At 36.4% G+C, this 136,270-nt stretch overlaps 12 protein-coding genes across 14 annotated transcripts; 6 read left to right on the forward strand and 6 right to left on the reverse strand.

Moving 5' to 3' along the window:
• The first annotated feature begins 3,707 nt into the window (after positions 1-3,707).
• Positions 3,708-5,511, forward strand: LOC149391622 (small ribosomal subunit protein uS17). The gene is made up of 6 exons (XM_089620619.1): positions 3,708-3,845; positions 3,967-4,007; positions 4,159-4,259; positions 4,785-4,929; positions 5,025-5,114; positions 5,231-5,511. The coding sequence occupies exons 1-6, from the start codon at positions 3,834-3,836 to the stop codon at positions 5,319-5,321; spliced, it is 480 nt and encodes a 159-aa protein (XP_089476745.1). The 5' UTR covers positions 3,708-3,833; the 3' UTR covers positions 5,322-5,511.
• An 8,551-nt stretch (positions 5,512-14,062) lies between these two features.
• On the reverse strand, positions 14,063-17,108 carry LOC149391623 (Hyp O-arabinosyltransferase-like protein). The gene is made up of 8 exons (XM_089620574.1): positions 16,502-17,108; positions 16,156-16,223; positions 15,873-16,074; positions 15,680-15,777; positions 15,519-15,588; positions 15,338-15,409; positions 15,111-15,224; positions 14,063-14,437 (listed from the first exon to the last, which is right to left on the reverse strand). The coding sequence occupies exons 1-8, from the start codon at positions 16,895-16,897 to the stop codon at positions 14,378-14,380; spliced, it is 1,080 nt and encodes a 359-aa protein (XP_089476700.1). The 5' UTR covers positions 16,898-17,108; the 3' UTR covers positions 14,063-14,377.
• Positions 17,109-21,644: 4,536 nt separating this feature from the next.
• Positions 21,645-26,856, reverse strand: LOC149391624 (neurochondrin family protein). Its single transcript, XM_089621118.1, has 19 exons — positions 26,755-26,856; positions 26,483-26,675; positions 25,851-26,013; positions 25,317-25,459; positions 24,950-25,053; positions 24,739-24,834; positions 24,549-24,642; positions 24,304-24,424; positions 23,907-24,100; positions 23,723-23,814; positions 23,598-23,653; positions 23,397-23,486; positions 23,138-23,237; positions 22,879-22,983; positions 22,726-22,798; positions 22,470-22,633; positions 22,303-22,357; positions 22,116-22,211; positions 21,645-22,012 (listed from the first exon to the last, which is right to left on the reverse strand). The coding sequence occupies exons 1-18, from the start codon at positions 26,842-26,844 to the stop codon at positions 22,156-22,158; spliced, it is 1,989 nt and encodes a 662-aa protein (XP_089477244.1). The 5' UTR covers positions 26,845-26,856; the 3' UTR covers positions 21,645-22,012; positions 22,116-22,155.
• An 8,279-nt stretch (positions 26,857-35,135) lies between these two features.
• Positions 35,136-35,955, forward strand: LOC149391625 (uncharacterized). The gene has a single exon (XM_089618521.1). The coding sequence runs from the start codon at positions 35,330-35,332 to the stop codon at positions 35,768-35,770; it is 441 nt and encodes a 146-aa protein (XP_089474647.1). The 5' UTR covers positions 35,136-35,329; the 3' UTR covers positions 35,771-35,955.
• Positions 35,956-45,396: 9,441 nt separating this feature from the next.
• LOC149391626 (uncharacterized) lies at positions 45,397-45,765 on the forward strand. The gene has a single exon (XM_089620026.1). It carries the CDS (start codon positions 45,397-45,399, stop codon positions 45,763-45,765), a length of 369 nt encoding a protein of 122 aa, XP_089476152.1.
• Positions 45,766-47,096: 1,331 nt separating this feature from the next.
• On the reverse strand, positions 47,097-50,524 carry LOC149391627 (homeobox protein knotted-1-like 3). 3 transcript variants are annotated; one of them, XM_089619008.1, is made up of 6 exons: positions 49,548-50,524; positions 48,730-48,850; positions 48,243-48,436; positions 48,014-48,145; positions 47,789-47,925; positions 47,097-47,560 (listed from the first exon to the last, which is right to left on the reverse strand). In XM_089619008.1, the coding sequence occupies exons 1-6, from the start codon at positions 50,166-50,168 to the stop codon at positions 47,527-47,529; spliced, it is 1,239 nt and encodes a 412-aa protein (XP_089475134.1). In that variant the 5' UTR covers positions 50,169-50,524; the 3' UTR covers positions 47,097-47,526. The 3 variants fall into 3 exon arrangements, with proteins under 3 accessions (XP_089475134.1, XP_089475133.1, XP_089475135.1); XM_089619007.1 differs by having other exon boundaries at positions 47,097-47,563; XM_089619009.1 differs by having other exon boundaries at positions 47,097-47,555; positions 49,548-50,522.
• Positions 50,525-58,256: 7,732 nt separating this feature from the next.
• Positions 58,257-59,135, forward strand: LOC149391628 (uncharacterized). Its single transcript, XM_089620027.1, has one exon. The coding sequence runs from the start codon at positions 58,257-58,259 to the stop codon at positions 59,133-59,135; it is 879 nt and encodes a 292-aa protein (XP_089476153.1).
• Positions 59,136-60,775: 1,640 nt separating this feature from the next.
• On the forward strand, positions 60,776-61,522 carry LOC149391629 (uncharacterized). The gene has a single exon (XM_089620028.1). The coding sequence runs from the start codon at positions 60,776-60,778 to the stop codon at positions 61,520-61,522; it is 747 nt and encodes a 248-aa protein (XP_089476154.1).
• A 22,127-nt stretch (positions 61,523-83,649) lies between these two features.
• On the reverse strand, positions 83,650-90,345 carry TRS120 (transport protein TRS120). Its single transcript, XM_089619355.1, has 10 exons — positions 89,767-90,345; positions 88,826-89,032; positions 88,503-88,685; positions 88,231-88,340; positions 88,053-88,112; positions 87,422-87,710; positions 86,525-86,820; positions 85,423-86,303; positions 84,430-85,329; positions 83,650-84,165 (listed from the first exon to the last, which is right to left on the reverse strand). Exons 1-10 carry the CDS (start codon positions 90,175-90,177, stop codon positions 83,945-83,947), a joined length of 3,558 nt encoding a protein of 1,185 aa, XP_089475481.1. The 5' UTR covers positions 90,178-90,345; the 3' UTR covers positions 83,650-83,944.
• An 8,389-nt stretch (positions 90,346-98,734) lies between these two features.
• On the forward strand, positions 98,735-102,070 carry ALF4 (aberrant root formation protein). Its single transcript, XM_089618550.1, has 14 exons — positions 98,735-98,859; positions 98,957-99,115; positions 99,196-99,345; positions 99,416-99,491; positions 99,595-99,776; positions 99,891-99,956; positions 100,052-100,202; positions 100,273-100,332; positions 100,420-100,700; positions 100,797-100,868; positions 100,952-101,029; positions 101,123-101,314; positions 101,403-101,454; positions 101,535-102,070. The coding sequence occupies exons 1-14, from the start codon at positions 98,803-98,805 to the stop codon at positions 101,753-101,755; spliced, it is 1,797 nt and encodes a 598-aa protein (XP_089474676.1). The 5' UTR covers positions 98,735-98,802; the 3' UTR covers positions 101,756-102,070.
• A 275-nt stretch (positions 102,071-102,345) lies between these two features.
• On the reverse strand, positions 102,346-106,051 carry LOC149391632 (uncharacterized). Its single transcript, XM_089620746.1, has 5 exons — positions 105,479-106,051; positions 103,281-103,349; positions 103,140-103,202; positions 102,989-103,057; positions 102,346-102,903 (listed from the first exon to the last, which is right to left on the reverse strand). Exons 1-5 carry the CDS (start codon positions 105,824-105,826, stop codon positions 102,730-102,732), a joined length of 723 nt encoding a protein of 240 aa, XP_089476872.1. The 5' UTR covers positions 105,827-106,051; the 3' UTR covers positions 102,346-102,729.
• Positions 106,052-118,110: 12,059 nt separating this feature from the next.
• LOC149391633 (uncharacterized) lies at positions 118,111-119,114 on the reverse strand. The gene has a single exon (XM_089620700.1). The coding sequence runs from the start codon at positions 118,996-118,998 to the stop codon at positions 118,510-118,512; it is 489 nt and encodes a 162-aa protein (XP_089476826.1). The 5' UTR covers positions 118,999-119,114; the 3' UTR covers positions 118,111-118,509.
• Positions 119,115-136,270: the final 17,156 nt, after the last annotated feature.

Below are 136,270 nucleotides of genomic sequence, written 5' to 3' on the forward strand. Positions count from 1 at the left end.
TTGTCAATGGTGATTAAAAATATATGCATTTTGTTGACGTGAGAATTCACCTCAAGCAGTCTTCATTTTTTAAAGGAATAATGACAACAATAATACCAGTTGCTTGTCAATTACCGAAAATAAACTAAAACCCAAAATATTGACACATCTAGTACCGAATCGGTCACGAACTGAGTTGATTTCATGATACATTGGTCACGAACAAGTTGCAGTTCGTGATCGATTTAGTACTAAATGTGTCGAAATTTGAGGTTTTGTTGATTTTTAGTAAGTGACAAGCAAATGGTATTATTGTTGTCAATTTTCCTTTTCCAAAAGAGGAAGTCATATTTAAATTTTTACTAATGGCCCTCAAACTTTCGTCTCAAGATCAGCAAAGCTTCGATTTATTAAGAATAATTGACTGCATGATTATAGAATGATAAATAATGGCGTTGTGCCTTTTTATTCAACGTAGTTGAATGGATAAAATAACAAGAATAAATGAAATCACAAGCACAATAAAATGAGAGAACAAAGATGGGCAACTCATAAATCTAAGGAAGCATATACCCGCAAGAAAAAAAAATCATTATTTTTAATATTTTGCTTCTATTTATAGATCAAGTTGCAATTTGAATGTGGACAAATCATTCGGTGAATTAGTCTCCTCATTACAGCTCATGGCATGTACATTCAGTGTTGGAAGAACGGTTGAAAATAAGGTGGAGAATAGTTTTAGAGATTCACATTTCAAGGATGTCGTTGACTAAGTATCCGTTTGGTAGACGGAGCGAGCTAAGCCAAAAAGGGCTTAGCTCGTAGTGTTCATCGTGATAGTCTAAGTAAAAAATAACTTAGCTCCTTGTGTCTCATGTGGCCCAATAAATGACTTAGCTTGTCGCTTTACTCAAGATGAGCTAAGACAAAAATGACTTATGTTGTTGCAAGATATCCTGGGCTATATGGGTCAAACCTCGAGGTTGTCCTATGGGCTTGATACTCTTCATCAGGGACGGAGTTATAGTAGACTTGAGCCCCCCTAAAAAAAATTATTGCACTTTGACCCAATTTTTAAAAGTTTTACATTTTTAAATTTGAAAATTTACAAATTACCCATTTCTGAAACTTTTTTTTCTTCTTCTTCAAATTAGCCTATTTAGAGCATCTTTAATGGTGTTTAGCTTAACAACTTTAAGGACTTGCTTGCAATTAAGAGAAGTATTAAGCTATTTGTTTAACCATTATTTGACAATTTGGCTATGTGATTGACTAAAGAAATTAGCTCTATAGAGCTACTTGCTTAAGCAAAATACATGGGACCCACTTAATATAAAATTATAGTTTTAACATGTGAAAATTGAATAAAAAATAAACAAAAATAGAAATTGATAAGTGGGATAAACTTAAGCAAGATGAGAAATTAGCTTACCATTGTGGATGATTTAGCTTAAATTAGTTATATTTTTGTATGACTTATGTGGCATGATAAGCTAATTTGACATTAGCTAATCATTGAAGATGCGCAGTGAGCTTTTTTTTTGCTATGTGTCCCTGCTCTTCATGAACCTTATATATTTTCATGATAAAGGACAGAGTCCAACTCAAACACACATACCCATTGTGCACATGTGACTCACACGTGCACAATGGGTAATTTTGTTTAATGTAAAAAATTAAATGAAATGTATAAATTAGATATGGAGTTCTTTGTTTCATTTTTCTTTTTTGGCTAGAAAATATAGATTTCCAGTTTGTTAGGACTAATAGAAATATAGAATAGAGTGTTCTTTTTTCAGGTATAGTATGACATTAGTCAAATCAGAATGGAACGACACTACGTTTTCAGTATGTTCATAAATAAAAGAAGAGTTAATGACCACGAAAATACTTAAAATTTTATATCGAGGACACAACTATTTTTTATGTTAGTTTTTAGTTTCATTGTTACTATCTAACGGTCAAACTAGAAACTAACATTAAATATTTTACTTGTAAAAAAAAACAAGTAATTAGTATCCAACTTAAAACTTTGAGTATTTTTGTCACCATTAACTCATAAACAAAATTTAAATTAAAACTAAAACATAATCAAATATCGAAGAAGAATCTCTCAAATAGTTTCCAAATATAATCGAAATTCTGGAGGTTGGGTTAAGTGTTAACGTTAATTTTGGAATTGGATAAGTGGACCAATCTCTCTTAGTTACTCTAATTAATTGATCAATTTAAGCTTAAACCCCTAGCGGCGACCTCCTACATTTTCCACTGTAATGTTTTTTGGACTGTTGGCTCATGATAGTTCGGACGAGGGAATGTGATTGAGAGGTTATCTTTATCGAGAAAGAGTGATGAGGTTTAGAGGTTGGGTTCGGGAACGGCGACGAGAATTGAGCTAACAACATCGAGCGGGTTTCAGTGAGGCCGCGGTGGCATGCAAGATGGATTGAGATTTTCTAAAGGCCCACATCTTTAACCCATCCGGTTCTCACTCAACATTGGCATGGCAACTCTGATCCAACGCGGTCTTCTCTCTAGATTTTTTCGGCCTCATCATCACTTGTCCTTAGATGAAATCCTTTTTTTTCTTTTTCTTTTCCGCATGTGTTTATATTGTTGGTTTATATAACTAGATACCAAATTTTGATTTTGAACAAAAACGGTCCGGTTATTAGTCCAAGAATTAAAAACCGATAAATTGAGAATTGACTATTTTTTCTTGATAATAATTTTGCTATTATAAAGGATCAAAACGAAACCTAGCTAATATAGTTTCATCCCTACTTTTATTTTTCCGGTTTGCATTTGTGTTTATAGTTTATAACTTTATATTGCTGGTTTTATATAATTCGATAACCAAATTTTGATTCTGAACAGAGTGGTCCTATTCTAAGTCCAAGAGATTAAAACAGATTTAGAATCATGTTTTTGTTTTCTTTGAAATTTGTTTAGAAAACAGAAAACAATGAAAAGTTGTTTTCTATTTTATCTCTATACAATTGAATGGAAAACATAACCAAACAACATTTAAAATATTCTGAAACGTAATTCTAAATCTGTTTTTTAAATTTAAAAATTAGAATAAAAAAACAGAATTTAAAAACAGAAAACGAGTTTATAAAACTAAACCAAACGGCCCCTAAAATTCGGATAATTTGGCTATTTAGTGAGCTTTTTTTTGGCTCTGTGTCCCTACTCTTCATGAACCCTATATATTTTCATGATAAAGGACAGAGAGTCCATCTCAAACACACATACTCATTATATATATACATATAATTTTTTTTAGAAGATATATATGTGTTAAAACCTTGGTCGTGAGTCTCGTGACTTGCGAGGGCATAAGGGTATTGGACACATACTAAATCAATCAAAATTGTTTTTTCTTTCCATATCTATTCTCAAACTTGTCATAAAAAAAATTAATTTTCGCTATTTTGCCATAAATTTTTCACAAAAAATGAGATTTTGTGAAAATTTTATGAAATTGTGTGAAAATTTAGTAATATATAGGAAAGAAAAAAAAAGTAGTCTATTTTGGAAAATATACATGTAATGAGAATTCGTAGGCATAAACTTCAGGTCAGCTTAAAATCTACATGAAAATATACGTTTTTAATTATGGGCTAGGCCGATTATCACCAACGATGAGCCCAATAACAAATTGTTTGATGGAACTAGCTAAGCCCAAGCCCACATTTTTTCTAAAAGGCCAGTATTTTGCGAAAAAGAAAAGGGCCAACTATAAAAGCTAGATTACAATCTTCTCTTTCCCTCTTGCTTGATTAGGGTTTTTGTGCTCGTTGCCTCTCTCATTCGGCTCAGAACACCACACACTGCTTCAAACTTCAGCAATGGCGGAACAGGTACGACCTACTCATCTCTCCCCTACACTTCTTGCATTGGAACTCACACTTGATCTCGGATTTAAGTTTCCGATTGACGTGGAATTTTCTAAATAATACATCGACTGTTTGTTTTCCTCAGACGGAGAAGGCTTTCTTGAAGCAGCCCAAGGTCTTCCTCTGGTAAGAATTTTCTTCCGTCTTTTTTTTTTTGTTTTCTAAATCGGATTTCGTTTCTGCTTCATGGAAGCGATGGTTGAATCTTTGGCGAATCTGTGTGAAAATAAAAGTTTTCGAGTTGAATTAGGAATTAAGCATTGTTGATATTGCGCAGCTCGAAGAAGCCTGTGAAGGGAAATAAGCCAGGGAAAGGAGGCAACAGGTTCTACAAGAGCGTCGGTTTGGGTTTCAAGACCCCAAGAGAGGCTATCGACGGTATGAACTTTTTCGATCTCTATATCGTTTGATTGTCGGTTTAGAAACCCTATTTCATTTCGTTCCCTGAGATCCTAGGTTGTGTGTTTTGGAAGATGATGGAATGTTGGATGTGGAAATTGTTCCAATTGTAATGGTACACCCACTTGGGAGATACTATAATATATATTTCATTAGTTGTGATTAATAAAGACGACAATAATGCACACACTTCTGAAAGTAAATAGTTTCTGGTTATTTGAAAGTTTCTTATATTTTGGGAGTGTTGCTCCACTTGAGAGATAGTACTATATTTTACATGCACAAGTTTTGGCTCTTTATATGGTGCATATAGTGCGAATAACATAAAATTACTGGTCTTTTTTTATATTTTGTGACTCGGGAGAGTGTTTTTGGAAGCAAATAACTACGATGGTTTCTGTGATTTGTGTTGTTTTCATTTGCGGTCTGAATTGGTTGTTGACGCTGTCCTTTTGTTCTTCTCCATGAGTAATTTCGTAACAAAACATGTGTATAATTTCGCAGGTACGTACATCGACAAGAAATGTCCCTTCACAGGTACAGTTTCCATCAGAGGCCGTATCCTCGCTGGTACTTGTCACAGTGCCAAGATGGTTAGGACCATCATTGTTCGTCGTAATTATCTGCACTTTGTCAAGAAGTACCAGAGGTTCGATTGTTAACCGTATGAATATAATATTGTTATCTTTTTGTCAATTCCCATTCAAGGTATTGAACTTTAACCGTATGTACATAATTGTTTAGATACGAGAAAAGGCACTCGAACATCCCAGCCCATGTGTCCCCATGCTTCCGTGTGAAGGAGGGAGACCATGTCATCATTGGTCAATGCAGGTTTGACTTTGATCCTTGTGGATGATGACCCATTCAATCAAGTTGATTTATAATAATATAAATCGGGATGAGCTTTTTACATGACCAATTAAATTTCCTTTGTTGTGTTTTTTTAGGCCATTGTCGAAGACAGTGAGGTTCAATGTGCTTAAAGTTATCCCGGCCGGTTCTGCTGCTGTTGGGAAGAAGGCTTTCACCGGAATGTAATTTCGTTTTCCATAGAGATTTCCATTAGCTTTATATTTGGAATGAGAATGGCTTTAGATTGGTCTACCTTTTGAAATGGGTACTTTTTTTTTTGTTTTCTCATGTGCTTAGTTTATGAATTGTACGCTGAATTTTGCCCTGATCAGAACTCGGTTTTTCAAAATTTTAATTCCTAAAGAGTATTTTTCAATTACGATTGTAGCATAGTGTTGCCCATCCGAGCTAATTTGGAATAAAGTAGAACTTAATGCAGGCTTAAAAAAAATCATGTTTTGGACTTGGTCCAGATAATGAAAGTGTGCAACAGATTAAGATCTATAGGTTACACACGGAGGAGAAGCACGTGGATTCTTTGATATACTGTCTCCATTGATTTAGTGATCTGTGCGTGCAAAAATCCCTTCGCCTTTAATAGTAATGTGTTGTGATGTACTTACAATACAAAGATGTAATAATATAAATTACAACAGTTTCATGAAATCGTTATTTTATGTTGGATGAGTGCAGCAAACTATTGCTTCATTGTGTAATACTTTAATCAGCAAAGTTCGTTCTCTTGAAAACATCATTAAAGCAAAGTAGTGCATTCTCGTTCTCTCGAGGCTTAAATACTATAAAAATGATATTTTGAACTATATAAGAATGATAAAAATTCATTCCAATTTCGTTAAAATTCGGGCAACTTTACGTTTAATGATTTTTCAGCGGAAGAAGCTTAAAACTGAGGCTTTGACATGTGTTTTATGAATAGATGAACAATTTAAAAACGTTATTTGAGGACCTCGTGTCATTGAGCCTCGCTCCTCGGCTCATTTGGACCCATAGCCTCCTTGGCTCTTTTATAAATGCCTCACTCACTCGATCCAAGGTTGAGATAAGTTACTCTGGATGCAAAACTCTGCCCAAAGTCTCTCTCTCTCTCTCATCACTTTCTAGCTCATTTCTTTGTCTTACATGGTACATGGTGGTTTCAGAAGAGATGAACTAACCTGCGCTAGAACCGAGAAACATGATTGCTTGTGCATGGTTTTAACCGAGGCTGAGAAGACCGATGTTCTGCTTCATTCATATGAACACACGTGCAGGGTTACAAGGGTTTAAAACGTGAAGGCTTTTTTTTCATAATTACTGAAGAACACGAAAACCAGAGAGAAAATATGGTGGAAAGGTCTACATTTCTTATTATTGATTCACGAATATATAGTCATAGGATCACAACAACTAGATCCTAATTACAAGGAGATAATATCGAAGATAAAGATAAATACAAAATAACTTGCATACTACGTAACAGCCTCCTAGAGACTAGCTAACTACTCAACTTATCCTGAATTATTCTACACTCCCCCTTAAGCTAAACTATACACATTGAATAAGTTTAGCTTGCAACACAAGTCACTGAACAATGGTGAAGGAAGAGCTTTAGTTAAAATGTCAGCGAGCTGCAGTCGAGAAGGAATGTGATGTAGCTTGATGTCTTCATTGTCAATCTTCTCACTGATGAAATGCTTGTCTATTTCGATGTGCTTGGTACGATCGTGATGGACTGGATTCTTCACTATGCTGATGGCAGCTTCATTATCACAGTATAGTCGGACTTGTTCTTCATACGGGACCTTCAAGCTATTGAGTAGTCTTCTGAGCCAGATTCCTTCACAAATTCCTTGAGCAAGTGACCTGTACTCTGCTTCTGCACTGCTTCGTGATACAACTGCTTGCTTTTTGCTCCTCCAAGTCACCAAGTTTCCATAGACAAATGTGCAGTACCCTGATGTGGACCGTCTATCTGTCTGAGATGCACCATAGTCTGCATCAGTGTAGACTTCAATACATTTGCTAGAGCTTTTCTTGAAGAACAACCCTTTTCCTGGAGTTCCTTTCAGATATCTGAGAATTCTGAATACAGCTTCCATGTGAGACTCCTTAGGATTGCTCATGAACCGGCTAACCAAGCTAACAGCAAATCCAATGTCTGGTCTTGTGTTTGCCAAATAGATTAGCTTCCCTACCAGTCGTTGGTATCTTCCTCTATCCACAGCTTCTTCAGACTCAGCACTGTCGAGTTTGAGCTTTGGCTCCATGGGGGTATCTGATGGTTTACAACCAACCATTCCAGTCTCCTTGAGAAGATCAAGAGTGTACTTTCTTTGAGATACACAGATGCCCTTGCTAGATCTGAGCACCTCCATTCCCAGAAAGTATTTGAGTTTACCCAAATCTTTGACCTCGAACTCAGTGGCAAGCAATTGTTTGAGGTTGACAATCTCTTCTTCATGATTACCAGTAATTACAATATCATCAACATAAACGCTTAGAATTGTAATTTTCTCACCAGCTCCATGCTTAGAAAACAATGAGTGATCAGCTTCACTTTGAGAGTAGCCAACCTTCTTCATTACTAAAGAAAATCTGCTGAACCAAGCTCAAGGGCTTTGCTTTAGTCCATATAGGCTTTTCTTCAGTCTGCATACTTTCCCTTGAGAATGCTGGTCTTCAAATCCAGGAGGGATGTCCATGTAGACTTCTTCTGTTAACTCTCCATTGAGAAAGGCATTCTTGATGTCTAATTGGTGGAGAGGCCAGTCTTGGTTAGCTGCTAGAGAGAGTAGAACTCGGATAGTGTTTTGCTTAGCCACATGAGCAAAAGTTTCTTGGTAGTCAATACCATAGGTTTGAGTAAATCCTCTTGCTACTAACCTTGCTTTTAGTCTTTCTACTGTTCCATCAGCATTATGTTTCACAGTGAACAACCACCGACACCCCACAGTCTTCTTTCCATGTGGCAAAGAGATTATTTCCCATGTGTCATTCTTCTCCAAAGCTCTGATTTCTTCATATGTGGCTTGCTTCCATTCTGGACTGGAAAGTGCTTCCTGAATTGATGAGGGAACATGCACTTGATCAATCTTTGTGACAAAGGCTTTGCTGCTAGATGATAAGTGACCATAGTAGAGAAAGTCCTCCATCTGATAAGGTGTGTGAGTTCTAGCAGTTTTCCTCAAGGCAATAGGTAGATCTTCATCAGTCATCTCATTACTATGCAAATTAGAATCTGAAGTTGAGTTACCTGGATCATGGCTGTTCAGTTGCAGGAGACTTGGATCTGATGATTGACAGTCTTGAGTTTCAGCTGTTGGGTTGGTGGTCTCTGGACTTTGTGGTGTGGGTTCTGTTTGGACAAGCTCAGGCTGGACATGAGTTGGAACATTTTGTGATTGGCTTGGATCCTGAGATTCTATAGAGTTCTCCCCCTGAATCGAAGTGTAGAAAGGACAATTTTCAAGAAAGGTTATGTCCATTGTGTGGAAGTATTTTCTGAGAGATGGTGAATAACATTTGTACCCCTTTTTTGATGATGAATAGCCTATGAAAATGACTTTTAAGGATCTAGGATCTAATTTATTTTGATCATATAGATGAGTGTAGGCTGTGCATCCAAAAAGTTTAGGGGTTATGTTTGAATGAAGTTTTGAGTGTGGATAACTTTCAAGTAGTTTCTGACATGGGGTTGAGAATTTTAGAACTCTAGATGGCATTCTATTGATGAGATAAACAGCTGTGAGCACTGCTTCTCCCCAGTATTGTTTAGGTACATTAGTAGTGAACATGAGTGATCTAACCACTTCTAAAATGTGCCTATTTTTCCTTTCTGAGATTCCATTTTGCTGTGGTGTTTTAACACATGAGCTAGTGTGTATAATGCCTTGGGAGAGAAAAAACTCATTCAGAATAGAGTTAAAAAATTCTGTGCCATTATCAGAATGGAAAATCTGGATTTGAGTGTTGAATTGTGTGAGGATCATTTGATGGAACTGTTTGATAAGACTAGGAGTTTCCGACTTATTTTTCATTAAGTAAACCCATGTAAGTCTAGTGTGGTCATCAATCAGGAGTAAAAACCATTTTGCACCAGAAATGTTGGGGTTTTTTGATGGTCCCCATATGTCACTATGGATCATGGTAAATGGCTGAGATGGCTTGTATGGACTAGGCACATATGACTTTCTAGTATGCTTAGATAGATGACAGATATCACATTGCAAATGCTTCAAATTTGAATTGATGAATAACGATGGAAAGAGTTTTGAGAGATACAAAAAATTTGGATGGCCAAGCTGATAGTGTAGCAACATGATTTTTCCTTTATTTGCATCCTTATTTGTCATCAGGCATGTACTAGAATATGGTGAAGGTTTGAGGAGGTAAAGTCCAGCTTTAACATCAGCACTGCCAATCATCTTCCCCGAGATCCTGTCCTGAAAAACACATGAATCCTCAGTGAAGTGAGTAACACATTTCAGATCCTTATTTATCTTATGCACAGATAGTAAATTGCAATTCAGTTTAGGAACATAAAAAACTGAGTCAAGTTGCAATGATGATGAGATTTTCACAGTTCCAATGCCCTTCACATAGGAGATAGATCCATCTGCTATGATTACTGTGATTGACTGATCACTTTCATGGTATGAGGTAAATAAATCACGGTTACCAGTCATATGGTCAGTGGCTCCAGAATCAACTATCCATGAGGAAGAGTTGTCGGTTTTGGAGTGGAAAACCAGTGAGATATTACCTTTCTTTACCACGAGTGCACCACCAGTGGAGACCTGTGGAGCCTGTTGTGATTGACTGATCAAGGCTTGGAGGATTTCCAGCTGGTCCTTGCTGAAAGGAGATGCTGATGCTGAGTTCCCTTTGTGATCTTGCTCTGAATTGAACCTTCGAGGCTTCCAGTCAAGCGGCTTCCCATGTATGTGCCAACATGTGTCTTTGGTGTGACCAGGCTTGTGACAATGATCGCAATAAGGCCTCTTTGTAGTCCTCCTGTCAGTGTATGCCTTGGCAGCTTGACTGTGACCCTCATTTGACACAGTGAGGGCTGAGACATCAGGGCTTGTGGATGATGTATCTCCCATCATGAGCTTTCTTCTGCTCTCCTCGTGTCTGATGGAAGAGAATGCTTCTCTCAGAGATGGCAGCGGCTTGGTGCTGATGACTCGTCCCCTGGCCTCATCAAGTTCCTTGTTGAGTCCTGACAGGAATTTGAAAACCCGTTTGGTCTCAACAATTGACTTGTAGAGCTTGGCGTCGCCTGGACAGCTCCACTGGTGTGTGTCGATGAGGTCGATTTTCTGCCAATGGCGAGTGAGAGAACTGAAGTATTGTGTAACTGAGAGTTCACCTTGTTTAATCTCATGAAGATGGCTCTCAGTTTCAAAAACTTCTGATGTGTTCTCTGAGCTGGAGAATGTGATCTTTGCTGCTTCCCATATCTCTGCAGCAGTAGAATACAGCAGAAAATTCTCACCAATTTCTGGCGTCATGGAGTTGATTAGCCACGACATGACCATATTGTTGTTGGCTTTCCATGGTCTGAATGCTGGATCTTCTTCTCCGGGAGAGGTTGATGTTCCTGTCAAGAAATCATCTTTGCTTTTCCCGCAAATAAACATCAGTACTGATTGTGACCATTGTAAATAGTTTTGGCCAGTGAGTTTGTGGTTTGTTATTTGCTGGGAGAAGTGGTCAGTGTTTGGCTGATTTTGTGAGGCTGAGAGGACAGGCGTGATAGCGGTTGAGGAGGTGAGACCATGAGTCTGATTTCCGTATTTAGGCATTTCTGCTCTGATACCATGAAGAACACGAAAACCAGAGAGAAAATATGGTGGAAAGGTCTACATTTCTTATTATTGATTCACGAATATATAGTCATAGGATCACAACAACTAGATCCTAATTACAAGGAGATAATATCGAAGATAAAGATAAATACAAAATAACTTGCATACTACGTAACAACCTCCTAGAGACTAGCTAACTACTCAACTTATCCTGAATTATTCTACAATTACTATAGTCATTCGAAAAGGAAGGTCGGTTGTTATGTTCTTCAGGAGCACTTAAATGCATGGATGTATATCAACAGCCAAAAGTTAGGCATTCAACGGCTTCCGAAAGTACCAGAATCTGATGTTGAACACGATTCTCGGGTATAATATAATACCTTATACACCTTCCTATTTTTATTCATCGACTATTTTCATCAACATGATCAGCCAAACTGCGTGGCCAAAGTGATATCTATGAGGAACGATAAGAAGGTAAATATGTTTACATTTTCCCTTATTATAAGCTGATGATCATATACACTTCTATATTGTTTTAATTTTCTTTTTTTCGAATAGAATGAATTAAAATTCGGGTTATCTATCTTTTAAAATACATTTCTTAGTAAGGCTAGTTTTCCTTTTTTTGGTAAATGGAGATTTAAGAAATTTCTTTGGGGATTTTCACGCAGGTGGTGTTTTTCGCGGAGAGAGATATATTTCTTGGAGACGAGATAACATATGACTACCATTTTAACCATGAAGATGAAGGTAAAGAAATACCATGTTTTTGCAATTAAAAAAAATGCAGGCTATCTTAATTTTATTATTATTATTATATATATATATATATATATATATTTTTTTTTTTTATGTTTTGCTCACCGAATGTCTCTAGATTTCTTATGTTATTGTGTACGATCATATGATACACAGCCATTTCTTTTCTAACTAGGTGCCATGTACATAAACCATTAGTTTAGTAGATGTTTTTGCATGAAGAGTACTGATAAGCAACAGTGTTTTTGGCCAAGGATTGAAATGCCGACGATCGATTTCGTGCCGATGACCTCAAAAAACGGAAATTGCGGTGGTCGATGGGAATTGCGACGGAAAAACTGTGGAAATTTGCTTAAAAAAATGTCGACGGAAATTGCGGTGCCGACGGAAATTTCGATTAAACACGGAAATGCCGACGGAAATAATGTTGCATAAATATTAATATAACAAATAAATTAGTTTCAAACACACACATAATAAGTTTAAACTCCAAATTCAAGTCTCCAACATACGTAATAATTTAACATATCATAAAAAAAAAACCATAAACAAAAGGTCTAAAACACTTAATATGTTAAAAAATAAAGATAAGTTCGAAACACATATTAAGTTCAACATAGATAAAAAGACACAATAGTAGGTTGACTCAATAGTAAGTTCAAAACGCATTCTAACTTTGAAATCTAAGTCTCAAATATAAAATAAATTTGGATTCTATTAGAAAATAAATTGAGAAAAATATATATGAACCACACAACATAAATACACATTTTTCATTCAACAAGCTTTTTCCAAAAAAAAAATTATAACGATTCGATTTCATCAAAAACTCAAACTGTCGGCACAAAACAGTGGGAATAATACAGGAATTTCGGCAACATTCCAAGAAATGACGGAAATATTGTTGATTTTGCACAGACAACGTGTAAATAATGTGGGCACGGTCGAAATTCCTGGGAATGCCGACGAAAAAAATACGCGAAACGACAAATGTTCATTTTTGTGCCGGAATCCAAAAAATAACGAAATTTCCACGCAATTTCCCCGAAATACCTCGAAATTTTAAACATTGGTTTTGGCACATATATTAATTTACGTAAACAAAATGATCCTTAAACTATTATTTTGTAGTATTTCAGTTCATGAAAATTTAACTACTCTTGTAAAGAAATTCAACACCTGTGACTTATAAAAAAAATCTGAATAATTTAAAAAAAGGTAATTATATTTTACACTTAAGTTATTAAATAAAATTTTAAACAATTCCAGATATGATACTTTCTAGATTATAAATACGATTTTTAATTTTGTGTATAAATATTATTAATTTTTTTTAATTCATTAAAAAATAAAAATTGGCATTTTTATGCAAATACCACAATTAATTTTTTGAGGACCATTTTAATATAATAAAATAGTTATAATTATTTGCTCAAAAGTAATTATTGTAGAGAATGTTGCATCAAAAAAGTTTCATTCCTTGATCTCCATTTTATACGTCACCTAAGATCATCTCCATTCCATCTTTATTTTCCATCTCTGTTTTACATATTTACATCAATAAATAGTATTTTTTTTATCTCAACTTCATCTCTATTTTATATCTTCTTTAAAGAATATCCTAAGTATTTCCTCTCTTACTATAATTTTTTATATTTTAGTTTTAACCTATTATTATTATTATTATTATTTATATATATTACAATTTCGGATTTTAGTTTTAACCTATTATTACTATTTATATATATTACAAATTCGCCTAACAAAATTAATTTTTTCATAATAATCCAAATACATATATATTATTAAGAGGTCTATTTGGTATATAGTCATATTTACACGCTGTATAACCAAAATGATAATATGTCCAAAAAATGCAAAAAATGATAATTTATTCCTCTATTGCACAAAATATGATATAATTTATTGATTGATAACAAAGTACATAAATTAAAGCATTACATTTCATAATAAAAATAAATAAACCATAGCATATTAATTGATTATACAAATAAATAAATTTAGACTTAAGAATTCGAATATTTCTCCAACAAATGGTCTATAAGTTGTATTTGAATTAGCATTTTTAAGAATTAACTAATTTATAAATAAATACATATAAAGTATCAAATTATAGTTATAAATTAAATTTTGGGCTAATTTTTAATTTTTAAAAACTTTTATTAAAAAAAAATTAGAGAGATTGAACGGTGGATCTTTAAATATGAAAATCTACTATTGTCATCATCTTTTTTATTTTTATTTTTTATTTTTGAGTATATCTATCTCAATCTCTAAGATAGAGATGGAGTGAAAATGCTCTATTAATATACCTTAAATGCCAACATGAGCTTTCATTCCGTAAAACTTATCCTCGTAATGTAAAATTGACTCATTTATATACAAGTAACGATGGTACTCACCACCAGCAAGCAACACAGCGATTTCAATGCTTATTCTCTACAGCCAAAAGCATACCACAGACACAAAGACTGAAGCCCCATTTCGGGTGGGATTTTAAATGTAACGCTCGATTGCCAAAATTAACGCCAATGGAACATCACCTTTGTAAATAAATCGCAAAAGACGAGGAATAACCAAAAAAAATAAAATAAAGAGGCTTTAAAAACATGGGTAGTCGTTAAGCGATACCTAACCAACTCATATTTATGATCCCCAATTCGGGATGTTTTCTGTGGCCTCATTCACCATTTTCACCAAAGTCACCTGCAATGTTTATCACATTTTGATTATATTATTTATCACACTTGACAATGCAAAATTATTCCATAGGCCAAAAAACATAAAAGACACCCACAAATTAGGCAGCGGAAGATTCCCGCAAGGGAAAAGACAAAACACTAAAAGAGAATATAATAAAAACCCAACTGGCACAATGATAATACAAAATATCTGAGTTTGAATATCTTTTTTTTTTCTCCCATTAAAATAATTGCAAGATAAAATGAAATAGAAGAAAACTTCAATCCTGACTTGTTCGTTCTTGTTTGTTTATATAAATTTAACGTACACGGAACCACATTATATAATTTTCAACTGTACAAAAATACACTCGACAGAAAACGCAATTGGCAATGAAGAAAAAGCGTATTGCCAGCTAACTCATAATTGACAATGATAATACTGACCTTCCTCAACGTGTGAAACAAAACAACAAACTAAAATATACATGAATCAAATGTTTTTCTTTTTTACTATTATTATCATCTTAATTCTATATTGTCTCTTAAATCTATTAAGAGACCCAGTCCAGTACTCCACATTATGTCACTAACTCTATAAGAAAATTTTACTTTGATGTGAACAACCAAATAAAGACCCTTGTCCCTAATTTGAAATTGAACTAAAAACAACTTTGTAAGCCATTAAAAAAACATACCACACTTTCTGGAACACCAAGTGGAGGGAGAGTGAGATTTCTAGGCGGAGGAGTCAGATCGTACGATCGTTTGTCGAACCTCCATTCTCCTATTTTACCGTATGTTAACTCGCCCTGCAAACCAATACCATATTAAAATATATATAAAAAAAAGAGAGTCGATAATAGTCGCGATTCACACTTTAATCTTTAGCCAAACTATGTGGATGTATCAAAGAACAAAATACCTTCATGTTATAATCGCAACCATACGTGTAATGGATTATGAACTTCTTGCCAATTTCTTTGTCCCACGGAGGCTGAAGCAGAAGATGAAAAGCAAAAAAAAAAAAAAAAGATGTAAAAATGTAAAATTACGAGGAAAAAAAAACATGTAAAAATGAAAAAAGGGCCGGTAATGTGTCGAACCTGAAGCATGAAATCCTTGTATAGGATGTTGCCGACGCCGTGGAGAGCAGATGAAACAGCATAAGCATACCTATTATCACGAGACCAAATTAAGTTTAAGTATAATGAACAAACTGAGAGACCACTTGATGATCAGAGTCATCAAAGGGGAGAGAGCGCACATTTCAAGAACCCAGCCGAAAGCTTTGTCTGTTTCGGGATCCTTCTTCATCGCCAGAGACACGTTCATCCACGTGGGAGCGATTTTCTTCAGAGATTCCTGTCATTAAGTAATTTGAATTAGCATATAACACCCAAAAGCAAGGCCCAATCTAAAAAAGATATATATATAAAAAAAAAAAAGAGTTTACGTACCTTCCCGACAATGACCGGAGAATTACCAATCGGGTCAATTTTAGTCACTGGTCCGTTTTCGACGGGGAAGTATTTCCTAATGACCGACTCATACTTCTTTGGTTCGATATAAAAAAAGGGAAATGCACCACCGAGACCGTCTTTAGATAAGTTGGGAATGGGCTTAACGATAACATGATCCGGCTCAGACATCAGTATGTAACTAGAGAAACACACAACACAATAAGCAATTAAAATTAGTCAAATAATCACAAATTAAAAATAAGAAGCCATTGTCACTTACTCTTCCTTTATGTCTGCTTTCTCAAGCCACTGTACAAATGCCCACGGTCTGTTGAGAACTACATACCCCTGCGATAAGAACAAAAAAAAAGTTAAGAATAACTGACTCGTATTGCTCAAAAGGTGAAAAAAAAAGAAACCCAAAAAAATGTGGCCAAAATCAAAACAAGTCATAAAAAAAAAAAAATGAACCATTCTTCCAATACCTCAACTCAATTAATACTAGCAAATACCAAATGTAGTACTCGTTCTAAATACCCAACTGAAATTAGGAAAGCCAACGTCAAAATCTCCTAAAAACTTCTGATTCGGAATTAAGATCACATGAGAGAGATGAGATCTCTGACCTGATCCATCCCAGAAGGCAGAGGCTGGGCGACAAAAGTGGGAATCTCGTCCATGAAATTGTCGGACTTGCCGGAGTGCAAGATCCTGGTGAAACCGCCCATCTCGGAGCCGGGCTGGTTCTGAAACTTCTTGAACCAGTAATACATAACCCTGCACTGCCACGTGTTGTACACCGAGTCCGACGCCGTCACCGCCGTGTGGAACAGCCGCTTCGACCCCGATCTCGCCGCCGACTTCTCCGTCGGCATCCTCACAACGGGGTCCACCGAGATCGTCCGCGACGGCCCCGGAAAGTCCTGCCTCAGAGGCGCGTTGGCTGAGATTATGATGTTGTATGTTATCAGAGCCACCGATAGTGTTACCAGCACCGTGAAGAACGTATTACCACACCCCATCTTCTCTTTTCCCTCTCTCTCTCTCTTTTTACTTTTTTCTCTTCGGTTCGGTTCTGATTTCTGATGTATGTATTTCCATACAGAGCTGTCTTCTAAAAATGTCAACTATGTGCTAATATAATAGTAGTGACAAATACAGGAAGAGGACACGAAGTGGCGGGCTTCGGTTTACTGAAAGTCTTCGAAATCTGGTTCAACGGTGGTGGTTGATTACTTTTCGATTTTATCTTTTACCTTTTTTTTTTTAATTTTAATTTTATTTTTTACTAAATTAACACAAATATCTTCAAATCTTATTTGAAGATGATAATACTAAAAATATCTCGTGTTTTCAAAATTTACATAAAAAATATCTCTTTTTTTTAAAAAAAATTCAGACAAAATTTGACTTATTATAAATGAAATTGCAAAAAAAAAAAAAAAAAAAGCTAAATAAACAGTAACAATTAGAAAAAGTCAAATGGAATTTTAAATGACAAAAAAATTCAATAAGTAGTTAAAGAAATTTGAAGAATTAAATTTGAAAAGATGGTACGAGAAGTAAACGTCTTTCATTTATTCCGAGTGACATTTTTTTCATTTATTTTTTTTTGGGTCTATCCAAAAGTTTCGTTTGCTAGGTCATCTATTCAACATATCGAGATATGTTGGTGATATATCGTCGATATATCATTTTTTGAAGAGTCTCCGTAAAATATCAGTTATAATCGTTATCGTTTTATAAATATCGATGATATATATCGACAAAATACCGATAATTTTTAGTAGTTAAAAAATTCAAAATATCGTCCAAATTTGAATTTTTTTAATAAAAAAAAAATAAACAATTTACTATTTTTTATTTTATTTTTATTTTTAAAATTTTTTATTTCTTATTATTTATATCTTTTACTTATTAATTTTACTTAGTATAATGATACTATCAATATTACCTTATTTATATTTTATAATACATATACATATATTTATATGACATATAACGTATTGTATATAAAAGATTGTAACTTATTAACCTATTCCAAATATCACGTTTTGGATATAGGCAACGTTTGAAAACTTTTAGGAAAATAGCAAAACAGATGAGGCGGCACTTGAATAAACCAACCAAATTTCCTATTTTGTCCTTCAACTTTTTTTTTTTTTTTGCTACAGTGATTCGTCACTTTCTCTCTCATACATTTTTTTTTATTCATCAAAACTTCAAAAATCCATATATTCCGCATATGAACTCGAAATTGAGTGATTCCAAACCCTACGGATTCGTAGCGATAAGAGCTTCAAAAATAGACCCATTATGTTAGATGAAAAATCATGTCTACTATTATAGAATTCCGCTGGAGTTCACCATTGGTACATTAATTATCATTAATTGTCGAATTTTTAAATTATTTACATTTTTTTTTGTTAATTATAACATGTTTAATATAAGGATGTTCAAGTCAAATATAATTGTCATTGGTTATTTCCCTAAAAGTTAGCATACGTTGGCTACATCTCAATTTTATAATTTAGTTTTGGCTATAAATCTACAATGCCCTTATATATAATATATATATACTAGACTAAATAATTAAATATATAATACTAATCCTTTTTATTATTTTAAAGAATATTTTTATGTAGTAGAAAAATATTACAATTTCTTTGAAAAAAATTATTTTATTACATTTTTTAATATTGAGAAAGTAATGTAAATATTGATAATGTATATTTATAAGAAAAAAAGTTATAGGTATATTTTAAATTTGATTTTTTTCTTAGAAATTTAAAAATATAAATAGTGGTACATATTTTATTGTAAGATTTTTGTCGATATATCCGTCGGTAATCAATACACCATTATATATCACCGATATAATCGACAGTATTAAAATTGTTATAGAATATCCGTCGATATAGTTGATGCTCGATATATCCGTAAAATCAGAATCTCGATATGAGTATCGGTATCGATATTTTAAACCTTGGACGAGAGCATATACTAGCCGTAAATGATGGATACTAGGCGCTGTGAGTATCGACCTGTGCAATGCTGTAACTTAGTATCTCGCCTGGGGAAATATCTCGTTAGAATATGATAATTCCAAAACTATCTCATATTTTTAAACCTAAATAAAACTAGCTTCAGTATAAAAGAAAAAAAAAAAAAAAGAAAGGAAAATAAAGAAAAATACTCTTATATTAAGTATCTAATAGCTTCTTCTGTTAAGCGGTTACATAACAATTTGCATGAATGCCAATTTCGTAACGTTGCATAAACAGAGAATTTTCCATATATCATATTTATTACACACATTCTAATAATACCAACAGTCCAACTACATTAAGAATCCACGTATACCAATTTTTCAAATTAAAATTGCCAACCCCTGGTCTATAAATTAAACAAAAAATTGGCCATATAAGCCTTACAAACGTTGACAATTGTATTTTAGCCAACATTTAGTTAATTATTCGTTAATAGCCAATACGCTTACGTGACATAATATTAACTGAATTTTTTTTACTCATTTGCCCTTATTAATTCGCCTTCATTATATTAGAGGCAGTTTTTTTTAAAATTTGAAATAAACCAAAAGGGTAAGTAGTTATTTGGACGTGTGTTGGCTCATTTAATATCGGTTTTTTATATTCGGAATAAACTGTTTTAGAAAACAGTTATTGCATTTCCTGATTTGTTGGACGTGTGTATTTGAAATTTAAGCGGTTGGAAATAGAAAATTTGTTTCTATTTTTGTAGCAGAATAATATATACACCATATTTCAATATAATTAGCATTTATTATCTTTGTTTTCATTCATCTGAAAAATTATTCTTCATTTTCGCTCATTGAATCTGGTAAGGATCTCTGTTCGCATAATTTTCACGTTATATGATGTTAATTGATTTGTCAGCTCATTTACAATACAAATAAACTGTAAATAAATTTTGTATTTACTGTCTATTAACAAGATTCCAGTAAATAACGTGTATTTTTCTCACAAATTTGATTGTTAGAAACAAAAACAGACTTTCTGCAGATTGTAAATGAACCAGTATATTTAACATGACATCAATTTACAATTTATAATTTACATGACTCTTATTTACAACTCAAATACGCACAAAAAAAAAAACTTTACCTTTGTTTTCTTTCTTATTGGATCTAAAAACCAGAGCGTTCATCCATTTTTTCCAATCTTTTATTTCTCCGAATCGATGGAGGAGAGGTATCGCGAGGTCATTCGGAGCGAGAACAGCGAGTACACGTTGGAGGACGAAGGGACTGGTGCTGGTGACCGCGCGCAGCAGAGAAGAAGACGGCGGCGCTCGGTTTAAGCAGGATGGCATGCGCGAGGAAGAGAAGCTTGGGCTCGGGCTGGTGCTGGTGGCCGCGCGCAGAAGAGAAGGAGATGAAGACGGCGACGCTCGGTCTCTGCGGGATGGCGCGCGCGAGGAAGAGAAGCTCGGGCTCGGGCTGGTGCTGGTGGCCGCGCGCAGAAGAGAAGAAGGAGAAGAAGACGATGGCGCTCGGTCTCAGCGGGATGGCGTGCGCGAGGAAGAGAAGCTCGGGTTGGGCTGGTGCTGGTGGCCGCGCGCAGAAGAGAAGAAGGAGAAGAAGAAGATGTTTGGTCCGAGCGCAGAAGAGAAGAAGGATAAGAAGGAGAAGAAGATTGCGTGTATCTGTGGTTTAATCACGGCAGATATTGCTTTTAATGATTTTAATTTTCGTGAGATTAATGAGCGGGAACAGTTGGGAGGCTATTTTGGTATTTTTATATATGTAAATAAATTGGGCTGGTTATTAACCCGAAATTAACAGAATGTTGGCCAAATCCAAATCTATCTAAATAAGGGAGGCTATTTAGCTATATTATTAAATTGAAACTGTATACGACCAGAAAATATATATATATATATATATATATATATATATATCTAAGTAAAAAAAAAAGTACTATTAAGTTAAAAACATCAAGAAAAAAAAAAATACAACTTTTAATCCAAGTTAAAAAATGATTACTCAAATTAAAATCTTATTTCAACTTAAGTTATGTGTTTTGTTTAGCTTTTGTAATTGTCCTTGTTCCATGAAACTCATAATGATTAAGGGGCCGTTTGGTTTAGTTTTCTAAACTCGTTTTCTGTTTTAAAATTCTGTTTTCTGATTTTTAATTTTTAAATTTAAAAAACAGATTTAGAATTACGTTTCGGAATATTTTAAATGTTGTTTGGTTATGTTTTCCATTCAATTGTATAGAGATAAAATAGAAAACAACTTTTCATTGTTTTTTGTTTTCTAAACAAATTTCAAAGAAAACAGAAACATGATTCTAAATCTGTTTTCTGAATTTATAACCAAACAGTTTTTCTAAAACTGTTTTCTAGAATTTAGAATCAGAAAACAGAAAACAGGAATGGAAAACTTAACCAAACGGGACCTAAATTTACGAAATTGATATCATCAGCGCACTGATGATTATCAGTGCTCTTAAACTTAACACCGCCTAAAGGTTCAATGTTACAAAGAACAATAAACAAAGAATATTCTACATCTAAATCAAATTGTAAGCATTTAATATTATTTTAACAGTAATTTGTATTATAAAATGCGTTTGGGCATGTGAATTATCAGATAAAATAAAAACCGAGTGTTAGCTCTGTGAAATATAAATATACTTACCTTAAAACTCAATTATTGACTTGAATCAGCCCATGCTATTATACTGACCCGCCATGCTCCAAGATCATGGCTATATATATTGACCCGCCATGCTCCAAGATCAGCTTGATTTTCCTCCGTTTTCTATCAAACTTGATTGACAACATGAACTAAGAACAAATTTACATTTTGCACGATTGTCATAATTATTTGCCACGCATACTTTCACACATAATCAAGCGTGTGACTCGAATCACTTTTTAAAAATAGCTTTTTCTTTTCTCCATATCTAATATGAATAATTATCTATGCATCATATTCTACACACCAACACACAATAAACACATAATTAAAGATGATTGCCATAACAAAGTCAAGTCTAAGCAATGATACATTCGAAATCCGATAGTCTGCTTAGCCTTAGGAGTTGCCCTCGAGCCCCTTCTTCGCTTCGCAACGTTCCAATGTCGATCTGATTAATTCACGAGTAAAATAGACAAATAGTATTTACTCTTCAGTAATTCTTTATATAGCAAAGTGAAAGAATTAACAGATAAACCACAACTAAGCGTTACCTCTAGGAAGGAAATTTGTAATTCAATTAGTGTAGTCCACTTATCTTTCAACTGCATCTCTCACATAAGGGAACCGAGCAGCCCATCGAGCATATCCTATGACATATTAAAGGTCTTTCTAAGTATCAATGTTAAAAAAAAAAAGAGGGACAGAAAAACTCGGTACTTTCACTAAAATTCGATAAACCTGCTTCAATAATCTCAAGAAGATCCAAATTTCCTTCAGGATCCGAGGACATATCCTGTAATGAAATTGGAATAAGTAGGTTGGTGTTTAGAGGAATTTAATCGCCAAAAATTTAAGCTAAATTTTGCTTTCTTTATACACAATTCAGTCACATGAATAGATAATACCAGTCTGCAAGAACCCAAACTTCTAGCAATGAGCATCGAGAGACTTTTAAGAGCTCTTTGATCAAAGTTAGGATGGCGTAGAAGCACAGCTTCAGTCGTCAAATCACATATCAGCGAGCAAATGCATGAGCCCATCATCACAACTGATGGCTCATCAACGCCCTCTGTGAAAAAAGTTCAATTTTCAATTAGGAAACATGATTTTAGCATTATGAACAAAAGATATTTGAAATTTAAAGGCAGGATCGATTGCTACCTGTCCAATGTATTAGTGCTTTCAAGAGACCCACAATGGTTGATTCATCCAAAGAAAACTCCACTTGGTCCTTCTGGTTGTGGAACAAGCAAAGTTTCCGTTAATAGAAAGAGGCCCAAAAAAAGAAAGAAAAAAGTTGGAGTATTTGGTCACCTTCAATAGAAGGTTCAGGAATGTGTCACATGCCAAGAAGACACAGCCCTTGTTGTCGATCCTACATCTGTTTGGCCCAATCAAATTTACAAGGCAGTTGATAACCTGCAAGCAGACTCAATAAGCTTGATATCTTCTGGGAAAAGGGAAAACCAAATCAATTCTACAATAACTACAAAACAGCACGCTGAAACTTGAAAAGAATTCGCATAAATGCATCACAACACCAAACGAGTTTACTGCAACTATTCAGACTTACAGATTTATGCCCTCCAGAAGAAACCACGGCTTTACATCCCTCAATGTCCATCGTCAATTGACACAGCAATGGGAGCAGAAAACAGACAGAGTAAAATGGGCTGCAAATGATAAAATAAACTTTCAACCAAAGTCCTACTTCAGTTTCGATATGTCGGCAGAATGAGAAATAGTCATCTAGTGGCATCCAAACAAAAAGTAAATATATATATATATATATATATATATATATATATATATATATATATTAGATCAAGAACCTGTCTTCCTCTTCACTTTCAATGGAGAGCATGTACCCCAACAATTCTCTGACCTTCTCCTTGCATGCAATTGGTGTTTCTGCAAGGTAGCTGAAACAAAAATCCATTGGCATTTACTTGTCCACACATATTTTCTTGGAGAATATCTATAAAGTTTGCCTGAGCATGGTCACAGTGCATGCAATAGAAAGGAAAGAATACCTTCCAACGACACGCACAGAAGCAAGGAGATCATCCCCTTTCCTCTGCCCATGCTCCTGTAGAATCGCAAGCCAACATAATTAAATAATTTATTATTACTGGTGCATACAAATCACCAGTAATACCTTTGCATCTTGCAGATATTCTAGAACTATGCCAATTGTCTCATTCAGCCCCTTGATCACCCTTATTGTGGTACTCTCATCAATTAAGTTTCCTGAGACCAGTATTAAGAAGAATACGAGAGACATGCAATCCAACTGTGAGAAAATGTGCACACTAGGATGCTATTCCAAGACATTGGCATACCTTCGTTTTCAACAGATACTAGTTTAATTATTTTTTCAATAAGAGAAAAGGGAGTTGCCAAAGTCCGTTGCTTGAGATGGACTTCATCATCTATAGATGAAGAACTCTTCGACGCTTCATATTTCAAGTACGCAAGCTCGTTCAAAAGGACAGAAACCTCAACCCGTGATTGCTCTAAAACAAGCATCAAGCACCTGAGAAAACAAAAGGAGCCAAGAGTACCGTGCAAAATAAACAAGAGAAAGCGGCACAATCATATACCTATGGCAAGCACACACAGTTACCAACATCGAAGACAGAAAACAGACAAACACCCCATTCAAACAAGAAATGATAATGCCATATAGTAAAACACAAAAAAATAAAAAATAATAAAAAAATAATAATAATTACATACCTATCGACCGGAATAGGCTCTTCCATCTTTGGCAAGGTTACCTGTCCTAACAACCACCTCTCACCTAGGATCGATATCACTGACTCGGCTAAAGTTAGTGCATGGAGCTTTTCTTCAGGAACTACCATTTAAAGATAAGATATTTAGGATTTCAGACTAAAAGCCAACATAAACAAATGGTTATATGCTAAATTATGTAGAGTCATCCAATGGAGAGAAAGCGCGAGATGGAAAGTTTGGCATACCAACACGGTTCTGTAGAATAGCCACAATACCATCACGCATATAACCTTGCCAATCGCTATCAGGTAATATACGGAGAGCCTCATGCAGTGGTGCCTGTAAATAAGAAAGCACTGTTGTAGCTTTTAAAAATATAATTCAACTACATGTAACTGAAAAATTACATGTTAGAAACATATAATAATTGAGTACCGAATGACTTGATGACAGGATGGTAGACAGTAGGTGCATTGCTTCAAACTTTACAGCATCATGTGAGACAGCAAATTGTCTAGCTACTATGACAACCTAAATTACAAGGAAAAATCCAAAGTATCATATATCAACATGAAAACAAAGCATGTATATGATTTCAATATACAATAGACAATAAAAAAATGAAACAGCATGTACAGATACTCACAGTCAATGAAAGCTCGAGTAGATAGCCATTACAAATAGCATCCAGAGACACCTTACTAAGTAACAATTGTATGAATTTCATAGCCAGCCCAATCTGATGAGAGCCTGTATAATTTGCATAATCCAATTACCAAGAAGCATCCAGTTAAATAAACAGAATGGGGAGCGGGGCAAATGAAAGAACAAATCTCAATCATTGCCCGGTCTTTATCCAACAAAGAAATCAAGGACTGCACAAAAAACAAGAAAAACAGCATAGCAAGAGGCCAACAAATAAACTAATGTAAACCCTCTTGCAATAAATAAGAAACGTGTACAAATGAAGAAAGAAGAAGACTACCAACAACAACAAAAAAGAGGAAAGTTACCATCTGGAAAGACAGGCATATGAGTAGCTAACATTTTTAGGCCCCCAGTTTCATACCATGTCACGATTCCATCCTCGGAAGCAGAGGAAACCAAATATAGAAACTCGTAGCACTCTTCAAGAACTGACGAGGAAGAACCGTCTCTATAAAAAAACAGAAATAAAAGGAACTGGTAATTTAGTGCACACGGCATAAGACAAAATAACAAAGCAACTATTGAACAACACTCTTCAACGACAACTTTCCATGAGCTTACAAAAATTTAGAAACGTTCATTCCTTACAACCAAACTATTATGTCATGATGAACTAACTCATGTCCTAACATACATTATTAGAAAGATAAGTTGATGCAGAGACATAAGACCATCTTTGGTCTTCCAAATCCAAATGCTTGAGTGAGTTTGTTTAGGAACTTGAGATTATATAGGAGGAAAACCAATACAAAATACCAAAAGATGAAACAATTATATACCTCTTTTTCGTTTTTTCTATAGTCAATCAAATTAATGAGTTTTCGCAATAAGAAGCTTACTGTTTGGATAAAATCTCCAGAACAACTGGAATCTTGGAAACCATATCTTGTGAAGCAGCAATATCAGGGACGCGACAAAATCCAGCCAGAACAGTTACCGACAACTGTAAATATGCATCACGATTATCACCATGGTTGCCAGTAACAGCTCCTTTTCCCGCTCCTGCCAAACAAGATGCGAACAAAAGAAGAAAACCAGAGTATGAGAAAAAAAATATATAAAATGGAGAGAAAACCTAAAATCTTGGATAAACAATATTCAGTCAATAACATGTTCTTCAGTCGCCTAAACCAGGTAAAATTAAGTCAATGATCACGAAACAGGAATCAGACACAAACATGTGATGTTAATTTCAGTTTTTAGTCGAAACAAAAACAAAACTAATTTGCATTTTTAGACCAATTAATTAGGAAATGCAAGAACCCTAACCACACTCATTACTCCAATTTTGTTAATCGCAAATCTATTAGACAGTACAGCAAGAAAAAGCATCCGAGAATTACTATTCAGGACTCGTAGCCAAACAGACAAATCTAGGGCAACATCAAACCGTAAATCCAAACCTGCTCGTATTGAAGGAAAAAAAAAAAAAAAAAAAAAACGAGAAAGAATACCTCAGAACTTAACTTACCAGTCCAGAGGAGGCGATCGAGAAAATGAGAGCCGACTGCGTCAAAAATCCGACGGAGAGCAACGAGATCATCGCTCCGGCAAAATTTGGTAACCAAGAGAAGACCGGCAAGGCGTTGTTCGTCTCTCTCGCCGCTCAGAAGCTTCAGGCAGTCCTCGAGCGTTGGAGATGGCCGTTCTTCTTGCTGCCGTTCCTGATTAGCAGAGACGAGTGAGAAACAGAGAGAGAAATGAGAAAAAATTAAGAGAGAGAGAGAGAGGGCTTAATCTCACCATTGAAGAGCCGGAGAAAAGTAAAGTTGAGAGTAGAGTTTCGGAAGGAAATAGAAGTTTCGGAGGGTTTTGAACGTTGGAGGGAACCATTGAATATATATAAGCGTTTCTAGAAGGCCGTACAGAGACCTAAAACCAAAGTTCATTAATCTTTTTTAGATGACCAAAATCATACACACGTAATTTTGGTACTCACGGAAGTACACGTGGAGAGTTCAGATTACATGAACAAATAATTTATGTATTTTTAATTTAATAATAAATCAATACCTTGATAAAAAAAATGAATTTAATAATAATGGCTTATCTCTTCATTTCCCTGTCACTCATTTCTTCGAGCACGTGGTGGGAAGAAATTTCTTTGATGCCTAATCGGTGCTGCACCGGAGAGAAATTTTGTTGAACGATTGATGGGAAGACCTGGACGATTATGACAAACGACGTAATATTATCTTTTATTTTACACGGTATCATAAATGATAAAACTCAATATTTACCTGAACGACAAACAAAACCATCAGTTTTTATTTATAGTGTAAAACATAGACGATATTCTGTAATTTGGCCAAGATTTGGATTTTTTGTGATATTTTCATAATTAAGGTTCTTTGTTGTGTTTGGAAGTTCAATTTCCCTCACACAAGCCGGCCACAATGATCAACCTGGCTTGTTGGAGACGGAAATGCGGCTTCCGTCCTTCCTTCCGCGCGTGGCTCGACTTAGCGGCATAGCGGTTTCCGTTTATACGGAAATTCGGCTTCCGCAGAGCCGTTTACACGGAAAGTCGGCTTCCGCGGCTTCCGTGAGAGCCGTTGGTGGTATTTGACCGTTGGTTGCGTTTTAATCTCGGCCATTGATTTTATTACCGTTTTTTCATCAATGGTCACAAAAAAATTGCCGTTATTTTACTGTTTATACACGGATTTCTTAATTTTTTTACACTTTCATCATTTTCTCTATAAATATAACTCATTTCAATCCAATTTTTCACAACATCATCCATCAAATTCTCTCTACAATTCTCTCTACAATCTCATCAAGCTCTATGTAATTTATATAATATAGTTTTTAAATTAAATTTTCTATATAGTTTAATATAATATAGTTTCTAAAATATAATTTATGTACCAAAATGTCTGGCGAGTCATCATCTCACCGAAGATCTCGTCGAGGTTCTCGTCGAAGCTCAAGTCGCACGCTCACACCATCACCATCTACACATGAAGAAGAGGCTCAAAATCAAGAAGTTGAACAACCAAACCCGCCCTCTCGAAACTTTCCGCAAAATTGGTTAGCCCTTTCTCAAATTCCAAATTTAGAAGACACCGATTTAATCCAAGCCCCCGTTCCCGATCCAAGATTTTCATATCAACCCCCGAGCTACAATTTCACTCAAGATGAGATGACCCAATTAGACCAATTTGCATCGATATTTCCTTTTGTCCCACAACAACCCCAACATTTGTCACAACAATCACCACAACAACATCCTCATATGTCACAACAACCACCACAACAACATCCTCATATGTCACAACAACCACCACAACAACCACCACAATCACCACAACAACCACCACGATCACCACAACTACCCCGATCTCCCGTTTACGAAGACGCTTACGAGGCATATCGAGAAGGAATTCGTAGATTTCAACGAGAGTCACAATCACCTCCTCAACAACAACCACAACAAAATCCCGAAGAAGATCCCGAAGGAGATCCCGAAGAAATTCCTCAACCTAGACAACAAAGGAGGATGAGAAAACCTCGTTCCGAAATGTGGAAATATTTCACCGAGATAAACGACGACGAGGGAAAGAAGGGGCGATGCAACAAATGTGGGAAGATCGTCAACGCCGACAGTAGGCACCAAGGGACGTCCGCATTGCACCACCACTACAGGATGTGCGTCCTCCCCGGATCTTCCTCGTCTCACACTCAGGTAAGTAGACACGATCCCCAAGAATATAGGAAAGAACTTGTCAAGTACATAATTTCTACCGATCAAGCATTTTCACATGTAGAAAGTAAAGGATTTGGTAGATTTGTTCATTATTTGGCGCCTGACATCATAGAGATTTCTAGAAAAGCTTTACGTAGTGATATCATGAAATTTTTTGAACAAGACAAAGAAGAACTGAAAGCCCTGTTCATGCTTAGGCGGTTTAATGTTGCCCTCACGTCCGATATTTGGACTGGTAATGCTAAGATGGACTACATGAGTGTTGTAGCCCATAACATAGATGAGGAGTGGAACCTTAATAAGCGTATCTCACTTTTTTGCAATATTTGAAACGTATGACTGGAAATGATTATGTAGAACATGATCATACTAGGGTCGTGGAAGAGTTTTACATTTTTTTCAGGTCTTATCAACGCCAAATCCCAACTGCCCCCAAGCCGAGTCCATCGAGACACGTACCATCATCGAATAGAGGAGTGTTTCGAGATCTAGCTCGCTTTGTTCGAGGAGGAAGTTCAACTCCAAGTTCGTCACCACATCCCGAACCCGCTATTGAGACGTTACAGCACGACGAGATCGTGCTATACAACACTCAACAATTTGCATCTATGGACCAAGAGGATCTGAACTTGATGACATGGTGGAGGCAACACGAAAACATGTTTCCAATATTGTCCAAGATGGCCCGAGATGTACATTCAATCTCGGTTTCAACGGTTTCGTCCGAATCGGCATTTAGTAGCTCGGGTCGCATTATTGACGATCGAAGACATAGCTTGAAACCCGAAATGGTCGAGGCGCTAACCATTTACAAAGATTGGTGTCAACGCGAACATCGTTCTCAAGAAACGTTTATTTCCGTTGATGAATTTGATAATTTTGGTGTCAACTTAGAAAACATGAGGATATAATCGTGTTTCTTGAATTTTTGTAATCCTTTCGTTTTATTTTTCTTTTTATGATATTTATTGTAACCACGGTTTTCCTCCGCCACAAGTGAGAGTTAATTAATAAAATTTTCGTGGTTCCGTCCACGTTTCTTACTTCAAACAAAAACGTCTCGAAAATATTTTCATTATATAGTTTGTATGTAAAGATAAATTTTAGTTTGCATATTAACCTTTTTGATTAAAAACGTCACATTTTAGTCCTTTTGATTTTACATTTTAATTGAAATCAAAACGGCTTATTGGCTTAACGGAATAATGACGCTTCCAATAAGAAATGAAAACGGCTTAATGACTTAACGAAAGAAAATTTCCGTTAAGCCATTAAGCCGTCCTTATTGGCTTAGGAAAAAATAAGGCTCAAATTTTTGTATTTAATAGCATAATCTAATAAGTCCCATAAAATATTCATAAGGCCCATATGATTCAAAACACTTGGGGCATAATCTGACAAGAACCTTATGGACAACTTTGTATTGGATTTTATAAGGCTCACCACGAAATTGTAATTTAAAATATAGAAAAAAAAAATCTTCAACGCTGAAGCTGTGCGTGCTTGAGCACCCACAACCCTTTGGTCTTCAGAGTCCCGTTACACATCTGTGTTGTACGTGACAATCAAATTTTATTCTCCTTTTTTTTTTCTTTTCTTGCTGACACCGTCTCATTCACATGAGTTTCGTCAAAGGCTTTCATAGAGTTTTATTTATTTATATTTTATTTCATAATCACCAAATTGTTTTTCTCTCAAAACGAGTGATCATTAGAGAAGTTTAGAGACAAACCAAGATGAGAAAAGAAAAAAAGAGAAAAAAAAATCATCCATTGACTTCAACCAAAGATTTTATCTCTCTAATTTGATTATTTTAAGTGTTGATGATTTAATTTAGTGCATTTGCGTAGTTTTTTTTTTTTTTTTTACTTGTTGGGTGATTTAGAACATAGAAAAATCATGTCTTGTCGGAAATATATTTCCGGTTTTGAAAAATTAAAAAAAAAAAAGAAGAAGAGATGAAGAATTGGTTAACTCTAAAAAAAGTGCTCTTGAAAAATTTCTAAAGAAAAAAGATCTAGTAATGAATGAAGAAGTTCATGAAAATGAAAATTGTGAAATAGTGATAGAAAAATCTAGAGACACAATGGATAATGAAAAAAACATCGGTGATTATAATGAAATTGAAATTGAAGAAGAAGTTAACAATCATACGAATGACGAGTATATAAATATTTACGTTCCGGGACGATGGAATAATTTTAGAGACATGCTTGTGGAAAAAGTTAATTGGTTTTTTTTTTTTCATTGCTTTCTCAAGAAAAATAAAATCTCATTTTAGTTTTAAAATTTCTTTCAATTTCTTCTTCCCCTATGAGAACTACACGTGTGTAATTTTTTCTCAATCCAAAAAAATGAGGCATGCTCATTTTTTTCCCTCCAAATATACCCTAATATGAATCTAATATGTTACAGCTACACACATTATCAAAAAACGATTTACAATTTTGTTTTTAAGAAATAACATGAAGCTATTTATTTAAAAAAATGGTAAAAACACGTATATAAAAAATCTTAGAACAAGGCACAACACAAATTTAAATCGGATAATCTTACTAAATACATTAATCCATGTATTTGCTTATTAAGTGCTTACTTCCGGTATATACAAATAGTAGGCACAATATTTTGAGCTTGACATTTCGAACTAAAAATGACACATAACATGTGGCACAGGCCCCGAAGCGAGGTAACAACCGACACGAGGATAAGGCAGAGATGGTTCTCTAGCCACAGCACGGGCCCACAAGGGCTTGTGACGAGCTCAAGTCCTAGGCCAAAGCTCTTGACAAGCCCAAGTCTTAGGCCGAGACTTGACAAGCTCAATCAATGCCCCAAATCGGACCGGCCGGGCCACCAATGCCCAAAACTTGACCACTGATGCCCCAAAATCGGATCGGTCGGCCCACCAATCCTTATTTCGATCCATCGGGACATCTTTTTGGGCCGGTCAATTCACTTTCAGGCTCGAAAACCTTTACTAAACTTCATTTAGAGCCTGCAAGACATTATTCAGGGCCAACCAACTCAATTCGGGCCCGAAAATCTTTATCAAACACCATTTGGAGCCTCCAATACGTCCTTTCGGGCCAGCCTACTCACTTTCGGTCCCAAAGACCCTTACAAAATCTCATTTGGAGTCTCCAAGATGTTATTCCGGACCGACCAACTCACTTCAGATCAAACATCATGTGGAGCCTCCAAGACGTTATTCCGGGCCGGACAACTCACTTTCGGGCCAAAAACATTTACCAAACCTCATTTGGAGCCTCCAAGACGTTATTTCAGGCCGGCCAACTTACTTCAGGCTCGAATCCTTTACCAAACCTCATTTAAAGCCTCCAAGACGTTATTCAGGGACGACCAACTCACTTTCGAGCCCAGATGCCTTTACCAAACCTCATTACGAGCTGGCAAGACCTCAATCTGGGCCATCCAACTCACTTTACGGCCAAAAAACCTTGACTAAACCTTATTTCGGGCATCTAAGACGTCATTTCGGGCTAGTCAACTCACTTTATGGCCTGGAATCATTTACCAAAGCTCATATCGGACTACCAATAATACAACCGGGCCACCATGCCCCGATCAAGGTCAAACCCCTTAAAAATTGCTCCAAACCATTTCCCACCAAAAATTTTCACCCAAAATAGGTCCCACAACTCATTTAAAGCATCACAAATACTTCAAAAACTGTATAAAAGCCCTTTGTTTCACCACACCAAGGGGGGGGGGAGCACGAATTTGTATACCAAAACTCTACATAAATTATCTCTCATCCATTTTTTACTCTAAAAAACACACAAAGAACCAAGAACAACATCTCTCAAAACTTGTTCTCTTCTTCCATCACATCAAGAACACAATATCCTTCTCCCATCACCATAAATCTCCATCTTTTTTCACAAATCTCCATCTCTCACATTAACAACCACAAATCTCCATATTTTTTCATAAATCTCCATCTCTCACATCCACAACCATAAATCTATATTTTTTTTCACAAATCTCCACCTCTCACATCCGCAACCACAAATTTCCATCTTTTTCCACAAATCTCCATCTTCTTCCACAAATCTCCATCTTTTACCACAAAAATAAATCTTTCGCTACATTACACTCAAGAATACCACAAGCATTACTAAAATAGTCACGTTTTCCATCTCTTATCTCTAGATTTGTAGAAAAATCACTATCTACACATTTTCCTGGCCCATATCATCTCCAATGGCATCACAAATGTCTATTTATCAACCCTCTCAAAGTGTATAGGAGCTTGTTGAAATCATATTCACAAGCTCATCACTTCACATAGAGGAATATTCCACTATTGATCCATTTTTCTCATATTTCAGTACTTTGACTTGGGAAAAGGAGCAAGGAGGAACCATGCCATCCAATCCAAAGGAAGAAGCGACTCAGACGTCCACCACCACTTAGGACCACTTTCCTAAGGACCTTGGTTATTTCGAGTTTGTCCCTATCCGCCTTGATCCATTCGTGACCAAAGGAAGTCGTCTCTAGCCTCAAGATCGCCTACCCAAAGAGCCTTGGAAATAGACGTCTTATGGTTCCTAAACTTTGACACCACTTGTTCCTCAGAGCAAGTGCCGTAGTAGAATTTAACTACGACAGTTTTATTTTTTCAGATTCTCAATTTTTTTCTTAATCAAGTTTCATGATATAAGACAATAGCTCATTTTTCTGTATATATGTATACGTTTTTAATTATAAAACGTATTCTTATATGTCTAACGACCCGTCGTTTTGGGAGAGGCATACTCTGCAAAATTTAAAAACAAAACTGCGAGCGAGTACATACGAGTATGGAGACGACGACAGTGACAGTGTATGTATTAGATTCCATCTTATTGGTATTGTAAGGATATGAGATTGTTCTTCCTAGAAACAAAACATTGCTACTTGTGCCATAGAAGATAAGAATGAGAGAGAGAGGGCTTTTTTCACAGATTGGTGAATAATAATTTATGGGCCCTTGGCAGACTATGAGACGACTCGCTGGCCCCAATTCGGTTCCCCTTTTCTCCAATTTAATCATTCCATGACGTGGCATAATCTAATTCCTCTTCTTTACCCTTTTTTTTTTAATTTTTTTTTTCCGTCTATGTGGAAACATTCAAGAAAACACTCACCTTTCTTAATCTTATCTTAGTGATAGGTGTGAAGATCACGAGGGATCAGTGATAACACACCCATATATATATAAAGATAGATATTACTCTTCGGAGTACCGAAAGAGGATCTTGAAATAAATCTTTATATTGATTTAGTACGTGTATGCAAGGGAAGAAATAATGTTCATTCATCGGATATGTTGATTGAGGATATTGATCATTATTGGGCATAACTTTTTAATTAAAATAAAGTTACATAAACACTTGCTCAACGAAATGAATTCCAATTGACAAAATCAAAATCAAATTAGCTTAACGTTTAACAATGATTATAAATATTTGTTGGTGGTGCGTATAAAGTGGTTGTTCCCATAACTTCTATTTTGCGGATTAAGATAAAATTAGGCATCAGCAAGTATTTTTAATTGATGAATTAAAAAAATTAGCTAGACATCTCAGAGGGATAGTTTAAGGAGGGAACAACACATTTGAACTGCATTGAGTGACCAATTCCGAAGCAATCTTATAAGTTACAACTTATTCCTAACGTGTTAAGAAGCTTCTATATGTAAAACAAATGAGGTGTCAAATTGATTTTAATTCCTCCGTTCAGTAACGACAGACTTTATATTAACAGAATTTATCGTAACAGAAGTGCTTACAATCTAACTATCTTTACCTATTAATTAATCTAGAGTACTATTATTATTGTTGTTAGGTTTTCGGACAAGGTGATCGCTGAATTTATCGAACAATTGCAGTTTGATTCTTAGTACTCTTTTTGTCCTCACCTCCTCACCTCTCTGAATATAATATGTTTGCATTCTTACCACAGTTAAATATTCATTTCAAGCTTATAAATATATATATTTTTTTCTTTGAAAGGCTTATAACTAATTTTGATTGCGTGTTTTAATTTAACAATATCACAGATCAATTCATAAAAGAATACACCACTAAAAAATATGCATTTTAACAGAATTTAACAGCGTCATAAATGATGAGTGATTTTGATAAATACGATCAAAATATGAAAGGATACAATTAAGGGAGCTAACAATAAATATAAAAAAAATTAGAAACTAAACTTCAACAACTACCACAAATAAAAAAATAAAAAATAACACCCCAAAAAAAGAACGTTATATTAGTAATTATTAACTGAGAAAGACAAAATGAAAAGGTTATAAATAAAGAAACGAAACAACACGGATTTAACACACCGGAAATAAAAGTAGTTTACCACGCACGTCCCACGGTTTATTATTATTATTGGTTAATATTATGGCTTCGCTCATATTCCAGCCTACGCCGCAAAACTTGCCTCCCTTATCCATATTTATCGCTTTTTCACAATAACTGTATAAATATTCTTTTTAGACACACGCGATATCAAATTCACTCTTCTCAATTCTCATTCACAGTCCTCTTCGATAGCCCCAAATCAACCAAAAACCCCAACCATTTCTCGACGATGATGGAATTTAGCGATCCTAAGTTAGCCAAGCCTAATTCACCACCGCCGTGCCTGAAAAGCTGTTTCTCGAGCAGCGTTCACCACGGCCACAGCGTCTCCGACGACGAGGACGCCGCGAGAGGCTCTCGGACGCCGAGATCGCCGTACAAGTGGCTCAAATCCACGGCGGCGCAGGAGATCCCGGACATCCGCTTCCGATGCCGGAGCCTGATGGCGAGGCTAGGCCGGAACGGCGCTCGGAGGACGTACAACTCGTCGGACTTTAGCTACGATCCGTCGAGCTACGCGCTCAATTTTGACGACGCCGCTTTCGGCCGCCGGAGCGACGGCGATGGCGACGAGTCGTTTCCGTTCCGAGACTTCTCCGCCAGACTTCCTCTCTCTCCGAAGGTCGCTTCCGGCGGCGCGGTGAGGAAGGAGATCGTCGGATTTAGCTGAGAAGACAAGAGAAAGAGAGATCGAACCTGAATCGGAAGTTTGTTAATTTCTTCTCGGTTTTTTTTATCTTCTAGTTAAATCTAAATGTACAGTATGATGAGCCTAGTTCTTTTTTTCTTTTTTTAATTTTGTTTTGCGTAAAAAAAAAAAAAGTTATTTGAATGATATGTCATTATATGTGGAAAGCGAATTCAGTGTTACGTTTGGCATAAGGGTTTTTTTTTTTATTATCAAGAACTGGTGGTGAACTGGTGGTGGTGGTGATATGTGGAATTGTTTGTTTGTGTACAGAGACATAAAGAATGAATGAACTGGAAGATTGGTGTTGGAAAATGCAGCGAGACGATGAATTAGAGGAAAATAACTTGTCAGTAAATTTTATAAAGTTAAGCAAGCAATTAGAGCATCTTTAATGGTTTCTTGCTTAACAATTGTAGGGATTTGCTTGTAAATGTAAAAAATGTTTAGTTAGTTGCTTAATCATTATTTTGCATATTGGCTATTGATTTAGCTAAGCAAATCTAAGCAAATTGGCTCTATTAAGTTAGTTGTTTAACTATTTAGTTCTAGAAAAATCTATGTGTCAAATAGAGCTAATACATTTAGCTAAATCATTAAAGATGCTCTAATTTCACCATTATTTCACTTTTTAGTTATTTGTTTTCAAAATTAAATAAGTTTTATAAAGCCAATTAGCTCTAAAAAAAAATTAGTGGGTTCACTTACTTTTCCTTAAAGAAAAATGATATGAAGTAGCCAATTCAAACTATGACTTTTGCAAAATAGGCGTAGTTTCATTAGCTATAGCAAAATAACCAATTGAGAGTACTACGACTTTTAATCATGCCTCGATTAATTTTAATCCAACTTTCATAAAGCTTACATTCTGTCTTTATAGTTCTTTGGGATTAAATTTAATCCTGTCTAGATTAATCTTACTTAGGCTAGTTTGCTTATAGTTGGCAAACTATGACTATTTTGCAAAAGCTTAAGTTCTATTTGGCTATATAGCCGCTTGACCCTTTCATTAAAGGAGATTGTTGTTTAAGTAGACGTAGCTTGAAAATTTTAGATGACAAGTGAAGACAAAGTAATATACTAGGTCTCTCTGGTTGATATTTTGAGTGGTGGTCTTTTTGATATTTTTTTTGTCTTAAAAAAAATGATTATACGCCATACACCATCATTTTTTTTGTACTAGTCGTTTTCTTTTTAGGTTTACCAAGTCGATATAAAAAAAAAGGGTGGATTAGTAACTATAGCAGCTTAAATATCGAATTTATTTCTCAAATACCGTTTTTTTTATTGAAAATGATTATAATAGAATAGCCTAAGGGCATATTTGTAATTACACTTTGATAATCAGTTGTAACTGATATATGAACTCTGTATTCGATCAGAGTTAGTAAAAATGAGAATTCTCACCTTCTCTCTAAATCTCATTCTCTTTCTCTAGTTATCATGGTATCAGAGCACGATGCGTCGGCAATGGAGAATTCCTCACCGGCGACAATCGGAGCTTCGTCTTCGTCGATTTCACGATCTGGACCAGTCGTTTTCACGCATTCTTTGTCAGTGAAGCTCACCAACGACAATTTTCTTCTATGGAGTCATCAAGTCCTCGCAGCGATCAAAGGTTACCGTCTGATGCATTTCATCAAAAACTCGACGAAACCAGTGGAATTTCTTTCAGATTCAGACAAAGCTCTTGGAAAGATCAATCCGGAGTTCGTGGATTGGGAACAACAAGATCAGCTTCTTCTCTCTTGGCTTCTTTCGTCAATGTCCGAAAATCTTCTCACGAGGATGATCGGTTGTGATAAATCAAGCAAGATCTGGTCAAAATTGGAGCAGTACTTCACCGTCACGACGAAAGCTCGAATCAAGCAACTCCGGAGTCAGCTATCTGCAACAACCAAAGCTAATTTGTCAATGAATGACTATCTACTGAAAATCAAGAACATCGTTGATCTACTTGGCTCGATTGGCGAGGAAATTTCCGCGTCTGCTCACATTGATGCGATCTTTGAAGGCCTCACTTCAGAGTATGATTCCTTCGTCACGTCCGTTGATATTCGAATGGAACCTTGCTCTGTTTCTGAGGTTGAAGCTCTCCTCCTAGCTCAAGAGCGTCGAGTCGCTAAGCACAACAACAATCTTGACTCCAACAAGCACTCAGCAAATGTAGCAACAATGCGCTCCGCTCAACACAGATCTCAGACTCAATCGACTCAGGTTCAACAGTTCCCTGGCGGCAACAACACTCGTGGTGGTTATCGAGGTGGTCGAAGTCAATCTCGTGGTCGCGGCCGTGGTTTCATCAACAGCTCAAATCGTCCACAATGTCAGCTCTGTGGTCGGCTAGGTCATCTTGCTATGCGTTGCTGGTACAGATTTGATCAGAATTTCACTGGAAATGTGCAGGACTTTTCTCAAACACTTGGTGCTGGTCGTGGTATCTCACTGCCAAGCCAATCTCAAGCACCTCAAGTGTTCTATGGTCAGTCTCAAACTCCCTCGGCGTATGCTGGTCACTCTCAACCACCTCAAACTACCTTTGGTCACTCTTCGTCTCCTCAAGCATTCTACACTGGCACTGACTCCTCCAACTCTCAGTCCACTTGGCCTCAGACCTATCTAGCCACTCCTGAGATGTGTTATGATCCGATGTGGTATCCTGATTCTAGAGCTACTGCTCATATCACGCCAACAGCTTCCAATGTTGTCACTCAGAATCAGTACACAGGCTCAGACAAGGTCTTTGTTGGTAATGGTACAGCTCTACCTATCTCTACTACTGGAAATTCAACTTTTAAGTCTTGTGGTAAAGCTAAACTGTTGAAATTGGATAATATACTACATGTGCCAGACATAACTAAGAACCTGCTTAGTGTGTCAAAATTCACTGTGGATAACCAAGTCTTTTTTGAGTTTCATCCAACTGTGTGCTTTGTCAAGGATCTAAGAACGCATGTTGTTCTTCTTGAGGGACGAGTCATCAATGGACTTTATCACTTTCCTACGGAGGCAATCAAACTACTCAGGCATCCTAGTCATGTTCCTGTTCAGCAAGTGTTTACTTCCTCAGCTCTCAACTGCCATGTCAACTCAGCAGCTCAGACTTCTTCACTGGATTCAGGTTCTCCAAGCCAAGACACTACCAGAGTTCTCTCTCTTTGGCATGATCGTCTTGGTCACCCTGCTCTTCCCATTGTAAAGTCTGTCCTTGCTAGCTGTAACAAACTGTCTCCAACTTTAAATAAAGAGAGTCTTGAGTTCTGTACATCTTGTAGCATTGGCAAAATACACAACCTACCATATCCACTTAGTACAACTCAATATAATCACCCATTGCAGTTGGTTCACACGGATCTATGGGGTCCATCTCCATCCTGTTCAGCCAGTGGATACCGATACTATATCCATTTTGTGGATCACTTCTCTAGGTTCACCTGGATCTATATGCTGCATAACAAGGGTGAAGCCTTTACTACTTTTCTGCACTTCAAAGCGCGTGTTGAACTGCAATTAGGCACTAAGATCAAAGCAATACAATCAGACTGGGGTGGTGAATTTAGAGCATTTACTGGCTATCTTACTGACCAAGGAATCGAACAAAGAGTGTCATGTCCTCACTCTCATCAGGAGAATGGCTTGGCTGAGAGGAAACATAGACATATTGTTGAGACTGGTTTGATTCTACTAGCTCGTGCACAGATGTCACTTGATTATTGGGATGAGGCTTTCAGAACTGCAGTGTTTCTGATAAACAGGTTACCAACACCTGTTCTCAAACTTAAGTCACCTTTGAAGGTCTTGTTCAAAGCCAAGCCAGATTATCATTCTCTCAGATGTTTTGGTTGTGCTTGTTTTCCAAACCTGAGACCTTTCAACACCCACAAGTTGGACTTTAGGTCAAAGATGTGTGTCTTTCTTGGCTACAGCTATAATCACAGAGGCTACAAGTGCCTTGACTCTACTGGCAAAATCTTCATTTCGAGGAATGTCTTGTTTGATGAGAGTACCTTTCCATATATTCAGCTGCTTCTCTCAACTTCTGCAGCTCAGTCTCAGGCACAAGACATGGCTTTACCTCCAGCTCTAATTCCAAGGCCTCCATTCACTACTTCTTCACCAGTTGGCTTTTCTGGTGTCAGAGTTTCTCTCCCTACTCCCAGCACATCAGCCTCAAGTCAAAGTTCAGGTCCTCTTTCTCAACCTCCAGCTGCTCCTAACTCAGAATCATCTACATCTTCACCACCTGGTATTCACCTGGAGGTTGCTCTGCGTCCTCAGCAAGTCATTGCTCCTCCTGTTAATGCTCATCCCATGTGCACCCGAGCAAAGGCAGGTATTCACAAGCACAGAGTCCTTTTGGCCACTGTTCACGAACCTGACACTGTGGTTGAAGCTCTGGCTGATCTTGGCTGGTCCACAGCCATGCATGAGGAGTACAAGGCTCTACTGCTCAACAAGACCTGGTCTCTTGTTGATATTCCCTCTGATAGAAGAGTCATTGGCTGCAAGTGGGTGTATCGTATTAAAGAGCATGCTGATGGTTCTCTAAACAAGCTTAAAGCTCGTCTTGTAGCGAAGGGGTTTAATCAAACTGCAGGTTTTGATTTCAACGAGACGTTTAGTCCAGTTATCAAGCCAGCCACCATACACATTATCCTCACTCTTGCTCTCTAAAAAGGCTGGCGTATAGCTCAGCTTGACATCAATAATGCATTTTTGAATGGCATTCTCACTGAGGAGGTGTATATGCATCAGCCTCTTGGATTTGTAGTACCTGGTTTGGAGCACAAAGTGTGTAAGCTTCACAAGGCTTTATATGGCCTCAAACAAGCCCCACGTGCTTGGTTTGAAACTCTCTATGCAGCTCTTCGCTCCCTTGGATTTGAAAGTGCCAAGTCTGACAAATCTCTGTTCATCAAACACACTAAGTCTTCGGCTCTCTATGTCTTAGTGTATGTTGATGATATTTTGATCACAGGCACAAGTGCTGAAGAGGTTCAAGCTCTCATTCAGGCTCTCCACAAGTCCTTTGCTCTCAAGGATTTAGGCGAGCTGGACTTCTTCCTTGGCATACAAGTTACTGAAACTCAAGAGGGTTTGTTGCTTACACAGTCCAAGTACATCACAGACCTACTCAAGAAAACCAACATGTTCACTGCAAAGAGCATGCACACACCAATGATCAGTAATCACAGACTTTCCAAGCATGGTGGTCGACTACTTGAAAATCCTCAGGCTAACCAGAGTACTGTGGGGGCTCTTCAGTATGTCACGATCACACGCCCTGAGCTCTCATACTCTGTCAACAAGGTGTGTCAGTTTATGCAGGCTCCTACTGAAGAGCATTGGAAGGCTGTCAAGAGGATCCTTCGGTATCTAAAAGGTACTGTCAAGAGTGGTCTTCATCTCCGTCGAAGCACTGACCTGAACTTAACAGCCTTTTGTGATGCTGATTGGGGAAATGATCCTGATGATGGACGCTCTACGTCAGGGGTTTGTATTTTTCTTGGGGACAATCTCGTCTCTTGGCACTCGAAGAAGCAACCAACTGTGTCAAGGTCAAGCACTGAAGCTGAATATCGCAGCTTGGCTGTTACCGTCGCTGAGTTGGCCTAGTTGAAGTCCCTGTTGTCTGAGATTCGTCTGCCGCCGACTCGTACCCCTGTCGTGTGGTGTGATAATCTGAGCACTGTCCTCATCTCAGCCAATCCTGTTTTGCATACTCGCACCAAGCATATTGAGCTGGACTTTTTCTTCGTCTGGGAAAAGGTGACACGCAAGGAAGTTGACGTCAGACATGTCCCTGCTCATGCTCAAGTTGATGATGTCTTGACCAAGGCTGTTCCAAGCAGTCAATTCGTTGATTGGCGATCAAGGCTCAGGGTTGAGAACTTAGAGACGCTCAAATTGAGGGGGAATAATAGAATAGCCTAAGGGCATATTTGTAATTACACTTTGATAATCAGTTGTAACTGATATATGAACTCTGTATTCGATCAGAGTTAGTAAAAATGAGAATTCTCACCTTCTCTCTAAATCTCATTCTCTCTCTCTAGTTATCAGATTATAATAGTCAAAATAACAAAATTATTTTTCAAATTCCAATTTTTATGGGCTCAAACAAGCCCAGATAACCATGATGTAACAATACAAGAGAGTTTCAGTTTAGGTAGTAACTATAATTTCAAGGGTATTTCTTTACTAAATATTTAGCTCGTAAAATATTGTAAAGATGATTTCAAAGTTCAAACGCGAGATAGTAATTAAAAAAATATATAATTAGCTAATTAGTCAACATAAACTTAGACGTTTGCTAAATAGTCAACATTTGATAAGTTTTTTGTAACTAGCCAACATTAGATGGCGTAAATAATTATCAACATGGAAGAAAAAAAACAATAACTGTAAATAGTCATTTATAATTGCTTGAATTAATAATCACTTTAATTAATAATGTATAATGACGTTGGACGGGAAGTGAGATAAGGTATTTAAGTCAATTTACGTGTGTAAATAATAAGTCATGCATATTTACATAAGATTTACTAAATGGAAAAACTTAAATGTAAATATGACTATTTATCAAATGGACCCTAAAAAATATTATGTCGATTTCGAGGCACGTAATTTTTGCTATAGATATAGGACCACGTCTAAACCCATCCATATAAAACAGTTTAGTTATATTATTATTGGGCCGAACCAGTGATAAATGTTATAACACTATCAATTCGACCTAATGTCTATTTGGTATTTGTTTCCCTTGTTTCAATGCATTCCGGAACTTTGTAATACTTTTGAGTATGTGAATTTTGTTTGGGTTGAGAGATCTTCTAACCAAGTTGTCCATAGACTTTGTCAATGAACGATTTGGTCAAGAGGATTCGGGTTTTGTTGTTAGAGGGATGCTCCGTCCATTGCGCGGAGTTCTTTTGAAGTGAATTTCACTAATATAATTGATGCAACGAATACTCTTTCTTCTACTGCTTTTTTTTTTTTTAAGAAAATGTTAGAATTTTATTAGCTCATTCAGAGCGAGATAAAAATCGGCTCTTAAAGCCTGGATGATACAATTAGGAGGGTTAATTAACCAAGTACTAGACATATGAGAGTGAAACCCCATGTTAGTTAAGGAATAAGCAACCTGGTTCCCACTTCTCTTTACACAATTTAACAAGACCAGGTCCTGATCATTTAGGAAGATAATCTCCTCAAGAAGAAAGCCTTCTTCCAAATCTCCGCCGCCTGAGTTGTTGAAAAGAGTAATCGCCATCTTGGAGTCTGATTTAATCATGCAAGGCACATGACCGTGTCTCTTAGCAAAGATAAGGCCTTCCCGAATTGCGTTCAGTTCTATGGCTAGGACTGATCTGAAACCAAGAGCTGGGCGACTAAACCCCACCAGGAAAACACCACGCTGATCTCGTATGCAGCCTCTGATACCTGTTTGGCTGCTGCCTTTGATGTGTGCCGCATCAACATTCAATTTCCGAGGGGTAGCCGTCGGGGGAAACACGTCCTCTGGTCTTCTGATTATCGTACTTGAAACACAGGCTGGTTGAACAAAGCATACAGTCTTCAACAAGTGAAACAACTCTCGAAAAAGCCATGATAAAGTTTGAGTTCCGTTTCTCAAGAATAACTCTACTTTTGCTAGACCAAATATCCCATAGGAACATCTCGAGAAGTCCTAACTCCGAAGGGGATAGACTGACCTCTTTCTCAAAGATAATATCATGAAACTCTTTGTGTTGATTTTCATCCCAAAAAATCCTCAAACAGAGACTTACACCACGCTTCTTCAACTAACGGGCAGAACAAAAGGGCATGAGATGTGATGTCCAATGTGGCGCTACAAAAAGAGCAGTGGGGAGGGGCATGGACGTGATGCTGAGATAGGTTCGATCCACTTGGAATGATGTTCGTGCAAGCCCGCCAAAGAAATATGCGTATCTTCGGTAGGACTTTGAGATTCCAGATTAAAGTCCATTTTTTGCGTGAATTTCTAGAAGAGGAATCCTACTCCTCTAAGCCATAATTCAACACAGCATAGTAGCCATTTTTTTTACCATGTAACATTTCGCGTCAAGATGCCAAACAAACTTGTTCGTTTGCTCTCAGAGAAGAAACGAGTCCTGGATCAGCCAAGGATCAGCTCCGCTTCAAAGGGAATAAACGATTCCTGGATCAGCCGAGCATCCCAATTACCAGACGCAGTAATGAGGGCATTCACCTTTATGGTCGGGGGAAGACGTTGCGGGGACTGCACCTTAAAACTCGATGGAGAAGGGATCCAACGATCTTCGTAGATGGAGATATTCTGCCCCGTCCCAACTCTCCACCTCCACCCTTTGTCTAGTAAGTCTGGCCTTCACATTATACTTGAAAATATGAGGCCCCGTGTTTAATCCGCGCACTGATAATATTGCCGCGAGGATAGTATTTCCCGTCCAACGCACGCGCCACTAGAGAAGACGGAGATGTAGCAAGCTGTTACACTTGTTTGGCAAGTAGAGCCTGATTGAAATCTTGAAGCCTACGAAACCAAGTCCCATCTCCTCTTTAGATCGGCACAATCGCTCTCACTTGGCCCAATGTAGCTTCTGCTTGCCATCACTACAGCCCCACCAGAACTTTGAGCACAACCCTTCAATGGCTTCACATACCCCTAGAGGTATTATAAAAGTTTCCATAATATAAGTGGGGATTGATCGAATAACTGATTTAATAAGTGTCTCTTTTCCTCTTTGCCACCCGTAGAGAAAAGCTTATTATACCATCTTAAAAAATGACAGATAAGTTTTAATGAGACCCGTTTAAAAAAAAATACCCAATGTTTTTATTTCTTTTTTACACTTAAATATTCATTCTTTTAAAATTTAGCAATCACGTGTCGTCTAACGAAATTGTTGTTAATGATGATCCTAAAACATAACATTCGGTATTTTTGTTGTTGAAAAAAAAATGTAATATTTAAGTGTATCAAATATAAAACATTAAAACTTTATCCCGCTATAAACCTGAATTAAAAATAACAACTAGAGGTATTTTACACATTTATCGTATGAAATGAAATGACAAACAAAATAACACCAAAATTGAATATTCTAGGTTACTAATATATATAAGGAAACCACCAAACCCATATTTTAAATAATGTGATCAATCAAAGATAATTTTAAATCATCTCTCTAACAGAAAATAATAACTGGCACCCACATCGAAATTGCATGAAATATAGCAAGAAAAGACAAAAATACATACACACACACACACACATATATATATATATATATATTTGTGAATCTTCCAACTGGCAACGACATAAATCGCTTCTTTATCTGCCGGCAAAAAGCCAATTCATATATCTCTCATTAAATTCAAAGGCGACGAGCTTACCACCACTTTTCTACCTCATGACATATATCACATTTCCCTAATGATCGCCAAGAACATTGTACTAATTAAATAGATACACAAAACTACCAACCATGCATAATGTATTCCTCATCGCCAATTCGATGATCAATGCATATATATGTACATACAAAACGACCAGCTATATATACATATATGGTTCCAATACATTCTTCTTTCTTTTCACTAAAATGTGGAACAACACTAGCGAAAACCCTTCCTCCTCCTCCGGCGAAGAGGGAGAGGAAGATCATGAGTGTGAGTGGGAAGTGGAGTCCGGGCTTTGCGGGTGTTGGGGAGAAGTGGTGTGTCACGTGAGGAGGGACGGAGAGCGTCTTTTGGGGCGAAGGGAATCGGAGGAGGGTTGGGTGGTGAGAAGCTTGAAGAAGGCCAAAGAGGTGTCCGAGCGCGTGGCGGGTCCCACGTGGAAGAACCTCCTCCGCCGTCTCGGGAGGGGATTTAGAAAGAAGACGTATCCCATGCACGAGTTTCGGTACGATCCGCAAAGCTACGCGCTCAATTTCGACGACGGGGAAGAGGCACTTCAGATCGAAACCTAAACTAATTGAAACTCAAATATATTGTACTTTTAGGTGATCACACCTCTTGTATATCACCTACGCTTAATGAAGAAATTTCGATTAACTGAGGTTAACCTATAACCGAAATATTAGGTTAACGGTTAATTGTTAACCTAAAAAAAATTCTCTCAATTAACCGAAGTTAACCAAAATAGCACTTAACTTGTATTGTAAAAGTCAACAATGACGGTTGTCTTGTAAAACACCGTATAGCTTCACAAAACTGTGTCACAAAGGCTTTATAATTATATCATATTTTTAATAAATTTATGAAAAAATTCGGTTAACCTCAATTAATTGATAATTTATTCGGTTAAAATTAACCGAACGGTTAATTTTAACCGAAAATTCGGTTATAATTAATTGCTCAATTAATTTTAACCGGTTAATTTCAATTAAAAATTAAATAAAAAAGAATTGATTAACCGAAATTTCTTCTTTACCTACGCTACACCAATTTTTTTTTTTTTTTTTTTTTTTGCTTTCAAGTATTGTATATGGTGATTAGATTGATCATTGATGGTTGTGAATATATATTATTTTTTTAAGGGATGGTTGTGAATAATTGATCCAATATGGCTTTATTTTGTGGAATTAGCGTGCGACGGTGAAAATGTCGAAGGGACTTTTAATGAAAATTTTGAAATTGAAAATTTTGTCAAGATTTCAGACAATTTTTTTTTTTTTATTAAAGTTACGATTTAGAGGATGCAATTCGGGAATTTTTTGAATTTATAAAAAAAAATTCGGAATTTCGTTAATGAGGTGATTTATTAGACATTTGGTGGTGCGGTTGTGAGACAAATTTTCGCTATGAAATTGCGATTTTGTAATCAATGTACCGGAATCACTGAAACTTGATAATGTTGCGTTCCTTCTTTGTTTTATCGTTAGATCCGCGATCTTTTAATCATGGGAAAGTGAAATTAAGCGCAAAGAATTTGATTAAAAAAAATCATTTTTTTACCATCTCTAATGATGGTTACGTTCAAATACTTGATTTGTATTTTATTCAAATTCAAATACTTGCCATAGGAAGGGCTGTTATTAAACTTAAAACTACCAACTAAAAACAGTTTAAGAAATAATGTTTAATCTAATGGTAAGGAAATTCAAGAACTAGTGACTAGAGCTAGACGGTTTTTTTTTCTTCTTCATTAATTTGTTATTATTACTTGACAAAAGTCGAAGATTAATTACATAGTCATTTGACAAAAGGGCACAACAAATAGAAAATTTCATGTATATTGTAGTAATCAATATTACGGCCAATGCGAGTGTAAGAAATCCATGCACATACAATTACACTGTACACCCCAAAAAAACCCCATTCTTATTCACAAATATAACGACTCATCGATGAGTCGTGAAAAACAAAAATGATAAAAATTGCTTAACATCCACGTGTGAACTGAAACTATGAATTAATCAAGTAGTCTCGGCAAATAATAATAAAAATAATAATATAATTCCTAAAATAGCAATAATAATCAAGATATTTCCTATATATTCTTTTGATAGCCATGCGCAGTACATTCATCACTGTCCGATCGATATTTTATATTTGCCTTTAAAGCATGTATATATAGATATATATATGCATATATACCGGCCGTGTATATATACCATCGCTTCACATCACAACTCTCCTTGATCACCATTTGTGTTAGTCACTTTGTAATGTTTGTTTTGGCCTCCAATCGCATCCAGTGTTTGAACTTGAAATATTTTTCCCTCCATTTACACGAAGCGATCCCCGTTATTTTCACCTGCACTACTACTAAACGAAGTCAGCTTGGCAATGCCAAAACACACCAACACAATATAAATTAACCTACACAGTATTTGTTTTTATTCTCTATATAAATTAAATACGACATATAAAGTTATGTTCATAGTTTTTATTATATTTTAATTTATTTTGTGATTTTACTACTTTCTAATGACTTAAAAGCTTCAGATTTTTTTTTTTTTTTGGGCAGTGAATTGATGATTTGATTACCTTTTGCGTTTGCTCTTTAAAACGGTGGAAGTGGAAGGATTGCTGTGCCAATTCCTCTTTCTTTGGTTAATGAACCAGTTATTAATCTGCTTCAACTGTAGTCCTGTCTCTTGAACCAGCCTTGCCTTATCTTCTTCCTGCAGAGAGTAAATAAATAAATAAAAACTAATATATATATGTATATATATATATGTTTCATATATATTATCATCTCAGTGGTCTCACCGTTGGATAAGGCCATTTGGAGTGAGATTGCCACCAAGCCTTGAGAACAGAAGTGGTGTCTCCCGGGAGTTTCCCAGCTCTTCTCTTCCGAAGAATCTCCTCTCTTATGTCCACAATCTTCTCCTTGTAACCCTAGATACCACAAACGGAGAAATAATTCAAGTTTTATCACCTTTTTCATGATGCATATATATAACTAACCTAGCAATGAATTGAATATTATCATTACCTGTTTGAGCTCGTGCTTGAGCTCTTGCCTGACTCGCTCCATGAGAGAGCGCTCGCTCTCGGTGGGGACGAGAGGCCCGAATCCCATGCTGTCGTGACCGTCCAAACCACCGTCGAACATGTTCGCGTCGCTGTCCACTTGCTCGTCCTCGTCGTCCGACATTGTCGCTCCCGTACCTTCTCCCGGGGACACTCCTGTAATTTCATATCACCATTCATTTTTCAATTTTTTCTTTTATTTTTTTTAAACCGAGACAGTGAGTGAAAAATATTAACCATGCAGAAATTACATTATTATTAGTATATTGGATAGAGGCTTTGTAAAATGTAAGTGACTAGAGGAGAGCATTGGGGTACAATTTATTTATTTTTGGTAATAAGGAAGTAGTTCTCTATTGATTATTATTATTATTATTATTATGAAGCCGGGTGTAAAAAAAAAAAAAAAAAAAAAATTGAAACGCAGAGAAGTAAAAAAGGAATGAAACCTGTTAAGCTTTGAAGTGACTGTTCAATCTCCCAACAAGCCATGACTGCTTCCATTGCGTGGACTCTAACGTGTTGTTGGAGTTGCTCTTTGAATGAGCATAGCAACAGAACATAATGCGTCTACAAAAATAAAATTAAAAATTATAATTAAAAGAGTACCGATAAATAAGATATAGGAAGCTTCATCCTATTATGATTTTCGTAAAATAATGGGGGAAGTAAATTAATTCTATTCCATTATCTCTTAGAGACTAGAGTGTAGCTATTGTTTTCGTCTCTTTAGATTAGACTACATTTAATTTACCAAGGTACGAGAAGGAAAATACAGGCGCTCAGAACCGGGTGAAAAATGTCTAATATTTACCGATGAAACTTGTAATCAAGAACTCGTCATTAATAATGAGTCCAAGCATTACAATAGTTTTTTTTCTTCAGAAATTCTTTTTATAAAGGAAAAAAATTCATAGAGTTGACCGTTCCATAAACCTCCCCCCAGGATAATAACGAATATTTCATAGAGAACGCGAATTTCATTTTTGAATCCGTCAAACCGATGAATTATATTTCAAAATAAATAGAATTAAAAACAATAAAACAGAAAACAAACGAAATGATCAGGACGAGCAATTAAGCTTCTGACTGTGTAAGAGTCTGTATGTACATACATACAAAAAAAAAAAAAAAAAAACGAAAGAAGAAAGACCCACAGACGCAGAGAGCAATAATAACAATAATTTCCATCTTCAGTTCCACTAAATTAATTGAATAATTAACCTAACACACTACCAAACCAAAGTCAATTTAATTAAATACATACCATGAACTGGTCGAGCTCTTTGTCGTCGGAGAGCAAGGGCTGAGCGAGAGCGGAGTATTTTCCGACGACATTCTGCGACTGAGCAAGCTGGGCGTCGATCCTCGGCAGCTGGTCCACCGGCGTGGCGATCCTCAGGCACGCCACGTGTGCCGACAAAAGCTGATCGTACAAAGGATGCGACAAAATCTCCGCCTTCCACCGCGCGCTCTGCCAGTTCATCACTCCTCCTCCGCCTCCGCCGCTCTCCTCCGCCGCCACGTCATCGCTCCCCTTCCCTCCGGAGTCGTGCGACATCGCCGCCGAGATCATCGCCGCCGCCGCGGCTCCGTCGCGCTCGGCGGCTGAGGTGTGGAGGTTCAGGAAGCTGTTTCCGGTGGTCGCAACGGCGTTTGAGTTGGTGCTGTTGTTTTCGAAGCCGGACTGGGCCGCGGCGCGGAGGAGCGCGCTGTTGAGCCAGCTCGGCGCGGCGTGGGTGTGAGCCGGCTCGGAAGCCGGCTTGTTGTTGTTGTTGGAAGAGGTGGGTGACGTCAGCATCTCAAGCTGGGATTGGCTGTGATCGGTGAAGTGGTGGAGAGGGTTTAGGTCTTGCTGCGACATGTGATGGTTGTGGTGATACGCCATCTATGTGTGTGTGTGTTTGTGTTTGTGTATCTAATGATTTGTACTACTTCACATATAGATATACGGAAAGAAGAGAGTAGAGATTCTCTCTCTCTCTCTCTAGACTATTTATATGATTCTGTTATGTGAATTGAGTTTCGAATGTTTTTCTTTTCTTCTCTTCTTCTTCTTCTTCTTCCTATAAGAAACGAAATATGATTTGAGAGAGAAATAGATGATATATTATATGATGATGATGATGATAAATGGTGTGTGTTTTTAGAGAGAGAGAGAAAGGGGGTGATACGGACTGGTATGAAGGTATATAGAAAGAGATAAAGTAGGGGCTTTTTGGGAAGAGTGTTTTTCAGGCCATGGAAATGGACGGAATACTGCTTTCTTTCTTTCTTTTTTGTACGTGAGTATATATATTAATTGTTTGAGAGGTCACTCTAGTCAAGGATTTTACTTTTATTTTTCCTTCTGAATTATTACGGCAAAATCATAGGCCACTTATTGTTTTTAAACAACATTTATAAATAAATAAATAAAAGACCAGCGCTAACCTCTAGAAGAATAAATATGTTCTTTTTTATTTCGATATATTAACTAATTAATTAATAACATAAAATTACTCAGATAATAAACCAACCCATATTCAAGGTTTAGTAAGAAATAAATAATTCTAAAAGAACTTCAATTCCTGAATTTCTTTATTATTTGTAAAAAAATAAAAGTGGGAAGGTGGGGGAGGGTGTTGAAAAGTTTTATCCATATGCGTGGAAGCGCATGGATCGTTGATATGAACCGAAAGAGCATAATCGAACGGCTGTACTATTCCCAACGTGGACTCGCAACTACCAGCTTCAGACTTTTTTTTAGCGAGCTAACGTGTGTTTTGTTGCGACGACTTAAAAGAAAAACAAATAAATAAATGTAATTATTAGCGCGCGTATTTTCCACGCGACGCTTACGTCGGTAGACCAAAAGTGTTAAAACACTGTAGATATAGGTCTAGGTTATTGTACATCACTTCAACTTAAACAGTATAAATTACATACATATATATTTTAAAAAAAAAACTTAGACACGAGCTCAAACATAGAATATTGATGTTGATCTGTAGACAAAAACAGTACAACAATACGGCAGTTATTAACTATAAAATGAAAATTTTGTTGTGGTGGTGATGTGTGAAGAAGATAATGTTTCGTTAAAAGGGTTTTACTTTTTTACTATTCTTATTGTTGGTATTATTTTAGCTACAGTACGCTATACAATAATATACAACCACGCCTTGTTGCTCATGAATAGTTAAAATTCGGCGAACAGTTTTGTTGCATTAATAGTTTAACGAATACTTTTTAACTATTAATGCCTGATTTACCAAAACTTCTTTAGCCTTCTTCTTTTAAGGAGTCCTGAAAAAGAGCTGAGTTGCCATGTACATATTAAGCAAGAAAAAAAGAGGTTATTATCCATTTGTTTATATAATCGAGTTATTATGCAATATAATAATGACCAACTAGTTTATATCTTTATTTCGAATAATGCACCATAGAACGTCACATTTGATTTTAAAGACCAATAATGAAGCATCACATTTTCACCTTAAGTTGAGAGTGTCGCATGTTCAATGTGGCTCCCATTGTAATCGAATTATAGTGACCAGATCGAACAAAACCAAAATTAGATTGTTTAAAAAAACTAGCTTTGATTATTGAAAGGACTCCACCACCATTGAAATAATTTGATAATATGTAACAATAATATCAAACGTTTCTTTCCACACGTGACAAGAAAAAAAAATCCTACTCTGACGTGAAAGTCATTTAATAATCCCTATTAAGTTATTTATAGAGGCATTGAAATTTAGATGATATATATCATTTTTTTCAAAATGCTGAAAGTATCGGAAAAATCCGTAAACGATTTAGTATAAGACGTGCATCTAAAATCTAAATTGATATATATCATTGATAATGGAAGTCGGATTAAACTTAAATTAAGAATTTAGGTTAATTATTATGATGCGCTCAATTTATAATTGAGCAATCATTACTAATTTTTGTTAGTGAGAACTTATACGATTAAAATAAAATCAAATGACTCTGCTGATTGATATGTACTTGAATCTAAAGTCTTAAATTTGAAGACTGGACAATCAGAAATAAACCAAATCTTAAGAATTATTCAATATACTAAAACGAAAAATAAAAAGAGAGAAACTTTCAGTTGTCTGTAAAGTTCGTGGAGTTTCAAATTTTTAAACCTTAGGTATCAAATTACACGTCGTAGAGTGAGGGAGCGGATTTCCTATATATATGTAATACTAAAGAAAAGCATAGCCGTAGTAATACTAAATACTAATACCAAACCAATTAATAAAATAAATACTAATTAAAATAAATACACACGCGAACGCACATCCTAATCTCTTGGAGCGTGAGTCTCACGTCAACCAAGGTAGAGTGGGTGACGGATGAGTTCAGGGCATGAATAAAAAAGCAATAAAAAATAATATCGGGACCGGGCACAGCCGGTAGCACCAACCACCAACAACCAATGAAAATATCGAAAGCAAAAAAAAATATTGTATATATATATATATATAATATGTGTATGCAAATTGCAAATGCATATAAATAATAGTAGGGGAAAAAATAAGAGGGGGGACCATGGACAAGGTCGCTGTAGGCTCCGGCGCTCGCGGGATAATGACGTGTCGACATTAGGCAGCTCCACAGGGTAGGACCACAGGAAGGGGACCACAGCGGAGCACGCGAGGAGAGGGGAGCATCGTGGCCGTACACGTGGAGGGGGACCACGCAGCCGCCAGCTCAGTGAATGTGTGGGACCCACGGTGTTTTGTCTGCTTGTATGATGATAAAAAATATAATGGCGAGCCCAGCCCCTCCGCTGGGGAGGAGGAGGAGGAGAGCCTCTGCTGTGTGAAGGCATCCCATGGCTGTGGTCCCCTCTGACCCTGCTACTCTTTGCATTTTTTAGACAATTCTTTGTTTGACTCTTGTCAGCCCAAAAAAATAATAATAATTTACGTCCTTAAAGAGTACGGTGTAAATACACTATTTTTTATGAGTAAAATATATGTTACGAGTAAAAAAATAATTTGAAATCCCCATTACTTTCTATTCTATATACAAAAAAATTAAATAAATAATTTCTTTATAAAAAGTTAAAAATTATTTTTATAAAGAGAGATTTTGATTTTTTAATAAAATAGTAAATAAATTTTATTTTATTAAGGGTATTTTGGAGAGTTCAAATTATTTTTTTTTGTAAAAAATAAACGAAAATGGTGATATTTGTAATATAAATTTTTTTAGGGGAGGTATATATTATTTATATTAAACTGAAGGGATATGTTTGGTATTTCTAAAAATCGAAAAGATAAATCTCGCATTTCGATTAAACATGAGGGATACTCTTTATATATTCCTTATATATAATTAGTGCATATAAAATATACAAGTTAATTATATAGAGACTATAGTGTAATAAATAATTTTTTAATATTTTAAATAATAGAGAAATAAAGAATATGCTTTTTTGTGTTCAAAACTGAGTATTGAGTTGGAGATTATTCATTGTTTGATATGATAAAAATTACATTTTGAAGTGCAAAAAATATATTTAAAGTTGTAAGTTGAAGATGCTCTTAAAATGCTAGTTTAAGGTCTCTTTTATAAGCTAAATTTTTTGTACGCATCACTAGTATAAAAATCGGATTCCACGATAGTTAATAAACCATCGTGGACGAAAATGAACAAATGCCAATAAAAATAAGACGATAAAGGAAAGAAGGGGATTAAACATATGGTCCATTAGGAATATAACCAACTTAAACGTTTGACATTACTAAATAGATAACGTTTGATATATCTTAGGTAAATAGTTACTTCAGACGTAAATATTAGGTGAATAGTCACTTTCATATACCAAATGTTGGTTATTTACTTAAAATTTATGCCTGAAAGTGGCTAAATACCTAAGATTTACCAAACGTTGACTATTTAGCAATGTCAAACGCTTTAGTTGACTATTTTCCTAATTTTTTTTATTAAACATACTAGATTATTAGCACCAAGTACTTTGTTGTTCACCGTCATGGACGAAAATAAGACGTTTTGTGAATGATGAAATGTAAATCTCTATGTTTTGTTATTATAAATATTTTCTCTAATATCTATTATTAGACTGCAAGAGTGTTAAATACATTGGATTTTAAGAGCATCCACAATGCATCTTCAAATTAAATATGGAGATGGAGATGGATTTGCAATACATCTTCAAACTCATCTTCATTCTTCATATTTGAAGATGAATTGTATACTGTATCTTCAAATATGAAGATGCACTATTAAATCTCTATACCTACTCAAAATTTCTAAAAATTATATTATTAGCTCAAAATTTAATTTATAACTACAATTTATTACTTTATATGTATTAAGTATTTATTTATAAATTAGTGTATTCTAAAAAAATTAATTCAAATACAACTCATACATGAAAAAAATTACTCCAATAGAAATCACAATATTTTACATAGACAAAATTAATTTATGTACTCTATTTTCAATCAATATATTATCATATTTGTTCAATTGATGAATAAATGATCATTTTTTCATTTTCAGATATATTAATAATATATATATATATATATATATATATATATATATATATATATATATATATATGAACTCATATGAACAAAATTAGATATGCTGGAAAAATTTGTAATATATAGAAATAATAATGGATTAAAACTAAATTATAAAAAATTATAGTGGAAGATGATATACTTATAATATTCTTTGAATACTACTACAAATTTGGTTTTCTGATGCGCATAACTATCAGGTGCAACTAGTCGCACCTAATTATCGCATCTAAATGACTTTCGGGTGCGACTAGTCGCACCCGATTAGCACCCAGAAGTCCAAAAAATTTCGCTGAAATTGTTTTTTTTTTAGTATTAGGTGCGACTAGTCGCACCTGATAGTTAAAGAAACTTTTAGGTGCGACAAAGTCACACTTGATTGTTTTAAATTTTAAGCGGGCCAATTCTCCCCCTTCTTTTTTCATTCAGTTATGACGTGGCTTCCGGAATTAATTTATTTTTTAATATTATCGGGTGCGACTAGTCGCACCCGATAACTTATCAAGTGCGACTAGTCGCACCTGAAAGATCCATCGGATGCGACAAAGTCGCACCTGTAATTTAGGTTTTTGTATAAACCCGAATCTTCTGCACTTCGTCTTCCTCACTTTGTAGACATTTAAAAAAAAGCTCTCTCTCTCTCTCTCTCTCTGCCTCACTGAGCCACGACCTCTGTGCGCTTCTCCGCCGGATTTTCTCCGCTGTCGGCCCTACTGCGACTGCCATCGGTATTTCTCTCTCTCTCTCTCTCTCTCACTGAAATTGAATCTCGGTTTTTAAACTCCGAATGTCTCTCTCTCTCTCTGCCTCACAGACACGTCCCGAGCCCCTCCGAACCTCGCCTGGCGCTCAGCCCCTTGGCCTCGAGCCCATCCGACCACAGCTCCGGCGCTGCCCCTCCGAACCTCTGCAGAGCCTTGTTCCCGCTCACTCTCTGGCTCACTTTCACTCTCCGGCTCTCTCTCTGCCTCACTCTCACTCTCTCCTTCAGGTCATCGTTAGCTCTTCCGGCCGAGCTTCCGACCGCCGCTCAGCCTCGACAGCCTTGGCGTCTCTGCCCCGACAGCCCTGCTGCCTCGACGCGTTCTCAGCCTCGGCGTCGCTGCAATCCCGGTAAGCTATCTCTCACCGTCTCTCTCTCTCTCTCTCTCTCTCTCTCTTATTTTCCCTTTGACTGAACCGAGATCCGAGAGCAGGGCTACTGTTTTCCCGAGCTGTCCTCGACGAGTCTGCTGTCGTCCCCCGTCCTCGACGAGTCCCTGCCTCGTCCCCTGTCCTCGATGAGTCCCTCGATCCCTCCTCCGCCGTTTCACCGAGCTGTCCCCTGTTGTCCCAAGCTGTCCAAGTAAGTCTAGCTTCTTTTTTTTTAAAAAAAATTGTTTGTTATATAAAATGTTAGTTAGTTAATTAGTATGTAAATGTTAGTTAATTAAATAGATATGTTAGTAATTAATTATTTAGAATGTTAAGTGTTAGTATGTAAATGTAAATGTTAGTTAATATAATTGTAGTTAATCATTGTAAATTTTAATTACATAGTTAGTAATATGTTTAGGTTCTTGTGGGGGTTAAAAATCTACTTTCGAAAATATTATCTCATATTGGGCTTCAATATAGACCAAGCCCATTATCATCTTTGCAGGTCAGACCGCATATCAGTCTTGGGCCCAGTTCGACTTCGACAAGTCGGCCCAAGATCAGCTATGTTCCAGATCGGCCCAGACCTAGTCACACCTTCCAGTTCGACCACGTCGTCCTGACCAGAAGAATCGGTCAGTCAAAGAGAAATCGCGCCACGAAGACCGGGTCTAGGACCAATTCAACCCCGACAGTGTGAAACGGATCAGGCAACACGTGTCTTCAACGAAGGAGTCTTGCCTCGTCTATAAATAGGGGATCAGATGTGTATTTGCGGACACAAGTTCAGAATTTATCTACCAGAATTATTATTTCAGTATTATTGTTTTCAGTGCTGAATTCGCTTACAAGACTTCGTCACTTCGCCCTATTGTAATTCATTTTCGTGATCAATAAAGCCAATTAATAATTTCCTTTTATTATTGTCTTTCATCTTTAAATAGTTTCTTATACGACGTCTTCTGAAACCCCGATAAAATATATATCATATATTGGCATTTTAATATTTGTGATTGTTGATCGATCCAAAAATCGACATCAACAGTTTGGCGCCGTCTGTGGGAAAATTCAGAAAGACCAACTTCGAAAGAAACGGTTCGTAAAAGAAAAGAAAATTTTTCGTCATGTCTTCCACTCCGACTCACTAAGAATCCGGAGAGGAGATCCCTCCGGGGATCAGGGCAATCCTGGATATGTTGACAAAAAAAATAGATGAGCAAGCAGAGACCAACCGGGCTCTTAATAACCGGTTGAATACTCTGTCTACTCATCAACACACTCCGGACCCTCAGACGGGATCCGGAGATACGACCGCCTTGGAATCTGCTCGTCAAGCGGCCTCGGCTGCTCAGGCAAGCCGGATTCTCCCTCCCGGAGTCCGTCTGGATTTCTCTGGGATCCAGGTCACCCAAAGAACAGACCAGTCTCCCGACACAAGCTTCCAACTCAGGGGGGCTGCCAGCGAAGTCGCGACAGAAGTCACGATCGACCATTTCGGTCTCCCTCCGCCTCCCATGCGGGGAGCACCATCCGGGTATTTCCCGACTAATGCGGGATCTTGCCCTTCGGCGACCTATCGAATGTTCACCCCCCAACGTTTTGGTGGGATGAATCGGACCCATCATAGCCCGGTCGAGGCCACCGCGGTCACACCTATACGTTCGGGACCTCGCCTCTTTCACGAGGGCGAACCCAACATGACCGAACTAGAACAATTTAAGGAGTCAGTAACGACCGAGCTAAGAGCTGTTCGCTCAAAATTTCATTTTGCAGCCAGCTCGGCCCCAGAAATAGATCGCCTCGTTGAAGAAACGAGGAGGACTCATTTTTCCAGAAATATTACCGAAGTGCAACTGGGGGATACCGGAAAGGTTCACCTTCCGCGGTATAGTGGCACTTCAAGTCCGAAAGTTTTTATCTTGTCCTTCAGAGTCGCAATGGGACGGGTAATGCTCACAGAGAGAGAATTGGAGGCAGGTTATTGCCAATTATTCGATGAAAGCTTGTCCGGGTCTGCTTTAGAGTGGTTCTCCAAACTCGAGCCGAACTCTATCAATAGTTTCGACAAACTATCGGCTGCATTCCTGAAACACTATTCGATGTTCATGGAGGACGATCTGACCATAGCAGATTTATGGGGAATTCAACAGAAAGAGAACGAGTCCTTGAAGGATTTCATGATCCGTTACAAGGACGTGCTCTAAAAAATCTCTAACGTATGTCACGAATCTTCCATAACCTCTCTGAAAAACGGGTTAAGGCACGACTCGAAGCTGAAACTAGAGATGATTGTTAACCGTCCCCTTACGTTGGAAGATGCGATTCACAAAGCCGCGAATTATGCGAAAGCCGAAGAGGAATTCGCTTCCTATGAGAGGCAACGCGCAGCGGAGAAGAAACCGTCCTCCAACACTTGGGTAAAACCTGCAAATGCTGGGGGCAACCCTCGCAGGGTCAACCCCCACGACGCTACACCTCATGCCAGAAAACCACATACCCCTCATAACTATGCCTTCAACGTCAATGGAGACATTAGGGAGGGAGGTCCCCCAGCAAAAAAATGGACGCGGGATCCCAATGCGTATTGCAGTTTCCATAAAGCTAACGGCCACGACACGGTTAATTGTGAGACCATGCGCAAGGCTCTAGCAAAAAAATACGCAAAAAGGGAACTGAAAGACGTTGATTTGGGACCCGCGCCTAAAAAGAAGGTCTTCAACAACAACAATAAAGGAAGGGCCAACCCCTCCCCTAAGAGATCAAGACCTGTTGAAGAAGGGGAACCAAGTTCTCCACCGACCTTCGCAAAACATATAGTTGACTTCATAATGAACGGCTCGAAGTTTTGCAACGGAACGGTCAACTCAATTAAAGCACATCAAAGACAGTTAAACAACCAGACCACCAGAATCAGACCAAAACAAGACGTTCAAATCGCGTTCTCCGAAAAAGAAGTTGTAGGGACAACCGATCCGCACGACGACGCACTCGTAATCACGATTGACGTGTCTAACTGTGAGGTCGCGAGGGTCCTAATCGATGGAGGTAGCTCCGTAGATCTCATCTTCAAAGATACCCTGGCTAGAATGGGAGTCAGCGAAGATGAGATCGAAAGAGAACAAACCCAATTGACGGGTTTCAAGGGACAACTACTCCATCTCTAGGAACGATCAGGTTGCCCGTAAAAACAAGTGGAATTAATAAAATAGTGGAATTCCAAGTTTTAGACTGTCTCTGCCCCTACAATATTATCTTGGGAAGACCATGGATACATAGGATGAGGGCTGTACCTTAAACCTTTCATCAATGTATCTGCTTCCCTATGCCTGAAGGGATAAAAGAAATCCGAGGCAATCAGGCAACCTCCCGCAGTTGTTATTTCACTAGCCACAAGCATTGTGCTAAAGCGATTAAAGAGGAGCAATAGCCATTAATACACGTGGAGTCGGCCGAGAGCGTTTCTGCACTAGAAGAACCCGACTCCCTTGATGCGCCGAGTACCGAGATAACAGTCCAAGTACAGCTCGATGGCTCCGATCCTTCCAAGTGTGTCGGAATCGGAACCAAGCTCAAAGGTACTATTAGGCGAGAATTGATCTGTTTCTTAAAACGAAACAAGTCCACCTTCGCTTGGACGACCGAAGATATGCCAGGAATTAGCATCGACGTTACGTCTCACCAGCTTAACGTCGATCCTAGTTTTAAACCTGTAAAACAAAAGAGACGAAAGCTCGGTCTCGACAGGGCACGAGTTGTCAACGACGAGGTCGAAAGACTACTCAGTGCAGATTCAATCCGCGAAGTAAAATACCCGGACTGGCTGGCAAACACTGTCGTCGTAAAGAAAAAGAATGGAAAATGGCGGATATGCGTCGATTTCACCGATCTGAATAAAGCATGCCCCAAGGACAGCTTCCCGTTACCTCATATCGACCAGCTAGTCGAAGCAACCGCGGGACATAAGGTCATGTCATTCATGGACGCATTCTCAGGATACATCCAAATCCTGATACATCCTGACGACCAAGAAAAGACAGCTTTCATCACCGACCGAGGCGCGTATTGCTACAAGGTCATGCCCTTTGGACTAAAAAACGATGGCGCCACCTACCAAAGGCTAGTCAACGAAATGTTGAAAGAGAAGATATGGAAAATGATAGAAGTATATATCGACGACATGCTCGTAAAATCCCTAAGGGAAAACAACCACATAGGACACCTAGAGGAATGTTTCGAAGTATTGAACAAATATCAAATGAAACTCAATCCCACCAAGTGTTCATTCGGAGTCTCATCCGGTAAATTCCTTGGATATTTAGTTACCCAACGAGGAATTGAGGCTAACCCGGATCAATTACACGCCTTGCGAGAAATGCCTTCACCCCGTAATAGGCGTGAAGTTCAAAGGTTGACCGGACGCATCACTGCCCTCAACCGCTTCATCTCTCGGTCTACAGATAAATGTCTCCCTTTCTACCGGCTCCTTAAAGGAAACAAGAGGCTCGAATGGGATGACAAATGCTAAGAGGCATTCAAAAAATTGAAAGAGTATCTATCGACACCCCCAATCTTGGCAAAACCCGTTGCGGGGGAGCCACTGTATCTATACGTCGCAGTGTCTCAAGCATCAGTTAGTGGAGTATTCGTCAGAGAAGAGCAAGGGGATCAACGACCAATCTTTTATACAAGCAAGTCGTTAGTCGATGCTGAAACTCAATATCCTATTATGGAGAAGCTGGCCTTGGCCGTCGTTTCCGCCGTGCGAAAACTTCGACCATACTTCCAATCTCACACCATAATAGTAATGACCTCACATCCGTTCAGAAGTTTCCTACATAGCCCTAACCAATCAGGAAGATTAACTAAGTGGGCCGTGGAACTAAGCGAATACGATATTGAGTACCTAGTGAAGACATTCGCAAAATCGCAAGTTTTAGCGGATTTCATCATCGAACTCCCGAGGGAAAGTCCCACTGTGACCGAGGTCGAAGGCACCTGGACACTTAAAGTGGACGGAGCATCATCAAAGCAAGGAACTGGAGTAGGAATACACCTGACCTCCCCCCACGGTGAGACTATAGAATATTCATTTAGGCTCGACTTCGTCGTATCAAACAACGAAGCCGAATACGAAGCACTAGTCGCCGGACTTAGGTTGGCCACTGCAGTCGGATCAAAGAAAGTGGAAGCTTTCTGCGATTCCCAACTCGTAGCAAACCAATACTCCGGGGAATACGAGACTAGGGATGAGCGAATGGAAGCTTACCTAAAAGTCGTAAAAGAACTAACGAAAAACTTCGAAGAATTCTCCCTGACAAGGATCCCTCGAGGCGAGAATACTTCGGCCGACGCATTGGCTGCCCTGGCATCTACCTCGGATCCGGGCCTCAAAAGGGTCATACCAGTCGAAACAATCAAACAACCTTCTATTGCCACGACCATCGCTGCAGTGATTATAATAGAAGGGGGGATTGGAGGGATGAAATACTACATTACATCACGACTGGTACGGTCTCATCCGATAAGATGGCAAAACGCAAGCTCGTGCTGAGATGCGCGAGATTTTGCATCATATATGGAAGCTTGTTTAAAAGAAGCTTCGCAGGACCCTACCTCAAGTGCGTCGGGATGGATGAGTCTAAACGAATCCTGGAAGACGTGCACGAAGGAGAATGCGGAAATCACGCAGGCGGACGAGCGCTCGCCATCAAAATAAAAAGGCAAGGCTACTTTTGGCCGACCATGTTGGCCGATTGCGAAGCGCACTCGCGCCACTGCAACCAATGCCAACGCCATGCCCCTAACATAAAAAGACCCGCGGAAGAGTTGTCCTCCATCTCAGCACCATACTCTTTCATGAAGTGGTCAATGGACATTGTGGGACCTATGCCGATCGCCCCTGGCGGACTAAGATTTCTATTAATCTTAACAGATTATTTTTCAAAATGGGTGGAAGCAGGCACCTTCGTCCTAATAAAAGACGTTGATGTCACAGTATTCATCTGGAAAAATATAATCTGTCGGCACGGAACTCCCCACGAAATCATAACGGACAACGGGTCACAGTTCATATCAAAAAAATTCAGAAACTTTTGCTTCCACAATAACATCGAATTGAGAATGTCAACACCACAATATCCTCAAGGGAATGGACACGCGGAAGCTACAAATAAAACCATAGTATATTCCATAAGGAAAAGGCTCGATGCGAAAAAAGGACGGTGGGCGGAAGAGCTACCAGGCGTGCTCTGGGCTTACCGAACTATTCCGCGAAGGCCGACAGGGGAAACTCCATTTTCCCTGGTCCACGGAGTCGAATCAGTTATCCCGATCGAGCACCAAGTACAGACCCTTAGGGTAGTACATGCGTTGGGGGATGAATTCAAAAATAACGAATCACTATGCGATGCTTTGGACCTCGTAGAAGAAAAGCGGGACTTAGCCTGATACGGCTATCCCACTATAGGCAATCCATCGCTAGATTCTATAATAAATGAGGTAACGAAAGAAGATTTGATGAGGGAGATTTGGTGCTCCGGAAGACCTTCCAAAACACCGCCGAGGCTAGCGCCGGGAAGTTAGGTGCTAACTGGGAGGGCCCATACAGGGTCACCGAGGTTGTGCGTCCCGGAGTCTATGAACTCGAAACTCTGGACGGCGTCCCGATTTTGAGATCATGGAACGTCTCGAACCTAAAGAAATACTATTGCTAAAAGCAATAAGAATCGAACTACGACTGACTTGATCCCTATATAAGGGTACGCAGGCAGTCCCTGAAAAGGCACAGTCTCCTTACAGCAAAAACATACACTTCGTCAAAGACCTCGGACTCCGGATCGAACTCGCAGTATATTCCATCTCGACTCTGGTAAGGTCCGAAAAATTCCCCTCAACTTACCACGTAACATCCTGACGCGAGGTCGCCCTCTTGACAAAGTCGACCTCGCCCATTTCGTCCCAAGGGAAACATCTATAGACCTCGCCCGTCTAAGAGACTTGACTACAAAAGGGTGATTACTCAAGCCTAAGTGAAACATTTTAGACGTCAATCGACCTAAAAGACTTAGCAAATATCACAACGCTCTGACTAAGGGAAACATTTTAGATTTGAACAATCTAAAAGACTTGGTGAATTATAAACGTACGACAAAATCATCGGACCTCGCCCTAGATTTGTAAAGGGAAACATTTTAGACACCGACAATCTAAAAGACTTAACCGGATTTAGGAGAATCTTAAGTCAGTTCGGACCACGATAAAACTGTCAATTCATAGTATACTGAGACACCCAGGTGGACGATCTGAATGACTTGGCAATTTTACGAACGATCAAACATGCACGAGTTTCGGACCAAATAATATAAGAATAATCAATATGAAGAAAACAAGGCGTAATAAAGATAGAGGTATCAAAGCCCTCTATAATTATTCGAAATAAATAACAGGAATAAAACACGGCGAAATGAAGATAGAGGTACCGAAGCCCTCCACAATTGTTCAAAATACTAAAAAAGTTTCGCCCAAAACAAGCGGGCCCAAATAAAAAAAACGCAACAACGAAATAAAAATAACAAAATCATAAAATTCTTGAGCTAAACGAAGGTGGGGGCGGACTCAGTAATTCCTATATAAAAAATAAAGCCTTAGATATATAAATTGGCTAATATCATTTAAACTTACAAAAATTATTTATGGCCACGTACACAAGTTACAAAGCCTATAAATTATTAAATCTAGCCAACAGTATGTCAAACGTTTACAAAAATCATTGATGTTAAAGACATTTTCATTCATTTTCATTCTCCAAAAAAAATCACCAAATCAAGAGTACCATTTTTTTTTAAAAAAAATATAGTGATACCTATTCGGCTATTCCATATATCTACATAAAAAATGACACAAAATACATCATTAATTTTATTTGTTGACAATATTTCATTCTTACAAAATATATCCTTTATCTTAATAAGACACCATGTATTTTATTTTTCCTATTAAGTAGAGTAATTACTCAATTTCTTTTCTCTATTTACTTATGAATACTTTAAAGAAATTTTTATAATTATAGAAAATTCAGAAGAAGAAATATATATGAAAAAAATGCTTTTGTAAAGATTTTGAATGGTAAGTTAGAAAATTATATTGGTTCAAATATATTATAAGGTGCGTAGTGATTTTCGTCCATTTTTGTTTTTACATGTATATTGGGCTTGATACAAAGTGTCGTTATAGCTTAAAATTTGAGCAAATAGCTCTATTAGAAAATTAAGCCGACTCATTGATGCTGTTAAAAATTGAGCCGTTTAAAGTCAATTGTACTATCACGCGAAAGTGCATGAAATCAATCACAAAGGGTTCTCATCTACAAACATGTTTTGCTTAGTTCTATAACAATATTATCTCTAATTGACAATCATATTTTGATATTATATTCTTAAAATGTCAATTTCCATCCTGAACTGACACCTCACCATTTATGCCAAGGATATGTTCGGTCAGCTATCGTCACAACACCCTCTCTCTCTAATAAAACAAAAATGAGAAAACTTACAATCATAAAGTAAAGCTTTAAAAAAATTAGGCAAAAACTTTCCCTCTGAAAACGATCATATAGGAATCTTATACTTTGTTAACTGTATCTTATATTTAAAATATAGTTTATAGTTCTCTTTTGGTACAAAGCAATATTTGAAAATTAGAAGATCACTAAAACAAAATAAAAACACTTACCATAACTTAAATTTAGTGAATAAAAAATCAGTAATTGCGTGAGATTTGACGGTCTTAGGTGGGAGAGGTAAGAGTGGTGTCAATTCCAAAAAAGGGTGAAATATAAGCAGTGTGGACTTTTGGTACCCCCAAATATATTTAAACATATTTATGTGTGCGTAGTGTATGGCTATTATTGTTTAATTATTATAAGATAATATTTTGTTGTACGTACGAAATCAATTTTAATTTTCTTTAGCACATAGTTTCTTGTCCCAACCAATATCAGGCTTTTTTTAGTTAATCAATATTATATGTTGGACACTAACAAATGAAACAATTGATTTATTATTTATAGACCGACGATATACATTTTTATGCTAGTCAATCGAGCATTTTTTTTTTCTAGATGTTATGCGATATTCTGATGAAGTTCTTCTTGAGTTGCATGCGCAGCGTAATGCTCGAGAAGAGTATTATGAGTTGTTTTCGAACTTCACGTCTTCGGGTACTCGTTGTGAATCTATGCTTAATCCGCAAGTATCGGACTTAATTTTAATTATTGTCGAAGTGTTTATTTTTATTATCACCCACGATTATCGGACTTAATTTTAATTATTTGGCCGTTCTTTAATTTTGTGGGTTCTTGTTTTTTTTATTTTATTTTGAATTAATGACATTTTTAGTCCCTGAACTATGTCGTGTGTAACAAGTTGGTCCTTCGGCGAAAACAACTGCAGGATCGATACTTGGTGAATGTGAGAAAATCACGTCTGGTCTTTCTGTCTAATTAATCGTCTATTTAGACGAAATTTGCTGACGTGGCTTGATCGATTAGAGGAGTTACGGTTTTGCCCCTGTTTTAATTGTTTCGCCCCTATATGGAAAGTCCCGCTATCTTCTCCTCTCTGTTTCTCACAGCTCGACCATGCCATCACCACCGCGCCGTCTCTCTGCTCCGACTCACCCTCTCTTCTTCTCGCCTCTCACTCTCCTTCTCTAGCTCGCTCTCTCTCTTTCCTGTGCGACTGAGATTGAGCCACCGCCTGTCTCCGTCAAACGCGAGATCGGAGAGCGCCGCCGTCGTTCTTTTCCTCGCGCGACTGTCCTCAGCCATCGAGCTCCACTGGACGTTGAGCGCACGCCTCTGACGCGGGTCTTGCGCTACCACCGAGCTCGGCCGCCGTCGTTCTTTTCCTCGCGCGACTGTCCTCAGCCATCGAGCTCCACTGGACGTTGAGCGCACGCCTCTGACGCGGGTCCTGCGCTACCACCGAGCTCGGCCGCCGTCGTTCTTTTCCTCGCGCGACTGTCCTCAGCCATCGAGCTCCACTGGACGTTGAGCGCACGCCTCTGACGCGGGTCCTGCGCTACCACCGAGCTCGGCGTGTGTACCACGGCCGAGAGAGGATAAGCGCCGCCACCGGACAGGGAGGACCGCCGGAGAAGAACCAGGACCGCTGTGGGTTTGGTGGAGGTAAGGAATTGAGTTTGATTCCTCCCATTTCCTCTGAAATCGGTTGGGTTCGTCTAAGGTTTTAATTTTTTATTGGGTTCTTCTCGGCCGTGTATTCCAGAAGCTCCGGCGAGAAATTGGCGAGGAAGATAGACGATTTCTGGCCGAAATTGTCCTAGCTTAAAAAGGTAAGGGAGTTTATGGAATTTTCAGAAAAAATCAATTATGATTTCTAGGGTTTGAGCTTGTGATTTGGGGGTTTCGGTTTCATGAGGTTCAATGATGAAGTTGATGACGTTTTGAGCTGAATTCTGTGTTTGTGATGTTGTTTATTCTGCTCGTTGACTCTGTTTGGTTGAAATATGAAATTACTTAACTATCCTAATCGATCAAGTCACGTCATCAAATTTCTGTTTAAATAGACGATTAATTAGACAGAAGGACCAGACGTGATTTTCTCACATTCACCAAGTATCGATCCTGCAGTTTTTTTCGCCGAAGGACCAACTTGTTACACACGACATAGTTCAGGGACTAAAAATGTCATTAATTCTTTTATTTTTTATGAAAATTATTGTTTTATTTATTCTTGCGTTTAGTAGCTTTTTAATTTTGATTTCTTGGCTTTTTTTTTTTATTTTATAAAAGAAGTATCATTTCTACTGCCATGGCGTGAATGCAAATCTCTAATCCCTATGTGTACTCGAGTAAAATCGAGAGTGTGTAGGGTCGTACTCGTACCAAGTACGAACCAATAATCTATCCGATCATGAATATATTATCGCCCAGAGACAGAGAGAGAGAGATTAAAGAAATAAAGTAAACCTGACCGCTGAGAGAGAAAGAGTTAAAATATGATGTATCTCAGATACATTGGGATTGGAAGTAAAACGTATCCTTGTCACTTTTATTCATATATTATCATTATCATATGATATTTTAGCAATATATAGTCTTTAGACTCTCTTTTTACGATCCTTCGTAACTCATATATTCTCTCTCTTTTTCCAAGATTATTTTAAGGTTGTGTATGGTACTGTTTGTGAAGACTTAAATAAATGAAATTAACTACAAATTTTGAATCGTTTGGCATATATATATATATATATATATATATATATATATATATATAATATTATATATATATGCCAATCGATTCAAAATTTGTCACATCATTTTTGTTTGAAATAGATGATAACTCTAATATTTTTTTATGAATACTTTATAATTAAACACTTTTTTCCCATCTGCTTCATGTTATTTTCAACATTGTTTTTATCATCGCAAGGTCCATTCGTTGGATTTGATCCCCAACGAGATAAAAAGTTTTTGATGGGATGTAGCCGACATATAACAAATGGTCTAATATTATATAATGGAAAGCAAAAAAAAAAAAAAAAAAAAAATATATATATATATATATAGGGCCCGTCCAAACTCACCGGGGCTCTAGGCATTCAATATTTTGGAACCCTATAATACTAATAAAAATTTAAATTTTCAGAGTAAAAAATGTAATTTTTTTAGAAAATTGGCCAAAAGTGTAAATTTTTAAGGTAAAAAATGTAAATTTTCTTAAAAATAAGCAAAAATTGTAAATTTTTTGGGGCACTAGGCCTGGGCCTAGCCCGCCTTAGCCCAGGACTGGCAGTGTATATATATATATAGTTCACGATGTTTTTGCAACAAAAGCAACGAGTTCATCATTCTGGTATTCTGATGATATGAAAAATAAATTATTTTAATAACCACTCATACGCGGTTATTTTAGAGAAAATATTATAAACAATTATATAAGAGGGTTTTTCCGGTATATACATATTATCATATTGATAAATTCAACATGTACATTTGGTATGCATAAATTTAACAATTTTAAATAGTCAAGATCTTAGAATTATGTGATTTTAACATATCATTAGAGATTGATAAAATCTATTTGGATTCATAACAAGATCGACCACAATAGTGTGATAGAATCATTTAAATTAGTTTATCTCTATTGGCCATTTTAGACTTGAGAGCTTTCTGTTGACGTATGAAAACTACATAATTGATTGAGAGATGACCAACCCCCTAAGACTTATCTTTATATAGACCCACCATAAAAATATATAGGAAAATTACTTTGATTTTAATTAACCAATAAGATTTTATCTGATCATATATTAGGCCGACTATTTGGTAATACACTTTGGATTTTATAATAAAGTCTAACACATTTGAGTTTTGAGCTCCACATGTGCACCTATATCTTGAATATATTGGTATCATATATTTTAGTGTACCTCTATCTCGTCTATCCTTTCAAACCAAGTCTCTGTCACTTCTTATAATATATTATTAAAATTTGTTACCCTCTCCCATAAAAAATACTACGGTTAAATTTTTTAATTATTGCGGCTTCCCTTAGGACATAAAACTTCAATGACCTTAACTATCGAAAGACTCTCATCCCGAGAAGAAGTGTTTTCATTTTTTTCTCTTTGTGTTTTCATCGGTTTTTTTGTCAAGTTTATCGTGACACGGAGCTTATTCACTCTTTGTGGTCGTTGTCCATCAGAGTCGTTGTCATCTATCCGCGTACAATCTTCAATCGAGTACCTCAAATGGGGGGATTTTGATTGTTTTTATGTTTTAATAATTCATACATGAATTTTGGTTTTTGTATCAGCATTTTTATGTTGTTTATTATTTAGTACCAAACATATACACAATAATAAACAATACAGTTCAAATTAATCTATAGTAATCTTACATCAATAATGAATACAATACAATGGATAATTAGTACTTAAATTTGAATTCAGTTTTAATTTTCAATTCAATTTTTTTAATTGAATTTCATATTTGTATCAAATTTCAATGAATAATCGCTGCAAAGGTTTATGAACTTATAATGAGCTTAGTTAGGATAAAAAAATATTCAAAATTATGGATTTAAGATAACTATGGACTTGCTGGAAAAATGGTGTTTCACCCATAAGATCTAGTGGCTGACCGAAGGTGTGCAAAAATCTATAAAATGTATGTTGTAGATCTAATGAACATAAAAAAAAAATGAAAAAAAAAATGAAGAACAAATGAAATCAAACTTTTAAGAATCTAGAAAAATTATGAGATTTTCTTTTTGAGAGATTTTCCATACTTTTCCTGATAAAAATGTTGATTTTGTACTAAATAGTGCCAAAAAAAGAGGGAAAATTGTGGAACCTACTGAAATTGTAGATAAATGAAGAAAAAAAATTGCTTTGGTTGGTCAATACTCTGTGAAAATGAGTTTTCCATGAAAAAATCACAAGTTTATGAAGTATTTAAAAACTTTGAATACAGCCAGTTTGGTTGAGGAAAATGAATTTATTTCTTTTATAAATATGATTGTAAAGACACTAACGTGAGCATTATACACATTTTTTGTTATCACTTTTGCTAACAATCATACACTGATACACATGTCTACAATGTGGTAAGAATATAATGTAAATAATTTAAAAACAGAAAATATATTATTGGTAAAATTAATAAAAGTCTGGAGTTGGTAAAATACTAATCAAAGCATTTATGAATTACTGTATATATACTTAGATATTATAAAGATATAAATTATAGACTTCAATTCGTTGGAGCATACAATAAATATAGTCAAGTAAGCAAACTTATTAGCTTTTATAAGAGAGGGTAGAGAGTTTTTGTATAATAAAAAAAGAAAAATGAAAAAAAAGAGTAGAGGGTGTGGACAAGCAGATCACGAAATCACATAGAAATTTATTTTTTGCTTTTATTTGCTTACGTTAAAATGTCCAATCAATAGACACACACACACACACACACTCTTCGTGATTATCATAATCCAATCAAACCTTTTTTTTTGTTTTTTCCACCAACTCAGAAGAAATAAACACAATGTGTCCATAATTTATTTTAGGCAGCGTGAAGAATCAGCAATTCCCAAAACGCACGCTCACAGTCGGCAAACTGATTGCCAATTTCACACGTATCATAATCAAAGCCAAAACACGGAATAATAATAAATGACAAGAAAAAAAAATAACAGTGGTATAAAATGATTAAATCCTCAAGGAAAAAATTCGATATATACATATACAATATTAAAGCACTTAATCAACGCATTATCGCTAAATTATAATTTAGAAGTGATCCACTATGCCTATAGTCTATACTTGTAAAGGAAAAAACTAGAGATATAAAGTATTTTTTTTTTATCTGCAGATATAAAGTTATTATTAAATCATTAAAGTGGGTCACTCACTCAATATTAAAGATAGCCATGCAGTGAATCCAATCCATGCTAAAGTGGGTCCCACGCGTTTTACACGAGCTAACAAGATTGAGCTCCTTATTCTGGTCCCATTCCCATATATAATCCTGAATTATTTGCGATTAAATATAAAACAATCAAAATACGTGCGATTAGTGGGACGATGATTTGCTTATTAAAATAAAATAAACAACCGCTTTGGTCTGGTGTTTTTTTTTTATGTTACATCATTTAATTTTATAGTATGTTTGTTTAGTGAAATGGGGTCCCACGTGAATAATGAAAAGGGTACGAGAGATTATGTTTTGGGGATTGGCAAAAGTCTGATGTAATTGGCTTTGTCTGTGCCTTTGTCTTTTTCTCTGTCTTTTGTTGCCAATTCCCTTAATAAACTCTCCACTTTGGGAACCGAAAGGGAATGACGTGTCACGGCCCTTAAAATATAAATCATATTATAAGAAGTTTTTGGTGTGTACATGGTATTAGTAAAAGAGATCACGAGGCATAAACGCTGGTAAAGGTTTCATGTGTACAGTGTACTGTACGTATATATATAATATATATGCGTGTGTGATTACTAAAAAAATGTACGCATGTCCACCGATACATTTTTTTTAAATGAACTCTCATTAACAAAAATGAAATGGCTAAAGTCTTGCAAAGATTTCGAACAGAGATCGATACTTCATTCAACAAGTAAACGTCCTGAAATGAAAATAAAAAACAAAAAACGGACAAATAAAAAAAAAGACAATGGAAGATTCAATCGAGTATAGACGAAATCGTCAAGAATATACTCATCAAGAATTCCATTAGGTCCCTTCAACAAAGATCTTTAACAATTCTTAAAACGAGCAAATTAGCACTGCTAAAAAGATCAAAGCTCGAATCTTACACCAATCTGACACAAAATAAGACCGATATGACTCTCTAAAACTAACACATTTTTTTTTAACCAAATAGCCGTAACAACTTTACCCAAATACGACGAGTACACTTGAAATTCCAAAACATCATCACGTTGAACTCACAGAACTAACACATAACTCACTCAGTATAACATAAACACTAATCAGTTAAGATAAACAAAACAAGAACTGTCCTCACCCTTCCACCATGACTAGGTCCCACCAACCATCATCCAAGTCCTCTCCAAAGTTGCGCTGAGAATAGCCACGACCGGAGAAAGAACAAAGATGGATTCCACATCTGCGACGTCGACGAAAAAGTCACCATCGTTAGCTACCTCGAGCACCTGAGATAAGATCCACTACCGGACCGAGCCAACTCATGAATATGAGAATTTCATATTTGAAACAGAGCTTCTCCTTTGCCGGAGCTCGAGTCATTCCAATAGCATCATTGTCTCGGAACATCCCAAGAGCAAGTCGTCTCAAATCTAAGGCACGATGAGTCCAATTGCAACGCCGATCGACGCGTTAGGTGGAGAAGTGTTAGGAATCCCACATTGAAAGTGAATGAGAACTAACAAGAGTTTATAAAGGTCATGGGTTACTCATCTCATTGCCAAATGGTTTTGAGATGGAACCACATGATACTTTCACATGGTATCAGAGCCTTGACCGTTCATACACATATTTGGCCCCACTCATGCGTGAGGGGGATTATTCTTCTGTCCTGCCCGACCACGCTACGCGTGAGGGAGGGTATTGAAGTGGGAAATGAGTCTCACATTGGTTGTGTGTGTGAATGAGCATGTGTTTATATATTAGTTGGGACCCTCCACTTAATACCAATTGGTTTTGAGATGGAACCCCATGATACTTTCACATGGTAAAGTCCGGTGAAGAGCACGCCGGAGAGAGACCAACACTCGCAAAGAACGCGACTCATGCCTTTTCCTCCCGGGTCTGATTCATGAAACCGACATCTAGATCTTGTTGGAAAAAGCTTATATTAAATAAACTGATTTAATTATTTAAATCTCTATTTTAAGTTGTTCACTAAAAGACGAAATAGTTTGTTGTTGTTGAGAGAGTGTGTTTGTGAGTGGGAAAGAGTCCCACATGGAATAAACACACATTGTATAAGTTGCATTTAATAACCATGAATAAACAAGTGGTAGAAGGGGAATATGCCATGTGGATGTTTGGTGGAGGTGAGGTGGCGTATCTATGCTACCTTTCACACTCACATCCGTCCTCGCCAGTGTCGCCACCGGAGACAGCGGCGTCCAACGTCCGGCTCGGGCGTAGAGGTGTTAGTGGCGCTTTGTAGGCGCACTTTAACGACGCGGTCAGCGGACTTCTCGCGGCGATTCTCGCCAACAGTCGCGCCTCCTCCTTCGAGGGTTATTTTTAGTTACCGTTCGAATGGACAGTCACGTCGTTTCGGAAATGAACGATCGTTTGCGAAAAAAATCGTACCTGTTCGTCGTTTGCGTCTGTTCGTCGAACTTTTTGACGAACATGTACGATTTGTTTATAAACCGAGTTCGGTTTCAGAAATCTGGAAACGTTTTCGAACCTGCTCTCTCTTCCCCGAAACACTTTTCTCAGAAAATTGTTCTTGCCTATTTTCGGATTTCACTCTGTCTTGGTGCAGTCTGGAACAAGGCTTGTCGTATCCTGCAGTATTCTTGTTCTAAGCCTTAAGACACTTTTGGGGTACAGGAAATACTATAAGGAAAACGTTTCCATGCGTGATTCAAGCCTCGACGTCTTCAACTTCGTAGAATTTTCTAACAGATCTCAGGGGAGGCGGCAGCAAAACATTGTGTAAGATTTTTTTTTTTAGAGAATTTTTTTTTAAAACGTAAATAAATCCATGTCCACCAATACATATATACATGAATTTTTATAAAGATGGTTAATATTTCTACGAGGTCCTTGTGATTTTGCGGAAACGTCTTTCAATGAACCTAAATTTTTATAATTTACGGGGGTTAAATCCTCTACCAATCTCGTTATTCATATTTACAACTAGTGCGAATCCATAAATATGATTCGTTATAAATTAGATTTCGATTTCAATTTTTTTTATTGAACATACAAAAAAAATGGCGAATTGTGATTATTTAGTTCACGTCATCAATATGCCAAGTTGATCTACATTTTGATAAGTCTTAGCACGCAGAAAGAAACGTATATCCACATGAAAAGGGAAACGTACATATTCGTGTCAAAAAATTGAAAATTATAATTACTCGGTGTACCAAAATACTCTTTGTTGACATACAAAAATGGTACAACAATTATCCTGCGAGGAGCACTAGGGTCCGAGTAGGGAGCCCCGACCACACATAGGTTCCAGGTATGATTTTCTCTATATACAGACGAATCTAGTACAAGAGAGCAGGGGTGACCGTGCTCTTGATGAGCTGCCTACGTACCCGCGTTTGCGGGATCAGGTCATGACGTAGTTCAAGAATGTGGATGAGGGTGATTTTGGATAGGTGAGATTTCCGGCGTATACTCATCCCTCCTCTTTTCTTTGTTGATTTGCTTCCCTTTTATAGAGTTGAGTTTGAAGATAATGGGGAGTTCAAACCCATGATCTAGAAGTTACTTTGTAACTTCCCCATTATCCTTGTGAGTGGGTGGTTATCATGCATAACCGCTTGGTAGTTATTTTTATTAGAGTAACCATCGAGTACGCGTTCTCAGGTGGTTTTAAATAATGATATGACCACATTTTCTTAGTCTTCCGACGAGGGTCTGACCACATGCTCGGAGGGTCCGACCACATGGGTCCGAGCACAAGGGTCCGAGTATAAGGGTCCGAGCACGTTCTTGACCTTGCTAATTTTATGTGTAACAGCAGTCTTCCAGTTTCTTATTATTTTGGTAAAAATGATAAGTAACTATATTGCACAATCCTCGATTTAATTATTCATGGAATGCTTTTCTTGGATTATTCCTCGTGATGTTCCGAAGTTGATTATTTGTCGGCTTAAAAGCCGAGATTCGACTGAGGTGTCTTCATGAATTTCTTTTATATTGTCCTCATACCTCTGACTACATCTTATGAAATTTTTTCTATATCGTTCTCATACCTCCGAGAACAAACTTGAAATTTCATTCGTGTGTGCTCATACCCTTTGAGCTAACACTTATTATTTTTATGAAATTTCATTTAAGTCTTTTTGCTCTTGACTTATGAGCAAAGACTAGATTTTATGAAATTTCTTCTATGTTGTTCTCATACCTCCGAGAACAAACTTGAAATTTCATTCGTGTGTGCTCATACCCTTTGAGCTAACACTTATTATTTTTATGAAATTTCATTTAAGTCTTTTTTCTCTTGACTTATGAGCAAAGACTACATTTTATGAAATTTCTTTTATGTTGTTCTCATACCTCCGAGAACAAACTTGAAATTTCATTCGTATGTGCTCATACCCTTTGAGCTAACACTTATTATTTTTATGAAATTTCATTTAAGTCTTTTTGCTCTTGACTTATGAGCAAAGACTACATTTTATGAAATTTCTTCTATGTTGTTCTCATACCTCCGAGAACAAACTTGAAATTTCATTCGTGTGTGCTCATACCCTTTGAGCTAACACTTATTATTTTTATGAAATTTCATTTAAATCTTTTTGCTCTTGACTTATGAGCAAAGACTACATTTTATGAAATTTCTTCTATGTTGTTCTCATACCTCCGAGAACAAACTTGAAATTTCATTCGTGTGTGCTCATACCCTTTGAGCTAACACTTATTATTTTTATGAAATTTCATTTAAGTCTTTTTGCTCTTGACTTATGAGCAAAGACTACATTTTATGAAATTTCTTCTATGTTGTTCTCATACCTCCGAGAACAAACTTGAAATTTCATTCGTGTGTGCTCATACCCTTTGAGCTAACACTTATTATTTTTATGAAATTTCATTTAAATCTTTTTGCTCTTGACTTATGAGCAAAGACTACATTTTATGAAATTTCTTCTATGTTGTTCTCATACCTCCGAGAACAAACTTGAAATTTCATTCGTGTGTGCTCATACCCTTTGAGCTAACACTTATTATTTTTATGAAATTTCATTTAAGTATTTTTGCTCTTGACTTATGAGCAAAGACTACATTTTATGAAATTTCTTCTATGTTGTTCTCATACCTCCGAGAACAAACTTGAAATTTCATTCGTGTGTGCTCATACCCTTTGAGCTAACACTTATTATTTTTATGAAATTTCATTTAAATCTTTTTGCTCTTGACTTATGAGCAAAGACTAAATTTTATGAACTTTCTTCTATGTTGTTCTCATACCTCCGAGAACAAACTTGAAATTTCATTTATGTGTGCTCATACCCTTTGAGCTAACATTTATTATTTTTATGAAATTTCATTTAAGTCTTTTTGCTCTTGACTTATGAGCAAAGACTATATTTTATGAAATTTCTTCTATGTTGTTCTCATGCCTCCGAGAACAAATTTGAAATTTCATTTACGTGTAATGGTCAGTTACGTAGGGTGATCAGTCCTACATCCTTGATAGATATTAAGTAACCGTTCCCTGAATTGTGCGTAATGGGTGGTTATTTCATCGAGTGTTTTGTTTTGGAATTTACACGTGTTTGATTTGTTTTGACTAGTCTTTGACCTATTATCTTCTCTTATCTTTGAAGTTCTGATTGATAGGGTTCGTTCTTAACTTATGAACGGGTCGTTCCTTCTCAATAGTGAGCTCTCAGGCCTATTTTACCTGAGCTCGGTGCTGGATTCCTTGCGTCTTCTCGGGATTCCGACCAGCCTACTCGGTTTAGACAAAATAATCCCGTAACAGTAGCCTTCCAGTTTCTTAGTATTTTAGTAAAAATGGTAAGGAACTATTTCAGTTTGATTTCGCTGCAACTCAACTGTGTTCATTTTTACCTTATTCATTCCTCGGATTCGGCCTGAGAAGTACTTTTGTTCATTATAGAACGTTTTATTTTCTTCCTCAACTTTAGGCCGAGAAGAGATTCACTTGAATCTTTTAAAACAAATATTTTTGTTAACGGTGTCATTTTGCTTTTATCGAGAGTGAATTGTATCGAGAGTGAATCGTTGCGGTTCTTACTCGAAATTTCATTCGTGTATGCTCATACTTTTTGAGTTAACACTTATTATTTTTATGAAATTTCATTTTGGTCCGTGCTCTTGACTTATGAGCAAAGACTAAGATTTTAGGAAATTCCTTTTATGTTGTTCTCATACCGAGCCGAGTAGAAGGTACTGAGGCCGAGTAGAAGGTACCGAGGCCGAGTGGAAGGTACCGAGGTCGAGAACAAATTTGAAATTTCATTTAGCGAGATCTATCCCGTCCATACCTACAAGTTATAGAAACATATATCTAGACTATTGTAAATTACTGAAAGTATATTTAAAATAGTACCTTTTTATGCGTTTTTCGTGGGTTAGAGCATGTGGTCGAACCCTCTTCTCAACATCCATATCCATGCTCCTTATTTTTATAAGTTGCATTTGTTTTGATGTTATAGCCATCTAGCTATTTTAATGTGCTAGATGCCCTTAAATTATGCTATATTAAAGCCTTCCAGCCTTTCGGTGCGTGTTAGGCATTTTTTGTTTTTTCTAGTCATCCAAGCATCTAGACGTGCTAGAGACCATTTTTTTGTCGTTTTCGACGGAGAGACAATGTTTAATTGTTCTAGATGATTTTTCACGGAGAGATGTTGATCTAGACACGGTCTACGATGTTCAAAAAGTACTTGCCTTTAATCTCAATGCTACCCCCTCCTTCTAGCGCCAAAATGTTGACATACAAAAATGGTACAACAATTGTCCTGCGAGGAGCACTAGGGTCCGAGTAGGGAGCCCCGACCACACATAGGTTCCAGGTAGGATTTTCTCTATATACAGACGAATCTAGTACAAGAGAGCAGGGGTGACCGTGCTCTTGATGAGCTGCCTACGCACCCGCGTTTGCGGGATCAGGTCATGACGTAGTTCAAGAATGTGGATGAGGGTGCTTTTGGATAGGTGAGATTTCCGGCGTATACTCCTCCCTCTTCTTTTCTTTGTTGATTTGCTTCCCTTTTATAGAGTTGAGTTTAGAGATAATGGAGAGTTCAAACCCATGATCTAGAAGTTATTTTGTAACTTCCCCATTATCCTTGTGAGTGGGTGGTTATCATGCATAACCGCTTGGTAGTTATTTTTATTAGAGTAACCATCGAGTACGCGTTCTCAGGTGGTTTTAAATAATGATATGACCACATTTTCTTAGTCTTCCGACGAGGGTCTGACCACATGGGTCCGAGCACAAGGGTCCGAGTATAAGGGTCCGAGCACGTTCTTGACCTTGCTAATTTTATGTGTAACACTCTTAATAACTAAAAAAATTTATTATATCCCCTGGTAGCCATATACACAAATTTTTAAGCACTCTTACCCTGTCGACGGTCCGACAAACCCTAGCATCATAGTCTTCTCAACTATAATTTTCAAATGTATTTTGGTCCAATAGTCATATTTTGTATACAAAAAAATATCAACACTTTTGGAAAAAAATTCGAATTTTGTGTGCTACTAATGATATGATATATATTAATCTTCATATTTGGCACAAATATATGAGGACAAACTTTAGTGTGGCCAATTAAGTGAACCGTACGTCATGTCTTAGCCAAAAAAGAAAAAGAAGGGATAAAAAGTTGGTCGGTTTCAGCTATATACAGATTCATAATAATTTTGTAGTTACGGGTAGATTTCTAATTAGCTTCTCTTCTTTATTCCCAAGTGAGTGAGGACAAACCCATTTTTGTAGGGCTTCTCATACACCCTAACCTCATCTAGTAGTTATCATTATCAGCACAAAAAAAAAATGAATAAAAAATAATTACGTGTGTATACTATTTTAAAAGCACACACCTGTACACATTACATATGTATGTGTATACAATTATACATTATTGATTATATATATATATATATATATATATATATATATATATACACACACACACACCCTTGGTAGTAGTTATGGGGTATGAATATGATGAAAAAGTGGGGTAGCGTTGTTTTTGGAAGAGACTTGAAAAAGGGTTTAAGGAAATAAAAAGGGACCTCCTTGATGTTGCTCAACAACACTTTCTCTTATATTTTCAAAAAAAAAAAAAAAACACTTTCTCTTCTCTTCTACATGATTCTCATCTCATCTCATCCACTCTTACATTATTTGACATATTCTTTTTTTTCTTAGTTTGACCAAATCTATGAATACGATAGATATATTATTTCTTCTTCTATTTACACTGACGAAACTATATACATACCATACATATATATATTCCTTTCCTTTCTTCAATGTTGATCATAGGGTATTCCTAATTCTTACAAGTGTTTGATTTATATTTATCCCTTTGATTCTCTCGGAACCTTTCACGTTACTTCATGTCATGGGGCCAAAATAATGGAGCCGTGAAACGCTTGGCTTTGATTTTTTTTTTAAATTTTTTATTATTATTATTTTCCCGCGCCTTTTATAGAGGAAGAGATTTAGTAGTATTATTACTTACTACGTACCAATCACAAACTTTTGACACGCCAATAGTAACGTACGGCTGAGATTGCATGGCTAGCTAGTACATGGTCAGATGTGAATGGTAGTGATGAGGAATCGCAATTGGCGTGACAATGGGCTCACTATTTTCTACACTATTATTACTACCCCACAAGCGATGGGATTGTTATCCATATCGTTAAGAGGTCTGTGTTCTTATTGACTCTCTTATTCAACACTCATATTTTGTGTGTATGCTTTTCTAGGCACTTTGTCGCTTCCATGATTGTGTTTTCTAACAGTTTGTGCTATTTAATTTTGTTAAAAAAAAAAATCCCCACTAAGCTTTCAGCGAGGTTAGCTTAAAAAATATCAATATAATATAGACTTAGCAAACCTAATTTAAATTCAAGTCGAGATTAGTTATGGAGTCTAATTTACCGTCGGCGATGAAAAAAAATTTATGTAGAGAATTCACGCTAATTGGCACAAAACTCCATATTTTGTTATAATTGAACTTTTAGCTGTAAAGTAGATGTAGATCTCGAATTGAGGGTAATGTAAATTTGTATGCGTATATTTGGTCTTCGTTTATAATTTTTTATTTTTTTGTAGGATCGGATTTAAATCTCAAATTTTAACAATGTAAAATGTAAATTAGGCTAGAACTCATGGGTTTTCTCTCCCTTTTAATGCAAGGCCAATTTTTTTTTTTTTTTTTTTTTTTTTTTTTTTTTTTTTTATGTTACTATGTTTTTCAACCTAAAGAACTTTGTATAACAAAAAAGTCGTTGGACTCCCTTACAAATAAAATAAATTTTACATTTATTTTGTCTTGCCTTTATTTTGGCGTATTGTTATGGTATAAAATTCAACCTAAATCGTGCTTAAATGTTTGGCCGACACTAATCGTACAAGGGGGAAAATATGAGAGAGAGAGAGAGAGAGAGAGAGAGAATGTAGACTTATTATTGCGAGTGTCCCATGGGTCAAGAAACCGAGCTTTAATATCATCAAAATGACAAGATGTATATCAGATAATTTCATACATATGCATGTAAATATGGTTTTTTTTTTTTTTTGTCAATTAGTGGGAGCTGTTTGCAAGGATTAGGTTGCTGTGATATTTAAAACTTGAATGACTTTATAAATTTTGTCCCCTACACAACTTTTCTAATTCATATTCCCTTGCCCTCATCTTAGCCTCATGTTTAAGCTCTCTCTTCAATTTTTGGTTGTATTGATGGACCACAAAAACACTTCCAGCAATTCAAGCAAGGACCACAATCCCACTTTTCAATTCTCCACTCTCATCCAACCCCACCACAAGAACTTGGAAGATATCAAGATAAGAAAGCCCACAAAAAAAAAAAAAAAAAAAAAAAAATCTAGTGATATTATTCACCAACTTGAATTTATCACAACAATTACATATTGTGGGAATTAATTTGGCTGGATTGGTATGGTTATAAAGACGGCATATTCTAAGGAAAGAAGTTTTAATAGTCATGGTCACTTTTGTAATTTAGTGATTGAAAGAGGAAGGGTTAAGGATTTTTTTTTTCCGTGGCTTATAAACAGTGATGAATATCCCATTAACACAAGAACTAAATAGAAACTATATATCCTCTGACAGTCTGATTTCATGAGTACAGTTTTGTATATGGCAAATTAATTAAAAACTGTAACAAACTGGCCTGAGCAGTACTAGATTTTGATGGACTATCAAATGGAAAAACGACCATAAAACTGTCCCACTGGGTAATTGTTTTATGTTATTATTATATAATTTTTTTAGGGGGTGATTTGATGGATGAAGGAAAAGGACTACCCCAAAAACGACATGTCACGGAGTGAGGCATATAATTTTGGTGATGTTGTTGTGTTTTGTATGCCCTTTCTTGTGCCATGTCACACTTACTTCGCTGACACCATTTATTTTTATTTTGTATATACATACATCTATTAGTTTCATTTCATCACCGGTCGCTAAATAATTTCGTTGTCCAAGTATGTGCTTTTTAATCCGAGAAAAGGAAATGAAAGTAACTTTTTGTGAGAAAAAATAATACAAAGCCCTAGCTTTCATCTAGTTAATTTGAGGAATATTTTCCATTCCCACGAAATTGATAGTATGCACGTGGGAAGCGAGAAGGGAACACTGAAAGGAACTTTTTTTTTTTTTTTTTTTTTAAATACAGGTGGAATATGTAAATTCTTTGATCAAATAAATATTGTGTGTGAATAATTTATTATCAATTCAATGAATAGAATATAATAGCACTAATGTGGGATCGATCTTTACAAGGAAAATCATGCACACATTTTGACTTTGAGACGAGTAAAAGAATAGTGTCATTATAAGTAAGAATGGGAAAGGAAAAAAAATATAAAGGAGGACCAGTTTCAATGAGTTTAGACTGTGTGTTACTATATAGACTTCTTATTGGGGTAAAGTTTTCACTTTAGACTTAACTGTGTATAAGAGAATATGTAAGTTCTCTTTTGACTCCACAACAATGATCATTTGATTCCTCTAAAGATCCAAGTATCTTTTGTCGATTGCTATATATATGAGTGCTTAAGAAAACCATTTCCACTTATTTTATTAATATGAAACATCAGCTTCATAGTTCCCTTTTTACACATGTCCGGATTCATAGTTCTCAAAAAACGACCATCAAATTCATAGTACCTTTTTTTTGCCATATTTTATTAGTAATTAGAGGGTTTATAAGGTAAAGAAAACAACTGACTCCTAACTTTACGCGTCGCCCTAAATAATTTTGTTGGAAATGTTGTTTTGTGATAGTAAAACAGAATGCATACTATTACAAAGAGAATATATGGTGTTATTAGTGCAAATGAATCTGGACATTAAAAGTTTTAAAGTAATAATGTGCATGAAGAATTGGAATAAAGGTTTTCACTTTCTTTAGTTTTTATATGCTTAATCAGTACCCCAAGAAAATTAATTATAATTAACATGTATATAAGTATAACACACACACGTCCGATTCAACAATGCATGTTTTGGACATTAAGAATGATAAAAAGACATATAACACACGCAATTCCATCCAACCAAATGAATGGAGGCAAATTGTTGACACTCAAGAATAACCGACTTTTATTTTTAATTTTATACAATTAATTTTCTATTTTCTTATTGGACCTTAGTTAATGACAAAATAGAATTGCTATATCAGTCCAATTTATTAAACACGCCAGAATTCTCCCGTACGCAATGTTACAAAAAGGTCCAAAAAAAAACATCAGATATTTTTTTTTCTGTTTCTATTTTGCATATGATTTGCCACAAACGTCTAAGAGAAAGAGGAAGAATCAAAAGGTTTGAGATTGAAATGATGGCTTGGAAGAAGAGAAAAGTCTACACCTTTAACGTTCTATCATGTAATTTAAGCTTATCCACTGTCCAAGTACATGCTAACTATAGACCACCAAGTTGTATTCTCAGCCTAATTGAATGTCCAATTTCTCTATCCCTCCACAAAAAAAAAAAAAAAAAAAAAAAAAAAAAAAAAACTATTTTTTGGGGGGATAAACTAGTATATGATATAATAGGCCATACAAACAATTTTCTTCGTCAATTATAATGTTACATTGCCTCTTGTTCTCTTTTCTCCTTTTTTTTTTCGATTTATACTACATTGTTATGGGACCCAAAAAAAAAAAAAAAAAAACTTGTACAAACAGGACATAGTACAGGGGACAAGCCCAAGATTATTTTGCTTCTAAGTTCCACATTCCATTATCGTTGCTCCTTAATATGGGCTACTCAGGTCCCTTTAATTTGAAATTTTGCACGCGTCCTCTTAAAACCAGGGAAATTTCACAGACACCTAGTTTAAAGATGGTTATTCCTTTGATACCTCAAATTTTCAAACATTTTATTTTATTTTCAGATGATTTTACCAATATTTTTAATGAAACTGTGAAGAAATCATAAAAATTGAAGTGAAGATGTAAAAAAATAATATAAAAAAAAGACAAGTCTGATAAAATTTTAAACAAGATTTTTTTCTTTTAATAAAAATAAGGTATTTTCAAAATAAAACGAGTCATTCCTTCTCATAATAAGAATAAGAATGAGAACTTGTGAGGTGTTATCTGAAAAGGTTTTTAAAATAGGCAGGTAATTTCCACATCCTCAAGAACTACTAATATAAATGGCTTGCTAGCCTTTTGGAACAAATAAAAATGCGATAGCCTTTTGGAGCAAATAGCAAAAAAAAAAAAAAAATGCTAGCCTTTAATCAGATATAAGACTCATTCATTCATTATATGCGGTCTTTCATATTGAAACTCGACGTCTTCCTACAAAAACTATTACGATAAGGTTACCAAAACTTCCCTTGTTAATAAGTAATAATAACCCATTGAATAACCAAATCTTCAATCACACTATAAAATAAAGGGCTCTCTCTATATGGATATGTAAATTTTATCATATAATCAACTTTTGATAATTTTAAGTAATAACTACAAGATTAAATTAATAAAGCTAAAAAAACATTAATAATTGTAAATGTCCATCAAATTCCGTGTGCATAAATAAAATGTTAAAAACGTCTAAACAACGCCATATCTCCAGAATGACTTTACAAAAAAATTAGCTATTTAACAAATCTCTACATTTTAGTAACTTAATTACTCAATTAAATTGTAAAATAAATCAGCATTAAGAAATCTATTTTTGCTAAACTGTTCTGATTTATAGTCATCATTAAGTACTCTGAAAAAAGGGCAGTAAAAACGTATAAAATAAAAACCATAGAAACATGAATAAATACCGTATACAACACAGTAAGAAACCCAACAAATACAAGTATTACAATCGATTAGGCGCTAATCACATATGCTCGGAAAAGTCCCCCTCATTTTTTTTTTTTTTTTTTTTTTCTCTTTCCCCATAATCGATTAAAGAATGGAAATGCGTACACAACTCTGGCTGCTGCCTAATAAAAGGATTGGCCAATTGACAAAATCCCATGTTATCTAATCTCGAAAAAGAAAAAAATAAATTATAAAAAAAGGGATCAAGCAGTTCCAACGACACGAACATGATACGGAGGCCCGCGACACAAAATGGGCTCATCGGGCGAATCCGTTCTGGCCCGAGCCCTCAAGATGTCATTGGCATCGTCGATCATCGCAGCCGCGACCAGTGTGTACTCTCCCGGGACCAGGAAATACAGCGAGAAACTGTGTTTCGCTTCTTCCAGCGGAGGCACTTCTATCGTGATCCCGCTCAACACTCCTGTTATTTTATTTTATTTACACTTGTTATCTCAAATAGTATCTAAATTTATTGTTGCCAGTGATATTTTTGGTGTATGAACTATTTTTGGAGCAAAGCGGTTTCTTCAAGCAATCTTTCTCTTTTTTTTTTTTTTTTTTTTTTTTTTTAAATCTGAAATTCAATGCCTAACCAACCTAGACAAAATTATAGTTCAAGAGCTATTTACGCTTTTAAAACATTTTTGAACTTTAATTTTTGAATCGTGAAGATGGTAAAACTCACCTGCCAATAAGACAGTAGGTTTGGCACCTTCGATGCAGTTCTCTCCGGCGACGTCTCTGCAAGTGATTCCGAGGGTCATCTTGATCGCGTCCTTGGAGTTGTTGCGAACCACTACTTCCATAGGACTCGTTTCGTGGGCCAAGACCGGAGCCTTTGAATCGGGCCCGCTTCGGAGCAGCCTGAACCCAAATGTCAATGGGTCCGGTAGAAGCACATCCATAGCAGAGGTCTGGAGAGCGGCTTGTATGGCGTCCTTGATATTCAGCTCTCCGGAGCTGTTCCGCCCCGATTGCCAATGCACTTTTATTCGGGACACGAGATTTTTGATAGAGGCATTTAGTTCGGCTTTGGTGGACTTCTCCGAAAAGCTCAAATTTCTGCCACCTGTCGTCGCCCCGTCAGCCTGATCGTCCTTGATGAAAAAGGAAGCGTCGAGAACGGGTAATTTGAAATGTTCTAGTGGCATCAGTACCCTTGCACAGCAATCCCTGTCGATTCTTGTTTTAGGGTAGCCGTACTCGGAAGCATCTTGGTCATCCTCGTTCCCAGAGTTTTCTAGATTGATAGAAACGTTGATGTCGAAAACAACATCCGTCGGATTATATAACTCTAGTTCGAGAAACCTGAGCCCCCAACTTCCTCTGAAAGGATCGATCTTCACCAACTGTTCCATCTTACTGTTGGAGTTCTTCATAGGCGGTTCCGAACAGCCATTATCGGCATGAACCAGTTTGGGAAGACATCCACCCACTTGAGCGGGAATCTCCATTGACAGCAATCGGGCTTTTACGAAAGACAAACCCTGCAAAACACAAATCTGCAACGGTACAACCAAACGCCTGCCAGGTGGGATAACAACAGTTTCAGTTGCTTGAGGGTCTTTGGAATTTGCTCGAGGCCCTGAAAAGGAAGAACGGATTCCTTTTAGCACACACAGAAATTACTTTCCGAACAATGTATACGGATAAAAAAAAAGCACATTATCACTAGAACCTGAATAATGGATCAACAAGGCAGGGCTGTTTCCATCCTTGGAATGCCTCACACCACTCCCGGAGGAGGAACTCTTCCCACCAGCAATATCAGCGTCTGCCAAAGCAAGTCTCCAAGCCTTTAAGGTCACGGGTATTGTCACTTCTGCACCGGGTTTAAGAGGAAGAGCAGATTTCAAGGCCTGACTCTGCAAGGAGATCACGGCGTCTTGGTTTTTTCCCGACAGAGAGATATGTGCTTGGTCGACTGAAACCGTGCCCGCATTGGCCAGACTTATCCAAACATCACGAATTTCACCTTCGTGAAGTATTATTGCTGCATCACCGCCAACAATGCGCGACACGAGCAATGGTAATGGTGATACCGCGGAAATATTAGGAACAGAGGCGTTCTTCAACCTTCCAGACCCACAGCATCTGAAAGGATCAGAGAGAACCAGACCTTGTGTTGCTCCGAAGAGAAGATTGTCAACATCCTTGAACAGGTGTTCTGTTATAACACCAAAACAGTGGACGGTGCACCCAGGAATAGTCACCGGCCCCGGCGAAGTTGGAATTCCCGACAAAGTGATTACCTTAGACGTGTTGGGGGGAAGATTTACAGTTACGGGGAAAGGGTCAAAATTACCCGAATGCACGGAAAGATAGATGCTATCAACGCTCAAGTCGAAGCCACACGGGTTTGCCAGCTCAACCAAAACCTGAACTGGTTCTCCGACAACCCAAGTCAGCTCTTGCTTGCCGGTGTCCTTCGTATCCCCTTTGGTGAATGGTGTATATATAAAAGGCCCGGAAGGTGCAGAGCCTGCCCACCAATCTTCCCTTTCCGTGCTCCGCTTAACGATTTCCATTTGCGAGGGGTGGAGTGGAACGGAATGGAATCTGAAAGCAATCCCGCAAAGTGAGTCAATTAGCCCAAAGCAAACGATGCGAGAATACTAAAATTCCAAGTGATCTACCGGCCAGACTAGTGACTACCATTAACAGAGCACTGAAACAAGACGACTAAAATTAAGCTAGTCAACAATCAGGATCCCTCAAACGAGGAGATGGATTCAAGTCACGCTGAAGTATATATGAGGGTTAAATAAGCAGCGACTGACCTGATAAAAGGTAAGGCGGGATCAGCACAGCGAGTTCCCGATGGAAGCCTCTCAGCTGAATTTGAAAGGGCGTTTGCAAGACCATTTTGGGCTGCAGGAGCAATTAAAGGATAGTACGATCTAAGTAGTCGAGAAGCTGCGCTCCAGGCAGCGAGAGGATCTCCAGCGCGGACAGAAGACAACAGAATCTCCCTCAATACAACCATCTGAAGTGTACTCCATTGTGATTCGAAAAGAGAGACTATCGACTGATGCTGTGTTTTCATGCTATCACCATGACCTAACCCAGTTTCCTTCTGTAATGTTTTCAAGTAAGATGAAAGAAAGAAATAACCTGTCTAGAAATTGAAGTACTTAATTTTTTAACAACGGAATAACAATCATATCCCCTTAATTTGGTCAAAATTAACATTTTGTCCTCGCGCTCTCCATTTTTAAATTAAGTAAATAACCTTGAGTTATAAACTTGATAATAATATATCCCCTGAATTTTTTTATTTTTAGTTTTTGGTAATTTTTAACACTAACTTTTGTCAATTTTGTGAGATCCCACCAAGATCACTAAATCTTTTCCAAATACTGTAGATGAATTAGTTTATGCTAAAAAAAACTATGAAATACTGGTTAAGGGGATACATTTGAATCAGCTTGATAAACTTGGGGTTAAATATTTAATATTTTGAAACACTAAGAGAAAAGTTAATTTTGACCAAGCTCAGGGGATATGTTTGTTACTTTCCCTATTAATATATATCTAAAGTAATGTGGCAGAAATATGAGAAAATCCATCAGAAATCATCGTACACGTCTACTTGATTAAGTACAAAACGATTATGCTTATTTCAAAAATCGTGATCTAAAAAGAAACCACTTCAGACCTAAAGGTATTATACTCACTTTTGGAGTGGAGGATTTAGAAACCGATGCTGTACTTTGAACACGGTATGCTTTAGTAGTCAATGCCAAAACCTGCATTGCACTAATAGCAGCCAACCTATTCTCTTGTTGAAGATATAACTGAGCCACCTGCCTTGAAAAAAAGGCAGCCTTGCGCTCATAACCCAGTGTTCCATATAGACGAGCAATTTCAACATATAAAATCAGCCTATCGCTCGCATCAATTAAAGATTTAGCACCATCTGCAGCAGATGTCAAAAGTTCAACGACTTCTCTAGCCAGCTCTCTTCTGCAGAACAAAAAAAAAACACCCAAATTAAGAATGATATTGAAAAAAAACAACACATTATGCTAATCAGCATTTTTTCATCTGACAGATACTCGTCTCTTTTAACCCATATCATTGCATACAAATGAATATTAGAAAGATAAGCAGGGCAGGGTCCACAAAATTAAACAAATTTTAAAAGTTCCAACTACTAGAACAATCAAGAGAAGAAACAGAGATTTGAATGATTACTAATAAAATCTACATGTTAAGTACTATTGAAGTCTGCTAACGAGGATCCCCAAGGTCTAGGTTCTCTATAAGGAAAAAGATAGTCTTAATATGCAATATTGATCAACTTACCTGCAGAGAAACCTTGCTAATTTTAATGTTGCCTCGAGTTCAAAGGTAATGGGTGAAACTCTGAAAAAATAAAACGATGAGTCAACTGTCAATAGCTCTTCGAATATCAGAATGAACCACTATAAATCATCTACGATACAAAATGACACCCAAAAAAATGTGTCAGTGACTAGCTTACCTTTGTGCGTTTTCTTGTATAAATGATTTCCTGTAGTGGACGATGACATTATGGTATCGGTATCTCACCTCATCTTCTAAAGCCGGATCTCGCTGACCCATTCTATCAATCTAAAAGCATACTTTTAGTGAGAAGTATGTTATCAGAGGCATTATATGCAGTAACCATTTAGTTTACTGGAAGACTTCAACAAATATACAATTTTCTTGTCGTAAAAGCATACAGATTAAAATTATATCATTCCAAAAAAAGCACACTAAGGAAAAAGTTACCAGTAAAGCACAAACGCTGCCCTCCACAGCCCCAGCTAACCAAAAAAAATCCCCGGTTAACCTTGAAAATTCCATAGCAGTAGAGTAATGCGCAATGGCATCAGCTGGCGACCCTGCCAGCAGACAATAATCTCCTATCGTTTTTTGTGCACGCCCAAGCCTTCTTTTCTTGGCCTTGATAACCTGCCATTTTGCAATATCAATTAGCCTCTAAGAAAAATTACTCACAACAATCCAACTTTATAAGACTTTCTACGATGACATTAGTATGAAAATCAAATGATTTGTTGAAAAAAAATTCTATAGGACACCTAGACATAAACCTCCTCTGAGCTGAGACTGGATTGCGAATCCAACGGGGTCTTGAGAATGGTCCCGGTAGACTCGGCCTTGAGAACCCACTTCTCGAACTCCATCAGCAACGACGCGGCAATGTCCTGCATCATCGTCTGCAAGTGCAACTCCTGAGCCACACGGTCTGCCGGTGGGAACAACATCAAGTTACCTTCTTTCTTCCCCCAATCTTCCAACTAAATATCCAAAATTTCAAAGCCAAAACGTCAATCCCAAATCACAACCAACAAAAGAAAAAGTGATATGAACTAGTATATTTAAATTAATGGAAATATCAAAGATAGAATTACAAGAGTAGATATCAGGACATTCAAGAGCCCCTTGCTCTCACACTAGAAATCTCTCTTTCTTTTATGGTATCTTAACTTAAATATTCTGTATTAACCACTTCCTTATCTACTTATTATTACCATTCTCTTATGAAAGGTCTCGTGATTCAACCTGAGACGCTAGTCACTAGATACACAGTCCATTTAAGTAGTGATATACATTACTAAGACACTGCAAACTTGATTTTTAGATACTGTTTGAAACTTAAACGAATCTTGAAATCAGAGGAACAGAAATCTAACGATCCTAAGAACAAGAACATAAATTACGAAATTGGTACTGAATTCTCTAAAAGTTCGTTGTTTGAACCTAACAATTTCATTAACAATAAATTTCAGATACTATTCAAAACTCAAACGATTCTCAAAATCACACACAGCGAAGTCAGATCCTAAGAACAAATACACAGACGACGAAATCAGACACTAAATTTTCTAATTGTACGTTGTTTGAAACTAATTATTTCATCAATAATCAATCTCGGGTCACACACAACTAAGAGCAAGAACAGCCTTGAGATTGAGCATTTCGCTAAGAGAAAAGACAAACATTCTCTGGATCGAACAACCACAAAGCAGACCTGATCATCATTGGGAGAGAAAGCGAAGCATCGCCGGACGACGGAGGAAGAGTAGGGCTTGCAATCGGAGGCGAAGCGATCAGCGACGGCAGCGAGATCGGGAGAGGAAGGGCAGTGACAGAGTCCGACGACGGCAAGGATCTTCCGGTTCGACTGAAAGTCTTCCCATGGAGACGGCGGAGCTCCGCCGAGGACGAATCGGAATCGGAGACAGCCTGAGTCCCATGGCTGGTGAGCGAACGGCGATTTCTGGTGCTCGGCGTAGAAGGAGCTCGTCGCCGAGAGAGGCACAGAGGCATGGCGGCCGAGCATGGACCAATACTCGCGCATCGCCGCCGCGGGAACGTCGCCGATCGGAAGCACCGCCACGCGGATCATGCTGCTAGTATCGATGCTCGCGTCCGGTTCCATCTCGAAGATCCCTTGATGTTGTTATTGTTGTGGATAGTCCGTACGATCTAGGGGTTTTTTCGGGTCTGGTTCATGACAGGGCTTCCATGGCGATCGGAGTTTCGTGACGGAGATGGAATGGGAGTTTGTTTGGTTGCACGAGTAACTGAAGAAGCGATGAATTGAGAAATTCTTTTTTTTTTTTTTGAAGGAACGTGGACGGTACCACGAAGGATTAACATAAACACACGTATGGCGGAGGAAAAAAGGCTATATCATTAAGGACACCTCGGACGGCACATGACGGGACAAACCCCGACCAACGAGCCTCCGCATTAACAAAAAGAGCATATTTAGCCAAGCTATGAGCAGCCACGTTACAAGATCGGGAAATAAAAGTACAATTAGCGTTCAAGAAAGTAGATAAGCTAACCTTAATGTCTTCCACAATAGTGCCAAGCTCCGTAGGGGGCTGTCTTTAACCTTGAGCGTATTAATCACCCGGAGGCAATCGGATTGCACAACCACTCTTTCAAGTCTCAATTCCTTTGCAAGATCCAGCCCCTTAAGGATGGCCTTTGCTTCCGCGAGTTCCGGCGAGATGATAAGAGGTTTAGCCGCGATTTCCGAAGCCAAGACTATCCCCCGGTGGTCGCGGATAACACTCCCGACCCCAAAGCGTCCTTCCTTCATGTCAATCGCCGCGTCCACGCTTATGGCCCACACACCGGGGTTCGGAGGGGGCCAAGACGAAGTCGGCCCTTTGCTGCCCTCTCTTTGCGTCGGTTTGTTTGCGTCTCTATAGGCTTCAAGGAATTCGCCGGTCCACTCTACGAGCCCCTCGGGGGACCACTTCGCGGTGCCGGAGAGAACATTGTTCCTATGGTTCCATATCTCCCACAACAAAACAATAAGGAATTCAAAGTTACTAACCTCCATGTCATCCGCAAGTTTAATGAAAAATCCCACCACGTCGTCTCCATGGTAGGCTTTAAGGGCGTCTTCGAACTTGGTGAGAGACCACACTTTCCTCACCCATCTACAACCCCACAAGGCGTGGTGGATCGTTTCAATCTCACCATGACAAACCGGGCACCGGGCGTTGTCGGTCATGTGACGTCGGTGGAGGAGAGACATTACCGATATCCAACCTTTACAAACTCTCCAAATGAAAAGCTTGGCCTTTGGTGGAACCGAAAGCTTCCAAAGTCTATTCCACCAAGTAGCCGACGACGAGGGATTAGACGGCTCTGATCTCCTCGAAGTACTACAAGCTCGCCAATAGCCACTCTTCACCGAATACTCGCCGTTGTCGGTAAAGTGCCAACGAAGGGTGTCGGCCAATCCCTCTCTACTTTCCGGAATAGCGAGAATCGCCTCCGCGTCTTCTCTCTCGAACATATCTCGGACCAAGGCTTCATTCCACTTCCCGTCGTTGTTTTTGAGCTCCGCCACGCGCATATCATCGGGTATGAAGGGGGGGTCTAAGAGCGAGAAGTTATGGGATCGGGGAATCCACTTATCTTTCGCCACGAGCACCGATTCCCCATCCCCCACTCTCCATCTCGCTCCTTCAAGGATCACTTCCTTTCCCCACACAAGGCCTCTCCAAAGGTTGGAACCATAAGAGGGGCACAAGGCTGCGAGAAGGTTGCCATCCGGGTAGTAACTTTCGCGAAGAACTCTCTCGATGAGGCTGCCCCGCCGGCGAATAAGCCGCCACACACTCTTAGCAACAAGGGCTTGATTGAATTTCTCCAAATCGCGGAAACCAAGGCCACCTTCACTCTTGTGCCTAGTGAGCTCCTCCCACTTGCACCAATGAATTTTCCGCTCTTTTCCGTTACTACCCCACCAAAATTTTGCCACCGCTTTGTGAATGGCGGAGACAAGGGTTTTGGGTATTCGGAAACAACTCGCCGCATAGCTCGGAATCGCTTGAAGCACCGCCTTTATAAGAACCTCTCTCCCCGCTTGTGAGAACCAAATCCCTCTCCATGCTTGAAGTTTGGCCCACACTTTCTCTCGGATAAACGCAAAGACTTCAACTCTCTTCTTCCCGGTGAGCGTGGGAAGACCAAGGTAGCGAATATGGCATTCCGTGATTGACACGCCGAGGTTCGAGGCGATGTCAAGCTTGGTCTCGTCCGCCACGTCCTTACCAAAACTAATATCGGATACAGCCTCTAATAGCCTCGCTTTCCTCCACGCTCGCACGGAAGAAGATGAGGCTATCGTCGGCGAAAAGAAGATGCGAAACCCGAAACTCTCCTCTACCGAACCGGACCCCGGTGATGTCCCCCCTCACTTCCCCTTCTTTGAGCAGACCCGAGAGGCCTTCCGCGCAGAAAAGGAAGAGGAAAGGTGAAAGCGGGTCCCCTTGGAGGAGGCCCCGCCCCGGACACACCCTTCCCCGAACCGAGCCATTAATGTTGAAGGAAAAGTTGACCAAAGTGACACACCGCATGACCTTCTCAACCCATTCTCCGTCAAAACCCAACCTCAACATCATGGCCTCGATGAATTTCCATTCCACCCGATCGTACGCTTTGGCCATGTCTATCTTGAGAGCCGCCGAACCGCCATTCTTGAATCTACCGCTCTTCATCGTATGGATACCCTCGAAGCAAACCATGATGTTGTCGAAGATTTGGCGCCACCCAACGAAGGCCCCTTGGTTCTCCGAGATCACTTCCTCCATCACGACCCTAAGTCTCGACACAAGACACCGAGAAACAATCTTGTAAATCACATTACAGAGACTTATGGGTCGGAACTCACTAACCTTTTCCGGCTTGTTGACTTTGGGGATTAACGTGATAATAGTGTCGTTTATCTCCCCGACCGGATCGCCGTAGTTGAGGATGGCCAAGCACACTTTCGTCACCCGCTCACCAACCACCGCCCAATTCTTTTGGTAGAAAAGGGCCGGGAACCCGTCACTTCCCGGGGCTTTGATGACCCCCATCGAGAAAACCTCTCTCTTAACATCGTCTTCCTCAAAGGGTCGGAGGAGCTCCACGTTCATGTCGTTGTTGACCTTCGGAGACACCCTCATAACCACCTCGTCAATACTCTCCGGCGTGGGCATGGAGGAAGTGAACAAGTCGCTGAAGTATCCGGCGATGATCTCCTCAATTCCTTGGTCGTCACTCATCCGGTTACCTTCGTGGTCAACAAGGAACCGGATCGAGTTCCTCTTTTTCCTCGTCGAGGCCCTCCGGTGGAAAAGAGTCTTGTTTTTGTCTCCACACTTCATCCACGTTAACCGACTTCTTTGGCGCCAATAGGTCTCTTCCTTTTCGAGGAGGGCGTCTAATTGTCGTTGCTCGCGGCCCAAGTTACCACAATCAGCCCCAAAACTCGAGTCGCCCGCTCTAAAAACCAATTCTTTTTGTTTCTCAATATTTTCCCTCAAGTCCGACCGTAGCCCACGTCCCCACGCCCCGAGGCTACCCCTCACCTTTCGCAGCGAATCAAGCAGCCCTGAAACGCCCTCGCCCTCGCCCAAGTCCCAAGCCGAGCGAATCCGGCTAGCACAATCCTCTTCACCACACCAAGCCTCCTCAAAGAAAAATCGTTTCTTATAATTCGGAGAAGGCTGTGAAATTCTCCCTTTGTGAGCGAGAATGAGAGGACGGTGATCCGAGTTCCAATATTCTCGGTGGAAGACTTTAGCCTTTGGGTATAAGCCTCGCCACTCCGCGTTGACAAGGCAGCGATCCAGTCTCTCTTCCACGCTGTCCGGATCCGAATTCTTCCTCCAAGTAAACTCCGGGCCTTCGAAGCCCAAGTCCTCAAGGTCGCAGTCCTCCAAAAGGTGTCGGAACGCTTCCACAAGGTACACCTCACGCTTTCTACCATGGCTAAGCTCCTTGTCTTCCACCACCTCGTTAAGATCCCCGCAAACGAGCCAAGGCCCTTGGAATGAAGCCAAGACACGCCTAACAAGTTCCCAAGAGTGCTTTCTATTGGTCGCCACCGGGTCCCCATAAAGACCCAAAAACCTCGAGCGTAGACCCTCCCCATCGGTCACCCATCCCTCTATGTGAAACCGCGAAAACGAATTCAAAGAGAAAGAAATCGGCTCCCTCCAAAGAAGAATAAGACCACCGCTCTTTCCCACACACTCCACCGCAAAACAATTATCGAAGCCCAAAAACACACGGACCCGTTCGGCCGCACTCTTCTTAAGTTTAGTTTCCGACAAGAAGATTAAGTCAGGCTTATACTTAAGTGAGTGCGACCGAAGGGCCCTCCGAGTCCCGGGATTTCCCAATCCCTGGACATTCCAAATTAGGGAATTCATTGTGCCCGGCCGCCCACAACAGCCTGGGGCGCCGATTCAGATATTGTGGAGTCTTCTACCAAATCCGCTTTAGACAGAACAGAAATAGCAGCCGACGAGGAATTGAGCGAGATGTTGTGCAGATCCTCCTGTGAGACCCTCGCCGAACACACAGGAGCGTTTCTTTCAGAGTTTGTAGATATCACCGGTTCCTCCTCCCCAGTTCCCGCCACACGAGCCTTTCCCTTATTTTCCGGACCCTGGCGAGCCCTCTTTTTCCAGGAATATTTGTCCGCCGCCGTGGACCTAGATCGTTTCTGGTTCAGGGAATCCCCGCGCATCTCCTTACGCCTTAGGGGTCCCAAATCTGAAGAGGAATCTCCGGCTCCTTGTCCTCATCCACCAGCCATCGTTTGGGACCCAAACTCGAACCTCGAGACAGGGTCAGCGGGCTTCCTGAGGTGATCAAAATCCTCCGGTTTCTCCACCTGGTTCGTGGTCGCCAAGTCCTCTCCTGGGTGTCCCTTCTTGCCATAGTCTCCTTCTTTTCCTCCACCAGCAGAGTGGCCTAAATTCCCCCCGAAATTCAAACCTCCAGAGCCCTGGTGATCGCTAAACTCCTCCAGCGATTGGGTCTCCTTCCCGTCCTGGGCCTTTGGCTGTCCCACATCGTCATGAAACTTGGGCCCATTCTTAGCCTTCAGCCCCGCAGGAAGACCAGGGTTATTTGTCTTGGTTGGGCCTTTCTTTAAACAAGTTGGGCTTTCTACCACATGGGCCTTAGCATTAAAAGCCTCCACCTTCTTTCTAACCTCTTAGGAATTCTGTCGTTTATCCAGAACTGGCCGTTTCTTATTGTCTTGTTCGCTAGCATCTTTCATCCTTTCGTCCTTGGGACTCTGCGACTTGGAAAACCCAAAATTCTCAGTCTTCGAGCCCTCCTCAGGCGCAGATTGGGTCTTGGTTTTATCAACAAAAACTTGCTCTCTCACGGTATTGGCGTTAGAGGTCTCGGGAGAAGTGTTCTGCCTGGGTAATTGAGCGCCCTTAGAAGTCTGCACTTTCTCTTTTTTCGAGGTCGAGGTGATTGTGCCAGGGTCCAACGGTGGCTCCGCCGCCGTCGGCGCTTTCTGGCTCTCTGGTCTCTCCCTCTGTTCTTCAGCGCCGTGGTCCCTTAGCAACTCCTCCCCTGCCGACGCCATCTCGCGCTCGTTCTCCACAACCCCTCTGGCCGGAGATAGGAACCATCCCGGTTTTCTCTTGTCTGCTTTCAGCCAGGGCCCGAAAGCTTTCACCATAGCGCCGTCCTCCCTCTGCACCATGAGTGGTTTAGTCTGACAGGCTCGCTTGTCATGAGAGAGGCTTCCACAGTTAAAGCAAATCGGAGGTAAGCGTTCATATTGGAATTCAATCCAAAGTTTCTTTCCATCATTAGGCACAAATCGCCCAGGGCTTAATTTCCCATTCACTGGTATCGTCGCTTTAAACCGAAAGAAATTATTGAAGATAACTTCTTTGGGTTTGTTAATGTTGAGATCAGAAACTTTCCCCACCGAGCTGGCCACCTTCACCGCGTTCTTCAGGGTAACCAAGACCGGAGGCATACCCACCGCACGGACCCAGAGCGTGAATTCCCCAAGGTTTTCGTTCCTCCAGTCCCCGGTCGACGGCCATTGCTTCACCAAAATCGTTCCCTGGGCGAAACACCAAGGGTCTCTCGAAATCACATATTGACACTCCTCTTTCTTGTTGCACCACAATTGGAAAGTGAATTCTAGTTCATTGGCTTGTAGCACTTTTAGTCTCCAACCTTTCGACAGGCCCCACAACCCCTCTAGGAGGGCTCCCAGCACCTGACGTCGGATTGGTTTCCTCAGCAGAAGCCTCCCCAGAATGCCTTCGTCGGCCAAAGAATTGGCCGATTCAGCTTGAACCTCCCAGTCATCGTCTTCATCCTCCATTCCCAGCTGGTTGGTCTGGTTGATCAAATCCTCCAAATCATTGTTGTTGTTGTTGTCTGTCATTTCTACTCAAGGTAGTCACACTCACCAGGGAGAGTTCTCACAGCGGAGTCCGTCTTAAAGTCTTATAAGTATGTTCTAAACAAGCTTTATTGTATATGAAGTTATGAACCACGTTTTCTGATTAAGTTGGTGGAGATGATTTAGGCTTGTTTCTTAATACTTCGATTTGCAAACAGATTTCTTGTTTGATCCGATGAATTGAGAAATTCTTGGGCTTATATTTTTTATTTTTTATTTTCTTAGATATCATATATGATGAATCCTCAAATTTTTTTTTTTTTTTTGAGTAAATGAATACTCAAATTAAACGAGTGAATTGTCTATTAAAAGTGTAGAAAATTGTAATCATTTTAAAATTAAGACCACGATTAATCGTGTGACGTACAATAATAAAAAGAAAGCGCTTATGTTTTACTTCTCGGGATGAAAATTAAGTGGCTTATGTTCATCTTTTATTTCTAAGCTTTATGTTATTGGTTTTCTGAGTGCTCTTTGTGTAGTAAAATAGTTGACAAAGCTATTTAATTGACTTTTAATGAAGTTCTCGCTTTGTTTTATAACAAAAAAAATGAGCTAAAATTGTTATGATAAATCTTATCAAATTTTGAACAATAATGTTCCGAACTGATGAGCTGAAAAGCTTTCGACAATGACTCACAGATCAACTTGTGGTCAGTTCGATGTGCGATTTGAAAAATGAGTGATAAATCCTTTTTCCAGGAGTCGTAGGGAGCACAACCCTTAACGAAAATCATATTATAAAGTTTATTAATCGATGGTATTTTGAAAATGTTAGACTTGTCTGTTAGCTTTAGCGTTTTCTTTATAAATATCTGATGCGTCGATTGTTTGTAGAGCGCAAGAGAATTATAAATATTTTTTCTCTTGTATTTGGGTTTAATGAGATTCTGCAACGAAAAGCGGACGTAGTTCTCGCATTGAAAACCATTATGAATTTATGTGTATTATTTGTTCTTTGCGTACTATTCGTTTTTTAGGTCAGATTTGGGGTCCGAACTCTTACAAATAATTTTATGATCGATGTAATCCTAATTACGTGAGAGAGAATCATTGCCATCCAATTTGAATTCAAATGTAACATGTATATCTAAACTATAATTCTTATTTATTTATGAAAAATGGGAACTTAATTTGCTTTTTATTTGCCCATCTATTCATTATTATTTGTATCATGAGATTAATTTTAAGGTAATGTGATGAGTGAAATAGGTGTTTTTATGATACTAAAATCCATGCTATAAGTCTTAATTTCATTATTTGCATTTGTTAATATTTAGTCCAACTAACTAAATTGAGTGTTTATTTAAAAATATAATAATAATTAGTGTACACACACTATAAAATAATATTGATCTTCTGATTATCAAAAGCAAAACACTATGAAATTAGTGTATAGACTATAAAATTAGAGTATACTATTGGTAAGAATTAGTATAAGAGTTTTTTTTTTTTTTTTTGAAGGAAATTAGTATAAGAATTGAGAATTAATCAAAATAAAAACAAAAACATTCGAGAAGGGGTAATAAAACTAGAGATTTGTAAGTAAATAGGCCACTTTAAACATGTGATTTTGGATCTAGCCTATGTTTGACAATTTTTAGGGATATAGACAAATGGCTTATGTGACAATAATTAAGGTCTGATTTACCCTTATTTATTAACAAATTCGTCACTTTCTCTCTCCTATTTTTTTTCAAATAATTTTTTTTTCATCTAAACTTCAAAAATTCGTATCTTTCTCATACGAACTCGAAATTGAGTGATTTCAGTAAATACAAATTCGTGGCGTCGAGATCTTCAAAAATAGACCCGTTGTGTTTGATGAAAAATTATGTTTAATGTATTATATTTACATTTCCATTTATTTTTTTTTTTTGATAAATTTCAATTATTTCCATATTTAAGGTAGTAACATGATTTTTCTACATCCATGGTATTAAAAATGATTTTTCATCAAACACAATGGATCTATTTTTGAAGATCTTGGCGTCATGAATCCGTAGGATTTGGAATCACTCAATTTCGAGTTCGTGATATGAATTTTTGAAGTTTTGATGCAAAAAAAATTATTTGAAAAAAAATAAGAGAGAGAAAGTGACGAATTTATTAATAAATAAGGGCAAATCAGACCTTAATTATTGCTGCATAAACTATTTGGCTATATCCCTAAAAATTGTCAAAAATAAGCCTGATCCAAATTTCATATTTTCATTTTGGCTATTTTGCTACGTCGCCCCCTCAAACTAACTATGAGACAGAAAAAGAGAAGAACTTGAAAAACAGCTCTTACTTTCTCATCAAGGTTTCGCGAAAATGTCCTCCGAACAAACCCAGGCTCGTCTCCGCTCACTCCTCATCTCACTATCCCAAGTAAGTTCTTTTCCTTTCTCTTTCTACTACTCTGTGTTCCTCAAATAGCCAGAAAACGAAACGAACCACATTCGCTTCTTTGAATCCGTATCTCCAGTCACACCAGAGCTCGGTCGCCGAGCTGACCAGCCTCCTCAACTCGGTCTCAGACTCTGCTCTCTCCGATCCCGGAGACGAAGAGGCCAAATTCAATGCCTTCGATGCCATCTCTCGAGTCTCTCACTTCTTCGCTTCCTCTTCTTCTTCGCTCACCGAGGTTTTTGCTCTTTTTATATTCTTTCGTGTTCGATATGGGTTTCGTTCCTTTCTTTGCCGTATCTGAACTCCGAAACTCAGGAAATCTCCGACGCGTTGTCGTTCGAGCTCCCGAGCGTGGCTTCAAGGTTCGCAGGCGTCTCCGACGAGTGTGCGAAGATCGTCGCCGAGCTGATCGACCAGTTCGTGTCCACGTATAACCCTCGGGACATGCTTTCGATTCTTTGCGAGGTCTGTTCGTGTGTGGAGTTTTTTCTTTTCTTTTCTCTTTGCTGATGCCTAGTATTTTTGGTTTAATTAGGCTATGGCTTATTCTGGTGTGACTGTTAAGTTTGGTTCTGCTTATTATCTTCCTATTATGCGTGGGATCTCTAAAGGTAATTGAACTATATTGTCATTTGTGTTGATCTCTGCAACGTGGTTTTTTGGGATTTAGGGCATTCTTGATTGTTGATTTTTTTTGTATTTTTTATTATTCAGTGTTTATGTCCATTAAAAGGCGACATTTTGAGCAAGTGAAATCGGCGATCCCAGTTATCCTCAACGTAATCAAGGCTGTTTCATTGCTGTCAGAATATGAGGACGAGGATGAGGATTTGAAAGATTTTTTTGGCGAAGCTCTCAACATAGCCGGTTCAATAAAAGAAGTTTGTACGAAAATGGTCTGCGAATTTATCTGATACGATTTAACTCCTGCTCTACAATAGCTCTTTTTTTTTTACCTCTTGATCCCTCAACTCTAATACACGTGACAATTTGGTCTGTGTCACGCGCAGGAGCAAGAGGACAATGTGAAGGAAAAGCTTCGTGCTCTACTCGGTCTATATGTCTTGCAAATTATGGTTGACATTTCGGCACTTTGATTTATAGTTCCTTTTTTGTATGAACTGTCGTCGTGACTAAGTCTGAATAATCCTAACATATTGTGTTTGTTCAGTCTATCGCTTCTCTCAACAAGAATAGCGAGGCGTCGAGCTCAGATTCCTTTATTGCGGAACTGTCGAGCTTCTTTCCTTATTGCAATTTGTCATATATCGGTTTAATAACTGGATATGAGGTAAATAGAATGACCACTATTGTCGTTGGAGGTAAGCTTCTTATCCTCCACGAGACATTTTTAGTCCTTCTTTTATTTGACCCCCGTATATTTTTTGTCAGAGAGTGAAGAGGATTTCGCGAGTTGTTTATCGTACGTCAATCATGGTGCATCGCTCGCAGGTTCCGTTTCGTCTTATCCTTAATAAAACATGTCTTGTTCGTACTTCGTATTTATACGTGACTCTTATTCTCTCTTCCGTATTGCAGTCATTTGGGGGTACATTCACAATTTGGCTCTAGAAGCGGCTGAAGAGAACTTGATCTTGTTCGAGGACGAGCTCAGAAAAGACCAGACGAAAAGATGGGAAGCTATCGGGACGTTGAAACACTTGCTTTCTTTGATCAATATTCCGGGTCAATTGAAAAGGCAGGCGATCGATATTGTGCTTTGCATTAACAGCGGAAATATCGTTAAGAATTACGACGATGACGATGATGAAGATTCAAACTGCTCGGGTTATGTGCCTAGTCTTTTTGCCGCCCTTAAGGTTTTGTTTCTTCCGCTCTAAACACAGATATACATATCTCGTGTTTGGCTGAGCATCACGATCTGATTTTTAATTTCTCCTATGAAAAATTATCAGGCTGTTCAATCGGTCATCATGTTTTCATCGGATACAGAGTTACGCAGAAATGCCTTCAATGCATTCAAGAAGGTAAAGTCTGTTTCAAAACCGGTAGTGTTTTTTTTTTTTTTGGGTTAAGTTTATTTAATTTATTCTTTATCTTTTGGCATCAGATACTAGCCGACATTCCTTCATCGCAAAGGTTCGACATTCTAAAAGCCTTGATCACAAATAGTGACTCGCCGTCCATGGTAAGATTATCATACTCCTTAAAAGCAAACTCATGTTCAAAGATAGACTCGAAGCTTGAATTGTACTTCATTTAATTGCTTGCTTTCGACTAGATCGCAATCCTTCTAGATATTGTACGATCGGAACTTAACATGGAAAAGTGCCGACGAACTGGAATTGAAAAAGAGAAAACCAAGGCTTACAAACCCACGCCGTTCTGGAGCTCCGATGTCCTCGATTTAATAGAGCCCGTTTTTCGACCTCCTATTGGAGGACCTCCAATCCTTCCCGAGCAAGGCGAATTGGTAATTCCTCACTGGAATTTTTTTAAATTATTTTTTATTGTGAACAGTACACACTAATTTTTTACTGGTCTGCCTGTGTTGTATCAAGGTTCTTTCGGCTCTCAACCTGTACCGGTTTATGCTAATTACCGAGTCAACAGGTATGTGTGCACATTCATACAATCTCATCCAAATTCAATATGAAAAGAAGAAAATGAAATGTGCACGATATTTGAAACAGGAAAAACAAATTACACGGGAGTGGTGTCGAAAACGAATTTAGAAAAAGCTCACAGGGATTGGCTTCTTCCGCTTAGAGCACTGGTGATGAGCATAATGGCCGAGAACAAGACCGGTTGCGATCAATACGCAGTAGATACAGTCTGTGCCATCAACCCGATCGAGCTTGTTATGTACCGGTGCATTGACCTCGTTGAAGAAAAGCTCAAGCAATCCTCATGACTTGTCATTATTTTTTTAGAATTATTATTCCTTTGTTGTTTTGAACTTTAAATATTGTGGTACCACATCTCGCCTACTTACGTCACACCAAACCCAAAGTGAGTGAAGAAAGAGAGAGCTTTCTCTTTCAATGCCATGCTTTTCCGTTTGTGCAATTATAGTTTTGTTTCTTGGCAAACGGGGATAAAATTAGAGAGAAACTTCGTCCATTTGTGTCCTCGCTTCTTACTCTTTTACACGTGTCCGTACATATTAATCAGTGTTTTTATCTTACACCACCAAAGAATGTCAAGAACGACAAAAAACTGGGTTAACTATTATAATAATACCTTTTCTGTCATTTTGCGTACGTTACACTTTAGGGTGGTGGTGGAAGAATCTCGTCTACTCGAGGTATAATCCAAGACACTTTTTCTCATGTAGCGAGTTATTTTTCTTTTCTTATTCCCCTTTTTGAGGATTAGTTTTAGTTGAATAAATAATCGAGTTGAATCTGCCTGGATATCAATTTGCTGATTTCACTGTGATTTTTTGCATATACATGAACTTGTTTTTTTCCCACACGAACAATTTGTAGTTGGAGAAACATCTAAATATGAAGAAACTTCCTTTAACAGAAGCTATATGGAGCTAAGTAGCTACAAAAGAATGATACAATTAGTTCTTGTGGTCTTTAAATAAACCCAATGGAAGGGGAAAAAAAATGAAAAAATTAATAGACATGCAAAGTTCAGAGACAGTACGAACCTGTAACTTGGCAAAATTTTACATTACTAGTTTGTTAGGAATAAATTCATAACTACTCTGTACCCCCCTAAAAACTGATAAATGATATTTTTTTTAATACATGGTTCCCATTTCTCTCTTCTCTTCCCAACACAACTCTATATTCCTGTCTCTGCGACGTCGATTAAGAAAAGTCGACTTTTCTACCGAGACCGGAAATCAACGTGGCTTTTTAGAATAATCTGTTATCAGCTTGTGGACGGGCAATAATCGTCCTCGTCGCACGGGAGCGAGTTTAAGTCGGGTAACAAGAAGAACCCAACTTTTTCACTAGACTTCTGTTCTGATTTCTCAGGCGGTGTAGAAACGGGACTATCAAAGGCACAAGCCTTTTGCTCTGTAGAATGAAAACCCAACTCAACCTGCAAAGCATAGAGTGTCAATCCTCTGAGGCCTAAAATGGGCATCAGAAACAGCTTTCTATGAGATGACAATAAATGAACTCACCTTCATCCTCTTCAAGCTCTCGTTTTCGGTTCTTTGTTCTTTGAAAGTTGATCTTAGCTTTGTCAATTCCTGGCCAGCACACAGTCTCTAAATCAGTAAAAAGAGCCAGAAAAATAATTCGAGAGAGAGAGAGAGAGAGAGAGATGATTACCTTTTTCAATTGCACCTTTTCCTTGAGAAGCAAACTTTCCTCTTCCTTTAGCTCGGAAAATGTCTGAACAATGGCAACAGTTACAAATACAAACCGAAATCGACAATCCAAAACAACAGTTATGATTATTTATTTTTTTACCTTCTTTTTTCTAGATCTCTTGCTTGTTGTTGTTGTGCTGGCTATTTCATGATTTGTAGCAATACCCCCCTGAAAACAGTTTTAACCAAATAAATTGCGTTAATTAGAAATCAACAACCTGATTACCAAATCTAACTGTCCGATTACACACGTGCGACCCAAAAAAAAAAGAGAGAGAAAGCTCAGAATCTATTCTGGGTTTAACAAACGTGGCACATCGTTACAGGCCATCGCATCTTGATAGACTCAGACATTCAATGTCGTTATCGTCACACATTAAAAGAGGAGAAGGGAACGAGAAAATGACAACTTTGGAGTTATAAAAACCAATCTCAATTCTCAAGTCAAAAAAATCGAAAATAATAATAATAAAATAAAAACCGAATGACAAAAATGTACATACTTGTGGCGTGCGTCACACTCACTCACAGACACCAATCTAATAAATTTCGAAATACTCTCTTCTCTTATCTCACACACACTGTGGACCAAAACATTCCTAATACCAAGAGGAACAAGTTTTGATCCATTGCTTATGTCATCCATCCACGTGGCAACACATGCCCAAACGCAAAAAAGTTTTGATTAAATTTAAAAGTAAAAAATAATATTACAGCAAAGAAGGAGAAGGAGAAGAAAGAAGATCGAAGAAATTTAGAAATATGCTTTGGCTTTGGCTCTCTTTGGTTTGAAATCCCATCGGTTCACGTGACACACCCACATGCCCTTCAATTTTCATATATAAGATAATATATACAATATATATACATATAATATGGGTTATCAATATTAAATACAATATTAATTGCGTTTGCTTGCTGACAACTCGTGGAATCTACCACACACAAGTCACAAGCAGAAACGCGCAATAAAAAGCCCTTTTTTCTCATCAACAACAAAACACAAAATGAAACACGGCAATTAAATATATGCTCTCTCACAGTCTCATGTTTAAAATTAAAGAGAGAGAGAGAACTAATCATGACCGTCGTAACGCCTACCAAACCCTACACCACCGGATCAACCAATCTCCTAATCCTACGGTCCAGATTTGACTTTGAACACGACTCAGATACTACTGTAGATCGTGTGAAAATGGACAAAAGAAGGACCTACTTAAAGGAAAAAGAAGTAAAAAAAGACGGAGCGCATCAAATCTCTGATACATCCGAGCGCAGAGAATTATTCCCTCGCGCAACGAGAATTCAATGGCCGAATAGCCCCATAAAGGAAGCAACATCTCTTTAACTCAACGAAACAACGACAAACGCCAAAAACCACCACCATATTCTAGAGTATAGACATACACTCAGGAAAAAAAAAAAAAAAAAAAATATTGACCAATCGTCAAAAATTGGGAGTAAAAAAAATAGAAAAATAAAAAGATAAGGAAAGAGCCATCGTTGATCGGGACCCACCCGACTTTTCCGGAGAGGTCCCACACAATATTTTTTACGGAAACACCCCTGAGGGAACGAAGATAAATCTGAAGAGTGAAGAATTGGGAAGTTTTTGACGGTTTGAAGGGGAATGAAAAGGGCGTTTTGGTAAAGTCACATAGTAAGGCAGAGAGAGGGAAGTGACAAGCGAACGGGAAAAGGGGCGAGAAGTAAACGTGAAGAGGGGGCTGGCAATCTGCTGACATCATCACGTGAAACGAAAATCGCGATGCACGCGGCGAGGGTGTTTTCGTCATTTGATCCACAGCGACGCCGTGACGTCAGCTCACTGACCGGAAATCTAAGAGGCTTGACGCGAAATGACAGATTTGTCCTTGTCACGTCTCATCCAGGTGTGAAAGTACCGAGTACGATACCTGATCTGGTAAACAGAAGAAGAAAAACACGGATTTCTCTTTCTCGAAAGATAAAAAAAATAAAAATACAAAACAAAACAAACAGAGACGCTGAGTGATGAGGTGGTAATTAACCGAACCGAGTATGGGCAAAATCGTCAGAGAAGACGAGACGTGAATAAGAACGAAAAAAAGGAGGAACGAAAAAAAAAATGTCTCATCGTCGGTGACAAGAAGCTATGAGAAGGAATAAAATAAAAAAAATAAAAAAATCGTTAGCGAGTAAAGGTAGGTCAACAAGTACAAATCTCTCAGGTCTCTGCTTCGACCTTGTGAGAGTTTAACCGTGTAAATCTGAAAGTATTACATATGGAGAGAGAGAGAGAGAGATTCGTGTTGTGACCTTGGATCTGGGGAGAGCGGGAGAGATTCCAGAATCTTCTTCGAATCCGCCGTCGACGGTGGCGGTAGCGGAGGGAGAGGCGGCGCCTGCGCTCCACGAGAGAGGCGTGGTCGGAGAGCACCTGGTTGAAGAGTCTCCGGCGCCGGAACAGCCGTTGCGTCTGTTCCGATGGGAGGGGTCGCATCGGAGAGCCCTGGACCTCGGCATCCTGACCGTCCACGTCAGCGGAGGGGAGAGAGATTTGAGCGGCGACGCCGCCGTGGACTGTGAGCGTTTCAGGCGGACGAGAAGCTCCACCACCAGCGTGTCGTCGGACATCGCCGCTCGCATCCACTCGTCCTTCGCCATCTGAGACCGAATCGATGATATTCTAGAGAGAGAAGGAAGGGTTGGGTTTTAGAGAGAGAGAGATGGTGGCGGATGATGAATGAGAGAAGAGAAGTTGAAAAATGGAAATGGACACACAAAATCGGTCTTATAAATGTCACAAAGACTATTATTTATTTATTTATTTATTTGTTTATTTAAATTCCTTTTTCTGAAAAAAGAAAAGATATAATTTCGTTTGGTAATTTGTGTGTGTGTGTGTGTGTGTGTGTGTAATATTATATATATATGGTGGTGTGGTGGTAAAGTTGAAGTAGATTCCAGTTTTTATTTTTATTTTTAAATAAATAAATAGGTTTTGTCATCGCTGTTGTTGAAGTTGGTTGCGGGCCATCCTCGCCTCTGACTCTGTTTCTGTATTTGCTTTCGTTCAATTCTCTTTTCTTGTTTCGGGGGGTGAATCCTGGGTCCCACCGTCCGACGTGGCACTGAAACAATTCAAAGATATACATGTATCCATATTTTATATACGGTAATATAGATGGAGGTATAAATGATAAATCCATCTATATACGGGTCTTAAAAATCCTAGATCCCTCTTTTTTCTCTCTCTTTTGTTTTTCCGCTTTGAACTCTATTTCTTTTTTACGACGTGTCGTTTGGATTGAGTTGTATACTTTGAAAAATGGGATTAATTTACCTTTTTAAAATAAATTTGAAAATTGTACGGATCATTTTAATATTATAGTGCGGTTAAAATATTTAAAAAAAATTAATGAAAAACATCTTGAAACAATAACAAGATGAACTTAGTTGGATTAAATCTAATACTAATACAATTGTTCGTTCATTGGGTGCCTACTTCTAGAATATAAAAAACATTTGCACGCCAAAATTTTAACACTAACTTGTAGATCATGACGTAGAAATATTTTAACTTACATAAATCTTAGAGAGTACTCTTGTGACTATGGCTAGATAGTTTAGAGAGGCTAATCTATCTTCAATCCAATCCAAATCACTATGTTGCTCACACAAGATAACCCATGTTGCACTATATGTGACTGTTACTCACGCCGAAACCCACTAATGAGAATAATAATGTCTTATGTTGACGGTGACATCTCACAACCTTAAAACTATTAATAAAAGTAATACGGATATAAAAAACTTGTCACTTCAGTCTGATGGCTATTTAAAAAAAACGTTGGTTAAAATAAAATCCATATGTTTCAAGTGGCTTACTTCATTGCATAACAATTCTCTTTATTTTTCTACACTACATTTATATCATAGATATCCTCTATCTACAACTTCATTTTTCAAATTTACATAAACATCACATTTTGATGGCATCGTATATAATGTTGATGTCGTTTTCGAGCCTCGACAATTACGAAGAAAACAAAATATAAAATTATAGGTGTTTGTTTCGATTTATTATTGTGGATCTCATAAAAATGTCGTACAAGAAACAAGAAAACAATTAAATATACTCGGGAATAAAGAAAGTATGTTGTTTATTTATTGTTCGAATTTGAATTCAATGAAATGAGCTAGATTGGTCACCGAAGTCAATCAGCGAACTCACGAAACAAATGCTATATTCAATTACAGGGGAAAAAAGTGCCCAAATCTTCTTGGATCGAAAATATTTATAGTCAGATGAGGTGCGGATCTTCGGAGACACCTATAGTCGACTTCGGAGGACTTAACCCATGTTCTCACATAAGAGTTTGATGTAGTATCATCCAAACTAGATTATTGGATGTATATAATAGTTAAAATTTACAACAACAAAAAAAATACACAATTATTAGGTTTTAATGAGTTACAACTTCAAATTTTTTTAATGATTTTATAAAAAATGATTTGACATCGTAATTTTATTTTTCTAGAAACTTACACATTTGACTAATTTATTAATCAATAAATTTAATTTAGTATTTTGTATATTTTTCTTTAAATAAATATTACGTTAAAGAAATAATTAATTGGTCTAATTACGGATAAATGCGAATCACAACTAAATTTAGTAATCAATAAATTTTATATGTATAATGTACATGTAAAAGGTCAACATATTGTAATTGTATATTCTATATATGTTAGGGATTATATTTGAACAATGCTATATTCATAATATATTGATTTTAGTGTAGTTAATAAATAAAAATCATAATTAATAGACAATTATGTTTTAACCATGGGATCCTCCATATATATATATATATATATATATATATATATATATATATTTGCCGAATAGTCATTTGAAACTATTAACTAGTAAAATAGCCAATCATTGAGAAAATGAAACCAAGCATTGTGTGTATATGTGTTATGCATATCATTTCGTGATTCTATATTTAATTTTAGTATAAAAAATTAATTTCCAACAAAATAAACTAGTTAGTTGTAAGATAGACAGATCCTAATTAAGAGAAATGGAGAGAGAAAATTAAATTGGTGATAACTAAAAAGAGTTAAAAAAAACGCTGAAATCAGACGCATTTCAGCGAATATAATGGCTCCGTTTGACATTGATGTTCTTTAAAAAAAAACTGCTTTTAAATTATGTTGTAGAAAAAAAGTTGTTTTTAAAGGTAGATAGTTATTAGGTAAAATAAACATGATTATAGAAAAAGATCAAAATAGACATCTTTAAATATTAAAAATAGTAATTATTAATGTAGTGATTCTTATGTATATATATATATATATATATATATATATATATATATATATATATATATTTATATACTGATATTTTGTAATTTATAGTTTAAACAAAAGTGGACAGCCTAAAATTTATTTTATTTTTAATATAACGTTTTTAGATTATTGACAAACATTTGAACTACGGATTTATCGTTCCTACTAAACTTGAAGCAATAATAATTATATATATAGTGATTCGTAGTAAAATTATATATATTTAATAAATAAAATAAATCATAATTCATAGTTAAAAGATATAAATAATTTTTATTTTTAAGAATTTATACTGTACATATATATGTGTATTATGTATATATAATATACGCGACCCATAAAATATAAATAGTTGTTTTGTTTCCTTGCATTCTCTCTCAATATATCTCCTTTATTTAAGCTTTATAAAAATATATATAGATAGGTATAGACTATAGATTTGTTTGTTATGTTAACTGCCGTGCATAACTCGTTAAATGTGGTAATTCTAATAACCATTAAAAAAATTATTTTTAATTATGATAATAATATATAATAAAGGCTAGTATAGTACTGACCACATAGTCTTGAGAACCACAATAGTGGTGAGGGTAATATTGTGCGAGGAACAAAATAACTAATAAAATTATAATAGTAATTGAACAAAATAAAAAGAAAACCAATTTTCAAAAGCTACGAAAATGATTCTCTTCTATATCTATCAAAAGCACTTATCCACTTAAAAATAATAACTATATTACCAAACGCCTAAAAACCAATTGAGATTATAAAAAAAAAAAAGCTAAAAGCACCATAAAAAATTGATCAACTATTACCGTTTGATAACTCATTTTTCATTTTCCGCAAAAACCATAATTTGGATGATTCTACTAATAAATATTAGAGAGAGAATATTTTTTTTTATCTATTTTTACCATCTTCTTTTTCTCCTAATTTTTTTCTTTGAGCCCCGCATATGTCAAGAAATTTTTTTTTTTTTAATCTGGATTTGTTTAACGATTTGTTGACATATAGATGTAAACAAATGATACAATTTGTTGACATGCAAATGACAACACTGAAAAATTTGTTAATTTGTTAACATAGATATTAACAAATGACAACATTGGAAAATTGGTTGATATGTCAACAAATGACATAATTTGTTTTGTGGACATAAATGTCAACAAGTGACACAATATGTTGAAATTATATGTCAACAATCGACACAATTTGTTGACATATATGTCAACAATCGATATGATTTGTTGACATAATTGTCAATAAATGACGGTTTTCTCTACAAAGCTACTCATATTTTGTATTTTACCTAATATTTATATATGTTATAGAATTGGGCTTAACATTTACAAGAATTGAACGGAAACGAGAGGATACAAATACTAAGATTCCATTTTTCTTTCCCTTCTGGCCTCTCGTTAATGAGCCGTTTAAAAATCAACAAAAATAAGATAAGAGTTTTTGTCTTACAAAAATGATAATGTCTTCAAAATAATTCTAATATACTACTGCTCAGACCCTATTAACACCAATTAATGAGCATGAGAAAATCATAACCACCAAGGACAATTATATTTCTCTCACCACATAAAGTGTTTTTTCGCCTTGCACAACAAAACATGGAACTCAAAAAACAAATGAAATAACCAAGTAGCAAGATATTATGATCTACACATCAATAATCAATGGAAATATTATAAAGCAAGTGTCTCGCAACAATAAAAAAAAATAAAAAAATAAATAAATAAAAAAAACAGACACGCCATGGCGGCAAGGCGGAGAGGCTAATCAAAATATTAGAGAGAAAAATCATCAAAAAAAAAAAAATTATCCATAATTAACCAATAATTCTTTTATTACCAAGCTGACAAAACAACAAAAGCCACAAAGAAATATCGATTGTTTCTTATTAAAAAAACAAAAACAAGACTTCTAGGTCTACAAATTCTAATATAGCCAAAAATCACGGTCGATCCTCTAGTAACTTGGTTAAGATCATTCTTATTTTTTTCAAAAATATATTTTATCGACGCATTGATGTATGAGGTTAATGGTCCGATTTGAATCTTAATGCGAGACGTATACCACTGTAGATTCACTATAATGGATAACCTAAATCGGGAGTTGTTGGAAATCAGTCATGGAACTACATCAAATGATCAGTTTGTACTCGAGCTTGGCAGACAGACTGTTGGATCATCATAGCAGAGATTGCTTCCTGCGCAAGGCATCGACGGTTGAGATTGATCGGGTGGTTTTAGTGAGTTATATGTTGTGTATAAATAGAGAGAGTTGTAGTGAGGCTGTTAGTAACTTCATTTTTCAATTAGTTGTTGTAAACACTTGGGGAAACACTTTTGAGAGACTTATTGTACGGGAAACACAATTTGGGGCAAAAGTGAGGACGAGTGTGTAAAGACTTCTTGATAGTGATCGTGATTTTCGTTGCTGGATGTAGGCACATTGTCGAACCAGGGTAAAACTTGTGTCGTGTTATTTTCCGCGTTTGATTAGCTGGTTTATTGCTTTCCTGGTTTTTGCTTGCATTGGAAGAAATCTAGGGTTTCATCGACTAGATTGTGCAAGTTTCTCTACAATTGGTATCAGAGCCATTACCACCAAATCTTTTGCGACACTATGGGGATCACGAAGATGGAGATCGAACGATTCAATGGCAAAGGCGATTTCGCATTGTGGCGACAGAGAATGAAGGTGATTCTCGTACAGATGAAAATCTCCAAGGCGATCGATTCTGAAGCCAAACACGCTGAATCGGTCACGGATGAAGAAAAGGCAGAGATGAACGAGCTCGCATACATCACGATCATTCTGTATCTTGGAGACAAGGTCTTGCGAGAAGTGGCTAAGGAGAAAACCGCCATTGGCGTGTGGAAAAAGCTTCAGAGTTTCTACATGAAGAAATCACTGTCGAGGCGAATTTATCTCAAATGGATGCTGTTTGGGTTCAAGATCCATGAAGACAAGCCAATTGAAGACTATCTAGATGAATTCAATCGAATCGTGATTGATCTTGCCAACATTGAAGTGGAAACCCCTGATGAAGATCAAACAATTCTGATCTTGAATGCTTTACCTCCCTCTTTTGCAAACTTTGTAGATGCAATGAAGTATAGTCGATCCTCTATCACCTCCGAGGAAGTCCAACTGGCTTTACAGGCAAAGGCATTGCAATCTAAGGGAGAGAAGAAAGGAACATCTGAAGGCTATTCGCCAAAGGCAAACAAGACAAGAAACCCTCCAAGAATTCCAAGAAAGGGAAACAAAAGGCTGAGGATCAAGAGAAGCCTTTCGCACACAAATGTTACAACTGTCATAAGGAGGGCCATATGAAGAAAGACTGCCCTGAACTGAAGAAGGATCAAGGAGCCTCTACTTCAAAATCTGGAAAAGCCTCATTGGCAGAAAATGAAGGCTATGACAGTGTTGGAGCTGTTATGGTGACCTGTGATCGATCAAGCACTGAATGGATGCTAGACAATGGGTGTTCCTTCCACATGACTCCTCAAAGGGAATGGCTTGAAGACTACTAACCTGAGGATGGCATTGTGCTCCTGGGAAACGACAAGCAATGTGATGTCTTTGGCATAGGATCCATCAGACTCAAAAATCACCAAGGACAAACAAAGATCCTCAAGAAAGTAAGGTACATTCCTGAATTGAAGAGAAATCTTATCTCTCTTGGTGTCTTAGATCAGGCTGGTTTCAAGTTCACCTCTGAAAATGGAATCTTGACTGTATCTAAGAAAGGGTTAGATGTACTTCAAGGTGTTAGAAGAAATGGTCTTTATTTTCTGTCTGGTGAAGCAACTACTGGTTTGGTTGCTACTGTGTCAAAGGAAAACCTGTCTAGACTGTGGCACTTGAGATTAGGACATGTCAGTGGAAAGGGGATGTCTGAATTGTCCAAACAAGGTCTTCTTGGTACAACTAACCTTAACACTACAGATTTCTATGAAGAATGTGTGTATGGGAAAGCTTGCAAAACAAAATTTGGCAAGGGTGTTCACAGGTCTGAGGGAATTCTAGACTATATCCATACAGACCTATGGGGTCCAGCAAAAGTGGCATCTCTTGGTGGCAGTAGGTACTATATGAGTATTGTTGATGATTATTCAAGAAGGTTGTGGGTTTATCTTCTCAAACACAAGAATGAAGCCCTGAGTTCTTTCAAGACCTGGAAAGCTATGGTTGAAACACAAACTGGCAAGAGGGTGAAGAAGCTCAGATCAGACAATGGTCTGGAATATTGCTCTGAGGCTTTTGACAGTTTCTACAGAGAGAATGGCATTCAAAGGCATCATTCTGTGGCCCACATCCCACAACAAAATGGGCTAGCTGAGAGGTTTAACAGGACAATCATGGAGAGAGTGAGGTGTCTCTAGATACATGCCAAACTACCAAAGAAGTTCTGGGCTGAAGTTGTGAAAACTGCAGCCTATCTCATCAACAGATGTCCCTCCACATCAGTCAATCTGAAGACTCCTATGCAGATGTGGTCAAGTCATGACACTGATTATCATAAACTAAAGGTTTTTGGATGCACAGCATATGCTCACATCAAATAGGGAAAGCTAGAGCCAAGGGCTCTCAAATGTGTGTTCATAGGCTATCCAGATGGTGTGAAGGGGTACAAGCTCTGGTGTATTGAAGATGGTCACAAGAAGTTCATAATCAGCAGGGATGTAACTTTCAGAAAAGAAGACTATGGAGAAAGAAAAGCTGATGAAGATTTGGACATCCTATCTGAGGAAGATGATCAACCACAACCATCAGTTGAGGTGGAGCTTCAAGATAACAGATCACCTGTTGTATATGAAGAAACTGAAGACCATCACAATCAACAAGAGATAGCAGCTCAGCATCAACCACAACAGCTTGAGGATCATGAGGATGATGAAGCTAGAAATTAAGAACATCTAAATGAAGAAGAAGATCACACCAACTACAATCTTGTCAAAGACAGGGCTAAAAGAGTACACAAGCCCACACAAAGATTTAGTCATGATCTCACAGCTTATGCCCTCATGATAGGTTCAGATATCCTTGAAGATGAGCCAAGGACCTACAGGCAGGCTTGTCTCAGCAAGAATAGAGAGCAGTGGAGCCTAGCTATGGAAGATGAGCTAAAATAACTTAAGGAAAACCAAACCTGGACAGTGGTTGACAAACCACATCACAAGAAGATTGTTGGCTCTATATGGATCTTCAAGCTCAAGGAGGGAATCCCAGGAGTTGAAAAGCCAAGATTCAAGGCAAGGCTTGTTGCAAAGGGGTTCTCACAGCAAGAAGGAGTCGACTACAATGAGATCTACTCACCAGTAGTCAAACACAGGTCAATTCGTATCATTATATCTATGGTTGCTATTTTTGACTGGGAACTAGAACAGATGGATGTTAAAACAGCTTTCTTATATGGAGATTTAGATGAAGTCATCTATATGCAACAACCTGAGGGATATGAGATAGGAAATAAAGCTGAAAAAGTGTGTTTGCTCCATAAATCCTTGTATGGTCTAAAACAATCACCTAGGCAGTGGTATTTGAAGTTTGACTTGTTCATGGTGGAGATTGGTTTTGTGAGAAGTCAATATGACTGGTGTGTGTACTTCAAGGATGTAAAGAATGCAGGATATGTTTACCTACTTCTTTATGTTGATGACATGCTTATTGTAAGCAAGGAAATGTTAGAGATAAACAGGTTGAAGAGTCTTCTCAGCAAAAGGTTTCAGATGAAAGACCTAGGACCAGCTAAGGTCATTCTAGGCATGGAGATTCAGAGAAACAGGAAACTCAAGAAGCTTGGTTTTATCCAGAAGAAGTACCTGACCAAGGTCTTGGAGAGATTTGATATGTTGGAGTCAAAGCCAGTTTTCACCCCTATAGCTCAACATTTCAAACTCTCTGCAAGTCAAAGACCTGAATCAGAAGAAGAAAGGGTGCACATAACAATGTACCCTATGCCAGTGCAGTGGGGAGCCTTATGTACTCTATGATTTGCTCTAGACCAGACATAGCTTATGTTATAAGTCTAGTAAGCAGATTCATAAGTGACCCTGGAAAAGCACATTGGCAAGCTGTTAAATGGATCCTCAGATACATTAAGGGTACAGTTAATACTGGTATCATCTATGGTTGCAAAAGATCTACAGACTTCCAGGTTGAAGGTTATGTGGACTCTGATTATGCTGGGAGCATAGATACCAGGAAATCTCTCACCGGTTATCTTTTCACTATTGGTGGTGGAGTTGTTAGCTGGAAAAGCAACCTACAGTCAGTGGTGGCTCTATCAACAACTGAAGCCGAGTATATGGCTGTTACCGAAGATGTGAAAGAGGCCATTTGGCTGAAGGGTCTAGTGATTGAACTTGGTTTCACTCATAGACAAGTTGCAGTGCACTGTGACAATCAGTCTGCTATTCACCTGTCTAAGCATCTGGTTTTTCACGAAAGGTCAAAGCACATTGACATCAAGATGCATTTTGTGAGAGACATTGTCAGCTCAGGAGAAGTGAAGATAGAGAAGATTGGCACTGAAGACAATCCATCAGACATGCTTACAAAGTCAGTTTATGGACATAAGTTCACACATTGTCTAGAACTGATAAATGTGAGAAATAAGATGGAAAAGGCTGGTCCTTAGGGATCAGTGACATGAAGATCACGATTGCTACATGTGAGTTCAAGACTGAGGTGGAGAATTGTTGGAAATCAGTCATGGAACTACATCAAAGGATCAGTTTGTACTCGAGCTTGGCAGACAGACCGTTGGATCATCACAACAGAGACTTCTTGATAGTGATCGTGATTTTCGTTGCTGGATGTAGGCACATTGCCGAACCAGGGTAAAACTTGTGTCGTGTTATTTTCCGCGTTTGATTTGCTGGTTTATTGCTTTCCTGGTTTTTGCTTGCATTGGAAGAAATCTAGGATTTCATCGACTAGATTGTGCAAGTTTCTCTATAGGAGTTGTGTTTATAAATCTCTCTTTCGCTTTATGAAGAACATCGATGCTCATAGTATAAGTAGAGAAAAATTAAGACATTATACAAGTGTAAAATTCTCAAAATATCATCGGCTAAATACATTTATATTATAATTTTCGCATGCGACGTAATCGCGTAAATTTTTTATAATTTTTCTGATAAATTAGACTTCACAACGCAACTCAACAGTTAGAGCAAAAGAGCCTATAGCTTGTAAAAACCAAAGTGCCAAAGTGAACCAGAACTGGCAAATTGAAATTACTTTCAGATTCATGTGAGGCCCACATGAATTATGACATCAACACATCAAACGTATTGATGCCGATGAGTGTTCACTTCATATATAAAATTTACTCTAATCTTTTTGTTAAAAGTCATTTTATGACACAAGGTAAGGATCAAATTGCAATTACAGCCAATCCCCTATAGCATTCAACAAAATCATAAACCTACAAAGAACGCGCAGGATTGAGTAATCAAACTCACATTAAAAACACATAATGCAAAAACTAATAAAAATGGCTCCACATATACATTAGGAGCATATGATTACTTTCATTAATAGAGAGCGGATAAAAAATATAGTTATGATGATTGAACCACGTGAGCGTGCGTTTCTTTTGTAACTCATGCTATATACTATAGGATTCAGAAAAATACAAAGCTTAGTTGCGTCGTTAACAATTTATATAGCATAGACATGAATAAAAAATGAAAAGAAAGAAAATGACAAGGGTTTAGTGATTCTTAGGGTGGTCCAACAAACAATGGACTAACTATTCTGTGTAACAAAACGCCCAAATAAGAGAAATGTATGCTATCAATACAACGAGTACAACCATATACATTTCACACATAAAATGGCCAGCTAAAAAATATCTCTCTACTAGTTGCTTTTAAAACTAATAGAAAATCACCTTCACAAAAGTGTGACAGGTTTAACTTTTACCGACCAAAGAGGGTGGCAAAAACTTGGAAAGGATTTTACCACAACATGGTGACAGAAAAAGGGTTTGGGCTTGATAGTGTCAAGAATTCAGTGCAAAATAGAGCATAAATAACTCAAGTTGGTGAAGACAATTCATTGAATTAAAACGTAGTAGGTGACACCCCATTGAAATATTGGAGCAAATGTTAACTTTCCCACAATAATTGAGCGGATAATAAATATTGAACTAAAGTCACTCTCTTCAATACAACATTCAATTGAATCTTTCTCCCCAATATCATGATAATAATAAAATATTTTATTTTGGCTTGAATCCATAATAATAATAACGGAAAATTTCATAACTAACTTAAAAACATGCATTACTTTTCATATTTCACTCATTTTTTTAAAAAATTTCAAACAAAAATACTTTCATGATTAAAAAATTTATGATCAACATTTATTGAAATTTGATTAACTGTTATTAAAATCTTGTCAGTAGTTATTGAAATATGATCAACAACTATTGAAATCCGTTTAATTGTTATTGAAATTTGATTAACTATTATTGAAATCTGATCAACTATTATCGAAAATTGTTACTTATAAAAATTAAAAAGTTCATTGCCAATATTTTCACTAATGATAATGATACAGCCCACCACTAAAGTCTAAAGCTGTTGAGAGTCCCATCCGTTTGAATAGTAGGCCCAATTATAAGCCTGGTCCAAATTCTGTGCAGGTTTTTTTCTTCTTCTTCTGAGAACCTTCGCACTGAAAAAGTATAGATACAACTATGCATAATTTATTCCCCGTCTTTATTATTATTTTTCCCCAAGTTTCGAGTATGACATGGTCGTTGGAAAGATATTTTGATTGCGTCTTCACACAAGTCACTCGGACCTTGTGACATTCTTAGACGATAGTGATGGCACGTTATGAAATTGTGGCCCTTAGATAAACCAGACCGAATCAATTCATCGTGGGGAAGGTTTTCCGGGTATGAATCTTGTTTCCTAAATTTTATATGTCATACGACTTTAGGCTAAAACTGAATACATGGAAAAAGAGTTGAACAACGATATGGACGAGTTAAAAAAAAAAACCAACCTTGTATTCAATCAGTCAAAAAACGATCATATGGTTCATGTTAAGACTTCCAGAGACGTGTGAAGTTCCATTAATATATATTCAACCACCTTCCAAGAAACAACGCCTTCGCTTTAAAAATTCAACGCACTTGGTTAGTCAATGAAACCAGCAATTCTTATCTCTGGGACTATTAACTTTGGTCATAATCTCATTGGACCGACTTTATTAATTATCGGCCTATTCCCTCAAAATTTGACTCGTCTCTTCATCTTCGTCTTCGCTAATGCTTCGAATATTAACATGCCAAATTTTCCAAGTGAAATGAATGCTCATCTGAAGTTGATTTCGACAATAAATAACACAAGAACAAGGTAATTATAATATTTTACAAGCAACGCTTTGAAACTCAACACCAATTTCGATTTGTAACGAACCACTACTTTCAAGTGAATATATAGAACAGTAATTACAGGGACTCGGTCGAATCCAAGGTTTACATCAGAGCAACGGAATTACAATTTACTTCATAAAACACAGAAAGAGGTTCAATTACCAGGAAATCATAAATAAATATAACACACTTTACTAGATGAAAGATCTGAAATAGAAAGATAAACGAAACATAAAACAGAGACCACATAAACAACTTCGATACTATCTTAACCTCTAATCTACTGTATTTAAAGAGGCAACATCAGGCGAACCCTATAATTTACAGAGACTACAGACTAATAGTTATTATTAAAAAAAAAAAAACTCGTAACATGAAACCTACTTGATCGAGTTCACAACCAGAAGATTTTCCCCTTGAAAAAATAAGGGAGCATCTTTCAACCATAAAACTCAAAAAGCTAGATTACAATACACTAGTGAACAGTTACAGCATCGGAACCAATCTCCTTCCGAGGATTGGTTCAGATCGGTCGTCTCTTCGTTGCTAAAACGACCAGATCTGAGTCCTTTCACACCACATCTATACGTAACATCTTAACCAAAGTGCTCGTTGCCTCGCTGTAGGTCGACGAATCAAATTTCTTCGCGAACGCCGGGACAGGGAGAGAGCTCGGCGGAGGAGAGACTATACACATCGACGAGCCGGCGTAAAATCCTCCGGCTGCCTGGAACGACATCGTCGGAATCGCCGCCGGTAGCGGATCGATCAACGCCGAGGCAGTAGCCAGATCCGGGAGTTTCTCGCCGCGCCTGAGGATTTTGACGCTTCCGTTGACGAGAGGACTCACCGATCTGTCTACAACCGGAGGCGGAGATCCGGAACCGGCATGGATCCGGCGAGACTTCCGGTTCGGGGGAGATCGGTTCGGCGAAGAGCGGTTCGCTCGATTCGCGTCCCGAGACGATTTCGCGTGCGAAGGAGGAGAAATTAGGGGTTTTGGAGTAAAAGGCTTTTTTAGACAATCCTGTGGATTCAGAACCGCCACGGCAACACCCATCGCACAGAAAGAGGGTTTTGTTGAGAGAGAGAGAGATGGGGGAAATGGCTCTATGAGAGCGGAGGAAGAAGAGAGAAGAGAGAAGAGAGAAGGGAGAAGAGGAGAGAGAAAGAGATATATAATTGAGTTTTTTTTATAGACAGGTCGAAGGGATTTATAGCCAGAGAATATAAGCTTTTGTCCTTCAAAAGCAAGACCTAATTCGAATTTTTTATATTATTGTACTTTTGCTTTAGAAATTTTATAAAGTGACCCTTTTAAATACGAGAAATTTCATTTTTTGGGTTTCAACAGTAAAGAAATATCAAGTCTAGTCCATCAGTTGAAAAATATCCAAAATTAGATTTTGGATCCAAATTCGAAAAATATCCTTTAAGTACATTTTCCTTTATTAAATTATTAAATTTCATCGAAATTCATCCGAATTCATCTTAAATCTTTGAATTTCATCATAATTCATCCGAATTCATCTTAAATCTTCGAGTTTCATCCAAATTCATCGAAAAAAAAAACTCAAAATCATTTTAAATCTTCAAAGTTCATCATAAATAGCTATGGATTTCGTCGAAAAAAATTTCAAATTCAAAATCCTAACTTTTTCAAACCCGGTCCAAATTATTTAAGGGAAAATATCAAGAGTATCCCTCTTTTTTAATCGAAATGCGAGATTTATCCATTCGATTTCTATAAATATCAGACATATCTCTTCACTTTAATATAAATGACATATACCTCACTTAAAAAAAATATTATATTACATATATCAACATTTTCTTTTATTTTTTATAAAAAAAATAATTTGAACTCTCCAAAATACCCTCGATAAAATAAATATTTATTTACTATTTTATTAAAAAAATAAAAATCTCTATTTATAAAAAAATACTTAACTTTTTGTAAAGAAATTTTTTAATTTAATTTTTTTGTATATAGAATAGAAAATAAAAAAATTATTTCATTAAGGGTATTTTGAGAAGTTCAAATTATTTTTTTGTAAAAAATAAACGAAAATGGTGATATTTGTAATATAAGATTTTTTTAGGGGAGATATATGTCATTTATATTAAACTGAATGGATATGTCTGATATTTCTAAAAATCGAATATGGATAACTATTGCATTTCGATTAAACACAATAGATACTATTGATATTTTCCCATTACTTAATCATCACTCTAATCATTATTAAAACCATCCTACAACAATTCAAATACGAAATAATAAGAAAATCTTACTTTTTTTTTTGTCAATCTTTTGAGTGTCAAAATCCTTGATTTGAAAGAAAGAAAAAATCATTTTGAGTGGGAAGAAGAGAGAGAGTGAAAAAAAGGAAAAAAAAAAAATGGCTGGAATGGAATTTTTGTGCTCTTTTTTTTTTTTTTTTTTTTTTTGTCAAAAGTCTAGTTTTATATATTTTAAAACTATGATGTCTAGCCTTAACATTTCTTTACTTTGCCTAAAAAACTGAAATTACCCTAGACTTTTTTATTTTTAAAATATCTAAAAATAGATTTTTATCTTAAAAATGGACAAAAATATCCTTCAGAGCAAATATATATTTATTTTTCTTCTTTTTTCTCTCATCTTCACTGCTCACTCAATTTATTGAAGAGTTCCGACGAGTTTGACGCTATTGCGTGGATTTGAGCTCATCCCCTTAAAATTGTTGTTTATTTCGTGCTTCATTGCTTATAGATGATTTAGATCGAATTCGATAAAGTTAGGATTTTGAACTTAGAGAAAATTATGATGATATACGACGAAAATCATATAAATTTACAATGACGTGCGATGATTTACAATGGTGTACGACAAGGTTCATACATAAGAGAGGAAATGAGGAAATAAGAGAGAGATGAAATGATAAATAGATTGAAAGGGTTTTTTGTTTGGATTTGCGACGAGCACAACCACACCCGATCATTGAATCAGCGGCGAGAACGCCCACATCCAGCTACACGCCCTCTCCCAGATCGGAATCGCGCTTTCGGAGAGTCCAGCGGCAATGACTGGCTCTCAGGAGGCAGTGCTGATTTGAAAGCGTTTTTAAGGTTTCCGCTGTGTTATTTTGAGAATGAGAGAAAGTTCACACCTTAATTATTAGCTAATTTTTATTTATGGACGAATTTTATTAAAATAGAATTACCTCTAAATAAAGTACTCGATCTTTATGATTTTATGGCACGTTTGTGACATATCGGAGAGGGCGGTGATAAAACCATCTCCAACCCACACCATTTTTGTGTGGGAAGTGACACATTTAGTGCGGGTTTTGCTCCAATCCACACCATATTTTGCACCAAAATGATGCGAAAAAATGGTGCAATGAATAGTTTATCACCATATTTGGCGCAACACTATTCATTATCACCATTTTGGTGCAATAAAATTATTAATTGCAAATTCATCCTCAAAAAAAATATATTTATAATTTTGAACTTATTTAAATAATTTATGAAAATATATAACATTAATTTAACACCAATTACCTATCAAATAAAATAAACACCGATTACCTATCAAATAAAATAAACACCAATATACTAAAAATCATAAAAGTACAATCTCAATAATAATTTTACTTGCCACACACGACTTAATGGAAAAAAAAATACAAGTGCATACACAAGCAAATAAAAATCACAAATTACATGAAAAAACTATTATTTAATAGTTCGGCATTTCATCAGAGTTTGGTGCTCGGATGTTGTTGAAGTATTAACATAATTCATAATAATATTGTAAATTAATTTGATATGTTAATACAAAAAAATAATATACTATTTAATAAGCATTATTGACATATTAAATTAATAGATAGGTTAATTTGCAATTGATATGAAGTAATATAAAAAAATATAAAAAAATGGTATTTGGTGTTGTGAGTCGGAGATAAAAATATTGTTTGACGTGACAGTTGCATTTTTTTGATGTTATGAGTTGGATATAGTTTAAGGTGAACGTTCAAGACTCGTGAAGAGAGTGTTTTTCACTTGCTTTGATACGCGTGAAATTAGAAGTTTGAGCTTATCTGACTGTTTCCTCGTAACCACCGGTGGCGATGTTATCCAACACTTTAGATTCAAACCTTTCACTTTGATTAATTACAACCCCCACATACCACGTCCTATTTTTTTTATTAATTGAGACGGTTTTATCAGCTCTTTTATAAGCTAATAATATAATAATTATTTTAAAGAATATACAATAAAATGATTCTTTACACAGTTTATTAATGTCAATCAAATTTATTTTTCATATAAACGATATGATTATTATTTCGTGTCAGAGACGAATGGTATAAAAACAGCTGTCTGAATATAAATATAATATTTAAAAAAATTAAAAGAAAAAGAAGGCAAAAACCAAACACGGTTTGAAGTTTGATGGTTGAGACTTGAGAGATGCTAAATTGAATTCAATCTCAAAGACGCACACGCAGTGGTCAAAACTCAAAAGTATTCAACGAAAGCCAAACACGACTTGCCATATTCGATTGCCTTAATTGTAATTCAGGATAGAAACGAGGGGTATTTTTTAGAGCACAAAAAGAACAACTGCTCTCAAAGATAAAAGATGAAACATAGTGGGGACTAGGACGCGTGGCAGTGGGAGAGTGGAATGACGTAATACATGTGATAACGACGCATTCTTTGGTTAACCGACTTACCTTACCGGCCACGTCGGTCAAATAGTTGGTCACAGCTGTCCTGAAACGATACTTCTTCAAGAAGGGGTTCCTATGATTGGGCCCAATTTTTTTATAACCCAATAATCTTCAAATGGCTCTCTTTTTCTCTCCTTCTCCTGCCCACACCTTTTTGGAAATTTCGATTATTCCTATTCTATACCTAGCGTTTACACTAATTTTGAACCAAAATCAATTAAATCCAAATTAATCCAAAATTATGACTATATAAATTGATAAATTGAGCAGTTACAGTTGTATCATTTGATATTTTGTTTTCTTTTATTAATTAAATATCCTTGTATAAACGATGCACCCATTACTACATAAAAAGAGTGTAATCGAAATGTTAGTTTTCTGTTTTAAACATTTAAAATTCATTTATAAAGATTTAAAATGATTACAATTTTTTTTTTTAAATGTCTATTTATTGACATCATTCCAGATTTATTGACATCGATGTCAATAAATCTTCAAATGATTTTCCCAGAATCGTTGAAGATCTATTGATATTGATATCAATAAACATGCAACAATGTCAATAAATCTTCGACGATTTTTCAGAATTTTCAAAAATTTGTTAAAAATTTCCAGAATTCTTAGAATCATTATTTCATTGTTTTTTAACTTCTAAATTCAACGAAAAAAACGCTAATAGAACGAAAAACTTTTTCATGAAAACCTCTAAACCCTAAAGTGAAAAAAAGTGAACAAAAATGCATGAAAATGAGAACAAACCTTGCTCTGTGAGATTTCAACCACTGGAAAACATAAAATCTTGTTCAAATACGGACGAGGGAAAGAGAGAGGGAAGAGAATAAAAACCACGATAAGAACAAGATAGTGAGAGAGAGATGATAAAAAAATAAAGTCAATAAAAAGTAAATACAAAATTAATAAAATAAATAGAAAGAAAATAAAAGGAGTTTGGGTTAAGAATATTTTTGTACGTAAAAATACTAGATGGTCATAGATTCGGATTATTTTGGACTTATTTGATTTTGGTCCATAATTAGTGTGAAGGTAGCCGAGCCTCCCCCTTTATGATTATGACATTGAAAGATAAAAATTTCGAAAGTCATCGAATAGAATGCGAATAATCTCTTTCACAAATATCATATTTTAATCGTTTTTTATAGGATCACATTTGAAATCGTAATCATTAAAATAAATATATAACGGAACAACTCAGATAAAAAAAATATGAAAAGAAAAAATATCGGGAGAAAACATATATTTATGATTTTAAAATAAACATGATAGTCGAGGGATTAAATTTTTGAAGACGATAATAGAGGCATCTTTTAGCCCATTTTTTTCATTTGTTACTCAGCCCATAAAATATTGGGTCATATTTCTATATTGTGGAATAACTGTTGGTACCCTCTTTTTAAACTAAAACTTTCAAATATCTAACTATTTTTAATTATTACATAAATATTTTTTATTTACAAAAATTTTCTTGTTCATAGTTTTATTTTATTTGATTGTTTATTGTTTCATTTAACATTTTTATATCGTTTACGGTTTTATTTTCAATAAAGTCAAGATAGTATGAAAATTAAAAATAAGTTATTGTGTAAGAGTTGAAATTTTAAAATATGTATAATTTTTCATATTTTATAAGCCAAATAACTAACTAAAACAATGACTAAATGTTTTTAATCCTATATGTGTCATTTCATTCTTACTTTTGTTTCATCTCATGAAAAGATAATGTTTACCAATAAGAGAACTGTTAATATTATCGTTAGGGGGTTCACCTTTTGTGATTGCATCATCGCGTTGATGATTATCGTTAATATTATCACTAGATAACCAGTGTTACTAACCCAATTATTTTGGGAAGTAGTAGTAGCAGCATTTTCATTAACCAATCAAACTAGTACCGTCCAAATTGAAAGCCCCTTCCACACCTAACCCGTCCAAGCTTAACGACATACTTCGCAAGTCTATGTACTACATAATTACAAGTTCGAGGAATAAAACAACAATCTACATCTTCAAAAAGAACATCAACGAACAACGAATAGAATATTTCGCGAGGATGATTCCGATGTCCATGTCCTAGTGGTTTGTGTTGCCACCTTTGATTTCAGTAATGATTCCCAAAAAATCCGAATGAACTTGGACATGGCTCCAAAAAAGGTCTTTTGATTGGTCTTTGGTCCAAGGTTAAGCCACAATCCAAGAGTTTCAAATTTGAAAAGTTTTGGCCCATGTGAAATTGAAAAGCCCATTGCATTTGTGGAGCTAAAGCGATTGATTTTTTAAAATGCCATCACAATCGCCTATTTGAGTCTAAGAAGGATGATACTATTATGAAACCAAAAAATGGTAGTTTCATAAGGACAAAATGCGTAAATATGAAATCAAATAAAGAGATTATTTCAAAATTACGACTACTTAAAAAGTTTTTGATCAAAATTCAATTAATATTTTTTATTCCAAAAGTATGATCACTTATTGACAATAATGTCAATAAATGACTGTGTTTATTAACAATAAATCGGTGTTTATTGAAAAAACTTAGTCATAATTTTGAAATAAAAAAATATTTATTAGATTTTGGTAAAAAAAAACTTTCTAAATGGTCTTAATTTGAAATAATCCCTCAAATAAATGGTAAGCATATACAATTTTTGCTAGTTTTTTTTTAAGGTTTTATAGTTATATATCCATATAGAAATTTTAAGTTTGCATAATAGTTAACGTTTAGTTTATTAGGCACTGATTTTTTTTAATTACAATTAAATTGACAATTTTTTCCAAATAATTTATACCCATTGAATGAGTTGTTTGGACAAAATTGTCAACTTAATTACAATTAATAGAATCAGTGGTTAACTAATTATAATTAACAGAACGTTGATTATTTAAAAAATAATAAGTTTTATGTGGTTCAATTGTTTATAAATTTCTTTTTTTAGCACAAATTGAAAAGTTAGCTATTTGATCAATTGAATACGTTTAACATAGCCTAGAAGATTTTTGTGAGAGTTCTCATTTAAAGATGTATTTAATTTTTTTTTTTTACCAAATTAAAAAGATATGGCTGCTTTTATGTTATACTATTGAAAACTAAAAAAATGCATTCAGACAAAATTCGGTCATTTTTATTGACATGTTCGTACTATAAATATTATTTGTTTTCGGTAATAATGACTTTCGTGATAGTTACCTCTTACCATGCGTAGTTCTCTTCTGACTTTGACTATCTCCTAATGAAAATTATGATTGATCATCGAAGTTACTGTTTCCTTTTTTTTTTTTTTTTTTTTTTTCTTTTTTTTTGCCTACAATGATATGATGAACTATCAGTAATGTCTTAATTTGTTATGTCTTTGAAGCCAAAAAAACCCCAAAAAAAAGTATAGTTTTCCTGAGTGAAAAAAAAAACCCAAAAAAAAGTATAGTTTTCCATATGATCACCCACTCCCCAAAATAAAATAAATTACGGAGGGGAACAGGAAAAAGAGAGAAATTTCGCAATAATATATCATCTAAAAACTGTCGGTGGTTCTTTAATTTGCCACTCTGGGAGAGCCTAATTAGTCATACACACAAGCACAACCAATAATACTACTACCAATCGAAATACTCATTCACACATATTATTTATTAGGTCATTTCATTTGCTAATAATCTGTATCTCTTTTCTTTCTTTCTTTCAGACACGTGCCAATGTGAACAAAACACATTAAAATATTGAATTCTCATGCATATATCGCAAGACTCATATAAATATTACAAAAAAAAAAAAAAAAAACCCAACGTAAACCCCACAACACCAAAAAAGTGGCCCATAAATATCTCGACTTCTTTTCATAAAAGTATATTATATATAGTATATATACACAACTGTGTACAAATTTAATTAGTATTTAGTTCTATTTCTATTAGAATGTCCCTCGCCAATATGACTTAATAATGGATATAATCATTTATATTAAGAAGAAAAAGGTTTTGCCAATTTTGCAAGCATGGCATGGGTCAATATTATTGAAAAACCAACCTATTTCAACAACTGTTGTGCCTCTTTTTGCTTGGATATATATATTCTCTGCCCCAAATTTGAATGATTAAGAGAGTACAAAAACATTTCTTGCATGTTCTAACCACCTAAAGTCCTAAGTGGACCTTCTCTATAATTTCCTTCATAATTCTATCCCATCACATTGGAAATTTTATAAATATTATATTGTAGTTAATATTAGATGTGGGCCTCACAACGACATCTACACACAATGAATGGATTTAAATAAATATATTTAGTTAATGTGAGTAGCTCTTAAATATTAAGCATTTTTTTTCTTTTTTCTTCCCATAATTTAAGAAAGGATTACTACCAAATGATGGAATAGAGAACCATTGAGACTTAATAGTTAAAATTGTGGAAACTTACATGTATGTATATATACAAGTTTATCAATAGATATTATGAGGGTATGTGAAGGTATTTATTTAAAACAATTTTTTTTTTCTTTACTTTTTTTTTTACCCGGTGAATAAAATTTAATCTTTTTGTTTATTGATGTTGAAAGATAAGAGTAACAAAGCTTATAGAAATATCTCAACATTCACTGTGGCTCATACATGAAGAAAAAAGGGTATCTGAAAAATATGATAACTTGTTTATTCTTCTTCTTCTTCAAAAAAAAATATGATAACTTGTAGTACGTGGGTCAATTTTTTGTATGTTTTTTTTTCATATTAATTGTACAAGTTATAAATTTGTGATCCACAAATGTCTCGTGATTAACGAAGACACTTTTACAAACGGCGTAAAAATAGGTGTAGTTAAAAAGTTTTTTAAGGCGCTTTCCGAATTAAAAAAATTCCATCGAAAGTCCTCAACGTAAACACTAGGGGTGTTCATCAAAACTGCCAAACCGAATAACCCGATCATCCAAACCAAACCGCACTTTTTTTTAAACCGCCCCATTAAAACCCGATGAAGTTTGGGTTGTAACCAACCCAAACCGCAATTGTTTCGGGTTGGTTTGGTTTTTTATAGTCGTGTGATTGGGTTGAACCAAATCAATCCGATAGTATTAATTCTTTAATTTTTTTAAGATTGCAAATATTTTATATGTACTATTGTTAAAAAAAATATAATTGTTCTAATAATATTATAATTAAATAAAAAAAAAATCAGTATTATACTTTATTATTTGCGACTACATGAAAATTGGGTAGTTAAAAATATGCGTAAATTTTATTTTAATATGTAAATTTTCTAAAGATAAGTAAAATTTTGATTTTATTTGACAAAACTTTTTAGATATAATATACGTATATATGATTTTCATTCAAGTTATAAAGTCATTTGTCGAGAATTATAATCCGAAAAACTAACCCAAACCAACCCGATTAATTTCGGGTTGGTTTGGTTTGGTTTTACATTTCAATCGGGTTGGTTTGGTTTGGTTTTACATTTCAATCGGGTTGGTTTAGATTTTAAAACTAAAAAATTAGTTGTAGCAGTTCAGGTTGATAACACATGAAAAAACCGATTAACCCAACTTGATTACACCACTAGTAAACACTATGTGAGCGTGGGACAGTGTGGGGGGACAACTTTTCACGTCGCTTAATTTAACAGCAATGTAAAAGCGTGACTACATATTACAAACTAGTGAGAGTGAGACTACTTTCGTAATGATATGTAGTATGTACATTATTTTCTTTCAAGTTAATTGATTTTTTTTTTATATGTTATTTATGGTGTGCGTATCTAGTAGCAACTATTTTAATGCAAAATAAAAGAAAATAAAAGATAAAAAAAATCTAGTAGCAAGCTATATCATTTGATAAAATTAAAGATGGGTGTATATATTATGTACGACATATTACTTGGCTTTTGGCTCTAAAAACTTTTTTGTTCAGCTCATCTAACGCTGCATAAGTGTACTCAATTTATTGTAATAACTTGCGGAAGAATAATGCAATAAGCTTTAGGAAGAATAGTGTAAATTTTCTTCACTAATTTTTGAATCATTATATAAGATACAATACACGCTTGTTGAAACAATGAGAGAGAGACCACATGTTGTCTATTGACATCGTCACGAGAGTCCCGATATGTTGAAGCCTGGATGAAAGTTGAAAATGCATAATATTATTATATATATTATGGATATGTATAATATCCGAGGACATATCTAAACAACTTTCCAAAATCCCCGTTTAGTCTTATTTAGTATTTCGTTAAGTTGTATATTTTTTGTTACCTGTGAAAATTACTTTAAAAAGTACGTAATTGATAATCTGAAAAAAAAAATGTGGGACTTCTGAAACATTAAAATATGGTATCGGGAATTTCTTATCCTGTGAAACATAGATCTTGAATTTTTCGGTACATTTTTTGACGATTACGGAAATCTTATTTCTCGCAAGATATGAAATGAGACTACAAAATCTCAACTTTCGGGTTTCATATATGAATAGTTTTATTCCGTTTTATGGTTGACCATTTTGTGAAAAATTATCACACGATGTGAGGCGCTCCATTGGTCAAAGCCATTGGCGAGGCTCGAGGAGCCTTAGGACCGGATTGCGATTGCGACTCCAAAATAGATGATATCCTAGGTTTGTTTTCTATTTCCATGACCGAAATTTTAGTGGAAATAAGGTAACTTGTTGGCAAGTTATTAATTAAAAAAAGGACACTTGTAAATAAGGCATTGACACTATATTTGAGAGAATTAAATTATGCAAACTTAAGGTTGATTTGTTTGTGAATTTAAATTCGTATATTCATTATATTTTGTTTATTAAACATAATCACTGTGTTGTTGTTTTCAATGCTTAGTTTTCTCAATAAATATAGTATGGAAAAAAAGAACCATTATTGTTGGGTTGGGTGATAATGCTATGTACTATGTAGTCAATAATAGCTTTCCTATTGTTCTCGTGTACCAATATTTATATACTTTTAATCTGACTTTTTCTTTATCATTTTTATCTTTACATTCACGACTTTTTAGTTTTTATTTGGCTTTAATAGTGAATCGTGGGTATCTCTGATTTCATTGAATTGTAACGTTCTTTGTTTATCAGATAAACTTTATCTGTTTCTGAATTGTTGCTCTCAGAGTTCTTAAATAATTGTTTTTGCCTCAGAACAAATAATACATATTTAAAAAGTGCCTTTTTGGAACTTCGGAGCTAACACTTTCAAAACTACAGTTCAATGGTTTATACGAAAACAGTTTTGAGTGTTGGATATGGAATTTGTTTAAAAGTTGAATATATATATATATATATGTGTGTGTGTGTGTGTTTAAAAAGTCGTACTCACTAATTGTCGGTGACAAATAAGGGGGAAAATAATATCAATTTGATAGTCCCTAATTTTAAGAGGCATATGAGTTATCAAATTCATATTTGGGTCTAAGAATCGATGTAATCAACAAAATTTCAACGTTCCCACAATCTTTTTTCATTTCCCTTACGAAAACGACATGTCGATCTTTTGGCATCAATTGGGCTCCATTATAACAAATAATGTCGTTCGTTCTGAAATTCATCATTTTCTAACTTTATTAAAAGACAAGTGGATTTAGACCAACTCCACCGGATAACACCATTTTCTACTCTATTTTACAGTACATATTACATCAAACACTATCTCATCTCCAACCGAACTCTATTTTTTACACCAAATTAAAATATTAATTTTATATTCAACTTTCTCTTATTTATTTATATACCCTTATATTTATTTAATATCTTTGAATTATACCACTTATTTATTATTTAATAATCAAGTATTACTCCATAAAATTATTCAAAATACAAATTAACACACAGTAAACTTAATATTTATTAAAAAAACAAAATACAATACAAAAAAAATAACATAAAATAAAATAAAATAAAGTACAATTACACATCTGAAATCAGGTGATATGAGGGAACGCCTCTTAGAAAGTATAGATAAGGCTAATAATTTGAAAACAGAGAAGAAAATAAAATAATGAAAATGAATTTAAATAAAATATCAGATCATCAGGTTCGTGCATTTTGGGAAGCTGAACAAGCCAAAGTTTTACAAAAGAGAGCCGAACAACAACAATCTTAAACACCATTTTCCAATTCTGATTCATACTCACAATATTTCACCGGTTTTGGAGGATCCGGCGCTAATATTCCCGACTACTAGTTTATGTATTGTAAATTTATTTTTAATTTTATTTTGTTGCATTTTGTTTTTTTTTAATGTTTTTTATTTACATTCGATGTCGTTGTAATGTTACTTTATTTCTCTTTTAAAATTAATGTCGTTTTAGTTTTTCCCAAACTCCAAATGTTAATGTTGTATTTGAAAATAAATTTAATGAATAATTTAAGGATAAATATGATATAATTTTATAAATCAATACAAATATATAAATTATAAATTTTATAAGGACTAAAAAAATATTTTTGTGTAGAGAATAGTGTCACACCATATTTGGCGTGACACCAACCCTATTTAATATCTCACGCCATAATGGCGTGAGATATACCGCTCGGTTGGAGCAGTTTTGGACGCTATCCCCACCTTTTAGCGTACGGGTGGAGATGGTCTTACATTCTACTTTCTTGTGTGGTAATGAAATTCTAAATAATCATAAAAGGAAAAAGAAAAGGAAAAATAATATAAAAATGCACAATACTTTCGATTATATATCCACGGACCACATCACATACAAACAATATATGCACGTTATGGGTTCCTAGTTCCTACGACCATTGATGGTTGTGGGCAGTGAATATATATACAGTGTTTTAAGATTTATGTAAACTAGTTTTTTACTTTGGAATAAATGTAAATTCATGATTAAATTTTGGAGAAATAGTAACAATTAGGCCACTTCAAACGTGAAAATTTCATTTTAACCGATGTTTGAAAAAATTTAAACAAATAGCCATCAGATTTATGTGGCATATTTATTATTATTTTTTTTTTTTACCTTTTTCTAATTTGTAGGATATGTTTAAATACATAATTAATTTACAATTTTTTTTAATAATATTAATGAGTTTGACTCCTAATTTTTAGCAAAAAATTACTCTCTCTCTCTCCCACTTTTTCTATGGGTCGTTCTATCTCTCTCTCTCTCTCTCTCTTTTTTCTATCGCTCGATTCTCTCTTTCTCCATCTTCAGAAAAAAAAAAGAAAAAAGAAAGACAATATGTTGTATTTTTTTCTCATGTGTATAATAATAAACCAAAACTAAGACCGTCCCACCCACTCTTGCCGATGAATGTATTTGCTTGAATATACATGTCACTACTCCTATTTTCAAATTCATCGACCTGATCAATGAATTTTAAATTATGTGTGAGAAACCATTCCTAGTTGGGATCCGATCAGAGTCTCCACCACTCTGAAACCCATCGATCATCCTTCTCCGTCGCGGCGGTGGTGGCTGATCTCTTAGTTGTTTTGGCATCATGTTTGGTTTAATTTGTATTGGAGACAGATTAGCTATCGTCCACCTTTCCGCTTGGAAAATTTCGTTAAATTTTTATCTGTGCAAACGGAAGAAATTTCTTCATCATGGTTGACGAATCATGATTGGTTGGATCTCCCCGTCAACATCGAATGGTGTTTATTGAAAGAGCCGGATATATGCTCGAAATTTCATGTGCATCTTGTTCTTTCTCGTTACGGGAGTGTGCACAAAATAAGCTATAAATCGCACTTAATGTTAGATCTTTTTCGATCCAGGTGGTTGTTCCTTATATTTGGAGGTTCTAAATTTGTAATTGCAAGTATGATACCCACTTTCTAATAGGATGTTCGGTGAGCTTTTTCCTTAGGAAAAACAAAACACAAAAAACAAAAAACAAAAAACAAAAAACAAACTTCAATCGAATATATCTATTTATGATATCAAATCAATCCCTCACCAATCACTAAACAAACATATATGACCAAATTAGAAATAATCTCGGTTAAACGTTGAAAGTTTGAAAGGAAAAGAGAACATTATTGCTGAATCACTTACAATAATAATTTGTTCATTTACTAAGAGGAGTCCGTCATTTCGGTTTTATAATGCGAACCTAAATCAATATATCATTTATTTATACGCTATATTATTAGTAGCATAGCAATATTAATTTTTATTAGAAAAGGAACATAGCACTATCAATTAATATATTGTATTTATGCCATGTGACACTGAAGCAACCACAAATCAATGTTTTTTCCATGCATATATTGGTGTGATATGGACATAACAAATTAAGAAATTACGCCGAAGTAGTGGAAAATGTCACTGTCTGCTGAAGATCTGAGATTTTATGCATAAATTTGTCATTATTTCGTTGTATTAATTTAGCTATATTACAACTAATACTTCAGCACTTTACCCACTCTCATTGGATTGTATTTTATGTGTAACTATTTCCCTGATCTCATATGGGTCACTAATTGGAAAGTATGTAAGTATTATATTATTATATTAGCACACAGAATCTATACGGTAAGGGACCTTTTTTTTCCCTAAATATATTTTGTTTCCATTTCATGAATAATAAGGGTTAGAAATTGATTATCCATTTGTGTAAATTTTGAATTATCTAAATTTGAAGTTGGACATCAACAACAATTAATGAATGATGATACAATTTAATTTTTTTTTTTTAAACTACTGTAAAAAAAAATTATAAATAATCGTGTTCCTGCAAATAGAAATATAATTTATATAAACCATCATAAAAAAATAAAGTAGTTGTTTATGATTGAGTATTGACTAGTGCTTGCTCAATTCTCGCCTGTAATCCGCCAAATGCATGTGACGATTACAAGATCTCGTGTATATTTACTATTTAGTATAACAATTATAACGACGGATTTCTGTGATTAGATTTCATTCGGAAATTAAATAAACAAGTGTCCTTTCAATACAAGGAAACAAAATAAAAATGTTATTTATGATCGCAACAAGATCATGAGACGAGTGTTCTTATCTTTCATACGTATCCTTTAATTTTACGTTCTTTTTCACATATTGACTCGTATGTTTTTTCTTCTTAGCACTACTGGTATGTCTTTGACCTTTGAGAATCTGGCACGTCATTTTGTTAAATTTCTGGAAATTATATTTTAAAGAAATAGCAAATGTTCAACCAATGAAATCTCGTGTTTTTATTCATTTATTATTATTATTATTATTATTATAGTCAAATGATCCATTTCTGTGAAAAATTATCACAAAATTAACTACATTCACACTTATTAACAAATTCATGTGTTACACACTTGAGATTTTGTCTTATGAACAATTTTTTGTGTTTTGTTTTATTCTCATTTTCTGTATGGACTTACTATGTTAACTTAAAACATAAGTTGTGCTGGTCATGCACGCATTTGATTTTATATACAAGATTTGTCATAAACTTAATAAATAGGACATATATACTAAAAAATCAAAGTTTAAAGACTATCTATAAAAAAACAAAGAACGAGGATCATTATGCAAAGAAAAAAAATATATTAAGGGACCCACAGGTGCATAGACTATTTTTAAAGTTGGTTTTGCGAACTTAAGTCTCAATCTCATAGATACATATAGAATTATGTAGAAAGCCTTATTCGATGAAATCATAACTTATAAATGTAAAAGTTTACTAATAATGTCATCTCGAACTACAACTCTATTATACAAAAAATATATTTATATGATGATTTATATTTTAAATTTATTTTATGCTATTCTCATCTATTATATAAAATTAACTTGTATACTATACTCTAATTAGAATGATATAAAATCGTTTTAAGAGTATTATAATTATTTTTGTTATCAAATGATATTATACGAGATAAAACGTATAAATTAAAAATATTTTTTTTTTAAAATTAAATAAAGTAACTTAATTTTATAAAATATTAACTCTGTTATAAAGTATTGTGAATAGTGAAACTACATTTTTTGAGTTTTATTATTCTCTTCCCCCATAAAAAAATAGAGTTGGGTTAAAATGTTCGTGGTGTGTATTTATCAATATTTCTCGAATACTCGAGGATAGCACATCTTTTTCTAACATTCTTCACTAATATAGTAATATTATTATACAAAATTATAACTAATTAAGTCACATGTAATTGTTAATTGTATTTTAGCTAATATTTAATTAATAATGAGAAATAGCCAATTTAATGATATGACAAGTGATAATAGGAGTGAAAATTAACCAATTTGATGACGTGAGAATTTGACTAATAACAAAAAGTGGCTAATTTTTAAAACGCAATTTTCACGTTCAAAAGAATGCTATAGCTGCAATTCAATACCCATCATTATATGCTACGTACATTGATCAAAGTTATAAGGAGTTTTTGAAACAAGAAAATGTTACATATAAGAATTGGACAATAATTTCCTCAAATAATGAAACATATTTCTCTTAAGAAAAGGCTAACAACTTAAATTTCCATCACTCAAAATATTAGGTCGATCAAATAGTTATAAAAACTGATATCAAGCTGAAATACTTACTTATGGAGTTGTGAGCAAAAAAATAGATTGCCACTCTAATTATTTATTTATTAATTTCAGTATTTATCTTTGTATGAATACTTAGAAAGTCTTTTCTTACAAAACGAGCTCTAGATTATAGTGGAAACCTAACTAGTTAAAATACATTTTATTTATTATATTCCCGTTACGGAAACCTAACAGAAACAGAACAGGAGAATTGTGAGCACAAATAATAAATAAGATTGGATGTGAATGAAGTAGCTTTATACATCCCTTGAGCAAATTGTTGTCTGCCCATCTTAATAACCTAAAATGAATATTAATAATACCACGTTCTGCCATAGTGGTGGTGACTACTGAATAGTAATTGGTGTCAATTATCACATATATATAAATCATTCATAACTCATCGGGGATGACTTTGTCTCTTTTAAAAAAAAAAAATTAATTCATTATTCAACATAATATAAATGTCATAACAATGACTTGTTGACTAATAAAAACAAAACTACAAGTAAATAAAGTGAGAAATTAATACTCTCCGCTTAATATTTATATGTTGAAATAAATTAAAACTATATATTTAAAAATAGACATGAGATTGTACATACAAAAAGTTATAGTACGCCCCTACAAAAATGTTGAAAGTAGTAAGAGAGAAATCAAAACTATCAAATTTGCTGTTAATTTAAATACTACAAATTACTCGTATCTAACAAGTCGACATGGAAAATAGTATATAAAACCTTAAATTTCAATATCAAGAATTTCTCTGTATCTAAATTGCATGACAACTTAGCACACAACAAAATAACTATTTAAATATGATAACAGATATCCAACTGTATAGATTGTGGGTCCAAGGGCCAACTGCATAATTTTTCTGTGCGTTGATACGCTGTTGCAGATGTTGAAAATCATCTCTCTTTAAACGTTTATATGTCTTGTGCTAGAAAAAAAATGTTGATCTCCCATCTCAACCTGGCTATTGGAAGGAAATGGAAATTCCATTTCCAATAAGCCACCTTCCATTTTTTATTGGAAATAGTATTTTCATTAGGCATTTTTATGTCTTCCATTGTTTATTGGAAATAGAATTTCC

The sequence above is a fragment of the Urtica dioica genome, chromosome 7 (assembly GCF_054948205.1).
Source record: "Urtica dioica subsp. dioica isolate 48M chromosome 7, U.dioica_male_clone48M_v1_H2, whole genome shotgun sequence".
Lineage (NCBI taxonomy): Eukaryota > Viridiplantae > Streptophyta > Magnoliopsida > Rosales > Urticaceae > Urtica > Urtica dioica.

Excerpts from the sequence above, each read along its gene's own strand:
- LOC149391622 (XM_089620619.1), top strand. Across the intron at positions 4,260-4,784 it reads CCCAAGAGAGGCTATCGACG|GTACGTACATCGACAAGAAA; the intron begins GTATGAACTTTT and ends ATAATTTCGCAG. Across the intron at positions 4,930-5,024 it reads TTTGTCAAGAAGTACCAGAG|ATACGAGAAAAGGCACTCGA; the intron begins GTTCGATTGTTA and ends ATAATTGTTTAG.
- LOC149391623 (XM_089620574.1), bottom strand. The coding sequence starts at position 16,897 with ATGGGGTGTGGTAATACGTTCTTCACGGTGCTGGTAACACTATCGGTG. Across the intron at positions 16,224-16,501 it reads TGCCTTCTGGGATGGATCAG|GGGTATGTAGTTCTCAACAG; the intron begins GTCAGAGATCTC and ends TTCTTATCGCAG. Across the intron at positions 15,410-15,518 it reads ACAAGGATTTCATGCTTCAG|CCTCCGTGGGACAAAGAAAT; the intron begins GTTCGACACATT and ends CTTCTGCTTCAG.
- LOC149391624 (XM_089621118.1), bottom strand. The coding sequence starts at position 26,844 with ATGGTTCCCTCCAACGTTCAAAACCCTCCGAAACTTCTATTTCCTTCC. Across the intron at positions 22,799-22,878 it reads TCCTGAACCTTCTATTGAAG|AAGGACCAAGTGGAGTTTTC; the intron begins GTGACCAAATAC and ends TTCCACAACCAG. Across the intron at positions 22,358-22,469 it reads GTTTGGGTTCTTGCAGACTG|GATATGTCCTCGGATCCTGA; the intron begins GTATTATCTATT and ends ATTTCATTACAG.
- LOC149391625 (XM_089618521.1), top strand. The coding sequence starts at position 35,330 with ATGATGGAATTTAGCGATCCTAAGTTAGCCAAGCCTAATTCACCACCG.
- LOC149391626 (XM_089620026.1), top strand. The coding sequence starts at position 45,397 with ATGTGGAACAACACTAGCGAAAACCCTTCCTCCTCCTCCGGCGAAGAG.
- LOC149391627 (XM_089619007.1), bottom strand. The coding sequence starts at position 50,168 with ATGGCGTATCACCACAACCATCACATGTCGCAGCAAGACCTAAACCCT. Across the intron at positions 48,146-48,242 it reads TCAAGCACGAGCTCAAACAG|GGTTACAAGGAGAAGATTGT; the intron begins GTAATGATAATA and ends TGTGGTATCTAG. Across the intron at positions 47,564-47,788 it reads TTAAAGAGCAAACGCAAAAG|TAGTGCAGGTGAAAATAACG; the intron begins GTAATCAAATCA and ends TTCGTTTAGTAG.
- LOC149391628 (XM_089620027.1), top strand. The coding sequence starts at position 58,257 with ATGATTGTTAACCGTCCCCTTACGTTGGAAGATGCGATTCACAAAGCC.
- LOC149391629 (XM_089620028.1), top strand. The coding sequence starts at position 60,776 with ATGACCTCACATCCGTTCAGAAGTTTCCTACATAGCCCTAACCAATCA.
- TRS120 (XM_089619355.1), bottom strand. The coding sequence starts at position 90,177 with ATGGAACCGGACGCGAGCATCGATACTAGCAGCATGATCCGCGTGGCG. Across the intron at positions 88,686-88,825 it reads CCAGTCTCAGCTCAGAGGAG|GTTATCAAGGCCAAGAAAAG; the intron begins GTTTATGTCTAG and ends GCAAAATGGCAG. Across the intron at positions 86,821-87,421 it reads CTAAATCCTCCACTCCAAAA|AAGGAAACTGGGTTAGGTCA; the intron begins GTGAGTATAATA and ends AAAACATTACAG.
- ALF4 (XM_089618550.1), top strand. The coding sequence starts at position 98,803 with ATGTCCTCCGAACAAACCCAGGCTCGTCTCCGCTCACTCCTCATCTCA. Across the intron at positions 99,777-99,890 it reads AAGAAGTTTGTACGAAAATG|GAGCAAGAGGACAATGTGAA; the intron begins GTCTGCGAATTT and ends TGTCACGCGCAG. Across the intron at positions 100,701-100,796 it reads GTCTTTTTGCCGCCCTTAAG|GCTGTTCAATCGGTCATCAT; the intron begins GTTTTGTTTCTT and ends AAAAATTATCAG.
- LOC149391632 (XM_089620746.1), bottom strand. The coding sequence starts at position 105,826 with ATGGCGAAGGACGAGTGGATGCGAGCGGCGATGTCCGACGACACGCTG. Across the intron at positions 103,058-103,139 it reads AAAAGGTGCAATTGAAAAAG|GAATTGACAAAGCTAAGATC; the intron begins GTAATCATCTCT and ends TGTGCTGGCCAG. Across the intron at positions 102,904-102,988 it reads AGAGCTTGAAGAGGATGAAG|GTTGAGTTGGGTTTTCATTC; the intron begins GTGAGTTCATTT and ends TATGCTTTGCAG.
- LOC149391633 (XM_089620700.1), bottom strand. The coding sequence starts at position 118,998 with ATGGGTGTTGCCGTGGCGGTTCTGAATCCACAGGATTGTCTAAAAAAG.